This window comes from Aegilops tauschii, chromosome 6 (assembly GCF_002575655.3).
Source record: "Aegilops tauschii subsp. strangulata cultivar AL8/78 chromosome 6, Aet v6.0, whole genome shotgun sequence".
Classification (NCBI taxonomy): domain Eukaryota; kingdom Viridiplantae; phylum Streptophyta; class Magnoliopsida; order Poales; family Poaceae; genus Aegilops; species Aegilops tauschii.
The window spans coordinates 244,555,873-244,700,051 of record NC_053040.3 but is presented as its reverse complement, the minus strand read 5'-3'; positions in this window follow the sequence as shown (position 1 = coordinate 244,700,051).

Here is a 144,179-nt window from a genome sequence, read left to right as displayed (position 1 = left end):
ATACACCTTATTGACAATGACTATGATCAGGATGACGCAGAAGCCAGCCGTGCAGATGACGCAGAGGTAATTATTCTTTCCTCCGGCTCAGAACCTCTGCCAACATAGAAAACCCGACAAGCAAACCGGAAAGTAAGCTTTTCTCACCCTTTAGCTCACTTGGATCCCAACATTCTTTTGAAGAAACAGCAACACGAAGCTCGCCGCACCACCCAACATAGTGGTGATGTGATTACTTCTTCCGGCTTACCAAACACGCCGGTTCGCAAATGCCGCCCAGAGGTCTTACATATTTCTGATAGACTTTATCCCAAGGCGGGTCATTTCCGACAACCTCTTGACCCATCTGATTCAAACTATCAGGGGACTTCTCATTCCTCCTCTGGCGACTCAACAGGGACTCATATCCCGACCTTCAAACCGGTGCCAGGGTAAAATTATCAAGCTTTTGCTTTTAATTGTGTACTCAATTGTTGTACTGATCTTGCCTTGCGTTTCATTCACAGTGCCATGGCAGAACCCAGCAAGAAGGCGAAGGTGACCAAAACTCCTGAGAATCCTTCTGAGCTGGAGCAGCAAACAGAAAAATCTCTCAAACTCCTAAAGCCACAATTGATGAACCGCCGCTAGTTGATCACAATGTTGACGTTGACCAGATGAACGTTGACCCGTCCATCACTGATCCGCCAAGCCCCATCAAAACAGCAAGCCCTATTAAGCCGGCAGAGGAAAAGCATGATGATGTTACCATCACTAGGCATGGCTATACAGAGCCAGGCAAACCCACTGTCCTGTCTAAGCATAGCGCTAAAGAAGAATTTTCTGTTGTTGACAAGGGCAAGTGGTCAGCCAATCTGGACAATTATGCCAGTTTCAGCGCCCAAGAAATTTATTCTGGGTATTTGAACCGCCTTTATACAAGCCGCGACTATGAAGCTGGCTTAGTAAACTTGATGAAGGAGCTCTATGAGGTAAACACTGCAACTCCTTTCCGTATAAATATACTTCCATTAGCAGCCACGTTTATTGGACATGATAGAATAGAATGTGTTGTAAACTTCAATAGTTGCATATATCAAATCCAGTAGCCCCGAAGGGCCGGTTTATGCTTTCAAGATAAAACTGGGACTTATAATAACAATATTTCAACTTTGCATGTGTAGCCCCCAAGGGTCGGTTTAATCTGTCAAGATGAACCGGGACTTTAGATAATAAGGATTTAATTTCCCATCTATAGCCCTCAAGGGCCGGCTTAATCTGTTAAGATAAGCCGGGTCTCAATACCATATATATCCCGAAAATTTAAGCACAGAGCCTCCATGACTCGGCTATAATCAGCATATAATAACCAGATCATCATAAACTTCTCTTGAAAAAGATCAATAGGCATTAGCCCCCAAGTGCCAAGAAAAATACTTGTATTGTGCTTGGGACTTCAAATAAATTCATTGTAATCTCTTTTATTGTTTGCCACTTGTAGGCTGAGCTTAGTAGCAAAGAATCCCAAGTCACCGACCTTCAAGAAAACATCAAGTCTCAGCAAGCAGAAACCTCCAAGGCCAGAGATGAGCTGACTACTGCTTTAGCAGAAATGGAGAAGCTGAAAGAAGGCTTCAAAGCTGAACAGGCGGGTTGGGATACAGAAAGGGAGCCCTGTTGAAGAGGGCTGAGGATGCTGAAGCGGCCCTTAAGCCGGTAGCTGCAGAGCTTGCCAGCTTAAAACAACAAATCAATGCCATGACTGCTGCCATTTTCAGTAAATAATTTCCTCTTAATCTTTTTAATGTATGTTAACCAATGTGCTCCCGCTTACAAACTTCCTTGATAATACAGGCTCCAGAGTTGCCCACCTTGGCTCAGACATGCGGAAAAAACTAAAAGCCGCCTACACGCTCATAGAGCAGTTATATGCTGGCGCACAACGGGTCATCTGCACAGCTGCTCACAACAAACTACCTCCAATCCTCGTCAAGGATACGTTGGAGAAGCTATCTATGCTGCCTCCGCGGATCAAATAATTGAACAAATTAGTTGCTAGAGCTGGCGCACTTACAGCGCTAACCCGGGCCAAAGCATGGCTAGCCGATCTTGAACCGGCAGACTTGGCAAACGGTTGCCCGAGCGTAAAAGAAGACGGGTCACCTTTCAGCGCAGAAGACTTCTCCGCAATTGCAAGGGAAATGCGTCCTCTGGCCAGTAAAGTGGCTGAAGACACTAATCTTTCGCATTATCAGCCGGTTTACGACGCCGACAACAAGTAGGTCAAGGCGCCAACTCACGATTCTCAGGACCTGACTCCTCCAATCCGGAAGCACACTTTTGCCCCTGATGTTGACCCATCAACACTTATAAGTGATGAAGCTGTATTCAGAGCTTTGACTGGGATCAACTAGGCAACCACTGACTTCCAGCCATTGGGTGAAGACGAGCAGGATGAACCGGCGCAGGACGATCCACAACCTTCAGCTCATCGAGGCCAAAATCCATAAGTCGCAGGTCGGCTTAGCATATATTTTCTATGAAACTGCCAAAATAATTATTCTTTTGGGGCATCAGATGCCTTGTAATAGGCTAGTTAAACTCTTGATCTGCCATGCCATCGTGCATGTTTTGTTTTGCATAACACTGCTGATCCGCCCGTTGAAGATCTGCCACTTATGCTTATGATATCCTCAAGTATGTTGAGCAGATTTTTATTTTCCCTGCACATACACAGATCACAAGTGCTCTGGCGGCTTACCCCAGAGCGGGTCATAATACCCTAGATAAAAACCACTGGTGACAAAAACAGTCCATAACCAGGTCCGGTTTAATCATAACCTTTTATAATCATAATAAAATATCATACCTGTGATATTCGCTCACACTGCCGGCTTGTCATACCTGTGCAGTAAGGGTTACAACCCAAAAGATTGAGCGCACCTTGCCCCGTTCAATTGACTTATACCACCGGCTTACAACGCCGTATGCAGCAAGGGGTGATATCCCAAAACTTAGAGCACAACGCTTCTAATTATATAAAATCATCATACACCAGCGACTTATAGTCCAAAGCCGGGCCGGGTTAACAAACTCCGGATAAATTCATGTAAGAACCATAAGTCAATATGGCCCTCATCAGTTTTCCACCATGTATTTAACATGGCACAAAAGATAAATCTAAAAAAATGTTCAAATCAAAAAAGAAATTAAAAGGAAAAACAAGGCTTTCACAGGCTGCCAAACCTTCAAGTCAAGTGCTTTCAAAGGGCCACACAGCCACTGAGTTAAACCTTCATTCAACCTTATAAGCCGGGCCTCACATGACCAATCGTCGTTTTAAGTTTGACAAGTTCAGGGTCTGTATAAGATTGACTTGTCAAAAGTACGACGAGTCATTCCAGTCAATCTGGGCGGAGTGGCAGACTTAATAAGGCAGGATAACCCGGGATTTTAGGTGAATACACCTGGCTTCCAAGCCTATTACAAGGGTCATAAAAAATCTTGTCCGTTGAACAAAGAGCCCCCAAGTAATATTTCATTCCAGGCGTACAAGCCGGATTAGTAGGGTAATCATAGCTATGCTCAATGAGCAGGAAGCCCCCATGTATTTTGTAATCATGGCATATAAGCCGGATTAATAGGGTAATCATAGCTATGCTCAATGAGCAAGAAGCCCCCAAGTATTTTGTAATCATGGCGTACAAGCCGGATTAATAGGTTAATCATAGCTATGCTCAATGAGCAGGAAGCCCCCAAGTAACCATATAAAGTGACAATAAAGACTCATTATCTCAATAATGAAACGACAGAGGCCATGAATTATCAGGGATGCCGACTGTATTATATTCATCATAATATATACATTGTCAAAATATGTACATCAGAAGAGCCAGTGGCTCAGGTGTAATAAGGCCAAAGATGAGCAATATTCCACGGCCGACGGGTCTCCTCCTCTGACGTGCGTGAGTCCTTGTGGTCTCAAACAACGATAAGGTAGTATGACCCGTTGTTCATATTTTTGCTGACCACAAAGGGTCCTTCCCAAGGTGGGGATAGCTTGTGCATATCAGTTTGATCATGGATAAGCCGGAGCACCAAATCACCTTCTTGAAAGGTTCTAGTTTTAACCCGGCAACTGTGATAACGGCGCAGATCTTGTTGGTAAATCACTGAACGAGCCACTACAAGGTCACGCTCCTCATCCAACCGGTCAAGTGCATCCTGACATGCTTTTTCATTATCAGCTTCATAATTAGCCGCCACACGAGGCGAATCGTGACGGATGTCACTGGGGAGAATCGCCTCTGCTCCGTAAACCATGAAGAAAGGCGTGTAACCCGTAGATCTGTTGGGGGTGGTATTGATGCTCCATAACACGGAAGGTAACTCCTCCACCCAACAACCCGGTGTCCTCTGCAAAGGGACCATAACTGATGCCTTTCAAGATTTCCTGATTGGCCCTCTCAGCTTGACCATTGGACTGGGGGTGAGGCACTGATGATACATCAAGCCGAATATGTTCTCGTTGACAAAACTCTTTCATAGCACCCTTGGACAGATTAGTGCCATTATCAGTTATAATGTTGTGGGGAAAGCCAAACGGAAAATCACCTTCTTGATGAATTGAACCGCCGTCGCCGCGTCACACTAACTAACCGGCTCTGCTTGAACCCACTTTGTAAATTTGTCGACCGCCACCAAAAGGTGGGTATTTTTATCCTTGGATCCATTGAAGGGTCCAACCATATCAAGCCCCCAGACTGTGAACGGCCAAGCAATTGGAATCATCCTCAATTCTTGAGCTGGCACATGAGCTCGTCATGAAAACTTCTGACAACCATCACATTTACTGACCAAATCCTCTGCATCAGCATGAGCCGTCAGCCAATAAAATTCATGACGAAAAGACTTGGCTACGAGAGACTTAGAGCCGGCATGATGACCACAATCTCCTTCATGAATCTCTCGTAGAATCTCACAACCTTCCGCAGGAGAAACGCAACGTTGAAACGCCCATGTAACACTGCGATGATGCAATTCCCCATTGAGAATCGTCATTGACTTGGACCGCCGGGTTATCTGCCTGGCCAAAGTTTCATCCTCAGGTAACTCGCCCAGGGTCATATAAGCCAAATATGGAACTGTCCAATCAGGAATGGCATGAAGAGCTGCCACCAATTGTGCTTCCGGGTCAGGAATAGCCAAATCTTCCTCTGTAGGCAATTTGACTAAAGGGTTATGCAGGATATCCAGGAAAGTGTTAGGTGGCACCGGCTTACGCTGGGACCCTAACCGGCTCAAAGCATCAGCCGCCTCATTTTTCCTGCGATCAACATGTTCAACTTGATAACCTTTGAAGTGACCAGCGATAGCATCAACCTCTCGACGATAAGCCGCCATGAGTGGATCCTTAGAATCCCAAGTGCCAGAAACTTGCTGGGCTACCAAATCTGAGTCACCGAAACACCTCACCCGGCTTAAGTTCATCTCCTTAGCCATTCGAAGACCATGGAGCAAGGCCTCGTACTCAGCTGCATTATTAGTACAAGGGAACATCAACCGGAGAACGTAACAAAATTTATCACCTCATGGAGAAGTCAAGATAACTCCAGCCACCGAGCCCTCCAATTGTCTGGATCCATCAAAGTGAATAGTCCAATATGTGCTATCCGACTTCTCCTCAGGCACCTGCAGCTCTGTCCAATCATTGATGAAATCCACAAGTGCTTGAGACTTGATGGTTGTGCGAGGCATATACTTCAAACCCTGAGGTCCAAGCTCACTGGCCCACTTGGCTACCCGACCTGTGGCTTCTCTGTTTTGAATAATATCCCCTAAAGGAGCAGAACTAACCACAGTGATGGGATGACCCAGAAAATATTGCTTGAGCTTTCGACTAGCCATGAACACCCCATATACAAGCCTCTGCCAATGTGGATACCTCTGCTTGGATTCAATGAGCACTTCACTGATGTAGTAAACCGACCGTGAACCGGATGCTCCTTGCCTGATTCCTTCCTTCCACCACAATGGCCACACTAACAGCTCGGCTATTGGCAGCCACATACAACAACAGGGGCTCTTTATCAATGGGAGCAGCGAGAACCGGCGGCTCAGCTACCTATTTCTTCAAGGCCTCAAACGCCTGATCAACATCATCACTCCAGACAAAGTGATCTGTCTTCTTCATCATTTGGTCAAGAGGGATAGCCTTCTCACCCAACCGGCTTATGAACCGACTTAAGGTCGCAATACGATCCGCCAAATGCTGATCATCACTGACACATGCCGGTTTAGCCAGAGAGGTGATAGCCTTTATTTTCTCCGGGTTAGCTTCAATACCCCGTTCCGAAACCAGAAAACCTAAAAGCTTGCCTGCTGGTACGCCAAAGACACACTTGGCTGGGTTAAGCATAATTTTGTGGACCCAGAGATTATCAAATGTATCTTTCAAATCATCTATCTGGGTTTCCTTCTTCCTAGACTTCACCACAATATCATTTGGGTCCAAAGGGAGTGATAAAAGCCATCTTCTCCTGGTCCTTAACTGGCATCTTGATCTGATGATAACCAGAATAAGCATCCAAGAAGCTCAAACGCTCATAATGAACCAATCCTTCCATAGGTGAGCGGTCGACTTTTCCCGTGTACCATGCTTCGGGCAGGGCTAATTCATCATCTCCTCAAGATTGAAATTTGGCCCTCCAAACCGAGGAGGCGGCTTTCCCTTGTGGCGCTGATTATTATCCTACACTTTAGTGTTAGCCACAAAATCCAAATTGCCATCAGCTTTGCGCTTACCACTGCCACCCTGATTTGCCGGGTTATGTTGCTGCCCTTTCGTGCTGCTGCTCTTCTTTGCCTTACCCGGCCTTTCGTCATCAGACTCGGGGTCCTTGGTACTATCAAAGTCGGCGTACTTGACAAGAGCCGTCATCAGCTCCCCCATGTCGTTGCAGTGGCGTTTAAGCCGCCCCAGCTTCTGCTTAAGAGGCATAAAATGGCAGTTTTTCTCCAACATTAGAACTGCTGAACCGGCATTGATACGATCCGATGAGTGTAGGATGGCTGAGACCTGGCTCACCCAATGGGTTGTTGACACGCCCTCATCTTGGACACAGGAGTCCAAATCCATGATAGACATAGGCTGCTTGCACGCGTCTTTAAAGTTCTGGATGAAACAAGCTTTTAACTCGGCCCAGGATCCAATGGAATTGGGCGGCAACCCTTTCAACCAAGTATGAGCCCTTCCGTCCAACATCATGGTGAAATACTTAGCACATGCGGCATCGCCAACATCCAGCAGCTCCATTGCCATATCGTAACTTTCAACCCAAGCTTCAGGGGGTTGGTCTGCTGTGTAATTAGGCACCTTACGAGGACCCTTAAAATCCTTGGGAAAACGCTCATTACGTATAGCCGGCACTAAACATGGCACCCCCAAAGTTCTAGAGGTCATGCTTTCCTCCACCGAAGTTGATGGATAAACCGGAGAACGCTGATGAGCCGTTTGTTGAGCCGCCAGTTCGGTCTCCCGACGCGCTCTACCCTGATCCACAAAAGTCTGTGCGTTGGCACCACCACGTGCCGGGTCATGTCCGCGAGGCTGGTTGCGGAGCCGTTCACTGCTTGAAACTGCTGGTGAGTCAATGTGCCTGCTGTAACTCCGGCTTGGACGAGGGGTTGAGTGAATTCACTCATGACTATAAGAATAAGCTGCCTGATGAGCCATGGCTATCTGAAGAAGCTCCCTGGCCCGCCATGTCTCTATCGCTGTTGGAGACTCGCCTTCAACTGGTAGAGCCGCCAATCGCGTTGCCGCAGCAATCATATTGTCCAAAGGGTTAGAATAATGACCCGGTGGCGTCAAAAATGCTGAGGCGGGGTATTATTCACTCGTGGAGAGCCCATCGTGCGTGGCTGAACCGGCGCTCCAGCCCTAGGCGCTTCAACCGTCCGGTTTACTACCGGCGGATCACTGGTCCCTGCTCCAGGCGTGTTGAAGAGGTTCCTCGGCTCATAAACTGGGGGTAGATGACTCCGGTGTCTCCTCCTCATGACCTCATTTTAAGCGTTCTGATCCAACGTGAGCCAGAAGGAATCACTTGGATCCGCTGTGCCTGAGCATCCAAGACAGCCCGTTCCGCGGCCATCCTAGCGTTCTCAGCCGCCATCTCTTCCTTGGCTTGAGCTATCTCATCTCGTAGCTTAGCCACATCCACCTTGTGCTGTTCCCGGTTGTCCGGGGTTACTTCCACCCCAATCGGAGTCGCCAGAGCTTCTAACAATTCTGTGAGAACTTGAGCCGGCGGGCGCGCAGAGCCGCTAGCACCAGCTGTAGCCATTGAACTGGAGGTCATAGTCGCGACGGTTGTTGAATCAAGCGCCGGTTGTGTGCCGGCCATGAAGATCGCAACCCTGTTCGGCGGCTCGTAGGGGTCCGGAATACTGTCACCATCGGAATAGCCCACAGGCCGGCCGTCTTGCTGTTGATACAATGAATTGGTCTCGCCTGTAGATGACTCACCATCAGAATAGATGGCCGTCTCACCGCCAGACACAGATCTGTCTTCAATTTCTGCCCCATGGAAGAAACCAACAAAGGCACGCTTCACAGCGGGTTGAACTCGGGCGGGTCACGCACGCTGAGCCGTCTCGAGGATGTCGGTGCAAATGTCCAGCTCAGAGCCCGGTTCGCCGATCTTGCCAATGAAGACGTGGATTCCGCCGAAGGGGACCCGATACCCATACTCGATTGAGCCGGCCTCGGGGCCCCAGCCTGCATCGTCGATGTAGAGCTTGCCGCGACGACTCGTGGTCATCCAGCCCATAGCATATCCCTTGATCCCTTTGAAGCTGCCCTGTAAGAACTCGAAACCACCGTGCGCTGGCTCCACAGTGGGTGCCAACTGTCGTGGAATTGTCATGGCAGATGTCCTAGTGGAAGGACTTAGTCGTGGAGCCATCGCAACTAGGTTAGCTTAAAGGGGTTAAACAGGACAAAGGACACAGGGAGTTTATACTGGTTCGGCCCCATGCGGTGAAGGTAAAGGCCTAATCCAGTTTGAGGTGGTATTGCTTGGGTTTTGATTACCAGGGAGCGAATATGCTTGACCTAGTTCTCGATCTCTTGTCTCTTGCCCTAAACCGCCGCCGGCTCATCCCTTTATATACACAGGTTGACACCCGGCGGCTCACGGAGTCCCGGCCACCTCATACACAACGTGTCCGGCTCGGTGACTAATTACACATGCCTTATAATACAAGTCATACATATATGGCGGTTTACAACTATGGGCCTCAAGTCGCCTTTGGGTTTCGGGCCTTCAGTAGGCTCGCTTCCTGAACCGCCATCTTCAACATCTTCATGGGCTTTGTCATTATGAACCGCCAGCGGTATGACTCGGCCCCTCCTGGGTGGGTCATACCCAATAGTTATATCCCCAACACCCACCGTGGGGCCAAACGCACCGTCGGCCGGAGACATGTTCTGGACGGGAACCCTTTTCCTCTCCGGCGAGCACGTCGCGGCCGGCCTAATCAACCAGCCTGGCACGCCCGCTAGTGCGTGCACCAGCATGCTGCCTGATGAGGAGGCGGCCTGCTCTGCGAACAGCATGGTCGACCTCGTCGGCAAGATCAGCCTCTCCGACGAGCCTGCGTCCGATGCAGGAGCGGCCTGCCCCACGAGCTGCATCGTAGACCTCCTCGGCAAGCTCTGCATCGCCAACGAGCCCGCCTCTGACTTGGAGTCCGCTGGATCCACTAACCCCCTTCATCGAGCCCTTCGAGATGCTCATCGACTCCGATGCGGTTTCCATTGATGCCTTCCCTGGCAATATGGTGATCATCGACGACCCGCTCCCTCCTGCCGTCGGCAGCACCGACGCCGGCATCATCACAGAGGTGATGGTCACCGGCCATAGCAGGGACTCCGTTGGAGCAGCCGAGGACCCGCTGCGAGCTGCCTTACAAGGCCTTGCCACCCCCTTCGCTGCCAACGCCGACGGGGTGACGCTGGAAGTTTTCCGCGTCTCGCTCCTCGACAACGCCAACAAGCTGTCGACCATGAGGCGCCCCACTGAAGCCTGCCAGCGCGAGATCGACCGCATCGCGGGCGGCACGCCGGCTGCTGGTGAACCTAGCCGGGCAGGCACGATTCGGCAACGCGGCGCGGCTATAGCCTGCATGCTGGGAGTCGAACGCCCAGTCTATGCTACCCCAATAGAGAACTTGCGCGCCGCCCAGGCGGCGGTAGACGAACTGGACAACCTGGAAGGTGCACCTCCAGGAACTCCTCGACGCGGCAGCTGCGCAGTAGGATGCGGGCCGCCGCGTGATGGAATCCGACAAGAAAGCCGAAAACCATCCCCCCGCAGTCCCCAGCAGGCGGCACTCGCGATCAACGAGACCCCCGACCGGCTGCTAGCCGCAGTCGGCATACTCGCCTCACGGTCATGCACAGCCAGCACACCCGTCCCCGAGTGGAGGAGCGACGGGATGACTGTCCGCCTCCTCCTCAAACGAAGAGGCGCGCTTCCCCACCGCCAGTTAATCATTCGACCCTCGGAGGCCAGCTGGGCCCCCGTGAAGGAGTCGGAGAGAACGACGCACACCACCAGATCGAGCGGCTTGCTCGGTCCTTGGCCGTAGAAGAAGAAGATGCAATTGGCTCGTGCTGCTTCGGCCCCCGCATTCGCGACGAGCCCTTCCCCAAAGGGTTCTCGCTTCCTTGAGACACTCCCAAGTACAACGGCTCCGTGAAGCCGGAGGACTGGCTAGTCGACTACAGCACAATCGTCAGCATAGCAAATAGCAACAAGCGCGTTGCTGTGAAGCACGTTCCGCTCATGCTCCAGGGCATGGCCCGGACATGGATGAACAGCCTCAAGCCATACAGCGTCAACAACTGGCTGGACTTTGCCGATGTCTTCATCCGCAACTTCACCAACACCTACAAACGATCCCCCAAGCCCCGCCAGCTCTCCATGTGCGTTCAGGGTCCGACTGAGTCCACTCACGACTACCTGATGCGCTGGGCCGAGTTGCGGAACTCCTGCGAAGGGGTGCACGAGGTGCAGGCCATCGAGTACTTCACCGCCGGGTCCACAGAGGGCACCTTGCTCAAGCGCAAGCTCTTGTGCGACGAGCCGGCTACACTAGACGAGCTCCTGATCATGGCAGACAAGTACGCCACTGCCGACTCCTCCATGGAGTCGGAGATCCGGGTTGACACATCCGGGAAGGTGCTCCCGCCGGCTCCTCATACGCCGGCTGGTGACTCCAACCGGCACCAGCAGCCGAATGACAACAAGCGCAAGGCCCAGCAGCCGGCAAGTGCCGACAGTCGAAGACCAGCAACCGAAGGGGCAACCCGGCCCCAAGCGTCAGAAGGGCAGCAAGGCCACGTGGCTGCCCGCCTTCTTCTTCGAGCAAGGTCTTGACGCCCCATGCAAGTTCCACAACGGCGCGAAGCCGTCTAACCACACCACTCGGAAGTGCAAATGGCTCACCCGGATAGCCAAGGGCGAGGGCCTGCCGCCTCCTCCAGCTGGCCCGGTGCTGCCGCCTCCTCCGGTGCCGACTCCTTGGCCAGTCGGCATGCTCCAAGATGAGTTCCCTGATGCCAACACCACCTACGTCGTCTTCACCAGTGAAGCCGACGACAACCACAACCGGCGTCAGCACCACTGCGAGGTGAATGCTGTCGCCTCAGAGGTCCCCTAATTCATGCATTGGTCCGAGAGGCCCATCAGCTGGAGCCATGAAGACCACCTGGCCGTGATGCCATTGCCGGGTGCTTACGCCATGGTGCTGGACTCCACCTTCTCCACGGAGAGGCGGGCTTGCCGCTTCTCCCGGATCCTGATAGACGGCGGTAGCAGCATCAATATCCTCTACCGCGAAACCATGGAGCAGCTGGGCATCAAGGAGAAGTAGCTCCTGCCCAGTTGGACTGTTTTCCATGGCATCGTACCCGGACTTTCCTGCTCTCCAATCGGCAAGATCAAGATCGACGTCCTGTTCAGCGACAAGCTCCATTTCCGCCGCGAACCTATCTGGTTTGAGGTGGTCGATCTGGACATCCCCTACCACGCGCTCTTAGGCCGGCCTGCACTGGCCAAGTTCATGGCGGTACCGCACTACGCCTACCTCAAGATGAAGATGCTGGGTCCCAAGGGCATCATCACCATTGCCGGCGACTACCAGAAGTCGCTCGCGTGCGCAGCGGCCAGCTGATGACACACAAGTATATGGGATCAATTGTAGCTCTTTTCGATAAGTAAGAGTGTCGAACCCAATGAGGAGCAGAAGGAAATGACAAGTGGTTTTCAGCAAGGTAATGTCTGCAAGTGCTGAAATTGTAAGTAGCGAAGTAGTTTGATAGCAAGATAATTTGTAACGAGCAAGTAATGATAGTAGTAACAAAAGTGCAGCAAGGTAGCCCAATCCTTTTGTGTCAAAGGACAGGCCAAAACGGTCTCTTATGATAAGCAAAGGGTTCTTGAGGGTACATGGGATTTTCATCTAGTCACTTTCATCATGTTGGTTTAATTCGTGTTCGGTACTTTGATAATTTGATATGTGGGTGGACCGGTGCTTAGGTACTGTTCTTACTTGAACAATACTCCTACTTATGATTAACCCTTCCACAAGCATCCGCAACTATGAGAAAAGTCTTAAGAATAAATTCTAACCATAGCATTAAACTTTCGGATCCAATCGGTCCCTTAAGGAATAGCGCATAAACTGGGGTTTAAGCTTCTGTCACTCTCGCAACCCATCATCTAATTGCTACTCCACAATGCATTCCCTTAGGCCCAAATATGGTGAAGTGTCATGTAGTCGACGTTCACATGACACCACTAAGGGAATCACAACATTCATACTATCAAAATATCAAACACATATCAAGTTCACATGATTACTTGCAATATGATTTCTCCCGTGACCTCAAGAACAAAAGTAACTACTCACAAATAATAATCATGCTCAAGATCAGAGGTGTATTAAATAGCATATTGGATCTGAACATATAATCTTCCACCAATTAAACCATATAGTAATCAACTACAAGATGTAATCAACACTACTAATCACCCACAAGCACCAATCTATAGTTCCGATAACAAGATTGAACACAAGAGATGAACTAGGGTTTGAGATGAGATGGTGCTATTGAAGATGTTGATGGATATTGCCGTCCCCAAGATGGGAGAGTTTTTGGTCAATTTTCTCTTACACTAAATGATCTCACACTTTTAGAAGCAATTTTCATTGCCATTTTGCACCGATGACAACTTACTTGAGGGATCTTTCTCAATCCGTAGGTAGGTATGGTGGACACTTGAGAATAAGATTTGGGTTTAAGGGTTTTTGGATGCACAAGTAGTATCTCTACTTAGTGCGGAATTTTTGGCTAGCAAAGATCTATGACAATATGTTAAAGGATCTATGACAATTTGACTTCTATGTGAATATAAACAAACATAAACCATTAAGTTGTCTTCCTTGTCCGACGTCAACAATTTTGGCATATAATATTTTGATGAGGGCTCACAATCACAAAAGATTTCTAGGATAGTGTATTTATATGTGAATCTTCTCTTCCCTTATTAATTCTTTCATGAGTTGCATCATTGAGGCACCTCCCCCAAGCTTGGTGAAAGCCAAGGGAAGTGCCCATACCCGATACTCAATTCTCCTTTGGTGGTGAAGAAGAAGATGATGATGATGATGATGACAATTGTGCCTTCAACTTTTTCATATTATAGTTGAGGAGAGCAATTTCATCCTTTAAATCATCGACTTCCAACTCCAGCTTCAAGATCTTGTCACATAAACCCCCTTGCTTTTCCGCCTAAAACGAAAAGGAATAGATTGGTTTTTAGACCGGTTGGCTTTCTTAGGAAGACTTGACTTCTTGAATTCCACGTGCATATCCCCCGGTTGAGGTAGAGGGACATCCTCCTCCTCCGAGCTTGAATCATCGATCTTCATCAAGTGAGGATCCTCTTCGTCATCTATTGTTCGACCATAAGGGGATAGGTCCCCATAGGTCTTTGGGTCAGCAATGAGATGTGAGACATAGCTCTCTCTGTCGGAGTCTTGGGACGACATATTTTCAGAACTGCGCAAAGAACAACAAGAAAAGAGAACAGAGGATTTCTCCGCGATACGGTGATCAACAGGTTTGGGAAGTATATATAGATTTTTTATCTTTGGGGGCAAGCATACAGTATAAAAACGGAGTCCGGAAGGTGTCCCATGTGGGCATAACCCACCCACGCCCTGGTGTCTTGTGCCCACCAGGGTACGCTTCCTACAAGTTTCTTTATTTCCTAATTTTTTAAATATTCCAAATATGATAAAAAAATAGTTTTGCTGATTTTTCGGAGTCCGTTTTCTTACCGTATCACGTACCTCCTTATTTTCACGATTCTGGAGTGTTCCGAAAGGACTCTTTTATGTGTACTTCGGTGTCAAAGTTTGGATAATATTACTTTCAACATTAATGGGCGTACCTGAGATATAATGCTTTATTCGTTGCCCATTGACAACCTTCGGGTTAGTACCTTCAGAATTATTTATTTTGATGGCTCCAGACTGATAAACCTCCTCGATAACATAGGGGCCTTCCCATTTTGAGAGGAGTTTTCCTGCAAAGAATCTAAAACGAGAGTTGTACAAAAGAACATATTCCAACTTTAAACTCACGCTTTTGGCTTCTTTTGTCATGCCATCTTTTAACTTTTTCTTTGAATACTTCTGAATTTTCATAAGCTTGGGTTCTCCATTCGTCTAAAGAGCTAATATCGAATAACCTCTTTTCACCAGCATGTTTTAAATAATAATTGAGCTCTTTGATGGCCCAATATGCTTTATGTTCTAACTCAAGAGGCAAATGACAAGAGTTTCCATAAACCATTTTATATGGAGACATACCCATAGGATTTTTATATGCTGTTCTGTAAGCCCAAAGTGCATCATGTAATTTCTTAGACCAATTCTTCCTGGACCTATTGACAGTCTTTTGCAAAATTAATTTTATTTCTCTATTGCTAAGTTCAACTTGCCCACTAGACTAAGGATGATAAGGTGATGCAATTCTATGGTTAACATCATACTTGGCAAGCATTTTACGGAAAGCACTATGAATAAAGTGTGAACCACCATCAGTCATTAAATATCTAGGGACTCCAAACCTTGGGAAAATAACTTCCTTAAGCATTTTAATAGAGGTGTTGTGATCAAAACTACTGGTTGGAATAGCTTCTACCCATTTAGTAACATAATCAACAGCAACCAAAATATGTGTATACCCATTAGAGGAAGGAAAAGGTCCCATGTAATCAAATCCCCAAACATCAAATGGTCCAACAACAAGTGAATAGTTCATAGGCATTTCTTGATGCTTACCGATATTACCTATTCTTTGACATTCATCACAATATAAGACGAACTTATGGGCATCGTTGAAGAGAGTAGGCCTGTAAAATCCAGATTGCAATACCTTGTGAGCAGTTCTTTCTCCAACATGATGCCCTCCATAAGCTTCGGAGTGACATTTACGTAGGATTTGTCCCTGTTCAAGCTCAGGTACACAACGTCTAATAATACCATCTACTCCTTCTTTATAAAGATGTGGGTCATCCCAAAAGTAATGTCTTAAATCAGAGAAGAATTTTTTTCTTTTGTTGATATGTAAAGCTAGGTGGTAAATATTTAGCAACAATGTAAGTAGCATAATCAGCATACCAAGGAGTATTATGAGCAACATTTATTGCAGCTAACTGCTCATCAGGAAAACTATCATCAATAGGTAGTGGGTCATCAGGCAAATCTTCAAGCCTAGATAGATTATCAGCTACGGGGTTCTCAGCTCCTTTTCTATCAATGATATGTAAATCAAATGCTTGTAAGAAGAGAACCCATCAAATAAGTCTAGGTTTAGCATCTTTCTTTTCCATAATATATTTAATAGTAGCATGGTCTGTGTGAACAGTTACTTTGGAATCAACAATATAAGGTCTAAATTTGTCATAAGCAAACACCACTGCTAATAAATTTTTTCAGTAGTAGAATAATTTCTTTGAGCACTGTCTAGAGTTTTACTAGCATAATGAATTTCAGTTTCTTATCAACTCTTTGTCCAAGAACAGCACCAACAATATAATCACTAGCATCACACATAATTTCAGAAGGCAAGTCCCAATCAGGTGGTTGAACAATAGGTGCAGAAATTAAGGCTTTCTTGAGTGTTTCAAAGGCTTCTAAACAATCATCATAAAAAACAAAAGGAATATCCTTTTGCAAAAGATTCGTGAGAGGCCTAGAAATTTTAGAGAAGTCTTTAGTAAATCTCCTATAGAAACCAGCATGACCTAAGAAACTATGAATACCTTTTACATCTTTAGGACATGGCATTTTCTCAATTGCATCAACCTTAGCTTAGTCCACTTCAATACCTCTTTCAGAAATTATATGACCCAAGACAATGCCTTCATTAACCATAAAGTGGCACTTCTCCCAATTCAAGACAAGATTTGTTTGTTCACATCTCTGCAAAACTCGCTCAAGATTGCTTAAACAATCATCAAAAGACTTCCCATAAATAGAGAAGTCATCCATGAAAACCTCAACAATATTTTCACAAAAGTCATAGAATATAGCAGTAATACATCTTTTAAAAGTAGTAGGTGCATTACATAAACTGAAAGGCATAAGTCTATAAGCATAGGTTCCAAAAGGACAAGTAAAAGTGGTCTTTTCTTGATCAGGTTGAGAAACAGGTATTTGTGAAAAACTAGAATATCCATCAAGGATGCAAAAGTGTGTGTGCTTAGATAATCTTTCAAGCATTTGATCAATAAAAGGCAGAGGGTAATGATCTTTTCTAGTTGCTTTGTTTAATTTTCTAAAATCAATTACCATCCTATAGCCTGTAACAATTCTTTGTGGAATAAGTTCATTCTTATCATTAGGAACAACAGTTATACCTCCCTTCTTAGGGACACAATGAACATGACTTACCCATCTGCTATTAGCTATAGGATAGATTATACCTGCTTCCAGAAGCTTTAAGATTTCCGTTCTTACCACTTCTTTCATCTTCGGATTTAACTGACGCTGGTGATCAACAACGGGTTTAGCATCAGGTTCCATATTAATTTTGTGCTGACATAGAGTGGGAATAATGCCCTTTAAATCATCAAGTGTATATCCAATTGCGGCTCGGTTCTTCTTGAGAACTTTGAATAATCTTTCTTCTTCATGTTCTGAAAGGTTAGCACTAATAATAACAGGATATATTTTCTTTTCATCAAGATAATCATATTTCAAAGTGTTTGGCAATTGTTTTAATTCAAACACAGGATCACCTTTAGGTGGAGGAGGACCTCCTAGAGTTTCAGTAGGTAAATTGTGTTTAAGTAGAGGACGTGGTTCAAAGAAAATCTTATCTACTTCATTTCTTTCATGCATATGTAAATCATTTTCATGGTCTAGCCAATATTGTTCTAAAGGATCACTAGGTGGTACAGCAATAAAAGCAAGACCAATTAATTCATCCTTACTTGGCAATTCTTTTTCATGAAGCTTTCTACTAAACTTGGAAAAATTAAATTCATGAGACTCATCACCAAAGCTAATACCGACAGTTTGTTTCTTACAGTCTATTCTAGCATTAACGGTGTTCAAGAAAGGTCTACCAAAGATAATGGGACAAAAGTAATCTTGTGGGGAACCAAGAACAAGAAAATCAGTAGGGTATTTTAATTTCCCACACAAGACTTCAACATCTCTAACAATCCCAATAGGTGATATAGTGTCTCTATTAGCAAGTTTAATAGTAACATCTATGTCTTTTATCTCTGCGGGTGCTATATCTTTCAGAATTTCTTGACATAAGGTGTAAGGAATAGCACTCATACTAGCACCTATGTCACGTAAACCATGATAAAAGTGATCTCCTATTTTAACTAAGATGACGGGCATGCCAACAACAGGTCTATGTTTATCCTTTTTACCCGGTTTGGCAATTCTAGCAGCTTCTTCACAGAAGTAAATAACATGCCCATCCATATCTTCTTCCAAGAGATCTTTAACCATAACAATACTAGGTTCTACTTTGACTTGTTCATCAGGTTTAGGTATTTTAATATAGCTTTTGTTAAGCACGGTTGGAAATTTAGCATGTTCCTTTATCCTAACAGGGAAAGGTGGTTTCTCAATATAAGTAGTCGGAACAAGTGGATCAACATTATAAAGTATAGTCTCTTCTTTAACTGGTACCGGTTCTTTAATTTCTTCTTTAATAGGTGGGTGATATTTAAACCACTTCTCTTTCGGGAGATCAACATGAGTAGCAAATGATTCACAAAAGGAGGCTACTATTTCAGAGTCAAGTCCATATTTAGTGCTAAACTTTTGAAAAGCATCAGCATCCATAAAAGATTTAACACAATCATATTTAAGTTTAATACCTGACTCTTTACCTTTGTCCAGTTCCCAATCCTCAGAGTTGCATTTAATTCTTTCCAAAAGATCCCACCAGAATTCAATAGTCTTCTTCATAAAAGAACCAGCACAAGAAGTATCAAGCATGGTTTGATCATTACGAGAAAGCTGGGCATAAAAGTTCTGGATAATAATTTCTCTTGAGAGATCATGATTAGGGCATGAATATAACATTGACTTAAGCCTCCCCCAAGCTAGAGCGATACTTTCTCCTTCACGAGGCCAAAAACTATATCTATAATTCCGATCACAATGAACTAGATGCATAGGATATTTTTTTGGTGGAACTCCAATCTCAATCGATTCCAATTCCAAGATCCAATATCATCGCATAGCCTATACCATGCCAATGCTTTTCCCTTCAAAGTTAAAGGCAAAACCTTCTTCATCACTTCATCTCCGGGTAAACCTGCAAGCTTGAATAATCCACAAATTTGTTCTACATATATCAAGTGCATATCAGGATGTTCGGTTCCATCTCCTGCATAAGGACTAGCTAGCAGTTGTTCTATCGTACCCGAAGGAATTTAGTATTCAATATTTTCAGTAGCTGCAGTAGGTTGAGGGGTAGCTAATTGTGGTTTTGGTCGAGGTGAAGATACCCCGAACAAACCCCTCAAAGGATTGTTTTCCATAGTAAGAAGTGACAATAAATTTCAGCACACTATATAAATGTTTCCTTACCAAATTCCACTTACCAAAGGCGCTTCACTCCCCGGCAATGGCGCCAGAAAATAGCCTTGATGACCCATAAGTATATGGGATCAATTGTAGCTCTTTTCGATAAGTAAGAGTTTCGAACCCAACGAGGAGCAGAAGGAAATGGCAAGTGGTTTTCAGCAAGGTAATGTCTGCAAGTGCTGAAATTGTAAGTAGTGGAGTAGTTTGATAGCAAGATAATTTGTAAAGAGCTAGTAACGATAGTAGTAACAAAAGTGCAGCAAGGTAGCCCAATCCTTTTGTGGTAAAGGACAGGCCAATACGGTCTCTTATGATAAGCAAAGCGCTCTTGAGGGTACACAGGATTTTAATCTAGTCACTTCATCATGTTGGTTTAATTCGTGTTTGGTACTTTGATAATTTGATATGTGCGTGGACCGGCGCTTAGGTGTTGTTCTGACTTGAACAAACCTCCTACTTATGATTAACCCTCCCGCAAGCATCCGCAACTACGAGAAAAGTATTAAGAATAAATTCTAACCATAGCATTGAACTTTTGGATCCAATCGGTCCCTTACGGAATAGTGCATAAACTGGGGTTTAAGCTTCTGTCACTCTCGCAACCCATCATCTAATTGCTACTCCACAATGCATTCCCTTAGGCCCAAATATGGTGAAGTGTCATGTAGTCGATGTTCACATGACACCACTAAGGGAATCACAACATTCATATTATCAAAATATCGAAAACATATCGAGTTCACATGATTACTAGCAACATGATTTCTCCTGTGACAACAAGAACAAAAGTAACTACTCACAAATAATAATTATGCTCAATATAAGAGGGGTATTAAATAGCATATTGGATCTGTACATATAATATTCCACCAGGTAAACCATATAGTAATCAACTACAAGATGTAATCAACACTACTAGTCACCCACAAGCACCAATCTATAGTTCCGGTAACAAGATTGAACACAAGAGATGAAATAATGTTTGAGATGAGATGGTGCTGTTGAAGATGTTGATGGAGATTGCCCTCCCCAAGATGGGAGAGTGGTTGGTGATGATGATGACGATGATTTCCCCCTCCGGGAGGGAAGTTCCCCCGGCGGAATCGCTCCGCCAGAGGGCAAAAGTGCTCCTGCCCAAGTTCTGCCTCGAGACGGTGGTGCTCCGTCCCGAAAGTCCTCCCATTTTTTCTAGGTCAAAACGACCTTTATACCAGCAGATGGGAAACGGAGGTGGGCCTGGGTGAGCACAACCCACCAGGGCGCGCCTGGGCTCCCTAGCGCGCCCAGGTGGGTTGTGCCCACCCGGTGGGCCCCTCTGGTAGTTATTTGCTCCAATATTCCTCAAATATTCCATCAAAACCTCCGTGAAGTTTCAGCTTGTTTGGAGTTGTGCATAAAATGTAGCCTGACGTAGCTTTTCCAGGTCCAGATTTCCAGCTGCCGGAATTCTCCCTCTTTGTGTATACCTTGCATATTATGGGAGAAAAGGCATTAGAATTACTCCAAAAAGAATTATTATGGATAAAAACATTATAAATAACAGTAAGAAAACATGATGCAAAATGGACGTATCACCTGCAGCCTGCTGGCTGAGTCCCTCGTAATCGCCGAAGAGAAGCATCTCCTTGACCGGGCAGTGGCCATGGCTCGCGAGGAGCCGGCCATGCCATCCGACCCCAAGGAGGCGGAGGCCCAGGGCTCCTTCCAGCCGGCCAAGGAAACTAAGAAGATCACCTTGGATTCGGTGCACCCTGAGAGATACGCTGTCATGGGGTCCAACCTCGACAGCAAATAGGAAAGCGAGCTCATTGATTTCCTTGGTGAGAATTGGGAAATCTTCGCATGGTCCCCCTAGGACATGTCGGGTGTTCTGACGGATTTCGCCGAGCACAAGCTACATATGAGATTGGAAGCATAGCCGGTCAAGCAGCCCCTCCGCCTTCTATCAGAAGAGAAGAGAAGAATTGTTGGTGAAGAGATCGCCCGGCTTCTGGCAGCCTGCTTCATCATGGAAGTGTTTTACCCGGACTGGCTTTCCAAGCCAGTCCTCATTTTAAAGAAGAACAACAAGTGGCGTATGTGTATCGACTACACTAGCCTCAACAAAGCCTGCCCCAACGACCCTTTTGCCTTGCCCTGGATAGATCAAGTGATTGACTCCACAGCCGGATGCGAGCTGCTATCTTTCCTGTACGCCTACTCCGGCTACCACCAAATCAAGCTGAACCCGGCCGATCGGCTGAAGACCACCTTCATCACACCATTCGGAGCCTTCTGCTACCTGACCATGACGTTCGGCTTGAGAAATGCCGGCCTCACATTTTAGCGTTGCATGTAGAAGTGCCTCCTCAATCAACTCGACAGAAATGCCCACGCCTATGTAGACGATATTGTGGTGAAGACGGAGAAGCGCGGCATCCTTCTGGAAGATCTCAAGGAGACCTTCGCTAATATACGCCCTTTTCAAATCAAGCTCAACCCGGAGAAGTGTGTCTTCGGAGTACCAGTCAGCCAGCTCCTTGGTTTCCTTGTCTCCGAACGCGGCATTGAGTGCAACCCCATGAAGATCAAGGCCATTGAGCGGGTGCAGAGGCCGACCCGGCTGTTGGACGTCCAGAAGTTCATCGGGTGCTTGCCATCTCTCAGCCGGTTCATCAATCGGCTCGGCGAGAAGGCCCTCGCCTTGTACCAACTGATGAAGAAGACCACCTACTTTGAGTGGACTGACCAGGCGGACGAGGCCTTCCTCCAGCTCAAGCGGATGCTGTCCACGCCGCCTGTCCTGGCCGCTCCGGCTGCTAAGGAACCCATGTTCCTCTACATCGCCGCCACCAGCCGGTTGGTCAGCACCGTGATCGTGGTCGGGCGCCCAGAAGACGACAAGGCACGGCTGGTCCAAAGGCCCGTTTACTACCTGAGTGAGGTGTTGTCCGCCTCCAAGCAGAACTACCCCCACTACCAGAAGATGTGCTACGGCGTGTACTTTCCCGCCAAGAAGCTCAAGTAGTACTTCCAGGAGCACACCATCACGGTTGTCTGCACCGCCCCACTTGTCGTGATCATAGGCAACAGAGATGCATCAGGCCGGGTGACGATGTGGGCCATCGAGCTAGCTCCCCACACCATCCTCTACCAGCTCCGCACCGCAATTAAGTCCCAAGCGCTGGTTGACTTCCTAGTCGACTTGGCCGAGACCCAGTACCTGCCGCCATCGCGGGATTCCACCCATTGGTGGATGCACTTCGACGGCTCGAAGATGCGCACCAGTTTGGGAGCCGACATCGTCCTCACCTCTCCCGGTGGCGACAAGCTCAAGTACACGCTGCAGATCCACTTTGCCGCCTCCAACAACATGACCGAGTACGAGGCGCTCATCCACAGGCTCCGGTTGGCCAAGGAAATTGGCATCCGCCGGGTCCTGTTCTACGACTACTCAGACTTGGTGGTCCAGCAGCCATCTGGCGACTGGGACACCAAGGATGCAAACATGGCGAGCTACCACTTCCTCGTCCAACAGATCAGTGGGCACTTTGACGGGTGCGAGTTGAGGGAGTCCAGGATTACGGGGTCCTCGGGCGTCCGGGCTATGTGATGTGGGCCGGACTAGTGGGCCATGAAGATACAAGACGGAAGACTTTCCCCCGTGTCCGGATGGGACTCTCCTTAGCGTGGAAGGCAAGCTTGGCGTGCGAAGATGAAGATTCCCTTCTCTGTAAACCGACTCTGTACAACCCTAGACCCCTCCAGTGTCTATATAAATCGGAGGGTTTAGTCCGTATAGGCAATAATAATCATACAGGCTAGACATCTAGGGTTTAGCCATTATGATCTCGTGGTAGATCAACTCTTGTAACCCCTATACTCATCAAAGTCAATTAAGCATGAAGTAGGGTATTACCTCCATTAAGAGGGCCCGAACCTGGGTAAACATCATGTCCCCTGCCTCCTGTTACCCTCGATCCTTAGACGCATAGTTCGGGACCCCCTACCCGAGATCTGCCGGTTTTGACACCGACATTGGTGTATTCATTGAGAGTTCCACTGTGCCGTCGACAGAAGGATCGATGGCTCGCCTTGTCATCAAGGACAATATCACTTCCGGAGGAGCCTTAGTTTCAGGGCAAACCCTCCGACTCGGCGACTTCACCGTGGGCGCCCGTTCGGCCGTTAAGCCAAAGGCAACCCCTCAGGCCGCCGAAAATCCTCTCCATATCAGCCCCGAATACTCCGACAAGATGGATCCGGCAGATCTATAGTCTTTGAATGGGCTGCTAGATTGCATCGCCGCCCTAGGGGTCTCAACTGACTATGATTAGATCGGGCTTAAACCCGATCCGAGAGAAATTAAATCTCCGCCGATCACCCATCAGGTAGCGGTTGTGGAGGAACAGACTGACAATAACTGCTCTCCTATGTTGAGAAACAACTATGTTCGGATTTGCGAGCCCGGAGAACCGGATACCCACCCTCTAGAGGACACTCCCTGTCCTCCGAACACAAAATCGGATGTTAAGCCTGAGAATTCCCCGGACACTCTGGAGCCTGGGCTGGTAACCTCGAAAATTCTTCAAACTCCGGATTCCACTGCGGGCCAGGGTGCGAATTTGAGCCCGCCCACCCACCACAATCAATATTCTCCAAGCAACTCTGGCCCTCCGGACATATGCGACCTAATGTATGTGCGGCAGCAGCCTCGGGAGACAGTCCATCACTTTTGGGCTAGATTCCTCCTTGTTAAAAACAAGATAAAAGAATGCTGCGATGACGAAGCAATTTCAGCATTTCGCAACAACTGTATGGACGAGGGAATCCTTAATGCCCTCAATCGCCGTCGCATTCTGCACTTCGCAGATTTGGCACACATAGTACAGAAGTACTATGCAATGGAAAGCGCCTGGAAAACTCAGACAGCCAGCTGGGAACCGCAGGCCTTTAAGCCATCTCCCGGGCGGGCAAAAAGGATGCATCCTCGCGGGGCACCTAATCATCATCCTGTGGACAAGAAAATCAAGCCCTTTACGGGACACAGAACTATCTTCGAAGAATGGCTCGACAGGCCCTGTCAAATACACATGATGCCGAATACCGAACCAATGCATAGCCTACGGGTATGTTGGATACTCTGGCAGGTGGCCAAGAGCGGCGAGGGTATCCTCACCAACACTACACCAGAAAAGTACTCTTCGGATCACGATCCCTAAGTACTCACAGTCTTCGAGACCTTCTCATCAAATAATCAGTGCAAATGGGCCCTTCGTGACCTTGCCGAAGTCTGCCACGTAGCAGCAATAAACCATTGGAACGATACGGCAATTACTTTCAATGCCGATGACGAACCAAGATCCCGCTCAGTCCGGGCACCAGCCACTCTGGTCCTCAACCCAACTATGGACGGTTTTCGTCTCACTAAAGTGCTAATGGACGGTGGCAGCGGGTTGAACCTCATTTACGAGGACATGCTCAATAAAATGCAAATGGACAGGAGTCGCATTGAGCAGAGCAATACATCCTTTAGGGGAATCATTCCCAGCAGGGAAGCAAGATGCTCGGGGAAAATTAAGCTGGATGTGGTATTCGGCGCACCAGAAAACTATAGGTCCGAAGAGATAATCTTCCAGGTGGCATCTTTTAACAGCGGATATCATGCCCTGTTAGGGCGAGATGCACGCTTTCAAGCTATACCTCATTATGGGAATATGAAGCTCAAAATGCCCGGGCCCAATGGTGTTATCACTATCTCCAGTGATCGGGACATAGCACTTCGCGCTGAAAACAAAACCGCGTCCCTGGCCCTTGAGGCATTCTCCGAAGCCCTAGCGGCCGAGGAACTCACCGCTCTGCGTTCCACAATGGATAGGGACGACGTATTTCTTGATAAAAGGCCCAAATCCACCTCCTTCAAGCCAGCCAACGAAATAGTCAAATTTCAAGTCCACCCCATGGATCCCAAGAAAACAACTTCCATTGGGGCACAGTTAGACCCAATGGTCGACGCTGCATTACGCGCGTTCTTGCGCGAGAATTGGGACATCTTTGCCTGGCACCCCTTTGATATGCCAGGAATCCCACGAGCGCTGGCTGAACATAGTCTCAATATACTGAAGGGATACAAGCCGGTTAAGCAAGCGCTTCGGCGATTTTCCGAACCCAAACGACATGCTATGGGGGAGGAGCTAGCCAAGCTACTCGATGCCAGGTTTATCAGAGAGATCAAACATCTGGACTGGCTAGCAAACCTGGTCATGGTACCAAAGAAGGATAAATCCTGGCGCCTGTGTGTCGATTTCAAAGATCTTAACAAGGTCTGCCCTAAGGACCCCTTCCCACTACCTCGCATCGACCAGATTATTGATGCAACCGCGGGACACGACTCACTGTGTTTCCTCGACGCATACTCTGGATATCATAAAATTAAGACAAAGGAATCCAACCAAGCCGCAATGGCATTCATCACCCCGTATGGGCCTTTCTGCTTCAACACTATGCATTTCGGGCTCAAGAACACTGGCGCCACTTACCAACACATGATTCAAACGTGCCTGGAAAAGCAAATTGGCAAGATTGTGGAGGCATATGTAGATGAGGTAGTCATCAAAACCAAGCACGTCGAATCATTGGTGGACGACTTGCGCCTCACATTCGACGACCTTCGAACATATGACATAAGGCTCAATCCGGAAAAGTGCGTTTTCGGCGTCCCCGCCGGAAAACTGCTCGGGTTTATTGCCTCTAATAGAGGAATCAAAGCAAACCCAGCCAAAATCCGAGCCCTGTCACAATTGGCAACACCAACTGACCTCAAGCAGGTCCAAAAACAAGTCGGGTGCATGGCAGCCTTGAGCCGCTTTATCTCCAGATTGGGAGAAAAGGCATTACCATTGTATCGCCTTCTCCGACGCACCGACCACTTTGCATGGACAGACGCTGCGACAGCCGGATTGGAGGAAATAAAAACTTTGCTAGCAAGTAACCCCATCCTGGCCGCACCAAACATCGGTGAACCAATGCTACTCTACATATCCGCAACTCACCAGGTGGTGAGTGCGGTGCTCGTCGTCGAACGAGAAGAGGAAGGACATAAATTCCCACTCCAAAAGCCAGTATACTACGTATCGACTGTCCTTACACCATGTAAATCCCGATACCCGGATTATCAGAAGATAGCATATGCGGTCTTTATGGCATCCCGCAAGCTGCGGCACTACTTTCAAGAGTGCTCAATCACGGTGGCCTCAGAGGTACCACTCAATGATATTATAAACAACCGGGACGCCACTGGCCGGATCACCAAATGGGCCGTTGAGCTCCTACCATTTGAAATAACGTACAAACCACGCCGAGCCATTAAATCTCAGGTGTTGGCTGACTTCGTCGCCGAATGGACAGAGGTCGAACTCCCTAAAGAGTACGACACGTAATCCAACTCGTTGATGCACTTTGATGACTCTAAAATGTTAGCCGGACTTGGGGATGGTGTCGTCTTGACACCCCCACAGGAGACACAGTCCGTTATGTGCTCCAAATACTATATACAGACTTTAACAATGCAGCCGAATACGAGGCCCTATTGCATGGTCTCCGGATGGCTGTCTCCATGGGCATACAATGCCTTGAGGTGTGTGGGGATTCAAACCTCGCAATATCCCAAATAAACGGAGACTTTGATGCAAAAGATCCGAAGATGGCGGCTTACCGCAACGCCGTACTCCAAATATCAGCTCGGTTCGACGGTCTCGAGTTTCATCACGTGGCTCGAGAGAGTAATCAAGCCGCGGACATCCTTGCTCGCATGGGCACTACACGCGACCCCGTCTCACCTAACACCTTTGTGGAAAGGCTCTTCAAGCCATCCGTGGTGTGGCAGGACGAGAACGGGAATAATGACCCGGAGCCGATCATACCCCCCAATTCCAAACACAATCCTGATATCATCGGGGGCCCAGGCACCGAAATAACACCATCGGCCCACGAAATCATGGCTGTAATTGCCCCGTGGACCAAGGCTTTCCTTGCCTACCTCATTAGGAATGAGCTCCATGAGGATTAGACTGAGGCCCGTCGCATCGTTCGACGTTCGAAAGACTACAAAGTTCACGAAGGAGAACTGTACAAGAAAAGTACTACTGGAGTCCTTCAATGGTGTATCTCCGAAGAATAGGGACGGCAGCCCTTGGCTGAAATACCCGCTGGTCTTGGCGGTCATCATGCCGCAGCCCGGACCCTTGTAAGTAAAGCCTTCCGCACTGGCTTCTTTTGGCCCACAGCCCGGGCAGATGCACAAGACCTCGTACAACGCTGCGTCGGATGCCAGCTTTTCGCTAATCAACGCCATATGCCACCCACTGCCCTCCAAACAATCCCCATTACTTGGCCCTTTGCAGTCTGGGGGCTCGATATGGTCGGACCTCTTAAAGGGGGAAGCCATAAGAAGAAATACTTATTGGTTATGGTCGACAAGTTCACTAAGTGGATAGATGCCAAACCAGTTAAAACGGCGGAAGCTGGACCGGTGATAGACCTCATATCCGCGTACACCGTTATGGTGTCCCACACAGTATTATTACTGACAACGGCTCTAACTTTATAGCCGACGAGCTGAAAACTTGGTGCGCCAATCTGGGCATCAAGCTTGATTACACCTCCATATACCACCCTCAGACAAACGGTCAGGTCAAACGGGCTAACGACATGATAATGAGCGGCATCAAACCCAGACTAGTGCGATCTCTGCAAGAATCAAACAAACACTACGTCGAGGAACTCGATTCTGTACTCTGGGGGCTGCGGACCACGGCCAATCGCACGACCGGATATACACCCTTTTTCATGGTGTACGGTGCGGAGGCAGTCTTGCCTTGTAACATTATTCATGACTCACCTCGAGTGCGCATGTATGAAGAGAGAGAAGCCGAGCTCGATCGGCTGGACGACTTGGACGGCCTGGAGGTGGATCGCGATGTCACGAAGGCCCATTCCGCATTCTATCAATAGCAGGCTCGGCGATACCAAAGCAGAGAAGTATGGGCAAAGACCTACAATGTCGGTGAACTCGTTTTACGCCTACCAGAAAAGAAAAAGGACAAGCTCAAGCCAAAATGGGAGGGTCCCTTCATTATAGATGAAGTTCTCACTGGAGGAGCCTATCGTCTTCGCAATGCTTCGGACAATCGCTTGGAGCCAAACCCATGGAATGTTGCAAGGCTCCGAAGATTCTACGCCTAAGTCCACACATATACCTTTTTTCTCGTTCCTTCTTTTCTCCCTTTTACTGTTTTCTTTTTTTCTCGTTTCTATACGACCTCTAGCTCGTGTTCAGATAAAACGCACACCTGAGGGGTAGACATCCTCAAATGTACATACCCCACGATACCTGGGGGCTTCTTTTCACAAGAAGCTTATTCTTATTATTATTTTTCGAGCGTCAAGCACACCGTATATATGTGTCATCTATCCATATAGTCTTTTCTTCGCCATTATATGCACCTTTATGACTTAAGTTTTTGCCAAGCTGGGTTGCCTGGCTCCTGTGCTTATGCCCTACGTTCCCGCTTGTTCGGCTAGGGCATAAAGGAGCACCTCTGCGATTGTTACAGCCGGGTCATCCGGACATGTACCTCAGACGGGTGAAGCCGAAAGCTAGCGTTCTTAAGGGAATGATTGGTTGGTGAGCAAAAGATGAACTACCCTCGTGGCAATACAAAATCCCAGAGTATAAACATGTACAGTTATTTTTTAGCATCATAGCTTCGATATGCACAAAGAACCGCATACTAGCCCAGGGAAAGGAACCCTTAATGGAACTATTCTCTCTGGAAGATGTTTCTTACAATCAAATGTTATATAACATAACTCCCCGAATACAACTTGTTTGTTCAAGCAACGATGACTGGACTGCCTGGTTTCCGAACATACTTTGGTGTTTACCTACGGTATAGTATTCGGAAACACTCCAAACCTAGGGTTTTCGGAGGACGAAGCAGAAAGCCTTCCATGACAATCGTTTTACAAATTCGGCTGGAGGCAAGTTTATTGATAAAAGTACATTGCTACTTGGACTCAAAAACTTCTTCTTCCTCTAGTCCCTCTAACAGGTTGTTTAGTCTACAATCTTGTTGGGAAAATTTGGCGGCCTCCTTCACTTGGTCGTACACCAGGCTGACCGAGATTTCTTGTCCATTGGATCCTCGAGGTCCGACGCACGCCATATGATTTGGATCAAGTCCGGTGTACCGTGTTTTTACCATGGCCCATGCCTCTCGAGCACCTTCTCGGCATGCTGATATCTTCCATAGCCCAAAACGGCGCCGAGCTCCCCTAAACAAATTAACGAGTTCATCCATACTCCCTGGTGGAGAGTCGGCTGGCCATAAAGCCTTCACAATGTTTCTCATTGCCTTCCGCACTTGCTCGTGCACCTTGGACAGCTCTTGTAGCAGGTCGCTTTGAAATCCAGACACCTCTTCTTCGGGCCGCCCAGTCAACACACCTGCGGCAATAACCTGGTTAGGATTCGCATCGGCGAACTGTATAACAGTAAGTTACAAGGCATACTGAATATGCCGCCTCTCAGCTTTCTGTTTTCCTTTAGGGCGTCCGCCAATTGGGCTAACACGTCTTTCAGCTCTTCGCTGAGCTTGGTGTTGGCATCCTGCAGCTTGTTCTTCTCGTCCCTGGTCTGTGTCAATACACGTTGACCAGCGGCCTCTTGCCTTTCGGCATGTTCTTTATCCGCCTGAGCGGCCTTTAATTTCTCTTCCAGCTGATCCGATGATCCTGCCATCATAACATGCAACAGTGTTTATCTGCCTAAACACGACTGGCACCCGATTATATTTTCCAGACAGCAGGAGACATTACCAGTCGGTGCCTCCTTGGACTTCCCCAGTTCGGCGGTAATTGCAGTTAGCTGAGTCCGACAATGTTCCAACTCCCGAGATAGCACATTGTTCTTCTCCGTAAGTGCCTAATCATACATCGATCCTTAAAATCAGTTGCTTCAACTGTTTTCAAGTCTCGGGGGCTACGGGTATATGGCTATTAAATCTATACAAAATGATCTTACCCGCATATCCTTTGAAAGCTGGTAAGTAGCTCCAGCAAGCCCATCCCGAGCAGCTCGGATGTATGCATCCGCCGAACTGAAGGCATTGAATGCCTCTTCAGTAAAATTAGGGTCGCGCATAGCTGCCCTTCGGCGCCGATGGTTCATGGCACTCTCCACTTCGGAGTTGGTGACGGATACATTATCCGAATCGTCGGAGACAGGACAATCCGGCATGGCACCCGTGTCAACTCTAGCCCTCGAGGCAGGGTTCTGTCGGTGTTCTGGGAACGGGGGTCCCCAGAATTGCCTGCCTGCGGCCCACGGCATGGCTATGCTAGCGGGCCTGTACGGCCCATCTTCACCAACAAGGCATTCAAGACCCTCGCGAGGGGCCAAGCCTCGCGAAACGGACGACGCAAAACCTCCTCAGGAGCGACCTCTCCAGGCAGGCTCGTGAGGAGAGGAGATATCAAGGCAGGGAAAACCTCGCGAGGCTCTCGTGACGCGAGCCATGACGACCGGCACCAGGCGGGCGCCAGCGCGTGCAGCGTCCTTGTTTCCTATTTGGTGCTAAGGAGGCAGGCGCAGGCGCGGAGTACCGAGGCATCAGGCAAAGGTTGCCATATCGATGCAACGAGACCAAGACCAGCAGGACGGCAAGACGGAGGTCACCATGGAGCCCAAGACGGTGTCACCACCAGAGCCTTTAGCAGGCGAAGACCGCTTTTGTCAGGATAACTTGTACTAGCTGTCCCCTTTCAAATTCGCCCGCCATTGTTGGCTCCCTTCCCGCTCAACATTTGGGGAGAGGACCAGGGCCTATATAAGTAGAGTTGGCCACCACAGTAAGGGGGATCGAGTTCTCATCCACAAGTCCATGGAGCACAAGAACACCTCAACCTCAGGAGGTTGTTCTTCCCCTTGTACTGTTCTTCATCAGCCCAAGAGGCAATCCACCACCACACACTGGAGTAGGGTATTACACCACAACGGTGGCCCAAACCAGTATAAATCTCATGTCTATCCGTGTTGTGAGTTCGTCCACGAGATCTTAGCGAGCTAGGGCGTAGATCGGTAGGAGGAAAGAACTTTGCGCGCACCCCAGAGTTCGAACCTTAAGGGTTTTGCCAGAACCCCACATCCGACATTTGGCGCGCCAGGTAGGGGTGTGCCGTAGCTTCTCTCCACCAGCCTACGCCCCGCGCCGCCGCACTTCGCCCCCATGGCGGGTGCCCCGCCATCCACTCCTGCGGCCGGTGTTGACGATGGGGCCAGGGGGCTCCGAGCCTTGCCCCCCGCCCTGTGACGGGTGCGGTGGCCACCCAAGTTCAGGCAGGAGATGCCTCCGCGCTACGACAGTGCGGCGGACCCGTCGCCGTTCCTACTGGCGTAGGAGGAGGCCGTCCTCGAGGCCGGGGGCGGCGACAAGGTCATGGCCAACTGGTTCCCCATGGCCCTCGCTGGCGAGCCACGCGCCTGGCTGCTAAACCTCCCTGGATCCACGGTGGCGTCCTGGGGGAACTCCGCGACCTCTTCACTGCTCAATATGCAGTGCCGGTGCACCACGCAGTCGCAACCCTGCTGGGCGGCTCTCAAGCACCGCCTTCAGATCGCCACGTCAAGCCGTTCCTCCGTCAGATTGGGGCCGCTTCCAAGCGCCTGGGGGCTCCGCCAGGTTGGGCTGCAGCAGAGACCGACCTCACCTTCAGCTCAGAAGACCATCCAGACTCCACTGTCGACTCTGGCATGCTCCCAATGCTCTGCACGCCCACCATCTGCAACGTGGCTATTACCAAGACCCTCATCGACGGCAGTGCCGGCCTCAACTTGCTCTCCGTGGAGGCCTTCAGCCTTCTTCACGTGCCGCTCGAGCGGCTCAGTCTCAGCAAGCCCTTCTCAGGAGTTGGTGGCGGCGCTGCCCACTCTCTGGGACAGATCCGTCTCCCAGTCACCTTCAGCACGCGCGACAACTACCGCACTGAGCTGGTCGACTTCGACGTCGCCCGCATCGGCCTCCCGTACAACGCCATCCTCGGGTATCCAGCTCTCGCCCAGTTCATGGCGGCGACTCACCCGACCTACAACCTCATGAAGATGCCTGGGAGCAAGGGCGTACTCACCATCAAGGGGGACATCAAGGAGGCCGTAACGACACTCAAGCTTGCCTTCAAGACCGCCGCGGCGGCGCAGCCCGCCGGCGCCGGCACCCCCGAAGCCAAGGTGGCCGCACCTACCAAGAAGAAGCAGTTGTTCACCCAAGACAAGGCGGAAACCAAGCAGGTGCCAGTCAATGAGGACGGACCTTTAGGAGCCACCTTTACCATAGGTGCCGGCCTTGATTCCGTCCAAGAAGAGGCGCTAGTGAGGTTCTTGCGCGCAAACAAGGACATATTCGCATGGGAGCCCAATCAGCTGGTAGGGGTTCCAAGATAGGTGATTTAGCATCACTTAAGGGTGTGCCCCAACATGCGCCCTGTCAAGCAACGAGCGAGGCAGCAATCCACGGAGAAGCAAGCCTTCATCGTCCAGGAGACCCGCAAGCTAGAGGCGGCGGGTGCCATTCGCGAGGTTCGGTATCCCACGTGGCTGGCAAACCCCGTCGTAGTGCCGAAGAAAGGCGGGAAGGAACGGATGTGCATCGATTTCACCAACCTTAATAAGGCCTGCCCCCAAGTTCTTTTCCCGCTCCCACGCATCGATCAGATCATCGACTCCACCGCCGAGTGCGACCTGCTGTGCTCCCTGGACGCATTCTCAGGGTATCACCAAATCAAGATGGCGGTGGAAGACGTAGAGAAGACAACCTTCCTGACCCCGTGTGGGGTGTATTGCTACACCTGCATGCCCTTCGGGCTGCGCAACACGGGCGCGACCTTTCAGCGGCTGATGCACATCGCCTTGGGGCGGCAGCTCAGGAGAAACACAGAGGCCTATGTCGATGACATAGTGGTGAAGTCTCGGGAGGCGAGAACCTTGATTCAAGACTTGGAAGAGACCTTCGAGAGCCTGCGCCAGGTGAACTTGCGGCTTAACCCAGAGTGTGTGTTCGGTGTCCCTTCCGGCAAGCTGCTGGGATTCCTTGTATCCCACAGAGGGATCGAGGCGAACCCAGAGAAGATCAAGGCCATCGAGGACATGAGCCCACCGCAGACCCTCAGAGAGATGCAGAAGCTGGCGGGACGAGTGACCACGTTGGGGCGTTTCATCTCCAAGCCGGGAGAGCATGCCTTACCCTTCTTCAAGATCATGAAGAAGAAGGGCCCGTTCAAGTGGACAACAGAGGCCGACCGAGCCTTCCAAGACCTCAAGAAATACCTGACCAGCCCTCCTGTGATGGTGGCACCACGACCTCTCGAGCCCTTAGTGCTCTACCTTGCCGCCACCCCGTACTCCACCAGCGCAGCGCTGGTGGCGGTTCGGGAGGAGCACCAAGCCAAAGGCGCCACAAAAGCCTCAGCACCAGAAGACCAAGCTTGGCAAGACAACGTCGCCGAGATTCCCGAAAGCAGTCAGGAGCCCCTCCACCTCAGGAGACGCCCCAATCTCCGCAAGACCCGAGCCTCGCCAACGCGCCAGCCCTTGTCGAGCACCCGGTGTATTTTGTTAGCACGGTGTTGCGGGACGCAAGGGCACGATACCCCATGCCTCAGAAGCTCCTGCTCTTGGTGGCCTCGCGCAAGCTGCGGCACTACTTCCAGGGCCACCCCATCAAGGTCGTCTCGGCCTACCCATTGGAGAGGGTGCTCAGGAGCCCCAACTCGGCTGGAAGGGTCGCCGAGTGGAACATCGAGCTGCAAGCATTCCAGTTGGAGTTCAGCACTACCAGGGTCGTCAAGGGGGCCACGCACGCTGATTTTGTGGTAGAATGGACGGATGCCCTGACACTTGAAGAAGGCGAAGACCAATCCACCTCGCCAGGAAGCGAGGCACTGGATGGGTGGGTCATGTACTTCGATGGCGCCTTCGCACACCAAGGCGCAGGGGCTGGAGCAGTATTAATCTCGCCCACTCAGGACAAGCTCTATTACGCCGTGCAACTCTGCTTTCAGCATGGCGAGAAGGTCTCCAACAACATCGCAGAATACGAAGGCCTCATAGTTGGCCTGAAGGCCGCGGCAGCTTCTGGGGTGAAGCGCCTTACCGTTAGAGGCGACTCGCAACTCCTCGTCAACTTCTCCAACAAAGTATACGAGCCAAAGGACGAGCATACAGAGGCATACCTTGCGGAGGTGCGCAAGATGGAGAAGCAATTCGCGGGCTTGGAGCTGCAACACGTGCCCCGGGGCACCAACAAGGAAGCCGACGACATCGCCAGGAGAGCATCCAAGCGACATCCATAGGAGCCCGGTGTCTTTGAGGAACGGCTCTTCAAGCCATCGGCGACACCACCACTTTCAAGCACAGTCCAGCCTCGGGAGGAGCTTCCACAACCTCCTGTCTCAGGAGCCCCGGCCTGTGGCCCGACCTCAGGAGCTCGCTTGCTCTTGGCGCTTGAACCTGAGGAGGGATGCTGGACGAAGGAATTCTAGGAGTATCTGATGCAAGAGGCGCTGCCAGAAAAGGAGGAGGATGCAGAGCGTGTAGTTCCGCAGGCCACGGCGTACTACATCCAGGATGGCGAGCTGTACAGGAAGCGGCCAAACGATGTTTCTTTGCGCTGCATTTCCAGGGACCAAGGGAAGGAGCTGCTAACTGACATACACGGTGGTGACTGCGGGCACCACTCGTCGTCACGGACCCTCATCGGCAAAGTATTCCGCAGTGGGTTCTGCTGGCCCACTCCGCTCAACGATGCAGCTAAGCTGGTGAAGTGCTGTGAAGCCTGCCAGTTCCACGCCAAGCAAATTCATCAGCCGGCTCAGGGCCTTTAAACCATTCCGCTCACATGGCCGTTCGCGGTCTGGGGGCTGGATATCCTGGGCCCGTTCCCTTGAGCGCCTGGGGGCTACCGTTACCTCTACGTCGCCATCGACAAGTTCACCAAGTGGGCGGAAGTGGAAGCCGTCCGCACCATCCGAGCCGGCTCTGTTGTCAAGTTCATCAAGGGCCTCGTGAGCTGCTTCGGGGTCCCCAACCGCATCATCACAGATAACGGATCACAGTTTACTAGTAACCTCTTCAAAACCTACTGTGCTAACCTTGGAACGCAGATCTGCTACGCTTCGGTGGCGCACCCCAGGAGCAATGGTCAGGCTAAACGCGTCAACGCGGAGGTCCTGAGGGGCCTCAAGACTAGGACCTTCAAGAAGAAGCTCGAGGCCTGTGGCAGGGGCTGGTACGACGAGCTCCTATCCGTGCTGTGGTCCATCCGCACCACCGCCACCAAGCCAACGGGTGAGACCCCATTCTTCCTTGTCTACGGAGCTGAAGCGGTCCTCCCTCACGAGGTCAAGCATCGTTCCGCACGGGTCCTGGCGTTCGATGAAATGCAACAGGACGCCAGGCGGGGGATGGACCTCGTGTTGGGGGAGGAACGACGTCGCGAAGCCGCACTGAGGGCGGCAAGGTACCAGCAAGCGCTGCGGCGATACCACTGCCGCAGCATCCGCTCCAGGACACTCGAGGTAGGCGACCTCGTCCTGAGGCGGGTCCTCTCCAGGGAAGGGCTGCACAAGTTTTCACCCATGTGGGAGGGCCCGTTCAGGGTCGTCCATGTCTCCAGGCCTGGCGCCGCGCGCCTGCAGACGCAGGACGGGATACCTATCCAGAATGCCTGGAACATCCAGCACCTCCGGAAGTTCTACCCATGAAGGAAGGCCCAGAGCTTGTGAAGAAGGCCCGGTGCCTGTGAAGAATCGCCGCCCGTGACACTCTCACGTAATAATGAGTGGGGCTGTACACGCTCCAGAGTCTCAGGAGCGCCGGCCTCAGGCCCTGGGGCTCCCGCCCACGCCTAGTGGCAGCACTTAGCTCCGCGCTGGTGAGAAGACTTGAAGAATAGACTAGGTGCCGGACGCGGCTTTTCATTTGCTTTCCGTAGTTGGCTCGCTTTTCCTTAATCGAAGTTTGCTTTTGGTGTTCCTTGCTGATTCGATTCCCTCGCCTCTTACCGCATTTTCCGGCTCTGGTGCGCTCGTGTTCTCTCTCTCTCGCATACCTTGCGAGAGGGCTAGGCAGGTGCCCTCGCGAGCATTTTTCTCCTCTCTGCCTTCTCGCGAGCCACCCTCGTTCGAGCCCAAAAACTGGCGCATCTGTCCTAGTCCGTGCCCCCGGGGTACCGCGATGCAAAGCGCCAGGTCAAGGCTTGGGTGGACGGCAAATCTTCTAGCGCACCTCCTAACGAATTTTTGCAGTTCCCGAGCAAACACAGACCACCAGGTCAAGATGGACACGAGGAAACAAACACCTCGTAAGGAAGAGGGCGTCCCAAATGCACTAGGTTAAGTTATCTTTGAGCAAAATAACAACACGGCACGGGAACAACACGCAGAGTGCAATAACCAAGGAACCACAGTTCGATACACGCCCCTCTAGGCCCATACTGGTTTCATTTTTGATGCAGAAAAAGAGCAAAACAAAAGTGGCGTTGCAGCGACCCGCGGAGGCAGGCCCTTAACGACACCCCGAGCCTAGCCAGACCCTTCCTCGCACTTCACGGAGGCGCGGCGACGAGATGACCCGCTGCCGCCCTCAAAGCGGGCGCGGCGGCTGGTGGTAGCCACCACTGCTGGAGCTGTCGCCAGAGGAAGAGCCGCCGTAGCTGGACAAGACACAGTCGCCGCCGAGGGCAGGCTCGCCCTCATCCTCGTCACGACCGTCACCAAGGCCAAGCACCTCCTCACCGTCATTCGCCTCGGGGCAGCACCCGGTGCGGTGACCATCTTCCCCAAACACCCTCACATAGAGGGTCGATCCACCATCGTACTTGAAGTGGAGGGTGCACCGCCTACCCAGGCCGCGCGCGCGGGCGAAAGTCTGCCAGCCGCGGGCCAGGGCTATGTTGCCCGCGGCGGAAGTCTCGACCGCAACCCAAGAGGCCTTACTCCAGCAACCATCCTCCTGCAACCAGAGCCCGCCTGGACCAGAGGCCAGCAGTTCATCGACGAAGAAGCGTGGAATCTGGAGCCAGTTGCCGGCCGGGTTCTCCGACCAGACGACGAACTCCAGGAACACTTCCGCCGAATGGAAGCACGGACTGGGAGGCCGCGCCACCATGGCACGCCTCCCTTCGTCAACTGGGCCGCCATGGCTGGGACGACCCCCTCCGCGTGCCGCGGAGCCGCCACGACGGTGGGCCACTATGGGGATCGCAACGTGCTTGCGCGGACGGCCGCGTCCGCGCTTGGGCGCCGGGGAGCCGGGTCCATCGCGAGGGGCCTTCCCCTTCTCGACGGCAGAGAACTTCCTTCGTGGCGCCATTGGTGGCGCTCTTAGCAATGGAGCGAGGAGGAAGAAGCAAGCGAGCAAGGAAGAGATGGGCGACGGGGGCTCCACCCCCTTCCCCATTTATAGCGGAAGGAGGCCAACCGGCGCCCCCACGATCACAGGTAATGATGGTTTTCCTTGCATGCCGCAGGGACTTGTCAAGTCGGGCAGTTGCCGAGGCTGCGTGGGGAAGTGGAGACGCCCACGTCCAATCAACCGCCACGTGTCGACCGAGGCCGCAGGCTTTGGTGGCCCGCGGCGCTCCGTGCTTGACCCTTGGCTTCGCCGTGAAGCCAAGCCCGAGCGCACCTTGGGCCCGGGGGCTATTGTCGGCGTTGTGGGAACGGGGATCCCCAGACTTGCCTGCCTGCGGCCCACGGCGTGGCTATGCTAGCGGGCCTGTACGGCCCATCTTCACCAACAAGGCATTCAAGACCCTTGCGAGGGGCCAAGCCTCGCGAGGCGGACGACGCAAAACCTCCTCAGGAGCGACCCCTCCAGGCAGGCTCGCGAGGAGTGGAGATATCAAGGCGGGGCAAACCTTGCAAGGCTCTCGTGACGTGAGCCATGACGACCGGCACCAGGCGGGCGCCAGGCGGGCGCCAGCGTGTGCAGCGTCCTTGTTTCCTCTTTGGTGCTAAGGAGGCAGGCGCAGGCGCGGAGTACCGAGGCATCAGGCAAAGGTTGCCATATCGGTGCAACGAGACCAAGACAAGCAGGACAGCAAGACGAAGGTCACCATGGAGCCCAAGACGGCGTCACCACCAGAGCCTTTAGCAGGCGAAGACCGCTTTTGTCAGGATAACTTGTACTAGCTGTCCCCTTTCAAATACGCCCGCCATTGTTGGCTCCCTTCCCGCTCAACATTTGGGGAGAGGACCAGGGCCTATATAAGTAGAGCTGGCCACCACAGTAAGGGGGATCAAGTTCTCATCCACAAGTCCACAGAGCACAAGAACACCTCAACCTCAGGAGGCTGTTCTTCCCCTTGTACTGTTCTTCATCAGCCCAAGAGGCAATCCACCACCACACACTGGAGTAGGGTATTACACCACAACGGTGGCCCGAACCAGTATAAATCTCGCCGCCTCTGTGTTGTGAGTTCATCGAGTTCGTCGCAAGATCTTAGCGAGTTAGGGCGTAGATCGGTAGGAGGAATGAACTTCGCGCGCACCCCAGTGTTCGAACCTTAAGGGTTTTGCCGGAACCCCACATCCGACAGGTTCGGGGTCGGATTGGTGGACGTATGTCCGGCGGGGCCTCCGGATATAGTCCGGTGGACGCTCTTCCTGAAATATGGCATGACAGCAAACGTCACAGTTCAGTATGTTTGCCGCAGGGCGTATCAAAATCCGTACCTTTTTGATGAAGGTCGGAGCTTGGAAGTATCACCGTGCGCCTTTCTTTTCAAAGATCCGCCTTGTGTCGGTGTCCCCTTCTTAAGGGACGATCTTGACGCGGCGTGGTGAGACAAGCACCGCCCCTTTGAAGCATGAGATAGTGCAGTGGGTGAGGCGCGATGGGAAAACTCTTTTGGAGGAGACGCTCCCTGGGCACTTACATGGGAAGAAGGAAGAAGGCCGGGGTAATCGGCTTCGATGGCCACCTCTGTGCCGTCGTAGCTTGCCTGATAGAAGACTCCCTCCTTGAACTCCATGAATATATCCAGATCCTCCTTGAATTTGGGATCCAGGTCCCGAGTATGGTCCTCCGGCTGCGGAGCGGGCCATAAATCCCCGCGGTGGCCTTCCTCCATTCCTGTTAAAAAATGGTAGGGTTAAGTTTGAATGATTGCGACTCAGGAAGAAGATTGAGTGAGGTTCTGGATTGAAAGCTTACCCAGCTAGGGGGGTTGTACATGGAAAAGCCATCTCGGCACTTAAGGCAAGTGAATTCTTCTTTCTCCCCTTTGTAAAGATCAGCCAACATGGCGGCCAGGGCGACGAAGTTGTTTGGACCCTTGAGCCCGTAGCGAGATGCATCATCCTCCCCGTTGAAGTTCCACATGGGGAGTCCTCTGGATTGGAGTGGCTGAACACCTCACGTTATGGAAATTGCCATGACCTCAATTATGGACAGTCCGGATTGGGCGAGAATTTTTATCTTGTCCATCAACATCTTAACCTCCGCACTGTCTGCCTCCTCGAGGATCCGGGGACTCCAGCTGTGGCGCTTTTTTAACGGCGCGCTGGAAAATTCAGGTAGACCTTGTCGGACTGGGTCTGTTTCAGAACGACGTCTTCAATATATAACCACTCCGAAGGCCACTCTTCGGATGCCTTCTTCGGAGTGCCAGACAGGTATCTTGTCTCGGCTATGCGCCATACTTCGGCGCCGCCCACCTCAAATATGGAACCCTTTTGGGAGCGAGGGACGAGGTAGAAAAGCTTCCTCCATAGCTCGAAATGGGCCTCGCAGCCTAGGAACAACTCGCAAAGAGCGACAAAGCCCGCGATGTGCAGAATGGAGCCCGGCGTGAGATTGTGCAGTTGGAGGCCATAGTACTCCAGGAGACCTCGAAGGAAGGGATGAATTGGAAATCCAACGCCCCTTAGGAGAAAGGAAACAAAACACACTCGCTCCCCTTTTGAAGGATTCGGGAAATTCTCTGCTAGAGATTCGCCAGTAAAGGAAGTTAATCCCGCCTGAACAGGGACTAGATCCGCAGGAGGGAGATAGCCCTGCACCTGGAGCTTGGTCAGCTGCGCATGAGATACACAGCAGCTCTCCAAATCGCCTTTTTGAGGGCCGTGGGGGCGAGAGGAAGAACTAGGAGCACTGGCCATGATTGCGTGGTTTCTCGAGGCAAGTTCGAAGGATTTTCGCCTGGTGTGGAATGACATCTGAGATTTGATCTCTTTAAATAGACACCTTCCGTACGCTATCGAGGGGTTATCCGTAAAAGCGCTTGGACCCTTCGTATTCATTTGCCACGTGGGAGCTGAGGCGACGGAAGCACAGAAGCCGAAGGATGCGACATTTAATGAGAACCGAGCTGTTCGAAGAATTCATCTTACCTAAGCCGAGGATGTGAGGGCCGAATATAGCCCTTCGGTTAAGATGCTCTGAAGTATTTGGTGGAGGAACCCGCCTTGCAATGCCAAAGACAATTGGCGCGCCGGACACGTCGTCATTGAAGACTGGTTCGGGGGCTACTGAGGGAGTCCAGGATTACGGGGTCCTCAGGCGTCCGGGCTATGCGACGTGGGCCGGACTGGTGGGCCGTGAAGATACATGACGGAAGACTTTCCCCTGTGTCCGGATGGGACTCTCCTTGGCGTGGAAGGCAAGCTTGGCGTGCAAATATGAAGATTCCCTTCTCTGTAAACCGACTCTGTACAACCCTAGCCCCCTCCGGTGTCTATATAAACTGGAGTGTTTAGTCCATAGAGGCAATAATAATCATACAGACTAGACATCTAGGGTTTAGCCATTACGATCTCGTGGTAGATCAACTCTTGTAACCCCTATAGTCATCAAAGTCAATCAAGCAGGAAGTAGGGTATTATCTCCATCAAGAGGGCCCGGACCTGGGTAAACATCATGCTCGCTGCCTCCTCTTACCCTCAATCCTTAGACGCATAGTTCGGGACCCCCTACCCGAGATCTGCCGGTTTTGACATCGACACGAGTTCCTTCACGTGCCACGGGCCGACAACGAGCAAGCTGACGCCGTTGCCCGGATCGGCACCACCCGACAGGCCATACCAGCCGGCGTCTCTCTCCAGTGCCTGCGCAATCCAACTATCAAGCCTTCACCGGAGTCAGAGTCCATCTTCATGTCGGCTGACCACGGAGCAGTCAGATCGGGCTCGAGGACTTCAGCAGTTGGCCGGGGGACTACGGCAGGCTGCCCGGGGCTTGCAGCACTCAAACCCGACCCCGGGGCTGCAGTACTCGGCCCGGGGACTTCAACGATGCAGCAAGCAGCGGCCGGCTCCGACCCGCCGCCTCCCACCCCGACCGCCCTGTTACCAGTTGCTGTCATGACAGTGGTAGAAGCACCATCCTTGGCGCAGCCCATCCTCAACTTTTTGGGTAGCCGAGAGCTACCAGCCGACGAGATCCTGGCCTGGCAGGTGCAACGCCGGGCAGCAGTATACACAATAGTGAACAAAGACCTTGCCAGGCGCAGCGTGACTGGTGTCTTCCAGTGCAGTGTAGAGCCAGAGAAGGGCATGGCAATCCTCAGAGATATTCAGTAAGGCAGATGTGGCCACCACGCTGCCTCCAGATCCCTTGTCGCTAAAGCTTTCCACAATGGTTTCTTCTGGCCGACTGCTTCGAATGACGCCAAGGAGTTGGTCCGCAAGTGCAAGGGGTGCCAACGCTTTAGCTCCAAGCAACACCTGCCGGCTTCTGCACTCAAGACCATCCCCTCACTTGGCCGTTTGCCGTCTGGGTGTTGGACATGGTGGGCCCGTTCAAAACAGCACGCGACGGCATGACCCATCTGCTGGTCACCGTGGACAAGTTCACAAAGTGGATCAAAGAAAAGCCAATCAAGAAGCTGAATTGTCCGACTAATGTGACCTTCATTGCGGATATCACCGTCCGGTACGGCATCCCGCACAGCGTCATCACCGACAACGGCACAAACTTCGCCAAAGGGCCTTGGCCCGTTTCTGCGCGACGCAAGGCATCCGACTGAACCTAGTGTCGTGCCCATCCACAGTCAAACAGCCAGGTGGAGCTAGCAAACGGCCTCATCCTATCCGGCATCAAGCCCCGAATGGTCGAGCCGCTGGAGCGCTCAATCGGCTGCTGGATCGAGGAGCTGTCGGCCGTCCTTTGGAGTCTCCGGACTACGCCGAACAAAGCAACCGACTTCACTCTCTTCTTCCTTGTGTACGGGGCCGAGGCTGTCATCCCAACTGACATCGAGTTCGACTCGCCTCGCGTCACCATGTACACGGAGGCGGAAGTGAAGGAGGTGCGATTAGACAATGTCGATCTGCTGGGAGAGGCTCGGCTGCTGGCACTCAGCCGGCCGGGCATCTACCAGCAGAGCCTGCACCGCTACCACAGCCAGAAGGTTAGGCCACGATCCTTTTGCGAAGAGGAACTTGTGCTCCAATTGATCCAGTGAACAGCCGGCCAGCACAAGCTCTCGCCTCCGTGGGAGGGGCCTTTCATCATTAGTAAGGTCATGGGCAACGACTCCTACTACCTCATTAACATACAGAAGCCCAGGGCACGCAAGAGGGACGATTCCGGCAAAGAGACGGAGTGCCCGTGGAACGCGAACCTTCTCCGTTGAGTTTACAGTTAATGCAGTATGTGCCACACTACCTTTTGTATTAAGCAAAGACAATAGGTCCCCCGAGGCGCACTTGGGGGCTACCTTTTTATCTATATGATAAGCTTCGCCTATGAATGTATTATTTCATTCTTTCGCCCTGCACCGGGTCCGGTCAGCCGGCCCGAGGGCTCGCCGCCTTGACCCAAGTCGGCACCACCTGAAGTCGGCTAAGTAGTGTGCCGACAGCTGAGCCCTCTCTTCGCCTCAGCTACAGCTCGCAGCGCGACTGTCCGGCTGGCAAGAGCTACAGGCCAGAAATGCTGTCCACACGAAAAATGACCAAGAAAGATCACCGGCTTGTGCCAAGACGGCCCCTTCCCTCATCCGTCCGGCTGCCCAGCAGCCGACCGGCCTGCTTCTCATTTGACTAGCTACGCTCTAGACGGCCGAAGTAACTTGTCTATCCTAAATGGCCAAGTCCCAGACCCGGCCACAGACCGCAGAACGGCTGTCCGGCTGGCAGGGAGGAAGACAAAGGAAGGCGGCAAGAGAAAGAGGCAAATAGAGAAAAGGCAAAACCAAGCCAGAACTGGCAAAAGCACAAGCATGTGTGAGAAAAATATTATTTACATAACAAAAAGGCCCGTGGCCAGCATTCAACAGAGTTTGAATTACACCCCCAGCGGGTGGAACTACGCATATTTAACTTATTTGTTCAAGGCATAAGACACAAAAAACTTAAAGATAAACGGCCGCCTAGGTCAGGGGCGCTGCTGGCGGCGTGGACAGGTCGGCGGAGGCAGAGGCGCCGGCTGGTGGAGTGTCCGACTGGTGGGTCTCGGCTTGGTCGGCGTCGGCAGCAATCGAGGCAGTCTCCCGCGGCTCGCTGGTCGAGGCCCGATTAGGTTGAGGCTGACCGGTCGCTCCGCTGTCCGGTGCGACGTCTTCGCCTTCCTCGTCCCCATCTTCCTCGGCCTCGTCGCTGGAGGCGGTCTCCTCCGCCCAGTCCTTCCCCTCCTCCGGGTTCAGCCCGAACAAGGAGGGCGGCATCTCAACGCCGCCTTCATCCCGCTCCGGGATGAAGACGCCGGTGTCGGCGTACTCAGCAAGGGTCGCCGCGCACTTTACAAGCTCGTCACGCACCGCCTCCAACTCGAGTCCGGCCTCCTGAAGGAAGGTGGCCAGCTGCGATAGCCTTATGTTGGGGTACCAGGCCTTGACGAACTCCAGCGCCGTCTGAGAGCCTGCCCGAGCCGCGGCGCCCTTCCAGTCCTCAAACCGCTCGACCATCACCTCCAGCCAGTCGGCAACCCGACTGGGAGTGCGAGGACCTGAGCATCCGGCCAGAGCCTCGCTGGGACCTGCGACTCGGAGCATTGAAGACGGCGGAGCAGACGGTGCGCTGGCTCAAGGCACATCTTGATGGCCAAGAGCTGCTCGCCCAGATTATGGGGCGCATTCGGCAAAATGTCTGCACCCGTCCTCCCCTGCTTTTCGCGCCACGCCTTGATGGCCTGGCAGACGGCAATGGAGCGACAGGGAAGAAATTCTGTCCAAAAGAAGACCAAGAGCTTACAAGCCGGCCCCTAAAGCAGTCGGCAACTAAGCAACAAAAGAAGAAAGGACTCACCTTCAACCATGCCCTCGATCACCCCGTAGCCGTCCGAGAGCAGCTTCTCCCTCTCAGCCCAGTCCGAGTGCTCAGTCTCGAACTCGGCTTTGCGCCTCTCCATCCTTCAGCTGCCGGACCTCCGCCTTGTGCTTCTCTGCCAGGTCCACCAGCTCCTTCGCTAGCCGGTCGCACTCCTTCGCGGCCTGGCTGCGCTCCTGCTCCTTGGTGAGGAGCTTAGTATCAAGCTCGCCCACGCGCGTCCGCAGCTGAGCGGCGGCCTCTGCCAAGACAAGAAAGAGATATCAGCATCAACCAAAAACAAATAGTTGCCAGAAGATCCGGCCCGACTGCTCAGCAGTCGGCCCGAATCTCGGGGGCTACACCCAGTGGGTGCGCTGGCGCACCCCACTGAAAGACAGCCTACTTACCTCGGCTCTGGTTCAGCGCCTGGTTCTGGGAGTTGTAGGCTGCCGCACGCATGTTGTGTTAGTCCTACAACAAAAAATGACACTTCAGCATTCGAAAGTTAACCTTGAAGTTCCAGCCCGCCTGCTCAGCAGCCGGCCTGGAACTCGGGGGCTACACCTAGTGGGTGCGTTGGCGCGCCCCCACGGAAGATTACAAGAATTGAAAACAAGAGCGAAAGCATACCTGGATGGCCGTCTGCATCGCCAGCAGCTCGCTCCTGGACTTCAGAAGGGTTGCACCATGGGCGTTGTACTGGTCCAGGATGCCCTTCGCCGTCATGTTGAGGACGGCAAAGCCGGTTCCCGAAGTCCAATCAGGCGGAGCGGCACTGGTGGCCTCGGTGTCGGGCGTCGACGAGCTCGCCGCCCCAACCTCCATTAGCCTTGGCGCCAAAACCGCCCACGCTGGGCGTTGGCGCACGGGGACGGGGGTCGTCACGACCCGGCCCACCACCAAGTCACCGCTAAACGGCGGCACATCCGACACTTCGGGCCGAATGCCCCGCTCGCCAGCAGTTGGCGCGCGCGGAGGCACTTCAACCTCCGAGATGACGGGGTCGGCCCCGGCCCGTCCAGTCGGCATCTGGCTCCCCACCATCGGCGGCTCCGTTTGCTGCGGGCCGGTGGCCTCCAGAGCCCTGTCGCGGGTCAGCTCCTCGTCCAGCACCTTGGCCGCCACATCCGCCTACTCTTTGGCCACCATGTCGGCCTATGCCTTGGCTGCTGCGTCGGCCTCCACCCGTGCCGCATAAGCCGCCTCCGCCTCTGCCCAGGCCGCGGCGTCCCGCTCCTGCTGCGCCTCCCGCGCATTTCTTTCCGTCGCCTCCCGAATAGCGGCGGCCGGGTCCATGTGGCAGGTGTCTTCGGGGCCGCCTGCCGCCCCAATCACCGAGGCGGACGGGGTCCACGACACATAAAGCGGATCCCTGCACGACATGGTGAATGAAGCTAAAAAGTTTGCAAGAAGAGAAGCAAACACAAGACAAAAATTCACAACGGAAGAAAAGCCAGGACAAAAATGATTAAGACAAAAGTGGCCAAGACACTTGCACGGACACCATCGGACGCTGCTTCGGGCCCTTCCGGATGGCGGCAGCCTTCGCGGCCTCTTGCCGCTTGGTTGCAGCAACCGTGGACTTGGCCTTCTCGGTCGGCCGACTGCCGAACGCCCCCTCGTCCGCGCGGCACTTTGATGCGCCGGGTGGTCCTGTCGGCGCCCCGCTAGTCGGCCGCCCTGTCGAGGTGCCAGCCCCGCCCTGTCGGCGTCTTCTTGGCGGCGCTGTTCCTCACCATCCTCGTCGTCGTCCGGCCAGTCCCGGACATCGCCGCCTCCTCCCGCAGATCCGCCTGCTCCCTTGCGCCTCCCCCGGCGGTGTCATCTTCCTCTAAGACAGCCGCCCCCAGCTCGGGGTCGCCTACGTCGCTCACCTCCCGGTCCGGCATCCACTGATGGCCAGGAGCCGGCCCAGTGGCGTCCGCCTAGCCGGCAAAGGGCTGTGCCACGTTCGGGTGGTCAGGACGGATGAAGAGAATGACGTAAGCAAAGAAAGAAGAACAAATAATCACCGGAGGCGGAGGGTTGGCGCGGTTGTACAACATATTGCCGAAGCCCCACTCGACCTCGTCAAGCTAGCTGTTGGAGAAGTAGTTCACATGGCGAGTCACTTCAACAATCAGCAGCTCCTTCGTCGACCTCTGGCAGGGATCCCGACGGCCTCTCATGTCACAGATGGGGTGCGGCCGGAGCTGGAGAGGAGACAGTCGACAGTGCACAAAGGCGGCTAGCAGATCTGTCGCTTGGAGCCCCTGCGACTCCGTCATCTGCTGCAGTCGGTCGAGGGCGTTGACGATGGCAGTCGGTAGCGGCTTGCTCAGCTGCTGGCCCCAGTTGCTCCGCGTCCCAGGAGGCGGACCGGGCGCGAAGGCCAGAAGGTTAATGTAGTCATTGGTCGGGTGCACATTGAGGACGTAGAAATACGTCTTTTGCCAAAGCTTTGCCGGCTCATGCAGTGTGACAGGCGGAAACCGGATCCCGGGCGGAGTGTGCCGCACTGCGACGCAAGCGCCGCACTGGGCTGCCTCGCCCTTGGTGGCGGTGCCTAGCTTCAGATGGAAGAATTTGCCCCACAGCTCAAGTGTGGGCATGACGGCAAGGAACCTTCGCACAATATGATGAAGCGGAGAGGAGGATGATGGTGTTGGGTGTGAGATGGTGAGGCTGCAGCCGATAGAACTCCAAGAACTCCCTAAAGAAGCTGCTCGCCGGCAGGCCGAAGCCACAGAGGAAGTGGCTCTAGAAGACGACATATTTGCCGGCCTGCGGCACCGACGAGATCTCCCGCTCGGTCAGAATGCGCGCTTCCACGCACGTCGCGTTGGGTATCTGCCGCGTCATGCGGAGGAACTCAACGCGCCCGTCGAGGGTGTTTGACCCGTCCCACTAGCCTCGCGCCATGGCTCGCAAGGGCTCGACGGTGGCGTGGCGAGTCGGGTGGCGGCGAGGTTGCAGCTGCGTGAAGGGGTCGAGCGACGACGGCAATCTGTGGCGGCACTTCGGCGGCGGAGCAGCGAGGAAGCAGAGGAGATGAAGGAAGAAGAAGATGGAGAGCGAGGGGGGCACGCGTGCGTTCTGCCGCACCCACCTCCTCCTATTTATACGCCCTCAGCAGCGGAGCCGAAGAGACAAGATGTGCGGGGCGTGGGGATTAACTGCGCCCACGCCCCGCACGACCCCGTGTATTACGCGCCTTAACGGCCTGTGGTTAATGAGCATGGGAAGGGCAACCGCCCGCCTCGGCCGCAGCGGATCTGCTCGCGCGCCGAGGCCCTGTAGTGGTGGCCCCTGGCCGGCGGCGACTTTCCGTCGCACGCGTGGGCTGGCAGGCCGGACTGGCCTGCTGGCGCCGCGTGGCAGACGAGCAACGGCCGGCAGGTGCGCCACCCAGTGGCACCTGGCCCATTCCCTGCCGTGCTGATTCGAATTCAACTGGCGGCCGGCCTAGCCTTGGCCAACTCCTGACAGATGGCATCACCTGAAGCCGGACAAAGCAAGAATACAAGACCATTCGGAGTAGGAAGCTGCTGAGGCACCCGGATTTGACCACGGGTAGCCTCATCAGCTTCGGGGACTACTGTCAGAGGGATTGACCACGGGTAGCCTCATCTGCACCCCATGACATTTCCAGACATCGGGGCTAGCAGAGCCCCTCGCACATTCCAAACTTGCGGCTGGCTCATCGGGCCGGCTAGCCTAGGAGGCCGGCTCCCAAAAAACGGTGAATACTCAGAGGGCGACCTCAGGGGGCTGACTCCTAGCAGGCGCCCCCTCCCCTCAGAGTTTGCGCACATTCATTACGACAAGACGGGGCGTGTCTACATGACCACCCCTCCCAAGTATCACGGACGAGCGTGGCAACAGTACGAGCCGACCTGGCGGTCGCCCGCTTTCCCGGTGTAGCACAGTAGCCATACGGTTCATGACGCAGCCACGACAGCCAGGGCCATGTTCCCACGATGAACATTCGGTACGGCCCACAGGTGAGCAACCAGAAGACGGCGTACCCCAAGAAGGCTGCTTCGGAGGCGGGCTGGCCTCCAGCAAATGGCCGTCCCTCCCCTCGAGGTCTGCGCGCCATTAACCTAAAGAGACAGAGCGTGGCTACAGTAAGCGCCCGCCAGGTGGTGGGACTGTAGCCATGCGCCCCCCGACAAGGCCATCATCATCATGGGAGAGGCTACAACAAAAGGCAATCAGCGTGCTCCACAGGCGGCGGGCCCTATCTGTCGACCGGGTTCACGGCAGCCGGTGGGACCCACCAGGCGATATGATGTAGGGTGAGACCCTAACGGCCGATGTTTCACGAAAGGAGTGAATCCCGATGAAGAACACGAAGAACACGAGGGGGAAACGGAGGAAAACACGAGAGAAATCACTAAACCAACAAGATATAGTCACACATATGCTAGATCCTCGAAACACGAAGGGGAATACATGATCCAATGTCAACAACGGACGATAGAAAGAGTAATCGGTTCTTCTCCGTGAGGAGGTCTTGATGGGGCCACCCAAGAGGGGGTCTTGAATCCGCTTGAAAGGATCCTCTCCGATGGAGGCGTGATCTCCGAGGAGACGGTAACCAAGTGGATGAGCAAAGCTCTCACACAAACATGAGCTGATCCTTTGCTAACCCTAACTAGGAGGAGGGAGAGGTCTATTTATAGTCTTAGTGCAAAGAGGGGTGAAGTGAAGGGGTACATGGGCTTTGGCCCGAAACTGGACACAGCCAGGGTCCGGACGTACGTGAGGCGCCGGTCGTCCGGAGGTTCGCGGGGGTCCGGACGTCCGTAGATCTTTGGATGTCCGCAAATTATGTTCTATTGCCACGGCGTCGGACGTCCGTAGGTGTCCGGTCGTCCGGTCGCCGGCCGTCCGGTCTTCCTCTGATTTCCGTACATTCAATTCTATTGTCGTAGTGTCGGTCGCCCGGTGCTCAGGGGTCGTCGGACGTCCGGTCCTGGTCGGTCGTCTGGCCGCTGTAGCGTTTGCAGGCCTGAGTTCCTTGGGCTGTTGTGACCTCCAGGGGTCGGACGTCCGGGCTGGGCCGGTTGTCCGGAGCATGTAGCTTCCGTGGCGGCTCTTCTTCTTGTCCCTCGCACTTGGTGTCCTCGCCGTCTTGTCCATTGAATGTAGACGTTCTACGGTTTTCCTCCAAGTACTGATCACACATAGTGTTTCCGTTTGAGGTAGTAGCCATGTCTCATGTGTCGAAAGTGGTAGTTCGGAAAGGAGCGAGTTCACCTTATCTTCGATAGCCTTTGCTCGGGCTCTTTTCATAGGTCCAAGTGGTGTCGTTGGAGGTGTAGATGCGTCCATGGGGATGATCATGGGATGCTCCGCATCATCTCCCCTCCCTTGGGAAAGTTCCGACCTCGGATCGATATCTTCATCACCATGGTAGAGCGAAAGGTCCTTGATGTTGAAGACGTCGCTCACGTTGTACTTGTCGCACGGGAGGTCGATCTTGTAAGCGTTGTTGTTGTAGCGTGCTAGCACCTTGAAGGGTCCATCGGCTCGTTGTAAAAGTTTGGACTTGCGTTCGTTGGGGAAGCGGTCCTTGCGAAGGTGTAGCCACACAAGATCTCCAATGTTGAATATCATGGGTTGCTTGTTGACGTTGATCTTGGTCGCGAGTCGTTGTACTTGCTGCTCGATGGTGTGCCTTGTATCTTCATGCATCTTCTTGAGGTAGTTCACTCGGGTGCTCGCATCCATGTTGATGCGCTCTTGTAGTGGTAGAGGAAGGATGTCCAAAGGGGACAACGGGTTGAATCCGTAGACGACCTCGAAAGGGGACTTGCCGGTTGTCGAGTGTCTTGCACGGTTGTAGGCGTACTCGGCGATCGGTAGGCACTCCTCCCACTCCTTGATGTTCTTCTTGATTAGCACGCGGAGAAGAGTGGAGAGCGTGCGGTTCGTCACCTCCGTTTGGCCGTCGGTTTGTGGATGGTATGCCGTAGAGAATAGTAGCTTGATTCCGAGCTTGGCGCATAAGGTCTTCCAAAAGTAACTCAAGAACTTGAGGTCGCAGTCCGAGACAATCGTCTTTGGCACTCCATGAAGTCGCAGGATTTCCCTACAAAAGATATTTGCAACATGTGAAGCATCGTCTATCTTGTTGCAAGGAATGAAATGAGCCATTTTGGAGAATCGGTCCACAACAACAAAAACGGAATCCTTGCCATTTCTAGTTCTAGGCAAACCAAGCACAAAATCCATGCTAATATCTTCCCATGCTTGATATGGAATTGGAAGTGGCATGTAAAGACCATGAGATTGAGCTTTAGACTTAGCTTTGCACATGTAGAGCATCGGTTGGTGAAGCGGTTGACGTCGCGAAACATCTTGGGCCAAAAATAGTTCTTGGAGAGCGTAGCAAGGGTCTTGTCGCGTCCAAAATGTCCCATTAGTCCTCCTCCATGAGATTCTTGCAAAAGCAACAAACGAAGAGAAGACTCGGGGATGCAAAGTTTGTTAGCTTTCATAAGATAACCATCTTTGATGTAATAGCGTTCCCAAGATGTATGCATCAAACATTTGGCATAAGGGATGGCAAAAGTAGGATCATGCTCATACAAGTCTTTTATGTGCTCTAAGCCAATGACAATCAATTCAAGTTGAGAACCAAGCATGCATATACGGGAAAGCGCATCCGCCACAACATTTTCCTTACCTTTAATATACTTGATGACATAAGGAAAAGGCTCTATGTATTCACTCCACTTAGCATGACGCTTGTTCAACTTAGTTTGACCCTTAAGGTATGTACGCGTTTCATGATCGGTATGGATGATAAATTCATGTAGACGAAGGTAATGTTCCCATTCACGCAAAACTCGCACTAAATCATATAGCTCTTTGTCATAGATGGGATAATTGAGTTGCGCTCCGGAAAGTTTCTCGCTAAAATATGCTATGGGGCGCTTCTCTTGCGTTAACACACATCCTATGCCATTACCACTAGCATCGCAATGAATTTCAAAAGGTTTGTCAAAGTGGGGTAATGCAAGCATGGGAGCATGAGTAAGCAAATTTTTAAGCTCATTGAAAGCGGTGTCTTGGGATGTTCCCCAAACAAACGGTGCATTTTTCTTACTCAAAGCATGCAAAGGTGAAGCAATGGTGCTAAAATCCTTCACAAATCAACGGTAGAAACCGGCTAAACCAAGAAAACTACGCACTTGTTGCAAGTTAGTTGGTTGGGGCCAAGTTTTAATAGCATTGATCTTAGATTCATCAACATGAACACCCTTACAAGATACTACAAAACCAAAGAAAACAAGCTTATCAACACCAAAGAGGCATTTTTCCATATTGGCATAAAGTTGCTCTTTTTGAAGAGTTTGTAGCACAGTGCGAAGGTGGGTGACATGCTCTTTGAGAGATTTGCTAAAAACAAGGATATCATCGAAGTAGACAACAACAAATTCACCAATATAAGGGCGAAACACATAATGCATAAGACGCATGAAAGTACCGGGTGCTTCTGATAAACCCATAGGCATGACTAACCACTCATACAAACCAAACTTTGTTTTGAAAGCGGTTTTCCATTCATCACCTTCTTGTATGCGTATTTGATAGTAACCACTTTTAAGATCAATTTTGGAAAAGATAGTGGCACCGCTAAGTTCATCAAGCATATCATCGAGGCGTGGAATGGGGTACATATAGCGAACGGTGATAGCATTGATGGATCTACAATCGGAACGCATGCGAAAGCTACCGTCTCTTTTTGGCACAAGAATGACCGGTACGGCACAAGGACTCAAACTTTCGCGCACATGTCCATGCTCTATGAGATGCTTTACTTGCCTGTGTATTTCTTTGGTTTCTTCGGGATTAACTCGGTAGGGGGCCTTGTTTGGAAGTGGCGCTCCGGGGATGAGGTCGATGCGGTGCTCGATGCCTCGTAGTGGAGGTAGACCCGGAGGTAGCTCGTCGGGGAAAACATCTTGGAATTCCTGTAAGAGAGAAGATAACACCAAAGGTAGATCGTGAGAGCACTACAAAAAAAAGACACATCCGTGACATTTTGGGCCGAACGAAATTTTTTTCTGTCATACATATGACACTTCTATGACGATAATTGTGACAAAACCCGGTATCATCATAGATGTGGTGGGCTCCTACTTCTATGACAAAAAATCATGACAGAAAATGGGCTTTTCGTCCTGGGCGGGCCGGAGACACAGCTGCATGACATTCTTTGGGCCGTCCATGAGGAAAAAAACCGTGGTAGAAGCGAGGGGGAGGAAAATTTCGGGGAGTTCCCGGTTACGGTGGGAGGTCGGGGGCCGAGCGATGCGCGTTTCTCTCGTACACGTACGCGCATGTGTGCGAGGCGTTGGCTCTAACTGAACCCGAGCGAGGCGTTGGGCTCTAACTGAACCCGAGCGATTGCACTGCAGGCTACGCGTTACTGAACCCGAGCGATCGATCGATGGCTGTTAACTGAACCCGATCGAGCGATTCCTTCGCTACTGCTGCTAACTGAAGCCGATCGATTGGATGAACAGTGAGCGTTGCGGGGGGGGGGGGGGGGGGGTTGGATGAACAGTGAGCGGTGGTGTTGCCTCTGGATGAACAGAACCCCGTGGTGTGGAGGGCTGGCTGAACAGTAGACGGTGGAGGGGTGCCCGTGGAGGGGTGGTTGAACAGGACCCCGTGGTGTGGAGGGCTGGATGAACAGTAGACGGTGGAGGGGTGCCCGTGGAGGGGTGGTTGAACAGGACCCCGTGGTGTGGAGGGCTGGATGAACAGTAGACGGTGGAGGGGTGGTTGAACAGTAGCCGGTGGATTAGCGCGCGGTGGAGGCTTGATGAACAGGAGGCCGTGGAGGCTGGAGGAGGTCGACGGTAGCCCGTGGAGGTTGGACGAGGTCGACAGTGGAGATGAACAGTATCCCGTGGAGTCCCGTTTTGCGGTACGCCACACCCCTCCCGATCAACAGGACCCCCGTTTCGACTGTAGCGCTCCAACACAAGTCCCTTTCCTCCGTTTTGCGGTACGCCACACCCCTCCCGATCAATAGGACCCCCGTTTCGACCGTAGGAGGTCCGTTTCCTCCGTTTTGCGGTACGCTAGACCCCTCCCGATGAACAGGATCCCGTTTCGAACGTGGCCGGTCGAACACAAGGCCGTTTCCTCCGTTTTGCGGTACGCCAGGCCTCGTTTCCATCGCCTGTTCCGTCCAAGCCCTCCCGATGAACACGACCACGCATTCCGTTCTGACCCAGCCGGTTGGCTCCCACGTGTTCCGTTGCCTCCCGATGAACACGACGCATTCCGTTGCCTCCCCATGAACACGACGCATTCCGTTGCCTCCCCATGAACACGACGACGACGCTGTTTCTCCGTTCCGACCCAGCCATGTACACGAGCCCTGGCCGTACGTATGCGCGAGTAGGCGTTAGAGACCCTTCCTGTATGTACGTACGTGGCCATATTTTCTTTCTTGCACCCTGGCCGCTGTACGTACGTGTACATGCTACGTGCGCCTCTACTACGACACATACGCGCCTCTACTACGACACGTGCGCGCCTCTACATTGACCAGTATATATGTACGTACACGTTCGCGACCAGAATGACAACGCTACGTACGCTTCGACCAGGTGGGTCCCAACTGTCAGGCACTTCCTTGCCTACGAAGATGTAGCTGGTGGGTCCCAGCAGTCAGGGGGGCGAATCACTTTTTTTTGCCCGGACGCACTTCCTTGCGTGCGAAGGTGTAGCTGGTGGGTCCCAGCAGTAAGGGGGGAATCGTTTTGTTTTTTTTGCCCGGACGCACTTCCTTGCGTGCGAAAATGTAGCTGGTGGGTCCCAGCAGTCAGGGGGGCGAATCGTTTTTTTCGAACCCACTTCCTTGCGTGCGAAGATGTAGCTGGTGGGTCCCAGCAGTCAGGGGGAAATGTTTTTTTCACGAAATACAGTGGCCCGTCCGGTGGGTCCCCGCTGTCAGGTGGAGGAACAATTATTTTGCGCGTAATAAGGAGGCACTTCCTTGCTGCGGGCGTGGACCCAGCTGTCAGCCTCTCCACGTACAGTCCACGTCCGATGGAAGCCATTCGTTGACCATGTTGACCACGCCGCGCCGAGAGCACCAGGGCGGTGGACGACGGCGAGGCCTAGGAAGGGGACGACGCGGAGCCGGGGAAGACGCGGCAGTGGATGCCCACGCGTAGAGGAGTATGAGGGTTCACTCGTTCGACTGCGGTGTGAGGCTGCCGTCACCGCAGAATAACAGGGGGTGTGGGTGCGTAGAGGGATGGCCTGGCCAGCAGTGGGAGTAGTAGGGGGCAGTGAGGCCTCTGCGGCATCACAGCTGGCCACGGGCGGCAGGAGCAGGCGGCACGACCGGCGCTGCTTTGGGCGGCTGGAGCAAGAAGGCCAGAGGTTGAAGAAGCACTACGGCCGTTGGATGGACATCGTACGGTCACTTGAGCTAGAATCGTTCATATATTGACTAAAGTTGACAAAGGCCTCCGTCCCAGTCAACTTAGTAGGCCCACAAGTCAGCATCCCACCAAGGTGGGTCCCAGCTAGCAGGGGGTATTCATTTTTTTGTGCGTAATAAGGAGGCACTTCCGGTGGGTCCGAGCTGACAGTGGGGGGAACGTTTTTTTCATGAAATACGGCGGCACGTCCTCTGGGTCCCAGTAGTCAGGGGGAAACATTTTTTTGCGAAATACTGGTGGCCCGTCCGGTGGGTCCCTGCTGTCAGGTGGAGGAATAATTATTTTCCGCGTAATAAGGAGGCACTTCCTTGCGGCTGCCATGGACCCAGCTGTCAGCCTCTCCACGTACAGTACTCTTCCGATGGAAGTCGGTCGTTGACCACATTGACCACGCCGCGCCGAGAGCACCACGGCAGTGGACGACGGCGAGGCCTAGGAAGGGGACGACGCGGAGCCGGGGAAGACGCGGCAGTGGAAGCCCGCGCGGAGAGGAGTACGAGGGTTCACTGGTTCGGCTGCGGTGTGAGACTGCCGTCGCCGCAGAATAACAGGGGGTGTGGGTGAGTAGAGGGATGCCCTGGCCAGTGGTGGGAGTAGTAGGGGGCGCTGAGGCCTGCGCGGCAACACAGCCGGCCACGGGAGGCGGGAGTAGGCGGTCCCGCCGGTGTTGCTTTGGCGGCTGGAGCAAGAAGATCAGAGATTGAAGAAACACGACGGCCGTTGGATTGACATCCAACGGTTACGTCTGCTAGAATCGTTTGTTGACGTATATAATAACTAAAAAAATCTTGCATACGCGTCAACTAAACAGGCCCACACATCAGACCACTCCCTCTTTTTTTAATAATTTATATATAGCTCATGGCAACTTCTTATGCAATTTATTGCAGTCGTTTTTTTATTGGCCAGGGCCAATTTCGCATATTTCTGTGGGTTCCAAACTATTTTTAATACCGAAATGTCAAGCGAGATTTAAAGTACTTTGAAGATATATTTAAATTAGGTTAATGCCCAGTGAAATAGGAATCTGAACATGTGAAAAAATTCAGAAATTATAAAGTAATTGCCAATTTGTCATCTGTTTTTATATTTACAACCCATTTCATATTACTTTCAAGATTTGCAGGCGTCTTGAAAGATTTGCAGCCCATCAGGGCGTAGAAAAATAAGTAGGCCTGGATTGGGTATTCTTCAGAAAAAATAAACTGGGCTCATTTTCACAAAGAAAAAATAGCTGGGCTGGTCACATGGTGAACATAAAATATAAGCCTGGGCTAGACGGGCCACAACCCAGTTCAAACCCTGCTCCGTCTCAACAATACCAAACAAAAAAATACTGCTCGAGTAGCTACGTCCCAGGTGTCAGCCGATCTTGTGATGTTCTCTTGTCTATTGACCATATACGCTCAGAATGTCGTGGGTCCCAGATGTCGGGAAAACACTAGGAGGAAGCATTTTATTTTTTCATACGCTGACGTGGTGGGCCCCTACTGTCATCCTCTCCACGTACTTCTGCCGATTCCTGTTGTTTGTTGACCATGTTGACAACGCGAGAGGGCGGCGCCGTGGCGAGCGAACCAAAGCGCGCGGAGGATGTCGGCATTAACGATTTAGGAGACGATGGGCCGGCGATGCGTGCGCTGAGGCGCAGCCAGCCGTGGGAGGCGGAAGCAGGCAGCCCCACCGACGCTGGTTTGTTTTTGGCGGCTGGAGGAAGACAGGACTGAAGAAACACGACAGACTATAAAAGCAGCAGGAGTACTTAACAATCTTAACTGAAACCAGCAGGGGCACTTAACAACCAAAGCTGAAAGCAACATGGTCAATAAACAGGATATTTGCTTTAGAGCCATGGAAAAGCATGAACATAATCTTCTGTCCTATTCTCCAAGATGGACGGGCCTTCATTATTTGAGACCACCCATGAATAAGTATCTTTTCACCTCCAAGGGGAATTGAGTAGGTCGACATAAACATCATGTTGTGACCAAGCGCAAGTCTGACCCAACCATGGTCAGGCATCTGTATAGGAACAATAGAACTCGGCAGTTCCTGTTTCAAGAAGATCACAGCTGTAAAACTGTGTATAAGCAATAGTTTATGAACAACATATATAACAGAAAATAGCTCGTACCATAAGTTTCTCGACACAGTTGGACCTGTTCAAGGAGTGCAGCAGTGGCACACATATCCCACGTGGCCTTCCACCATTGAAACGCCCCACAAGGACCTCAAGACGATCAATAAAGTGTAGGAACTTGTGGATGTCGATCCAGTCAACTTCAGTGCCATTAGTAATAGCCGAGTTATTACAGAGTAACAAACGAGCAGACTGCTTAACTCTGAAAAAACCTACATGTGCCACCAATTATAAGAAAATATTAGTTAGAAGTAGCATCTTCGTGAGAGATTCGTTGCTACTTCTAAAGTTAAATTGTGATTAGTTAGACAGAATATGTGGATTAAGAAGTAATCGAGGCAACAAGCTAGAACCAGATACAAAACTAACATGGATGAACAATTGGAACGACATCGGGGTGGAAGATCGCAGTGAAGATGAGACCAGGTTTTTCTATTTCCATCAACATTCGTGCGCCAACTTTCAGTCTGTAACACTTGAGAAGTTTATCCAAGTTCGGCCATAAAAAAAGCAGCGATCTTCTTGGTTCATGAACCCAACTCGGAACTTATATGCATGGCTTGTCTTCACTTTGACCATTAAACTAGTGTATTCAGTTATGGCAAGGCCGAGCATCTTGAGTACATGTGTTCTGGCAGAGCAAATAATACACTGCAGGAAAATAATATGAGAACACAGCATGTTCAAAAAAAACCCCACCCTCCCAGATAGAAAAGAGGATTCTAGGAACATACTGTGCGCGTTTCAAAATGCTGTGTTAGGATGAGAAGGAACAAGTGTGGCGTCTCGCCGAGGGCGCAGAAACCTGTAGGGTCCTCGCACTTTGGGCACTGCAAATGAAACACACTAGATTCAGTAGGAAGAAAAATGCATCAACGGCGGCGGCTGCCATCCTAGGATTACCTGCGACCAAGGGACTTGGATTTATCGGGGATGGATGAAGAATTCGTACCTGGTTCTCCATGAGAAAACCCTATGCAATCGCCGAGAGGGGGTTTTCTCTGAACAAGCAGACGAGGGGAGAAGGGGATTCAGGCCCAGTGAAATATTGTCGCTTCGTCCGTCCAGCTTACTGCTAAAGCTGGAAAGGGGGGGGTTGTGATTTGATGGGTCATTGGGCATTACTGCGGCGCTACGACCGGGGTGTGTCTACCGTGAAGTTGTGCACACTAATTTGTGCATATGGCACGTGGACCCCGTTGCCGGTTGCCCCACATATCAGCGAAAGGAAGTAGAAAGACAGGAGTAACTAGTTACACATAAATATATTTTTTGACAGAGAGATACTCCCTCTGTAAAGAAATATACAAATCTTTTATATCACAGGCTCACCTTGCCGAGAAATATACTCCCTCTGCAACGCACGGGCATTATGGGGGTTCAGCTTTTTTATGGGGGTTCAGCTGAGAATATAATACTCAGATAGGCTCACGGTTCTGGACTTTGGGCCGCAGGCCGACCCTGCATGTTTGGGGGCCCATGTGTTCTACCTCAGCGCTTTTCATATTGCAAGCGATCGATACGGCGCTGGTTTTAGATGCAGTCGCAAGGCGAATACACAAAATTGAATAAAGCATGGCAGCTGTTGGAATGAAATCGAAGGACAGTTCCTAACCAGCAATCAGAGTTGCAATTCTATCAACGATATACCATGTGATAAATAATACTGTCGTACTACTTATACACACAGGACACTTGTTTCACCATGCCAGATTATTACATGAAAATCTCTCGGAGGATAGATCAGTTCGGCAGTTGCGTGCTGCTACTAAAGAATTTCAAAGTTGATTTGGACCAGCTCTCCTTGCCGAGAAAGTTCGATTTTGACATCATCCCCTACCGCAAGATATGATTTAGATTTGAACCTTGACCATCCTTTAGCATGAATCATCATGCGACCATCCTTTGTACTTATGGTATATTGAGCAGGTTCATTCACACCAAGGCTGCGCATGGTAAGAGAAACTTGGCCGCGGTCGCCCGGATTGTTGAACGACTCCCTCGTTGCTCTAGGAATTCTCTGTTTGCAAACAAGAAGACATACCCAAGCAGTTAGATCAACACAGTGAATCATGTGAAACAACATGGAAAGAAAAAAGAACGAAGCACTTGGGCGGCCAATGCTTACCAAGAAGGTGGACATGTCGGTTTTTGTAAGGACTTTGGTATATGAAGTGCGAACTGCAGCCCAGTCTGTTGCCGGTGCAACTACACGGGCCGGAGCAGATGCAAGTGTAAGTGTTGGTGCAGGTGCCGAAGCTGCTGCTGCTGCCGGAGATGGTGCTCCTTGTAGAGCTGGTGCCGGTGTCGGAGCAGGTGCCGGTGTCGATGCCCGATCCTCCGGTAGATCAGACTGATCCGCTGACGCGGTCGGTGCCCAATCCTCAGCTGGATCAGAGTGAGTTGCTGCCGCTGTCAGTGCTAGAGCAACTGCCGGTGCTCGATCTGTGCGAGAATGCGGCGATCGTGTCTGGTCTACTATGATCAGCTTTCTAACTTGACTAGGATCCGTGACCGTGATCCAGTTTTTTTCTTCATTTCTTTTAAACGCGAGAAGGACTAATTGTGGCGTTTTTGTTAAACCAAACTGCAGTTCATCATAAGGATTCAGCTTGTACTCAGACAACAGACTGATCCAATTTTTTCCAGTAATATAAGTGATGGACAGTGCCTTCGTTACTGACACGACATAAGAAGTGAAACCTGCAAAAATAGCCATCGTAGAGCAAACCAAACGGTTTATTCTGTGATGAATGTCACATGGCAAAACCTGCATCGTAAAATTGCAGGAAAAGAAAGAAAACATGACATTAAATCAATAAGATTTAAACAGTAAATCAATAAGATTTACTTGATGTGACACGAGTGAATCCTTGCCAGGAAATCACTATGTTGAAGTACTAAACAGAAGATTGATCGTCCAACTACGCGTGGCATGCAGGGGCCCCGCCTACTCCCACAAGCAGGACAGTCCAAAGGTCATGACAAAACATATGGACCGAACATCCATGGGACTGGAAATCCTGGTGGGTGCAATAAACCCTGCAATGCATACAGATATTGGAGTGTAACCATAATTGATAAACCGTCCTCACAAAAAAATATGATCTAGATACTTCAAAATATACAGACTTAATTGAGTGGACAGACATTAACATAGACATTAACATAGACTGTTCACACACCAAAAGTGGCAGTACTAATAAACAATACAGGGTTCACAAACACTTCAAGTACTGAACAATAGTACTTACTACAGACAAGCAAAGTTGCACTAACTAAACTCTGCAGACTATTTCTTGCCACCGACCTACGGGATGAACCCCGCATAACTGACTAGGCCATGGACTTCGTGTGAGATGTCTACATGCACCATCACCATCTTGTCAACCTTGGAGAACCTAACAGAGTGGTCTTTCCACTCATAAACATGATGATGAAGACAGGCCGCATCAGATTTGTTGGGAAGCTTTACAAGAACCACACCCTTCGTAATCGAAGGCACAGCCAGGAAATTGTTGTGGTCAAGTACAGCCTCGAGAACACGCCTGACAACAATGCTACAGGAAAACACTAGTTCAGGACACATGGCGACAAGGACACAACAGCTGGATAGTTCAGCAGTAGAACTCATCATCAGGTCTTCCAGTTCACACGGCATGACTTTGAGAACTTCATCTCCACCGCGGACCTGGTTCTAATTCAAACAGAAGCCATATTTTATTACTACCACCGTTCAGAAATATAAGATGATTTTCGATATTATACTCCATATATGACTACATATACGCACAGAAATGAGTGAACAAAGACACTAGAACATGTCTTCAAAGGCATGAGAGCAGAGGGATTACATGCAATATCCATAACACAAGTTACTGAGGCAAATATACCCTCTTAAAAGGTAGCATTGATGTTCATAAAGTACTCCCTCTGCCCCAAAATTCTTGTCTTAGATTTGTCTAGATACGGATGTATCAAGTCACATTTTAGTATTAGATACATCCGTATCTAGACAAATCTAAGACAAGAAATTTGGGACAGAGGGAGTAGTTGAAAGTAATCTATAAGAAATCAGTGTCAACCTCTCGCATGTTTTGGTCAAAAGAGGAATTTAGAACCGTCATTTGGCACACTAAAATCACATGCAAGATCACCCAGAAAGTTGTACTACCAGTACTAGTACTGCGTGTTAGATGAAAAAACACGATCAAGATCGAGAAAAAGATCGTCAACAAGAGACATTACCTGGACTTGCTTAATGAGGGATCCCGGAGAGGGGGGCTTGGATAGGGCGATGGCTTTGAGCTTGTCTACGGTAGTCTCGGCGGGGTGCTTGCGCTTCTTCGTACCATGAGCGTCGACGGTTTTGGCCAGAGCCATAGACATCACGTTGGCCGGTGCTCCGGCATCCATCCAAGAGAGGAAGCTGAGAGAGAAGAGTGAAAGGAGGAACGAGATGAGGGAGAAGCGAAGCGAGTGGGGGTTTTCTTCAAGAGAGGAAGCTGAGAGAGAAGAGTGAAATGATGGTTGCTTCGTCCGTCCAACTTACTGCTGGAAAGGAGGGGGTTTTGTGATTTGACGGCTCATCGGGCATTACTGCGGCGGTTCGATTGGGGTAGTCTACCGTCACTCTACTACGGAGTAATTTAGTGCATGGCTGGTGGACCCAGGTGCTGGCTGTCCCACAGGTCGGCGAAAGTGAGTATTTTAGTGCATGGCTGGAGGAGGATCCGCACGGTAGAGCGTGTCCACTATTTTTCTGAAGGAAAAAATGATTACAGCAAGCGTTTCCACTCTTACGACGGAGGAGTGCGGAACACGGCAGCCACTTGAACATACACAGTGCTCCTACTACTAGGCATGTGCAGTGGTTCATACGTTAGTACTACACAATCTTGTTGCTAGTGTAGTAAGATATGAGGATAACAAATGATGTTGTGCCCATGTCAACTACTCCTATATGTAACATAGTACCGCTTTTTCGACTATCCGGTCGAGAATGAACGGTGAGATTAATGTTAACAGAACTAGGTCCACAGCGCACGGAGAGTACGGTGCAACAGTAATCCTCGAAACATGAACCATATGAAGCACGAATAGTGTTAGGCAGGGTGTATGAAGGGTGCACGGGATGGGAGCAAAAGTTCCCTTCTCGACCCACTTTTGGGTGTTTGGCAGAGTGCATGAAGGGTGCATGAGTCCACACTAGTAGGTTGACAAAAATACACGAAGAGGAAACAACTATATTGAGATGAGAATGCAACCAAACACACCCACACGCTTTGTGCTACAGTGACTGATCTGCATCGTCTGAGTTTGATCCAACGGTCATGTTGCGCCGAGACATGGACATGCCCATGCAGAGGGCACCTAAACACCACCGAAGTCCCTCTGCTTCTCGAGGCGCATGACGTTGGTGATGCAGGGTGCAACCGCCCGCAGAGCCCACTCCCGGTCGACGGGAGCCAGCTCGTCAAAGACGGCGTCCAATGGCACGAATGGATTCTGGTGACGGAGCCCTGAAAGGATTCGCCCGACAACGGCGACGGCAGCCCGCAACCCCTCCTTGTCCAGCTCAGCCCCCACCATCGCGCGGAGACAGCTCAGCTCCTCGGAGATATAGGTGAAGAAGGAGACCAGGTCAGGAAGCCGCAACTCGTTGAAGTCGACCGGGTGGTCGAACGGGTTTAGCCCGACGGCCGGCATCGTCGTGCTGGCACGACGGTAGGCATCGCGCAGCCGCAACACGTGGGTGGCAACTTGGTTCACCAAGTGGCTGAGGCGATCCTAGACCTCGTCACGATCGGCCCGCTCGTGCTCCAGCCGGCTCCCCTGGCGGCCTATCGTATCTCCCGCTTTCTGCAGCAACGCCGCTGACGCCTCGAGCATCTTTGTGGTGGACGCCTGCCGCTTTTGAAGCTCCGTGAACTCCCACACATAACGGAGGAGCATGGCACTCCTCTCCTCCTTGAGCTCACGGAGCTCCACGTCCTTGGCCCTGAGCTCCGCATCCTTGACATGGAGCTCCTGTGTCAGGCGCCTCACCTCGGACTCCGTGATCTGCTGCGCCGCCATGGCACCAGGTAGAAGCAATGGGGAGAGGAAGCAAAGGGGGCGAAACGGCTGAAAGGCAATGAAATCTACGGGAAGGCGGAGGGAGCGGGGAATCTTTTGGTTTTCACCACGGTAAAACACCAGTCGACGACTTCTCACATCAGGGAGCAGTGGGTTTTTACAGGCGGAGTCATCGTGACTAATTGCTGCCACGCCTGCTCCCGTCAATCAAAAAATTAAAAATCCTGCCGCGCCTGCTCCCGTCAATCAAAAAATTAAAAATCCTGCCGCACCCAAACACCAGAGCAACGCCGCGGTGGATATTTAAATTTACCTGCAGGCAAGTAGATCAAAAAGGGGTGAAAAAACAAATGTGGCGGCGGCCTAGCTAATCGGTCGAACTAGCCCAACTAGCTAGCCACCGTGCTTCACTGATGTACTCGGCGGGAAAGGTGGTCTTTCGTGATTTGACGACTCATTTACTTGCTTCGGCGCTACGACCGAGGAGGACCCAGAAAACGCGCGGTAGGGCGTCCCACGTCAGGAAGAATATATGCATGCACCACCCGGGAGGACCCCGAAACCACGCGGTAGGGTGTGCCACGTCTCAGCACGGAGGAAAAATGTGCGTGTAAAAATATACTGTATGAGACGTAGTACCTATGGTTCGACCTAGGGACCCAGCCAGTCGGTCGAAAACACCCCACTAGCCACACAGCTTCATCATGCAAACGTGGCACGGAGGATAGATGTGGTTAGCTCCGTCTCGACCAGCCACAACTTCTCTTGTTCTAGGCGATTCTTCTATTTTCCAAGCTTTTTTTAGTTGTAATAACACCACGGCAAGCTAGCGTCACTCTTTGTGTGTGCCCGTGCAAAGGTTAGACGATGGAGAGAAGAGAGATTGAGATCGCAGACTTGGGACCCACCAGTAAGTGAGACAACGGTCATGCACGTGTTGACGAGGCACTCCCTCTACTCTACTCAACGCAAGTACTGTATAAAATCAAGTTATGGGACAAAGCGAACTACCGTTCATTTTTTCAGGCTATCGACTTACGCTTTGTAGTCCAGGTTGCCAGTTCGAATCTCGTCTTTCAGATTTGTTAGTTTTAGGTCCAAATTTGATTAATGACAAGTGGGACCCCCGTGTGTTGTTCCGATATTTCAGTGTAGGATGGTTTTTTTGAACAAACACTTTGCGCGGTTAGACAAGTAACGGCACGAGTTACACGTATTTTGCATGTTTACGAACAAAAATGACAGCGGCATAGAATATCACATCCACCCCGCAGCTTAGATACTATGGTGATACGAGTTTTTACACCGTTGGAAGTGAGATCCAATGGCTTGGGAGTAGTCTTTGTAATTATGCGCAATTTTGAAACTCTCCAAAGGTTTTTTTGCAAATAAAACATTCAGGCCTCGTGTGTGCTGCTGCATCTTCGATCCAACGGCTCCCCGGTGCTCATATTAGGTGCTCCCCGTAGCTTAATTACCCGCTACGGTGATATGAGCATCTAGGTCGTATGATCAGTGATCAGATGGCACATGCGTAGTACTTGTACTTTCTGCGCATTTCCCAAACTCTATCAGTCGTATATTGCAAAAACATTCAAACATCCTACTGTGGGCCGTTAGATCTCAGTGAACTCGTATCACCATAGAATCTACGGTGCGGGAGCACCTCATACTCTCCCGTGCGAGAAAACATAAGGTGCTATCGCAGCTTGGATGCTACGGTGATACGAGCTTGGAGGTCGTTTGATCTGAGATCCAATGGCATCTGAGCAGTCTTTGTGCTTGTAAGCAGTGGCCGAACTCTTTTGGGGCTTTTCTGCAAAAAACCATTCGAACCATCGAGGAGGTGTTGGGTCACAAATCCAACGCCTCCGAAGAGCTTGTATCACCAAAGCATCTAAGGTGTGGTAGCACATGATATTCTTACATACAGGAGAATATGATGTCCTCCTTCATCTTAGATGCTACGGTGATACAAGCTTCGAGGTTGTTGGATATGGGATCAAAGGGCATCTAAGTAGTTTTTGTACAAATTGTGTGCAATTCTCAAACTCATCAAGGTTTCCTGCAAAAATATTAAGACACATCATGTGAGCTGCTATATCTCAGATCTACAAGCTCCAAGCAACTCATATCGGCATATAGGATCTAAGGTATGGGGGCACATGATATTCTCCCGGGGAGGAGGGGTGGGGGTGCACAACCAATCGGTGGTTGGGAGGGTGGGGACAAATATAATCTAAACAACCCTAAAGAGAGCTCCACAATTTCATCTAAGGTCGAGGGGTTGACCCCCGACAATCATAGCTCCGCCTAAACACAACATTTGCATGTACTATAGTACTAGACTTAATATTCATGTTTCAGTTTCATGTTCATTTTAAATATTGAACTGAGGACCAAGACTTAATATTCATGTTTCAGTTTCATGTTCATTTTAAATATTGAACTGAGGACCATGGATGTCTTACATTTTACTCCCTTCGTTCCTAAATATTAGTCTTTTTAGAGGCTTCAAATGGACTCGCACATACGGATGTATATAGACATATTTTAGAGTCTAGATTCACTCAATTTGCTCCGTATGTAGTCACTTGTTGAACTCTCTAAAAGACTAATATTTAGGAATAGAAGGAGTATTTTTGAATTCGTGTCATACATGCATGGTTTGGAAAAATAGATGCACTATACTTATTGGATTGTTGTTGTGTTCGTGCATGTGTGTCTCTGTGTGTGTGTGTGTGGTCATATGCTTGATACATACAAAGTTTTCTCACCTCCATATTGTTCATCTTTTAAATTTGAATTTGCATTGGAAAACTTACTAGGGACCATGAAATGTGAAATCCACGTTGAGATCACTATATCACAAACTCACTCTAATTCAACAACTCGTCATAAATCAATTACCACGTTGAGATTAGTATTTGCAAGGAAAATACGGGTATTTAATACACATAGATTCGTTCGGCAATTTAAAAGGTTCCTTTCGTATTCTCGAATGGTAGGACCCAACGGCGTACCAGCCAGACCTTGGCTCGTGTTGATCCTAAAAAAATCGGGCTCGTGTCCTTCGGTGGCGTGCGTGGTACGCACATTAGGCAACCCCAACCAGTCGAGCCTCAGCGTTTCAAGTCGAAATATCTGGCGGCCAGAATTCCAGCCCTAGGAAATTCCCCTCATGTCCCCGGTCCATAATGACTACCGATGAACAATGGAGGGATGCTTTAGTAACTAGACAACGTTACCTACCGTGCTGAGCACGGTTCAATTCCCTCGGTCGGCGCTCGTCAAGGTCACCCGTCAACTGCATTGCCTAGTACTACTACTACTACTACACCAGGATGAGCACATAATTGAGCCCGTTTGTTCGTGCCTACTACTTGAGTTAATATATCAGGCAATGCACTGGTACGGAGGGATTATCCTTTTACTCTGCATATATAACTTGTCTGAAGTCTAACTAAGCAAAATGTTTGACCAAATCCTTTCTTAAGAAATACAACAGGACAGATGTACGGCTTGAAAATTTATTGCATGATGAAGGTTATGATATTGTTTCGAATCCTGGATCTTAAATTTCAGAAAATCCAAAAGTGAGCATAAATTCTTGAAACTAAGCATGGTCACGTGATATGGCACAAATATTACTTCGTAAGTTTTTTCTTCAATTTGAGACAAGCTGCTTATGAGAAGTTGCACAAATGAAGAGCCAAGGTATTTTCGAACAAAGACCTGTCACGTTAAGGCGAACGCTTTCACTATTGAAACCGTGGGCGTTTACGTGCCGCCACGAGTCCCCACTTCTCATCGGTAGGTGCCGTCCGAGCAAGCGTGTGAGTCGACGGGAGGCGTGCGAGCAGACCGCTACGCCGACTGTCAGGGAGGCGTGCGAGCAGACCGCTGTGCAGGCTCACCGAGAGGCGAGCCCTTTGACCAGGCTCCGCCGCCCACCGTCGTCCCAACTGCTCCCACTTTTAATGTCGCCGGCGCCAGAGTTTAAAATCAACCATGCACTACCCGGTATCGCTACATTCCTCTCTCTTCCTCTCCGATTCTCCCGTCGTCTACCTCCAACTAGCCTGACCTAAACGTACGCCATGCCGCATCACGATGGTCTGCCCTTAGTGTTCCAGTTTCCTGAGGAAGACACCCAGCCGGAGTCTCAAGAACATAAGGCGCTTTGGGACGAGCTTGAACTGGCCTTGCGGGAAGACGCCGCGCCTGTCCCCGCTCCCGTTCCGGCTCCCGTCGCCCCGACTGTGCCAGCGCCCATCCCCGTGGCATTGATGGGCTGGGAGCCGCACATTGTCGCCGAGCTTGATCCCACGGGGTTCCACGAGGTCCCCGCCGACTTTCACGCCCCCGTGCACCTGCTAGCGCATGCGCCTGCGCGTGCACTGACGCGCACGCCCGTGCCGGTGCCCGTGCACCTGTCAGCGCATGCGCCTGCGCGTGCACTGACGTGCGCGCCCGTGCCGGTGCCCGTGCACCTGTCAGCGCATGCGCCTGCGCGTGCACTGACGTGCGCGCCCGTGCCATGCCCGTGCACACGAATGTCTCCACCGCACCATTGACAGCGCCTGTCCCCGCGCGGGTGCCAGTGCCCCCCTCAGCGGCATGGATGGCCGCCGTCGACCACTTCCTTGCACCAACGCCAGTCGCCTCCTCCCGCCAGTTGACTCGCTCCGAAGTCCAGAACATTTTGGCCTTCCTTGAAGCTAGGCCAACGTCCAGGAGTACGCCAACAACGGCGCAAGATGCCGCCGTCGCCATCGGTCAGTGGCCCGACGACACACAGAGAACAGCAGAGGAGCCGCTTCCCACCGCCGCGTAATCTAAATTTGCCATGAAAAACGTTCGGATTACCATGCTTAAAATCCGAACGTTTATCATTTCCGTTTATTTTATATCGATCGTCGTAAAATTTAAAGTCGGAGTCAGACTGAACGAAATGTATGGTTTGATCGATTGAATGTTCTGCTAGAGCTATATCAAATTTAATATAAAACGTCATCAAGCCACATATATTCCTTGTCATCCAACGACCTAGACTGCTTCAATGTCGAGCGCTCAACACGTTTAGCGTGCAGTTAATTTCATGCCAAAAATAGTGCTAATCACATGACAAGACACAAATAATATCCTAGTAGTTAATATCCGCATGCACTTAATATACTTCCAAATTAACGTGCATTGCACGTACACACTGACTAGTGCTACTAGTACGTGAAACTGGTGCCGTGACTTGTGAATGCGTCCAGATATGGTCAACGGCAACATCGCCCGCGAGTTCTTCCTGTTTGCCCGTGCGTCTAAACGCAGAAGGGGAGGAGAGAGAGAGAGCACACATGGAACCCACCAGTAAGTGAAGGCGAATAGTACTAAAATAATATTACATGTTATCCATTAATTAGGCTGTGGTAATATAAAAACATTATGTGAACAAAGGGGGTACAACAAACATTGCTATTCTACGTATGTTGCCTATTGACGTGCGACTTGAAGGCCCGGTCGCATGTTCGATCCTCGTCCTTTATTTTTTAATTTGTATATGGGTCCAAATTTTTTTCATGACATGTGGGCCCCTCGGTGTGTAGTTTGTAGCACTTTAATTTGTGGGTCGAAATTTGTTCCATTCCAAGTGGACTATCGGTGTGTAGTTTTGTAGCTTATTTATAATAATTAAAGAGAACAACATAGTTTTTTCAATAATACCATGGTACGACATTGAAGGCAAGAAAGGACGTGCGAGAGAGCGATGACCGAGCCAGAGGGAAATCAACTAGGGGAGTTGCGTGGGTTGCAACGGTGTTTGGAGTAGTTGTGGGCCGATTGCTACGAAAATATAATCTAAACCGACCGGAATAAATGCCTACACAAATTCATCCAAGGTTGGAGTGCCCCTCGCAATGTAAATAGCTCCGGCTTTGCGAGGGATGGAGAGGTAGTAGCTTCAACGCGTGGAAGATACGGTGTGAGAAAGCGAGGTCAATCGAGAGACATATAGATAGAGAGACAAAGTGAGTGTGGTCCGACATTCATTGAACAAATATATATGCTCCGGAGATATATTGTCCGATTGAGCTTTTTGGCAAGGGTGAGGGTTGTAAGATAGAGCTTGAGAGATGATCCAGTCACAGACGTGTAGATATATTTTGTGCGTGGGAGGAAGCAAGGTCAACCGATCACATAGGGTCGCCGTGCGATCGAAAGAGTGAGACGGGTTGGAGAGAGTGACCTAGATAGACGATGTGCCTGAGAGAGTATAGAATGTGAATAGGTCGAACTGGGCTCAAACATGGTGATATATCGTTTTTGTCCGAGAAAGAGCGAGGTCAATCGAGACATACGGAGAGAGAGAGAGATTGAGTGAGCGTGGCCCACCATGAGGTCGAAAGAGTGGCGGCGGCTTGGATGGACTGACCTAGATAGACAATCTACGTGAGAGAGTATAGAGTGTGTCGATCGAGGCCCGAACAGGGAGATATATCATTTGTGTGTGAAAGAAAACGAGGTTAAACGAGACTCGGATAAAGAGAGCGAGATTGAGCGAGTGTGGCCCGCCGTGCGGAAGAAAGAGTGAGACAGTCTCGAGGGAGTGACCTAGATATACACCGTGCGTGCGTGCGCACGAGAGGTTGGGGGGCTAGATAGGCAATGCATGTATTTAGCGCGAGAGGGTGAGAGGGAGAGGGGGAGAGAGAGAGCTTGGCATGGGGTGCAATGGCGGGTGTGTGAGGTAAATACATTTGGTAACAGAGTGGAAAAAGGGGTTGTGTAGTTGAGAGACTTAGAGATCAAACATGGAGAGAAAGAATGAACGTGTGTTGGAAACCGATAGCTTCCTAAGGTGGTTAGGAGAGGAAGATTGACCGATACAGGAAGTATGTAGCGTTTCTGCGGAGGGGGGGGCTAAAAACAACATTTGAATGTACATAGTACGAGACTTAATATCGATGTTTCAATTCGGTGGACATTGTAAGATTTGAACCGAGGACCAGGCATATGGGTAATTATTTCGAATTCGTGCCATACTAAGTTTCGAAAAGTTGACATTGACTCAGTTTGTTGTGCTATTTTGTAGGTCATATGTTTGAATCCATCCAAAAGTTTTCTCACTACCATGGTGTTCATCATATACGTATGAATTTGTATTAGAAAAGTAGCGTGGATACATTGAAATGCGAAATCCACGTTAGAATTGGAGATCGCTACGTGACACACACTCTAATTCAAATAACTAACTACGTGACACACACTCTAATTCAAATAACTAACTACGTGACACACACTCTAATTCAAATAACTAATTATGTGACACACACTCTAATCCACGTTAGCGTGGGTACCGTTTCGATTTTTTTCAAATAACTCCTCATTAATTAATTTATAGTACTCTCTCTGTTCACTTTTATAAGACCTTGAAGACATTTCAGACAATGTGCAAAACAGTTCATTTTAAGTTGTCTGAAATGACTTACAAAAGTGAACGGATGGAGTATCTCGTTTTGAATGACTAATTATTGCAAGGAAAACACGGGCATGGTAATACATACAGATTCGTTTGCAAATGAAAGAAGATTCGTTTGCATTCTCAAATGTAGGCGCACCAGGCAGACCAGGGTCGTGTCGGGGTGGACGCTGCTTCGGTGCCTTAAAGGCAACTGCCTTTGGGTCACTAACATGTGGGCCAGCCACCTGTTGGGCCCACATGTCATGGACACAAAGGCAGGTGCCTTAAGGCACCGAAGCATAGTCCTGTCGGGGTGGTCGCGTGTGTCGGACGGACGCGTAGCACCCAGCCACCCATCCCCCCTCCCCCCAAAAAAGGACGACGACAATATAAGTTCGCGCTTCCATGTTTCGGATTGAAATATCTGGCGGCCCCAATTCCAGCCCTGCAAAATCCCTCTACTCCACCGTCCCCTTCCACGCCCAGATTGCTCAAATCCCTAATTCGCCGCCAACCCTCGAATCGCCCCTTGTCTCGTCTCTTTCCCCATCGTTCCCCACCTTTGTGCCGGACGACGACGACGGTCGCGCTTCACCACCGCACCGGAGCTACCTCATCTACGCCCTCGTCCACCGCACCGGGTGGTCCACCGACAACGTCGGCCGCCGCAACCGACGTGCCTCACAAACACCGAGTTCCACCGCATCAGGTGCGCTTCCCCGACGCCGTCTCCCAGCTCACCGGCGCTACTTCACCGAGCACATCGTCGCACTCCGCCCCCGAGGCCGTTGGGGCTTCACCAACGGTCTCGTCCACCGCATCGTAGCGCTCCTCTGCCACTCAAGATCTGCATCCGTGCGCGGCCAGCCAACGCCAGCGCATCACCCTCAACGGCTCTGAAGTGACCCGCACTCTAGCTAGGCGAGCATGCCCAAACGCCGGCCCGAACTAGGTATCCACACATCACTCCCTTGTGCACTGTTCCGACGATGTTTGGATATCCTTTAACTGCTCTCTTAGCTTACACGCCTATGCAACTCTGACTTTAACTCTTATTTCTTCTGGAGATATCATCTGAAACAAGCAAATCCATTTTTTAGTGAAGCATGACGGCACTACGGGCTCTGGTACACATCCTGCACACCCGTATAACCTTGTAAGTATCTGTCCTCCGGTACAACATCAAGGTCGATTCCTCTTATTTGATCAACCATTCGCCGTGTCAAAAATGCAGAGGGGGATGCAAGGAGCACAAGGCCTGCACATCCAAGCAAGTGGTAGCATGGACTTGTACATGGAACATCCCAAGCGCAAGCAGAGCTGCAGTGAGCCTGTACAACGAGCTAGCGTAAGTCCCTGCATTTCATTTAATTCGTACTGGCATTCATGTATGATTTGTGTGCAGTGGCTGATCCACGAATTCAAGTTGCCAGGGGCGAACATTTAACTTAAAAAATACGAAGGCACTTGCACTCCGGAAATCAACATAACTTGAGAAATGTGAAGCTACATGCACTTTGAAAACCAGCTAATGATCCAAAGTAGTTCAGATTATAAACACTAAATGATGCAAGCACCAAAAAACACAAAATGCAATATGGTGTACAAGGACTACAAACATGGTCTGTACCTGCTTGAATTATTCGTTCTCTGGCTGAAAATATCGAAGTGTAATTGCACATATAACTAGTGCGCAAACTGCATATCAATATATCTATCCTGCACAAGTATGGCAATAGTTTCAAACAACAGATTAGAAAAAGTATTTATGCTATGTTGTCATGATACAGGGACTTTCTGGTAGATGGCCTCGACGTTTCCTCAAGCTATGAAAATGCACTATAATTTGCTTGTCATCAATGCCTGCAAATCTCTGTCTCTCTCAACATAGTAGATCATCATTAGACACTAAATCCTTCAATGAGCTTGCAAAATGCTTGCATTAGATCCCTCATTAGACACTATATGTTCATCACCAGGAGCATGTAAAATGTTTGCATCAAATCCTTCATTAGCAGTCTGTTCATTAGACACTTCAGGCTCAAGAACAACATGAGCTTGTATGTTTGCACCGGAAACTTGATTAGATACATCAGATTCAGTCAGATCAGTATTGATTGGGGGAGTTATAAAATAAGTAGAAATTGGTTTCATTTTCTCATAGATTCCCTACATACAAGCAGTTTTACAACACCGTCAGGTTTAACTATTGGCCAGAAATTGAAGAGTTGAATTAGATATAATCAGGGATGTGATGTACCTGCTCGTTGCGCATGCTACTCTTGCAAGCTGCGACTGTCCGTTTGCGCAAGCTCGATGCCATGCCCGTGCTGCCGCCGCTGCCTCCCACGCAGGCTACACCCAGGGTTGGATCTTCATCTTCTTGTCCTTCCGTTCGCTTGAAGCCCGGCGACCGCCCTCCAACGAGGGCGCGAGGAAGTGCTGTGTTGGTCTGTCCAGCGGCGGCTAGGTTAGGAGCGAACTAGACTGGAGGCTGGAGCGAATGAATTGGGATTTTTCCTGCTGTCGATCGATATGGGAGGCGCTCGTTTGGGCCGCGAGCCTGCTATAGGGCCTGCCTTGCACTTATGTTATTGGCCCATCCAAATTGAAACATTTTTCTTCATTTTTTACATTGCCTGCTCGTGCGTTGGGACGAACAAAACTAGCGTGGGCCAACCTGGACGACTCAAACTAGGTGCACACTTTCCAGCCACCTGAGGCGGCCGCCCATACCAGCCCCTATGGTGGCGTCGCCCCTTTTTGCGTGTATGATTGGATAGTGAAAAATATTCCAGTGGCGCTTTTGATTTACCCACAGAATGGTTGAATTGCTTGTTTCTATGAACTGAGTTCGCCAATAATGTGAAGGATGCTAGTCTTTTCATCCTATTGTAGATTGCTTAGATCTCGATATGCCAAAAGTAATCACATGAAATATACATTAAAAGCCAGTGTGATGTGTTTGGCTACAACTAGTCTGACTACACGTCCTCATATAACATATCAAGGACGCACCATCTTACCAGATTAACCATTCGACTTACCCATGCAGTGTGGGAAGAAAGAAGTATTGGGACTGCGTATCCAAGCAATTGATGCCATGGACTCCTTCGTACAACCTTGTAAGCGAAAAAGAAGTTGTAGTGTGCCTGTACAAAGAACTAGCGTAAGTTCAGTTACCTGCTTCTCGGAATTTTAGTTAGCCACTTATTGCAAAATTGTTCAATTATGTTGCTTGGCTTAATTTAGTTTGCTACTGATTACATAATGGCACAGCCTGTTAATCATATTGTAGACTGCGCCTATCTATGTGTTTGATACTTAGTGTTAAGAATTACCTGTTTGCCTTAACTTAAATATCTACTTGTTTGTTTAACTGCTTTGCTGCTGCAACAGCGGGTTACAATGATGTTAATAACATTTTTCAGCATCCAATTGAAACTCTTTAATTCCTTGTTTGTTTAACTGGTTTGCTGTTATAACTCCCAGTTGAGATGTTTTGCTAACTTCAACTTTTCTGAATCCAATCGGAACTTTAATGGCAAAACAGGTTAGCCCAAGATCAAAGAGCGAGGTCACCATGGACGTTGCATCATCCCACAGCAGTGGCACCGGCCCAATCGTGCATTACGAATTGCCAACTGCTGATGCTCTAGAGGCTAAACTAGTGGTAGAAAGAGATTCTGCTTCTGCACTTAGAGATGAAGTTGACATGTTGAGGAAGCAAACAGCACAATCACAAGCAGTACTCAAGACAACCATTAAATATTTGGTGGGTTTCAAAACGAAGCAAGCTGAGACTGACCAGATTGTTAAGGTCCTGAAGGAAAAACATGGTTCCCCGTACCTCTCCCTCCATTTTCCCATTCATACACCGTCCGCGCTAGAACACCCCATCCCCACACCAGCCTCCGTCCGCCACCCCATCCATCGCCGCCGTCCACCACCACATCCATCGCCACCGTCCTCCACCATGCCGGAGCGCCAACCAAGACCGCGTCGTCCACTGCTAGTGATGGACGTTTCTCATCCACGACGACGGACCATTATCCTTGCATCGCGTCCTCTCGCTTCATCGACGCCGTCGTCCTCTTTGCCGGGGCCGCTCACACGACCTTCACTTCCACCGCAACGGGACTTATCCCCCGATGCACCCGTCTACCATTGTAGATCTGCTTCAACGCCACCGACAGCCATCGCACCCCTGATGCCTACACGGCGCCGCAAGAGAGGTGGTACTTCATATCTCCTCAACTTTCTGATCTCAACCAGAAAATAGATCTTAACTTGGTTACTCTCCATTCTTTTCAGCTCTTAGAATTTAGTTCTTAGTTCGAAGCAAACAATGGATGCTAAATATCATTTCTCCGGTTTGCAGCTTCAAATCTGCCATGGCACAGCCATAATACGGTTTAATTGATCATGCTTAGGGTTTAATTGATCATGTTGGTTCGTGGTGGTTTCATTAATAGAAATCGGAGGGGAAACCCTCTTTTGCTAAAATAAATATGCTTAGAGTTTCCCCCTTTTATGATCACTATACGATCAGAATACGTGCTTCGTGTCATAATAACACTGCTCCACCCATCAAGCTAAACAAGCTTAGTTGTTCAAATATGAATCTGATATTATTAGAACAGAGTTGTTTAATTGGTCAGCTAAATGTTCCTAAATTAGTTTCGAAAATGCATGTTCGCCGCTCGGGTGTGTATCTCTACAGGGTGCCCACGGTGGGCCGGCCCACCCTGGGATTTTGGGTCGTCCCAGGCCCCGATTCCCCTCTGTTCTGCTGCGCGCTTCCGATATCTACTCGCCCCCAGCCGCCTGCCTCGCCGGCGACTTGCCGTCCCCGGACGGCATGACTCTAGGAGGAGACGCCGGACTAACAGGAGGCCAGGAGCCGCTCGCCCAACAGCGTCACCGCTGCCCGGGCGCGCCGCCGTGCCTACCTTCCTAGTCCGTTCAGGGCTCAGGCGTGCAGCACCCACCAAGCCAACCCGATTTATCCTGAGATACGTCCTCAACACTCAGCAGCCACTCCTCATCACCCATTTTCTAATTGATTCATTACTCATTAGGCAGGACTGTCATTAGGGTTTATTGTGTGCTTAGTGCTACCTACACTTAATGGTTCAGATGTATTTCGGTAATCTTTAGTACCTCTAAAGTTCACAGGGTTTTCAAAATTCCAGCCCTCGGAACAGAAACTAGTCATTTTGGATTGTTGGTCGTAGTGACATTGACCCAGATTACTACTGCAAGCCAGGTTTGTTGATAATTTTACTTGTCTTTCTTACTCATTCGATATAATATCCAATTATTCACGTCGATTAGTTGCAAACAATAAGTGCTAGACAAACTTCTTCATTCAGATTTTGGACGATCTCTTACTGCAGTTACAATTATGCATACTTGTCCTAGTAAGCTCACAAGTAAATGATTGATTCACTACATCTATGCTTGCCTTGTCATATTTGTTGTCAATATTCTTTTAGGGTGGACCACCCTGTTTCAAAATACTGGAACCGTAGACATGAGTGAATAGTATTTCTCTATGTGATCTCTTCCATCATGTGTGGGTAACGAACACTGCATTGTACAGAAACAAAGTGTCATTTCCAGCTTTTACATAGGTTTCGATCTTTTACATGGAATACAATCTGCCTACTTGCTTTGTGTCGCACTACCAACACTCCACCCTTGAAGCTAAACATTACGCCACTCATAATTGCTTAGTTTATTTGTTCAAATACGAATTTCATATGATTCTAATGTTCCTACTTCAGTTTTGAAATGTGTGCCTGCCTGTTATAGAGACATAAGGGGTTTGTATTTCTATGTGTGGTCTGGTCAGCACGGTTGGGGAGGTGAACTTTGCATATGCAGGGGTTTATAGGGAGACACTCTCCGAGTTGAATCCGTAATGCATTCCATAGATAATCTGACTACTTTTTATGTTTTCATGAATCTCAGATTCTGAACAACATCATAATGATTATGAGCTTGCGCGCATGAAAAGAATAAAGCAGAACAATGCCATGGCTGTCAAACTTGGCATTAAGGGACTGAAATCAAGTCTGGATGCAATGCAATGCAAACGCTCTCCACCTACAGATTCATGCTCAGAATATGATCCTAACAGTGATTCTGAGCTAGTGGGAGACCTAAGTCAATGTAGCTCCCTAGTGGAGGAGTCAGAGGAAGATGCCCTATCTTATTCACCCATCAAGGTACTTGCTCTAACTTTCCAAGGTTACATTGCTCGCACATATCTTGCAACTGATGCTTTGCATTGCTTCTACTTTGTTGAACTGCCATTAGCTTAGTTTACACATCGTGTATGTGAATACGCCCTGCCTATCCATTTTCAGTACATATTCCATCTGTCATCATACCATATTTATCCATTCAAATGCTGTTCTTGTGTATCAGACGTTCAAAAGGAAGACGGCGATTGCTGATCGTGGAGGAGCACAAGCAAAGTATTTGGAAAAGATAGTGGCACCTGATAAATCAAATAGCCCATTAGGTGTAGTTGCAATATCACCTGACCCACAAAATACCCCAACTCTAGCTGACTCTAGCCCTACTACACTGGTCATTTCTGATGCCCCAACTCAGCAGACCCCAACTGCAGCAAACAGTATGATTATGCCAGTTGACATAGCACCAGCTGTACGACGCAAAACCCCCATTCCAGCAAAGAGTACACCAAATCCAGTTGCCAAATCCCTTTTTGAACCAGAGAGAGCCCCAATTGCAGCAAATAGGACCCCTGTTCCATTTCTTCCCAGTTTAGAAGACGAAACTTATGTTGTTGTCAGGAACTTTGTGCGCATCTTTCCTTCATGGAAAGATTATACCGCAGACACAGAACAATTTCCAGTCTTCCTCCGCAACTTACGCGTAAGTAATGTACTAATGTTATTCATGGTCATTAGTGCATATGTTTCTGCTGACAGAAGACACAAGATTTCATTCTTTTAAATAGGCGAGGAGCAAACTGGATTGTGATGACGAGCAAGGGTTGGTTGCGCTTTTCAAGCACTCGTTGATGAAGTATCGTTCCTACCTGAGGCAAGCGCACTTCGATGGAAAGCCTCTGAACGAAATTTCTGTAAAGTCTCCGGTGCTACATTTATCCGACGGTGACTGGAATAATATTGTTACACATTGGTCTCGGCTGCAGCGTAAGGTACTGTCTATGATATCACATCACAATTTGAACTACATTTCTGCATTTGCCTTAATGTCTCACTTGTACGAAAACTATTAGCAGAAGAACATTCGTTCTCAAGGGACCACAGAATCTCGCAACTATACTGCACACTGCTTTGCTCTTGTGAGTACCTCTTGCCCTGTATGACCATACTTACTTTCATAGCTGTTTGATTATGTAGCATCACTGCACATGTTAGCCTCGTAATCGTCTATTTGGTGGACATTATAAGATCCGTATGGACTCTTACATAAATTTAGAATCAACCCAATGCTTTTGAAGAGGTTTAGCTATGCAGTCTTCTTGTAAGGACTGAACGTGGTCTATAACTGTACTTACATTAACAGCTACTCCCTCCGTCCCATAATATAAGAACGTTTTGTATAGTACAACGGTGTTCAAAACACTCTTGTATTATGGGAAGAGGGATTTGTTCATTTTGTAGCATTCTGCATCTTATCTCCCTCGCCCACCATTTACTAAAAAAGATCAGATCTATATTTAATCTTACCAACAAGTTAATACACAGACAATGCCAGTGCAGAAGTGTAGCCCATTGCTCTTGTCAGTACATTTTGTCCTGTAACGCTTGTACTTCCAGGGATTGGTAGTTGATTATGTAGCATCAATCTGCATCTTATCTTCATTATCCTCTATCCCTTCCAGTATTATCATATCTATAATTACTCTCTACAAAATGTAGAGTACAGGCAATGCTTATGAAGAAGATTCTGTGCTGAAATTCTTGAGTTATCCTTCCCTTGACATGGAGAAGGGCATTATAAAGCCGGTGTTAACTATTAATGTAAGTCAATCCTTCTAAAGCCTTTATCCTCAACTGTTGTTTAATTTGCTCATACTCCCTATCGTTTACTGCTGTTTAGTTTGTTGTTTCTACCAAAATGCATGTTCGTAAGAACCGTAAGTTCTAAGTTTTACTTGTAAAACCAAATTCCTTATTCATACCATGCACATTACTTAATACTCCCTATATGTATGCTTGTTTTTGTGGATCTATAATCCAGTGCGTGGTGAAGCAGCCCACGTTTGCACCTTGTCATCTCCTGTTTTATCTTACTGATGTGGCTGATGATATGAACAACATGCCATGCACATTATCCAAAATAGATACAATGATTTTCTTTGCCCTTCATCTATGCTTGTTATGTTGACATGGTAATCCAGTAGTGTGGTGAAGCTCCCCGCATTATGAACAATGCCAAATTATGCTATTGATATTTTGAACTTACTCTTTATTTTCTAATTTGAAATTGGATAGAATTGACATAACAGTTATCATCTTTGTTTATACACGTGCAAAACCTGTCATCTCTCTGCTTTGTTTTAGGGTGATATGCCTGATGGCATGCACAAGTCTGCTGAAGGCTGTGAGACAAACCCAACATATATTGCAGCAAAGAAGGCAAAACATCTTGAAGATAGCGAGACAACCCCAAAGTCTTATCTTGATCCAGTGTTCAAGTTACTTGAGACTAACAGTCAGACAAGCTCACAAAATACGTTGTCTGAATCAGCTCGACTTCTTCAGTCCCAAGTTCTAGCAGAAAGGCATTCTGCAACTCAACTATGACTTGAAGTCCTATCTCTAAGAAAGATTGCGGAGAAAACCAATGAGAACCTCATCGCTAAACATCTACACCTGGAAGCTATGACCGACATGCTAGGCCGGTTTCACAGCCTTGCTCAGCAGCTTGCGCAGCAGTTCCCCCGCAAGGCTAACCTTTCTTGAACTGTCTTGGAAGTGGTCTCGGTTCAGTATTATTTTGTTATGCTGCAATGGTGCCCAGTTTTTGTAATCTGCTTCTTCGTTGCGCTTTATGATCATTGGTGGCGAACTTTGATGCCCAGTGGATGTAATATGTGTAATAGCCGTGATAGCCTAGCATAAGTTGCTTGCTTTTTTATTTCCTTGTTGTCTTGTTTATTTGTTTGCTTGTAGTCAGTGCAGTTCTTTTTCCGGCTGCAATAACCTATTTTTTAAAACTAGGCCACAATAACCACGGGCTAATATTTACTGTAGTGACACTGGGCCTCCTACGGGCCGTAGAAACAGTGGTCCTTCTACGGGCCATAGAAACAGTAGGCCTTCTACGAGCCGTAGAAACACTGGGCCTTCTACGGGCCGTAGAAACAATGGGCCTTCTACGGGTCGTATCATCAATAGGCCTTATACGGGCCGTATGATCGATTGGCCAAACATGGGCCAATAACAGGCCGCATTATGGCCGTAAACGGGCTAGAGTTGGAATCGTCCATTCATGGGCCGACCATAACGGGCCATCGTTAATAGGCCGTATTTGATGACGCTATGAAAACGGCCCAACGTATTAACGGACCACAAACGGGCCGACTATAACCACGGGCTGAATTTGGCCCACAAGCAGAAAATGACAGTAACGGGCCGTAAGTAAACGAATGCTGGAAATGAGCCCAAGAATAAATGGGCTCTGAGAAGGCCAAAAGATAACATGGGCTGGAAACGGCCCAACGGAATAACGGGCCGTTAATGGGTATAAAGTGATACACTGTTCATTACGGGCCAGTTTCACCACGGGCCGTTAATGGGTGTAAAGTGATACACTGTTCATTACGGGCCAGTTTCACCACGGGCCGTTAATAGGCCAAGAGTTACATAGGGCCTCATATGGGCCGAAAGACGTCATGGGCCATACATGGGCCAGAAGTGAAAACGGGCTGGAATCATATTGGATGGCCCAGATGACGCTACTGGGCCTAATTCGGATAGGGCGTAACGGGCCTTGGGTTAGCGGGCTGTAAATGGGCTATATGCGAACAGGCCGTTAACAGGATTTCCATGGGCCGGCCCACCACCTTTTGACCAAGTCAAACAGGCCGGCCTTTTCATAGGAATGGCCTCTGTTGGGCCGTGCCACGTGTCGACGTATCATAGGAGCCTTCTGTCCAATGAGTGGATGACATCTGTCCCAACGATGAGTCGACACGTGTGTCCTCTAGCCAATGATGATTTTACATGTGGAAAATCCCCATTGGTCGGGGCTGTTAACGGGTTATCAGATCCAAAACCCGACCCGATAGCTTAACGGCGTTCCGTTACGGTGGATGCCATGTGTCGGTCACCCTTGACGAAAGCACTTCTGTGACGCGCGATTTATCATCATGGAAGTGGACACTTCCGTGATGATAATTTTGGTAATGTCATGGAACACTTCTACGACAGCACAGGTATGACTATCTTGATTCTGTCATAAATTTGTCATGGATGTACATGCATGACAAAAAACGCGACCTATTGTGACAAACACGTATCATCACGGAAGTGTATTTTTTTTGTAGTGGAGGTGTTAGTTCTTGGTGCCTCGTCCTTGCACAATAGGACATAGTGTAGAACACTTGATGGGTTCTCACACACTTCTCTCATCTCACGTTTGGTGGCAAATAGAACTAAGTTTTTCTTGTCGCTCATCATGGAGGCGCTCAATTTGGGCTTGTGGCGCTCACTCTCTTTTTGGTGGTTCGCTCTCTCACTATTCTCTCCACGATGGGTGGCTTGTTTTTCGGTGATCACTTGGCTTGGAGACATAGGGCGTAGCACATACTCCTTTCCTTTCATCTTGAAGCTATAGTGGTTTGTACGACCATTGTGGATGACGCCTCGGTCATATTGCCATGGCCATCCAAGAAGGAGGTGGCAAACGGTCGTCGGTAGGACATCACACTCCAAAGGGTCTTCGTAAGATCCGATCTTGAAGGAGACTTGTATCCTATGCTCGACTCTGATGGTGCCGTCGTCGTTTAGCCATTGAACCTTGTAGGGGTGCGAGTGCTTCATCTTGACCAATTGGAGCTTGGAGAGTAGTTCTTCACTTGCGAGGTTATGGCAACTCCCTCCATCGATGATGACCTTGACGGACCTTCCATTTATGCCGGCCTTGGTGTGGAAGATATGGCATCTTTGGTCTTCTTCTTGTTGATGTTGAAGAGTCAAGACCTTGGAGACAACAAGAGCGGGGCTTGAATCTTCGTCACAAAAGATTTGATCATCTTCATCATCGTTGTTCACTTGTCGGTGCATGGACACTCGATCAAGGGCTTCCATTTTTCCTTCACTCATAGAGTCATAGGTTCCGTCGTCGTTGAGGATCATGGTGCGCTTTTTTGTGCACTCGAAGGACTTGTGGCCTCGGCCGCCGCATGTGAAGCATTTGAAGGAACTTGTCTTGATGGTCTCATCGGTTGGGGTAGATGATGATGAAGCTCTCGGCTTGAAGTTGCTTGTAGTAGGAGGACGACTTGAGCTTGTCGAAGTTTTCTTGTAACTTGACTTGTTGCCGTTGCTTGTAGATGACTTGGTTGAGGTAGAAGTTGTTGGAGTCATTGAAGCTTGGGTGTTGGAGAAGCCATAGGACTTGGATGAGAACTTGGCATACTTGAAGTCGTCTTGTACTTGTCGTTCCGCTTTGGTAGCTTGATGCACTAGCTCGATGAGGTTCGAGTATGGTTGGAAGTCGGCGATCTTCTTGATAGGATGATTGAGTCCATTCAAGAAACGTACCATAGTTTGCTCATCATCTTCCGTGACATTGGCTCGTATCATGGCAATCTCCATTTCCTTGTAGTACTCTTCAATGCTCTTGGGTCCTTGCTTGAGTAGTTGGATTTTCTTGAAGAGGTCGCGGTTGTAGTAGTTTGGCACGAATCGTGCTCTCATGACATCATTCATTTGCGCCCAAGTAGTGATGGTTGGTTCACCTCTTGCCTCTCGGCGCTCAATGACTTGTTCCCACCAAATGAGGACGTAGTCTTGGAATTCAAGGGATGCCATCATGATCTTCTTCTCTTCTTCGTAGTTGTGCAAGCGGAAGATTTTGTCGACCTTCAATGCCCATGATATGTACTCTTCGGGGTCATTGCTTCCGGTGAACTTGGGCATGGTGAACTTTAGCTTGCCGTATCGTTGCTCTTCATTGTGTTGGGGTCAAGGATGATGACGCCCATGTCGTTGAGGATTGACAAACTCATGTTGCTCTTGTCTTGGAGGAGGTCCATTGTTGTCTTGCTCTTGTTGAACTTGATGTTCTTGTCGAGCTTGTGGAGGAGCTTGTCGAGCTTGAGGAGGAGCTTGTCGATGCGCACGTGCTTAGAAAATCCTCACTTGGACTTCATCGCGAAGCGCTTCTTGTTGTAGGCGAGCTTGTCGGCTTCGGTTGGCTATGGCTCGACTTGAATCTCGAAGGGCACGTTGCGCCTCAAGTGCTTGAGCTTCACGTAGTTGTTGTTCTTGACGTTGTGCCTCTGCGTCTTGTGCATCTCTATGTTGTCGCGCACGCTCCTCTTGTTCTTGTTGTCGTTGGCGTTGCCGTTCTAGTGCTTGCGCGAATGCAGCTTGGGTTAGACGTTGTCGATACTCTTGAGAGTCGGTGTCGTGTAGAGGATTGCGGTTTGCTTGACAATCTTGACGCACGGCACGACGAAGAGTATTCGATGTCGGGGTACTTGAGCCAGAGATAGTGTCGTCGGAGTGTCGACTTGAATGGCTCCGCCTTGAGTAGGACGAAGTGGTCGAAGAGCGGTTGACCAACAAGGCACGAATCTCGTCCAGTCTTGCGTCATTCTCGTGCTTGTGTTCGTCAAGCTTGTTGTCGAAGTAGTCTCTTGTACGTTGCTCGGAGAGTCGCAAGTCGATGGCGAGGTTCTGGATGCGGTCGCTCATTGCTAGTTGCTCTTCATGCAAGGCTCGTTGTGTACCAAAAAGGTGTATCTTGGTGACGTAGTTGTTTGGGTCGTCGTCTTGCTCAAGGAAGAGTGGGTTGGTAGAAGTACTTGGCCTATCCATTATTCCAAACAAAGATATGTGAGTGGGAGAAAGAGAAGAACCAATACCAAATGTACCTTGACCGATGTTGAAGATGGATCAAAGATCACTCCAATGTGTAACAAGGAAATAGCACAATTGGTACCAATTCTTGTCGGTTTCTCACACCTACACAAGTAAAAGCTTATGGTGGGGCTCGGTTAGGATGGTGGCACAAAATTTGATGCAATTGTTAGTGAGCTTCAATAATGTTGGAAAAGATTCACAAATTTGCAAATGCAACAAGTAGACCAATAGCAAGATATGGTACACGGAAACACACACACAAATAGATAATGTGGGGTCGTGCAACCAAGGAATGAGCCAAAATGTGGAGTCCACAAAGATGCTCGTGTTGCACAACAGTAGAGAGACGCTAGCACGATTGCACAATAGGCGGATACGAACTTGTGCACAACCTACTAAGCAAAAATGCAACGACTTCTATCCCAAGTATGCTATATGTATGTGAAGGAAATATGCCCTAGAGGCAATAATAAAGTTATTATTTATTTCCTTATATCATTATAAATGTTTATTATTCATGCTAGAATTGTATTAACCGGAAACATAATACATGTGTGAATACATAGACAAACAGAGTGTCACTAGTATGCCTCTACTTGACTAGCTCGTTGATCAAAGATGGTTATGTTTCCTAGCCATAGACATGAGTTGTCATTTGATTAACGGGATCACATCATTAGGAGAATGATGTGATTGACTTGACCCATTCCGTTAGCTTAGCACTTGATCATTTAGTATGTTGCTATTGCTTTCTTCATGACTTATACATGTTCCTATGACTATGAGATTATGCAACTCCCGTTTACCGGAGGAACACTTTGTGTGCTACCAAACGTCACAACATAACTGGGTGATTATAAAGGTTCTCTACAGGTGTCTCTGAAGGTAATTGTTGAGTTGGCGTATTTCAAGATTAGGATTTGTCACTCCGATTGTCGGAGAGGTATCTCTGGGCCCACTCGGTAATACACATCACTATAAGCCTTGCAAGCCATTGTAACTAATGAGTTAGTTGCGGGATGAAGTATTACGGGACGAGTAAAGAGATTTGCCGGTAACGAGATTGAACTAGGTATTGAGATACCGACGATCGAATCTCGGGCAAGTAACATACCGATGACAAAGGGAACAACATATGTTGTTATGCGATTTGACCGATAAAGATCTTCGTAGAATATGTAGGAGCCAATATGAGCATCGAGGTTCCGCTATTGGTTATTGACCGGAGACATGTCTCGGTCATGTCTACATTGTTCTCGAACCCGTAGGGTCCGCACGCTTAAAGTTCGGTGACGATCGGTATTATGAGTTTTAGTGTTTTGATGTACCGAAGGTAGTTCAGAGTCCCGGATATGATCACGGACATGACGAGGAGTCTCAAAATGGTCGAGATGTAAAGATCCATATATTGGACGACTATGTTTGGACACCGGAAGGGTTCCGGGAGGTTTCGGGCATATACCGGAGTACCGGGGGGTTACTAGAACCCCCCCGGGGGAGTTAATTGGGCCTCATGGGCCTTAGTGGGAGAAGAGGAGGGGCGGCCAGGGCAGCCGTGCGCCCCCTCCCCCTCTAGTCCGAATTGGACAAGGAGGGGGGCCGGCGCCCCCCTTTTTCCTTCTCTTCCTCTCTCCCTTCCTTCCCTTCTCCTACTCCTACTTGGAAGGGGGGAGTCCTACTCCCGGTGGGAGTAGGACTCCTCATGGGGCGCACCTAGGGAGGCCGGCCTCCTCCACTCCTTTATATACGGGGAGAGGGGCACCCTTGGAGACACAACAATTGATCATTAATCTCTTAGCCGTGTGCGGTGCCCCTCCACCATAATCCACCTCGATAATATCGTAGCGGTGCTTTGGGAAGCCCTGCGTCGGTAGCATCATCATCACCGTCATCACGCCGTCGTGCTGACGAAACTCTCCGGCGAAGCTCTGCTGGATCGGACCTCACCGGACGTCATCGAGTTCAACGTGTGCTGAACTCGGAGGTGCCGTGCGTTCGGTACTTGGATCGGTCGGATCGTGAAGACGTACGACTACATCAACCGCGTTGTGCTAACGCTTCCACTTTCGGTCTACGAGGGTACGTGGACATACTCTCCCCTGTCGTTGCTATGCATCACCATGATCCTGTGCGTGCGTAGGATTTTCTTGAAATTACTACGTTCCCCAACAGTGGTATCAGAGCCTGTTTTTATGCGTAGATGTTATATGCACGAGTAGAACACAAGTGAGTTGTGGGCGATACAAGTCATACTGCTTACCAGCATGTCACACTTTGCTTCGGCGGTATTGTTGGATGAAGCGGCCCGGACCGACATTACGCGTACGCTTACGCGAGACTGGTTCTACCGACGTGCTTTGCACACAGGTGGCTGGCGGGTGTCAGTTTCTCCAACTTTAGTTGAATCGAGTGTTGCTACGCCCGGTCCTTGAGAAGGTTAAAACAACACTAACTTGACAAACTACCATTGTGGTTTTGATGCGTAGGTAAGAACGGTTCTTGCTCAGCCCGTAGCAGCCACGTAAAACTTGCAACAACAAAGTAGAGGACGTCTAACTTGTTTTTGCAGGGAATGTTCTGATGTGATATGGTCAAGACATGATGCTATATTTTATTGTATGAGATGATCATGTTTTGTAACCGAGTTTTTGCAGGAGCCATATGGTTGTCGCTTTATTGTATGCAATGCAATCGCCCTGTAATTGCTTTACTTTATCACTAAGCGGCAGCGATAGTCATAGAAGCAATAGTTGGCGAGACGACAACGATACTACGATGGAGATCAAGGTGTCGCGCCGGTGACGATGGTGATCATGACGGTGCTTCGGAGATGGAGATCACAAGCACAAGATGATGATGGCCATATCATATCACTTATATTGATTGCATGTGATGTTTATCTTTTATGCATCTTATTTTGCTTAGATCGACGGTAGCATTATAAGATGATCTCTCACTAAATTTCAAGGTATAAGTGTTCTCCCTGAGTATGCACCGTTGTGAAAGTTTTTCCTGCTGAGACACCACGTGATGATCGGGTGTGATAAGCTCTACGTTCAAATACAACGGGTGCAAGATAGTTTTGCACACGCAGAATACTTAGGTTAAAATTGACGAGCCTAGCATATGCAGATATGGCCTCGGAACACTGAGACCGAAAGGTCGAGCGTGAATCATATAGAAGATATGATCAACATAGTGATGTTCACCATTGAAAACTACTCCATCTCACGTGATGATAGGACATGGTTTAGTTGATATGGATCACCTGATCGCTTAGATGATTAGAGGGATGTCTATCTAAGTGGGAGTTCTTCAATAATTTGATGAACTAAACTTTAATTTATCATGAACTTAGTACCTCATAGTATTTTTGCATGTCCATGTTGTTGTAGATAGATGGCCCATGCTGTTGTTCCGTTGAATTTTAATGCGTTCCTTGAGAAAGCAAAGTTTAAAGATGATGGTAGCAATTACACGGACTGGGTCTGTAACTTGAGGATTATCCTCATTGCTGCACAGAAGAATTACGTCCTGGAAGCACCGCTAGGTGCCAAACCTGCTGCAGGAGCAACACGAGATGTTATGAACGTCTGGCAGAGCAAAGCTGATGACTACTCGATAGTTCAGTGTGCCATGCTTTACGGCTTAGAACCGGGACTTCAACAACGTTTTGAACGTCATGGAGCATATGAGATGTTCCAGCAGTTGAAGTTAATATTTCAAGCAAATGCCCGGATTGAGAGATATGAAGTCCCCAATAAGTTCTACAGCTGCAAGATGGAGGAGAATAGTTCTGTCAGTGAGCATATACTCAGAATGTCTGGGTATAACAATCACTTAATTAAACTGGGAGTTAGTCTTCCGGATGATAGTGTTATTGACAGAATTCTTCAATCACTGCCACCAAGTTACAAGAGCTTCGTGATGAACTATAACATGCAAGGGATGGATAAGACGATTCCCGAGCTCTTTGCAATGCTAAAGGCTACGGAGGTAGAAATCAAGAAGGAGCATCAAGTGTTGACGGTCAACAAGACCACCAGTTTCAAGAAAAAGGGCAAAGGGAAGAAGAAGGGGAACTTCAAGAAGAACGGAAAATAAGTTGCTGTTCAGGAGAAGAAACCCAAGTCTGGACCCAAGCCTGAGACTGAGTGCTTCTACTGCAAGCAAACTGGTCACTGGAAGCGGAACTACCCCAAGTATTTGGCGGATAAGAAGGATGGCAAGGTGAACAAAGGTATATGTGATATACATGTTATTGATGTGTACCTTACTAATTCTCGCAGTAGTGCCTGGGTATTTGATACTGGTTCTGTTGCTAATATTTGCAACTCGAAATAGGGACTACGGATTAAGCGAAGATTAGCAAAGGACGAGGTGACGATGCGCGTGGGAAATGGTTCCAAAGTCGATGTGATCGCGGTCGGCACGCTACCTCTACATCTACCTTCGGGATTAGTATTTGACCTGAATAATTATTATTTGGTGCCAGCGTTGAGCATGAACATTATATCTGGATCTTGTTTGATGCGAGACGGTTATTCATTTAAATCAGAGAATAATGGTTGTTCTATTTATATGAGTAATATCTTTTATGGTCATGCACCCTTGAAGAGTGGTCTATTCTTTTTGAATCTCGATAGTGGAGATACACATATTCATAGTATTGAAGCTAAAAGATGCAGAGTTGATAATGATAGTGCAACTTATTTGTGGCACTGCCGTTTGGGTCATATTGGTGAAAAGCGCATGAAGAAACTCCATTCTGATGGGCTTTTGGAATCACTTGATTATGAATCACTTGGTACTTGCGAACCATGCCTCATGGGCAAGATGACTAAAACGCTGTTCTCCGGAACTATGGAGCGAGCAACAGATTTGTTGGAAATCATACATATTGATGTATGTGGTCCAATGAATGTTGAGGCTCGCGGCGGGTATCATTATTTTCTCACCTTCACAGATGATTTGAGCAGATATGGGTATATCTACTTAATGAAACATAAGTCTGAAACATTTGAAAAGTTCAAAGAATTTGAGAGTGAAGTAGAAAATCATCGTAACAAGAAAATAAAGTTTTTACGATCTGAGCGTGGAGGAGAATATTTGAGTTACGAGTTTGGTCTTCATTTGAAACAATGCGGAATAGTTTCGCAACTCACGCCACCCGGAACACCACAGCGTAATGGTGTGTCCGAACGTCGTAATCGTACTTTACTAGATATGGTGCGATCTATGATGTCTCTTACTGATTTACCGCTATCATTTTGGGGTTATGCTTTAGAGACGGCTGCATTCACGTTAAATAGGCCACCATCAAAATCTGTTGAGACGACATCTTATGAACTATGGTTTGGCAAGAAACGAAGTTGTCGTTTCTTAAAGTTTGGGGCTGCGATGCTTATGTGAAAAAGCTTCAACCTGATAAGCTCGAGCACAAATCGGAGAAATGTGTCCTCATAGGATACCCAAAGGAGACTGTTGGGTACACCTTCTATCACAGATCCGAAGGCAAGACTTTTGTTGCTAAATTTGGATCCTTTCTAGAGAAGGAGTTTCTCTCGAAAGAAGTGAGTGGGAGGAAAGTAGAACTTGATGAGGTAATTGTACCTGCTTCCTTATTGGAAAGTAGTTCATCACAGAAACCGGTTCCTGTGACACCTACACCAATGAGTGAGGAAGTTAATGATGATCATCATGAAACTTAAGATCAAGTTACTACCGAACCTCATAGGTCAACCAGAGTAAGATCCGCACCAGAGTGGTACGGTAATCCTGTTCTGGAGGTCATGTTACTAGACCATGACGAACCTACGAACTATGAGGAAGTGATGATGAGCCCAGATTCCACAAAATGGCTTGAGGCCATGAAATCTGAGATGGGATCCATGTATGAGAACAAATTATGGACTTTGGTTGACTTGCCGGATGATCGGCAATCCATCGAAAATAAATGGATCTTTCAGAAGAAGACAAATGTTGATGGTAATGTTACTGTCTACAAAGCTCGACTTGTTGCGAAAGGTTTTCGACAAGTTCAAGGAGTTGACTATGATGAGACCTTCTCACCCGTAGTGATGCTTAAGTCTGTCCGAATCATGTTAGCAATTGCCGCATTTTATGATTATGAAATTTGGCAAATGGATGTAAAGTCTGCATTCCTGAATGGATTTCTGGAAGAAGAGTTGTATATGATGCAACCTGAAGGTTTTATCGATCCAAAGGGTGCTAACAAAGTGTGCAAGCTCCAGCGATCCATTTATGGACTGGTGCAAGCCTCTCGGAGTTGGAATAAACGTTTTGATAGTGTGATCAAAGCATATGGTTTTATACAGACTTTTGGAGAAGCCTGTATTTACAAGAAAGTGAGTGGGAGCTCTGTAGCATTTCTAATATTATATGTGGATGGCATATTGTTAATTGGAAATGATGTCGAATTTCTGGATAGCATAAAAGGATACTTGAATAAGAGTTTTTCAATGAAAGACCTCGGTGAAGCTGCTTACATATTGGGCATCAAGATCTATAGAGATAGATCAAGATGCTTAATTGGACTTTCACAAAGCACATACCTTGACAAAGTTTTGAAGAAGTTCAAAATGGATAATGCAAAGAAAGGGTTCTTGCCTGTGTTACAAGGTGTGAAGTTGAGTAAGACTCAATGCCCGACCACTGCAGAAGATAGAGAGAAAATGAAAGATGTTCCCTATGCTTCAGCCATAGGCTCTAACATGTATGCAATGCTATGTACCGGACCTGATGTGTGCCTTGCTATTAGTTTAGCAGGGAGGTACCAAAGTAATCCAGGAGTGGATCACTGGACAACGGTCAAGAGCATCCTGAAATACTTGAAAAGGACTAAGGATATGTTTCTCGTTTATGGAGGTGACAAAGAGCTCATCGTAAATGGTTACGTTGATGCAAGCTTTGACACTGATCCGGACGATTCTAAATCGCAAACCATATACGTATTTATATTGAACGGTGGAGCTGTCAGTTGGAGCAGTTCTAAACAAAGCGTCGTGGCGGGATCTATGTGTGAAGCGGAGTACATTGCTGTAAGTGCATCTAGTGCCCCTTAGTGATTTTGTTTTATTGAAGACTTATAGGTTAAGGGACTAATGTGTTTATGAGTGTACACAAGACTATAAGTCTATGAGGAGTTTGATATTTACAGTGAAAGTCGACCCCTAAATATGAAGTTCTTCGACTGAAGACTTTGGATTTCTGAAGACTTTCTGAAGACTTTGAAAGTGAAGAAATTGGTGTGACCTTGAAGACTTGGTGTTCATTTGAAGAACATGAAGCGTGAAGACTTTTGTTTTCGTAGTTTCATTTTCTCTTTCTTGAGTCATAGGAAACACCGTAGTGTTAAAGGGGGTCGAGGAAATACTAAGGAAAAATTTCCATGTGATGCTCAACTCAAAATCCTACACCTACCAATCCCTTCGAGTGAAGCCATTGGAAATCTCATACAGTTAAGTCACATTCTTCAGTGACAGAGACGAAGTTCTTCTGGTCTCTAAGGAATTTGTTCTGACTGAGGAGTTAGGAATTCGCCAGTGCGGATTGCCTACACAGTGAGGAACATGATAGCCCTGAGGAATTTGATACTCAAATTTCCGACCGTTGCTGTGCTATGCGCCAGCTCTCCCAAAATATCTACCCACCTAACGGTCATATCATTGAAGGGCATTTATGTCTTATCATCTCGGGCTGCTCCCTAGGATATAAATAGCCGCCCCCTACAACCACTAGTTGGTTGGCTGCTCCGAGAGAAACTGACATTTGTCATTTGAGAGCATCCAATCCTTCGAGGACTTTGAGCGAAAATCATCAAGTGAGGAAAACCCAAACCCAAACACCTACAAAACCCAAAGTGATTGAGCATCACTGAAGAGATTGATCCTGCGTGGATCCGACGCTTGTTACCTTTGAAGACTATGCTTCTTCCAGACAGTTAGGCGTCATGGTGTAGAGCATCCAAGAGGAAATTGTGGATCGCCGGGTGACCGAGTTTGTGAAGGTTTGGAAGTCACCTGAAGACTTACCACGAGTGATTGGGCGAGGTCTGTGTGACCTTAGCTCAAGGAGAATACGGTGAGGACTGTGTGTCCTCAGGTTTAAATACCTAGCCGCTCCAACCGGACGTACAACTGAGACAGCAGTTGGAACTGGTCTACCAAATCATTGTCTTCACCAAGCCAACTAGTTCCATTTCCTCAACTCTTTCATTTCCTCATAGCTGTGTTGTGCACTTGTTCATATCTGTGTTTGAAGACTTTGACTGAAGACTTTCTCAATTTCCTCAGTTCAATTTCTTCAGTCTGTTTGTCTTCATCCTGTGCTATCCTGTGTTTACGCTTTCTGTACTCTGTGTTTGTCTTCATTTCATCATGATGACCATGCCTATGTTCTTCTATGCTTACTCTTGAGTACTTATTCCGCTGCAAGTAGTTCTGCGCGAAGAAATTTCCTCACCCGCAAATTCCTCACTGAAGAATTCATAAAAATCGCCTATTCACCCCCCTCTAGTCGATATAACGCACTTTCAATTGGTATTAGAGCGAGGTACTCCCTTGTTGTGTGTGATTTTGGTTTAACCGCCTGGAGTAGTTATGTCGACCGCAGGTATGATCAAGGTCTTTGCTGGGTGTCCTACCTTCGATGGGACGGACTACCCCTACTGGAAGAATAAGATGTGAATGCATCTTGAGGCAATTGATAACGATCTCTGGTATGTTGTGGAAAATGGTGTTCCCTCTGTCTCACCCTCACTGAACGCTACCGATGTGAAGAGATTCAAGCAACTCGATTCTCAAGAGAAGAATATCATATGTGGCCATCTGAGCAAAGGACAGTATGGAAGAGTGAGTGCTTTGGAAACTGCTAAGCTTATCTGGGATAGGTTGTCCAAAGTAAATGAAGGAGTCTCAACTCAGCGTGACTCTCGAGTTGATGTTCTTCGCAATCTCTTCAACCGCTTCAAAAGACTTGACAATGAAAATGTTCAACAAACCTTCGATCGCCTCACTGACATCTCAAATGAGCTTCAAGCGCTTGGTGCCACTGACATCACCAACCATGAGGTGGTGAAGAAATTGTTGAGATCGCTTGATTCCTCATTTGATACTCTGGCATTGATGATACAAGAACGTGCTGATTACAAGTCACTTGATCCCGCTGATATCCTCGAGAGGCTAAATACTCATGAGTTCCAGCTTGCTGAAAAGAGAGATCTCTATGGTTCGAGCTATGGCAGATCACGTGCACTGAAGGCCAAGGCAGTTTCTGAGTCTGAAGATGAAGACTCTGACAGCAGCCTTGGTGATCCTGAAGAACTGAGCCATGAACTAGTACTGCTTGTGAAGAAATTATAGAAGTTCTCATGACGTGGTCGCTTTGGAAAACCCTCAAGGAGCAATGATTCCTCATCCAATGACTACAACAAGAGGCTATGTCACAAATGCAAGAAACCTGGACACTACATTCAAGATTTTCCTCAGTGGGAAAAGGAATCAAAGAAGAAGAAATATAAGGATTACAGTTCTGATGATGCGAAGAAAAAGAAGAAATCCTCAAAATCCTCGAAGTCTTCGTCTCACAAGAAGAGCAGCTCCAAGAAGGCTCGGGCATTCATTGGCAAGGAAATGGACTCTGAGGCTGAATCTAAAGAAAATGAGGAAGAGGAGGCGTCTGAGACTTCCGAGTCTGGTGTGGCGAGTTTAGCTCTCGCTACTGCATTTGTCAGCAAGTCTATCTTCAACTCTGAAGAAAATGGCTTCACCAACAAGGCTGATGAAGGCAATGATGACTACGCTCCCACATATTGCTTCATGGCAAAGGGTGCCAAGGTACTCAAATATACCTCCTCTGAATCAAGTGAGAATGAATCTGATGAAAACCTCAAGCCCAGCTACTCTAAACTTGCTAAGATTGCTGTGAAACAACAAAGAGCTTTTGAAAATGTTCAAAACATGCTAGACAAAAGTGATGATATGTTGGGTGAAGAAATGGATCGCACTAAAACCTTGACTGAAAATCTTCAGAGACTTCAGACTAGGTTTCACAACCTTCAAGGTCATCATAACACTCTCTTGTCTGATCATGAGAAGCTTTCTTATGAATTTCTTCAAAGAAAGCAAGATCTTGAGAAGCTAAGAGTGAGTTATGAAGATCTTCAGAAGGAGCGTGATTCATTACTTGCTCAACAAATCAGCGCTGCTCAGAAAGAATTTGTTCCTCCATGTTTGAAATGCATTGAACGTGAATCTGCTAATTCTTCACCTGAATGTTCAAATGCTTCTAATGCTACAAATTCTTCAACTGCCTCTGCTATCACTAATTCCTCATCTGAGGACATTGCTAGTATCACTGACGATGCAGGGCTGAAGGAATTGTATATGACAGGCATGTACAAAAGCCTCAAAGGGCATCAGACTCTTTGTGATGTGCTTAAAAAGAAGATCCTCAACAGGAACCCTAGGAAAGAGGGTATTTCCTTTGAGAGGAAACTCAATGCTGATGGTACATTTTGGAAGCCTGAGCAGTACCCCAAAACCTCATGGGTTGCTGCAAAGGGACCTCCAGTTGATCCATCTAATTTATCTGGCTTTACATGTGAATCTTCTCATTCTTCTGATGAGTCATCTGACTCGAACTATAAACTGTTTAAAAATCAGAATGGTGAAGTATTTGCTAGATATGTTGGCACTAACTGCAGGAACGGTTCTCCTATGAAGAAAATCTGGGTTCCCAAAAGGTGCCTTGAAAGTCTTCAGGTGAATGTCCTCATGACACCACCTGTGAAGAATAGGAACCCCAGATCAAATTCTTCATATGGACCAAATTCTTCATATGGATCCAAGTCCTCATACGGATCAAATTCCTCATATGGATCAAATTCCTCAAAAAGATCAAAGTCCTCATATGAACATCATCGTGCTAACAACTCTGTTTCGCAGGGAAGAGCTAAGGGCTATGAATATGAGCATTATTCTTGTGATCATTATGTTCGTAAGTCCTCGAAGAATTTCTCTACTTATTCATATGCTTACCCTAACTCCTCTTATGTGAAACGAAATGGATTGGCTTCTATGCCACCTTTCTCGTATGGAGCTCGCAGAGTGATGAACTCTTTGCCACCCCTTCAGATGTGGGTGGTGAAGAAAAAGACCTAATCTTTTATGCAGGGTCAGGTCTCCAGACGTACTTAAACGTCTGAAGAATTTGCTAGAGACCTGGAAAATGCCTGAAAGGACACAGGCTAATCATGAAGAAATGAACTTTCATTTCTCACGTCCTCATGCTGTTTTTAACTGTTGCATTGCTTGATGAAATTGGTCTGATGAATTTTGATGTCATATTCTTCACTGATGAAGTATATGAAGTTCATAAGCTGCACTAATTCATCTGCAGGATGATCAACCCAAAGCCACTGAGTGGGTCCTCAATAGTGGATGTACAAATCACATGACTGGTGACAAGAATCTATTGATGGATGCTCCCTTATCACCATCGCATCTGAAGCATATCATCTTCGCTGACAAAGGCAAAAGTCAGGTATTGGGTCTAGGTAAGGTGGCGATCACAAAGGATCGACACATGGACAAAGTCATGCTTGTCAAGTCCTTAGGATACAACCTTATGTCTGTATCAATGCTTTGTGATCTTGATATGGTTGTTGTCTTTGGCAAGTATCGTTGTGTTGTGGTAATGGAAGCTGACAATTCCAAAGTCTTCGAAGGCTTTAGGAGAGGAGACTTGTATATTGTTGATTTCTCTACAGGACCGCAACCAGCCGTGTGCCTACTTGCAAAAGCTTCAGAAGGCTGGCTATGGCATCGACGACTTGGTCATGCAGGCATGAGGAATTTGCACACGCTTGCGAAGAAGAAGCATGTCATTGGCATTGAGAATGTCAAATTCCTCAAGGATCACTTGTGTGGAGCTTGTGAAGCTAGAAAGATGACCAAGGCTAAGCATCCAGCGAAGACTACCATGACCACTACTCGACCATTTGAATTGCTTCATATGGACCTCTTTAGTCCTAATCATTACTCAGCTGTCACAAATGATGCATCTCTCTATGGCTTTGTTATTGTGGATGATTACTCTCGTTACACTTGGGTACATATTGTCACTTACAAACATGAAGTGCAGGAAGTCTTGAAATGATTTTCCTCGAGGGCTTCAACCAACTTCGGTGTGAAAATCAAGCACATCAGGGGTGACAATGGAACTGAGTTCAATAATTCTGGTCTTGATGACTATCTTGATGAACTTGGTATTACTCATGAGTTATCTGCTCCTTACACTCCTCAGCAGAATGGCGTCATGGAGCGCAAGAACAGAACTCTTGTTGAGATGGCTCGCACTATGGTTGATGAGTACAAGACGCCTCGTCACTTCTGGATTGACGCAATTTATACTGCGTGCCACATCATCAACAGGGTATATCTTCACAAATTCTTCAAGAAGACTGCCTATGAACTCCTCACTGACAGGAAACCCAATGTGAGTTATTTCAAAGTCTTCGGTGCTAAATGCTAGATTAGAGATCCTCATCACAATGCTAAATTTGCACCGAAAGCACATGAAGGTTTTATGCTTGGTTACGGAAAGGACTCGCACACCTACAGAGTCTTCAACAACGTTCTTCACAAGGTTGTTGAAACTGTAGATGTGCGGTTCGATGAAACTAATGGCTCGCAAAGAGAGCACCTACCCTCTGTGATAGTTGAACCAGCACCTGAGGAAACTATCAAGTTCAAGGCTACTGAGGATGTCATTTCTACCGAACAATCTGCTGAAGAATTCATTCCAGAACGTGAAGAACGTCGAGCTAATGCACCTGAAGAAAATGCTGAAGAAAATGGCGCTGAAGAAAATGCTGATCAAATTCCTCGACGACAACCAACTCATCCTCGCGTTGCAAAAGAAGTGCAAGTTGAAAAGATCATCAATGACATTGAAGCACCAGGTCCTCTCACGCGCTCAAAAGCTTCACATTTATCTAACTTTTGTGGGCATTATGCTTTTGTCTCTATCACAGAGCCCACTAAGGTAGATGAAGCATTTCTGGAGCCTGAGTGGATTCAGGCCATGCAAGAAGAATTACATCAATTCGAGCTCAACAACGTCTGGGAACTGGTCAAACGCCCAGATCCTCGCAAGCACAATATCATTGGCACAAAGTGGATCTACCGCAACAAGCAAGATGAAAATGGCCTTGTGGTGAGGAATAAGGCACGACTTGTAGCTCAAGACTACACACAGGTTGAAGGAATTGTTTTTGATGAAACTTTTGCACCTGTTGCTAGACTTGAAGCTATTCGCATATTACTTGCTTATGCTAACCATCATGATATCACTTTATATCAAATGGATGTGAAAAGTGCATTCCTCAATGGTAAGCTTGAGGAAGAAGTATATGTTGCTCAACCCCCAGGTTTTGAAGATCCAAAGAATCCTGACAAAGTCTTCAGACTCAATAAGGCTCTCTATGGCCTCAAGCAGGCCCCTCGGGCATGGTATGATACTTTGAAGGAATTCCTCATGAAGAAAGGCTTCAAACCCGGTTCACTCGACCCTACTCTTTTCACTAAATCTTATGATGATGAATTGTTTGTGTGCCAAATATATGTTGATGATATTATCTTTGGCTCTACTGACCAACGTTATAGTGATGAATTTGCCTATATGATGAGTGAAGAATATCAAATGTCTATGATGGGAGAATTGAAATCTTCTTAGGTCTTCAAATTCGTCAACAGCGCAATGGCATATTCATATCTCAGGAGAAATACCTCAAGGATGTACTGAGGAAATTTGGCATGCAAGATTGCAAAGGCGTCAAAATTCTGATGCCCGCAAATGGCCATCTGTGCACTGATGAAAATGGTATTGACTTCGATCAAAAGGTATACCGCTCCATGATTGGTTATTTATTGTATTTATGTGCATCTAGGCCAGATATTATGCTTAGTGTTTGCATGTGTGCCCGATTTCAAGCTACACTGAAGGAATCACACCATAAGGTTGTGAAACTTATTCTTCGATATCTAGCTCACACACCAACACTTGGATTATGGTACCCCAAGGGCTCGGCTTTTGATCTCATTGGATATTCTGACTCTGACTATGATGGTGATTGTGTGGACCCCAAGACAACATCTGGTACATGTCATTTCCTCGGACGATCTTTGGTCTGTTGGTCCTCGAAGAAACAGAACTGCATATCACTGTCTACCGCTGAAGCTGAGTACATTGCTGCTGGTTCTTGCTGTGCTCAATTGTTGTGGATGAAGCAAACTCTCAAGGACTACAGCGTCAACGTGAAGAATGTGCCTCTCTTCTATGACAATGAGAGTGCCATCAAGATTGCTCACAACCCAGTTCAGCACTCGAAGACAAAGCACATTCAGATTCGTCATCATTTTCTTCGTGATCATGTGTTGAAGGGTGACATTTCTATTGAGCATGTGAAGACTGAAGAACAGCTAGCCGATATCGTCACAAAGCCCTTGGATGAGAAGAGATTTAGCAAGTTGCGGTGTGAGCTAAATATCCTAGAATCTTCGAATGTTCTTTGAAAAGGACACTCATCCTAACACTTATGCAAAATTGATGACTTAGATGTGCAACACATGAAGAAACGTTTTTCTTCAATCAATGAAGAATAACACTCTAAGTGTGAAGAAATTAATGAAGAATTTGATTCTCAGAGCCCTACGACAATTGTACGCGGTGTCTAAAATCATCATTCTTATACGGTGGGTCACGCCACCACAAAAGTTGAAAATCTTCAATTTGAGTTTTTCCTCAGTTTTGAAATTCCTCAGTTGTTCATGTTCTTCAACTTTGCATTGTCTTCACTGTTTCCGTCATTTTTCTTCATTCACTTATGTCCTCTACAACATTCACTTATGGCTAATTCTTCAAGTTGGTTTTTCTGCTAAGTGAATGTTATCGGACCCTTCCCCCTCTATGCTATACTCAACCCAATCTATTCACAAATTCTTCATGTGCGTTCTATTTGAAACTCGCTCAAAATCTTCACTGTGTCCTTGTCAGCTGAAGAATTTGCGAACGGAACTTTTAACTTATCTTATCCAAAATTTTCGGCTTTGCCGCTCAAAACGTTCCGCATCCCACGAAATACTTATCTATTCACCCACGATCTAACACGATCTCCACTTCTCAGTACGTGGGTGACACATGTCAAGCGAATGAGAAGGGTCAGGGGCACGTTCCTCCAATTTCTTCGGACGAACAGTTTTTCACCGTGGCTATAAATACCCCCTCTCCCCTTCCTCACTTCCTTTACTCCGCTCGACCTCTCTCCAGCTCGAGCTTCTCAAACCCTAGCGCCACCGCTACTTCATCGTCGCCGGTGAGGAAGAGCTTCACTGCCTCAACCTCGTCGCCGCCGTACTCGCGCCGGCCACGGAAATCTTCACTCCGCCGCCGCTGTAGCCGTCTTCCTCCGCCGAGTTAGGGCGTGGAAGATCTGCACAGACGAACTTCTCATCTCTACTTCACTGTTCGTCGTGTTCTTCGTTCAGGGTAATTAAAATTTACTTTTACTGCCCTCTTTGATTCAAATGATTTCTACAAAATCTTCAAAGGTGTTTATTCTTCAAATTCTTCACACACTAAACACCTCACATGTCATCTGTTCTTGATTCGTTTCTCTAAGCAATAATTTTTCTTCAAGATTCCTAAATTGTGTGGATCTTCGATCTATACAACTCTGGAACCTAAGACAAATAACGCTTAGTGAAATTCTTCAAGACTCATCTGGTCAAATTCCTCAAACTTGTTCTTTTTGAAAAACCTTCTGAGCACGCATATGACCTCTCCAAATTACTCGCAACTATACTCTGTTCACAGGTACTCATGTCCGCTGCTGAATCACTAGGTTCTCATCAACTTAACTCATTCGCAGCGTTCCTCGAAGAAAAGTTGCATACTTGTTCAGAGAATTCAATTGTTCAAATTCCTCAACTGAAGAAAATGGCTGATGGCAAGAAGCCACAGAAAGGAGGAAAGAGGCCTGAAATCAATACTGCCTTTGAAATCCCTGAGGACATCTATGCTGGGTACTGCACACCCCCTGAGGAAGATAAAAATCAGCGCAAGGTGCGCATTCAGAAGATAGAGAGGAGATGGGCAAGAGAGTGGAGGGGGTACAGGTATGTGACTCCCAAATAAATGAAGAAATTCGCACTCAATCCTCCATGCTCAAGACCTCCGTTAGCACCTGGCCAAGAAGCTGATCTCACCAGCCTCAAGCGTGGTGAAGATTATCCTGAAGAATGGGCCAAGCGCCAGGCCAAGCTGGCCAAACAGGCAAAAGATGCAGTGAGGAAATTCAACGAAGACTCTGCTGCTGCTGAGGCCTCTGTAAGGCCGAAGAAATCCATGGCAAAGAAGCCTGCGCACAAGCCAAGTGCTTCTTCTTCAATGCCCTCACGGCCAAGTGCCTCAGCTAAGCCCTCACGACCAATTCCTCATGCTGCTGCTGCTCCTCCAAAGTCCTCAGCTGCTCCGACCAAATCCTCAGCACCTGTGCATCTTGCCACATGCCAAAGGACTACAGGCATCTCTATTGCCTCAGGAGCTTCAGCTAGTTCTTCAGCTGCACCAAATTCTTCAACAAGACCCTCTCTGCTGAAGACAAAGACCACTGCTGGACGAGGCTCTCGCCCAAGTCCTCACAAGAAGCAGGTTGCCTTCCAAGTGCCGTTTGAAGAAGACGAAGCTGATGATGAAGAACTTGGTGAAATCATCAGAGATAGGCAAGTTAGGGCCGCTAGAGCCAAGGGCACAAATGTGCCTCTGCTTTTGGATCCAAAGTTGATCCTCGACTACATTGATCTCTGGCACAAGGACCCAAACACTCCTATGCCTGATTTCAAGCTGACTCCTGGCCAAAGTCATATGCTGACTGCCTTCATCCAAGAAGAGAAATGGAAATTTGAGAAGGCCAGGCAGCTCAAGAAAGCGCAGTACAGGAAGGAGAAGTTCCTGAAGAACAACGTTGTCTCTATGACAACTGATGAACTTGTAAAGATCCAGTCTGAAATCAAAGTCCTCAGCGATGATTTCAATGCTTACTATGCTGAGTGGAAAGGAGCCAAGGTCAGCTTTGTTAAACTGACTAAGATGTTCACCTCAAATGTTGCAGCCCCATCGCAACAAGAAATTCCTCAGGCTGAAGCATCTGCTCAGCCAACTGAAGAACATGCCAGCACCGCTGATGACAATCAGGCTACTGAAGAAAATGTGAGTTCCAGGGCTGATGACTGCATTCCAGCCGTTGATGAAATTGCCAGGGCATCCACTAGTGGTGCGCCTGAAGAAAATGAAGAGGTCAGGGCAACTGCATCAGTTGTACCTGAAGAAAATCAACCACATTCCTCTGCTCCTCATGCGCCTATTCCAACTCCAATCCTTCCATCTGCATCAGATGTGAAGAAGACCAAGGCTGCAGAGCATGCAGCAGTGAAGAAAAGGAAAGCATCAGCTCCTTCAGATTCTTCAGCACCGAAGAAGATGAAGAAATTGACAAGCTCATTTGCTAATCCAATTGATGTTGTTCCTATTTCCTCCATGCCATCAAAGGAAACCGTCCCTTTTGATGAAGAATATGTGATCCCTAGCGGATCTGATGAAGAAAATCCTTCTGCTGCTTCGTCAGAGCAGATGGATGAAGAAATTGAAGTGGATAAAATCCCTTCAACCCCCACAGTTTCCTCGCCCATGCCTCAGTTTACTACTGAAGAGGCCGGCGTTGAAGAAATGGAAGATGATGACATGGACATTGGCTGTACCACACCAGTAATGAATGATTACTTTTGGGAAAGTCAGCACCCCAACTCTCCACTCTTCACACCATTGCAACAAATTCCTCAGTCCCCAGCAACTACAGTTCAAATGGGATCTGATGAAGCTCATGAAGACATTCCAGCCGCTAGTGCTGAAGAAAATGAAAATGAAGAATTGAAGAACCAGGCTACCACTGAAGAGGAACCAGAACTTCCTCAGCCTAAAGAACCTGAGATTGTGATTCCTGAGGTTGTGATGCAACTCACTGACACTCCTGTGCCCAAGCCAAAGGATCCATTCTCAAGGAAGCAAAAATTCAAGGCTGATGATTTCTTCGGCGAGCACGTATTCTTCACAGACTACAACCCCTATGACTCTGCTCGCATTAGGAAGAGGCGTTTCTGTACTGCCAGCCAGGCAAATTTTTATTCCTTAGTGCTGTTCAACAAAGACAAAGTCTTCGATAATGAGCACATTTCTCACGTGGATATGGAATCTCTGCAGTGCTTCAGGCCAGTCCTCAGTGTTCTATACGATGCTGGACTGTTAAATTTCTGCACTGATATATGTGATTGGAATGAAGAGCTCATTCTTCAATTTTATGCAACTCTGCACATCACCGGAGACTCTGAAGATGTGAATTCATGGGTGCTAGACTGGATGTCTGAAAATACTCACTACAAAGCACCAGCTACTGAATTGCTTTGTGCTTTGCCTCTCAGTCCTCCCCTTGAAGCTGCTTGTTGCGTCTACAGTGAACCTGAGCTTACAGATCACTATATGCAAGTGCTGATGAAGCCATTGAAGCCAGGTCAGGCCCCAAGAACAAAATTCCTTGTGAAGGAATTGTTATATGTGCCTCGGACTGTCTATCGCATTCTGACGAAGACCTTAAGTCCTATCAAGGGCCACGACTCGGATGAAGAAGTCGTTGGCATCATGAAGAATCTGCTTTTCAATATCATTCATGGCGTTCCCGTCAACTTCCATGATTTCTTCATGAGGACTCTGGCCAATGTCGCAATGTCACCGTTTGAGTTGAAGCCTTATGCTTCGTGGATTATGAGATTCATCAGAACAAGGTCTTCACTCAACTACAAAGCTGATACACTGAACCATTGCAGCTACTTACCCCCGATTGAAGTCCTCAAACGGACATTTTCCTCAGCTGATGAAAAGGGCAAGGCTGCTGTTATTGATGAAGGCATTCGTCCATTGGATGGTCAATTTTGCAAGGCTGCATCCTACTCCACCAATGATGACTCTGCCACCCATGACTCTGCCGCCAACGCAACCAAGCCAAATCCTCAAGGCACAGCTCCCAGGGTGATGACTGACAGTGAGCTTCTCCTCAGTCTTCACCAGAAGGTTGATCGCAATCACAAATGGGTCAAGCATCAGTTTGGTCAATCTTCACAACATGACTGCTACCCACAATGCAGTGAAGAAAAACCATTACTACCTTCATGAAACCCTCAACCGCACCTAGGTTGTTCTGTCGCACATATATGGTGAAGAAGATCTGAAGAAAATGGGTCTCAAGGAAGATTTTGACTGGGCTGCACCTCCTCCGAAGAAATACAAGAAGGTCAAGGTTCCTTCCTTGGTGGCCAGCTCCTATTCTTCATCACGTGAAACTGATGAACATGAAGACTTGGACGACACTGCGGCAGGCCCTACTACAACAAACGACCCCAACAACGCTGACGCTCCTTCATCAACTTGATATTCTTCAGGGGCGTTAGTCCTCATTTTCGAACCTTTTGGTCATTCGATGACAAAGGGGGAGAAAATTGAGTTAGTCTTGAAGCGGGTCTATCTTATATGGGCGTTTTTTTCTAAGTTACAACTCTCGTTCTTCTGATGACTTTGTTGGATCGATTTGTAAACTTAAAACTCTATGGTGGCCTGATACTTTTGCTGTTTCTTCTGCATGCTTATTCCTCGTTAATGTTATGGCACGCATGCTGAATTACATCAGTCACCATATTTCATCATGCATTTCAAATTCTTCATATATTATGTCAAATGCGTGTATGAATTACAAGATATAGGGGGAGATCTCCATGATGTTACTCTTCAAGTGTGCATTGCTTCAAAAGCAAATTCCTCACTATGCACATCTTCAGGGGGAGTTCTTCTATATCTTGTAATCAAATTCCTCAATATCAGTATTCACACTTCATATGTTTATCCCCGTTGAAAACTTAACCTATATTGTCATCAATCACCAAAAAGGAGGAGATTGTAAGTGCATCTAGTGCCCCTTAGTGATTTTGGTGTATTGAAGACTTATAGGTTAAGGGACTAATGTATTTATGAGTGTACACAGGACTATAAGTCTATGAGGAGTTTGATATTTACAGTGAAAGTCGACCCCTAAAAATGAAGTTCTTCGACTGAAGACTTTGGATTTCAGAAGACTTTCTGAAGACTTTGAAAGTGAAGAAATTGGTGTGACCTTGAAGACTTGGTGTTCATTTGAAGAACATGAAGCGTGAAGACTTTTGTTTTTGTAGTTTCATTTTCTCTTTCTTGAGTCATAGGAAACACCGTACTGTTAAAGGGGGTCGAGGAAATACTAAGGAAAAATTTCCATGTGATGCTCAACTCAAAATCCTACACCTACCAATCCCTTCGAGTGAAGCCATTGGAAATCTCATACGGTTCAGTCACATTCTTCAGTGACAGAGACGGAGTTCTTCTGGTCTCTGAGGAATTTGTTCTGACTGAGGAGTTAGGAATTCGCCAGTGCGGATTGCCTACACAGTGAGGAACATGATAGCCCTGAGGAATTTGATACTCAAATTTCCGACCGTTGTTGTGCTATGCGCCAACTGTCCCAAAATATCTACCCACCTAACAGTCATATCATTGAAGGGCATTATGTCTTATCATGTCGGCCTGCTCCCTAGGCTATAAATAGCCGCCCCCTAAAACCACTAGTTGGTTGGCTGCTCCGAGAGAAACTGACATTTGTCATTTGAGAGCATCCCATCCTCCGAGGACTTTGAGCAAAAATCATCAAGTGAGGAAAACCCAAACCCAAACACCTACAAAACCCAAAGTGATTAAGCATCACTGAAGAGATTGATCCTGCGTGGATCCGACGCTTGTTACCATTGAAGACTGTGCTTCTTCCAGATGGTTAGGCGTCATGGTCTAGAGCATCCAAGAGGAAATTGTGGATCGCCGAGTGACCGAGTTTGTGAAGGTTTGGAAGTCACCTGACGACTTACCACGAGTGATTGGGCGAGGTCTGTGTGACCTTAGCTCAAGGAGAATACGGTGAGGACTGTGTGTCCGGGACTGTGTGTCCTCAGGTTTAAATACCTAGCCGCTCCAACCAGACGTACAACTGAGACAACAGTTGGAACTGGTCTACCAAATCATTGTCTTCACCAAGCCAACTGGTTCTATTTCCTCAACTCTTTGATTTCCTCATAGCTGTGTTCTGCACTTGTTCATATATGTGTTTGAAGACTTTGACTGAAGACATTCTCAATTTCCTCAGTTCAATTTCTTCAGTCTGTTTGTCTTCATCCTGTGCTATCATGTGTTTACGCTTTCTGTACTATGTGTTTGTCTTCATTTCATCATGATGACCATGCCTATGTTCTGCTATGCTTACTCTTGAGTACTTATTCCGCTGCAAGTAGTTCTTCGCTAAGGAATTTCCTCACCCGCAAATTCCTCAGTGAAGAATTCATAAAAATCGCCTATTCACCCCCCTCTAGTCGATATAATGCACTTTCAATTGCTGCTTCGGAAGCAGCGAATGAAGGAGTCTGGATGAAGGAGTTCATATCCGATCTAGGTGTCATACCTAGTACATCGGGTCCAATGAAAATCTTTTGTGACGATACTGGTGCAATTGCCTTGGCAAAGGAATCCAGATTTCACAAGTGAACCAAGCACATCAAGAGACGCTTCAACTCCATCCGGGATCAAGTCCAGGTGGGAGACATAGAGATTTGCAAGATACATACGGATCTGAATGTTGCAGACCCGTTGACTAAGCCTCTTCCACGAGCAAAACATGATCAGCACCAAGGCTCCATGGGTGTTAGAATCATTACTGTGTAATCTAGATTATTGACTCTAGTGCAAGTGGGAGACTGAAGGAAATATGCCCTAGAGGCAATAATAAAGTTATTATTTATTTCCTTATATCATGATAAATGTTTATTATTCATGCTAGAATTGTATTAACCGAAAACATAATACATGTGTGAATACATAGACAAACAGAGTGTCACTAGTATGCCTCTACTTGACTAGCTCGTTGATCAAAGATGGTTATGTTTCCTAGCCATAGACATGAGTTGTCATTTGATTAACGGGATCACATCATTAGGAGAATGATGTGATTGACTTGACCCATTCCGTTAGCTTAGCACTTGATCGTTTAGTATGTTGCTATTGCTTTCCTCATGACTTATACATGTTCCTATGACTATGAGATTATGCAACTCCCGTTTACCGGAGGAACACTTTGTGTGCTACCAAACGTCACAACATAACTGGGTGATTATAAAGGTGCTCTACAGGTGTCTCCGAAGGTAATTGTTGAGTTGGCGTATTTCAAGATTAGGATTTGTCACTCCGATTGTCGGAGAGGTATCTCTAGGCCCACTCGGTAATACACATCACTATAAGCCTTGCAAGCCATTGTAACTAATGAGTTAGTTGCGGGATGATGTATTACGGGACGAGTAAATAGACTTGCCGGTAACGAGATTGAACTAGGTATTGAGATACCGACGATCGAATCTCGAGCAAGTAACATACCGATGACAAAGGGAACAACGTATGTTGTTATGCGCTTTGACCGATAAAGATCTTCGTAGAATATGTAGGAGCCAATATGAGCATCCAGGTTCCGCTATTGGTTATTGACCGGAGACGTGTCTCGGTCATGTCTACATTGTTCTCGAACCCGTAGGGTCCGCACGCTTAAAGTTCGGTGACGATCGGTATTATGAGTTTTAGTGTTTTGATGTACCGAAGGTAGTTCAGAGTCCCGTATATGAGCACAGTCATGACGAGGAGTCTCGAAATGGTCGAGACGTAAAGATCGATATATTGGACGACTATGTTTGGACACCAGAAGGGTTCCGCGAGGTTTCGGCCATATACCGTAGTACCGGGGGGTTACCGGACCCCCCCCCCCCGGGGAGTTAATTGGGCCTCATGGGCTTTAGTGGGAGAAGAGGAGGGGCGGCCAGGGCAGCCGCCCCCCTCCCCCTCTAGTCTTAATTGGACAAGGAGGGGGGGCCCCCTTTTTCCTTCTCTTCCTCTCTCCCTTCCTTCCCTTCTCCTACTCCTACTTGGAAGGGGGGAGTCCTACTCCCGGTGGGAGTAGGACTCCTCATGGGGCGCGCCTAGGGAGGCCGGCCTCCTCCCCCTCCTCCACTTCTTTATATACGCGTAGAGGGCACCCCTTGGAGACACAACAATTAATCATTGGTCTCTTAGCCGTGTGCGGTGCCCCCCTCTACCATAATCCACCTCGATAATATCGTAGCGGTGCTTAGGCGAAGCCCGGCGTCGGTAGCATCATCATCACCGTCATCACGCCGTCGTGCTGACGAAACTCCGGCAAAGCTCTGCTGGATCGAAGCTCGCGGGACGTCATCGAGTTGAACGTGTGCTGAACTCGGAGGTGCCGTGCGTTCAGTACTTGGATCGGTCGTATCGTGAAGACATACGACTACATCAACCGTGTTGTGCTAACGCTTCCGCTTTCGGTCTACGAGGGTACATGGACATACTCTCCCCTCTCGTTGCTATACATCACCATGATCCTCTGTGTGCGTAGGAAATTTTTAGAAATTACTATGTTCCCCAACAGTATGATGTTCCGATGATATGATCCAAGAGGATCGAGTATGACAATCTTAATGTTGTATGATGCTATGGTTCTTGCTTATAAGCTCTTTGCTTATCTTTCCTTTTAGCTTAAAAGCTTGTTTGGCTCCTTTTTGTTTGAGATCTTTTCTCATGCAATGCTTCACGAACCAAGATAGCAATTGTGTATGCGATTACAACTTTGTGACACAAGAGATGATACCACGATATGCAACACGATGATATGATATGTATGCTATGGGAAGCATGATCACTAATGTGCACAAGTCACGTTGCCAGCAATACTCAAAGGCTAGTCTCGATGGGTAAGTGACGCAAAAGTAAGGCTATGGGGTTATCAATGCAAATGCAAGAAAGTATGATGATATCACATACCAAGATGATATTACCAAAATGATGTAACCGTTCGTAGTAGTCCTTGGCGAAGATGAGTGGCGGTGATGTCGATGTCGAACCGTTCCTAGTTAGCCAAAACACCCTAGGAAACGATGAACCACAACTCAAATTCTCAAAACCAAATGCGGCTAAATGTGTCGGAGTTTGTGGCGGTCAAGAGGTGGTAGGGTTTGGTGTATCGAAAGGGTTTGCGGAAGTTAGGTGGTGGTATAGGAAGGTTTATGCGGAAGTGGTGGATGTGGTTGAAATTTTTGTGGGAAAATTCAGTTTCGTCAGAGAATTATGGACATCCGGGGGGTTTACGGTCGGCCGGTCGCCAGACGTCCGGTGCCTGGGCGATTTCGGGCACGGGATGAACTACTAGGGTTCGGGGTGGAAGTGGCGAATTTGGTCAAATCAGGGCCATTTTGTGGATGGAAATGGTGGAGATGATGGGGGAAAGCTAGATCCACTCAAGGCAAAGCAAATACATTGATCAAATCCAACAAAACTTCATCACACCAACAAATCACAAAAAAAATTGGGGCTATTTTTGTGGGGAATTTTCGAATTAGGGAAGAACACAACAAAATCAAGCTAGAAAACGAAGAGGGGAGGCTCCGAAATCGTGATCAACATGGCTCATGATACTAAGATGATGTAGGGTGAGACCCTAAACGGCCGATCTTTCACGAAAGGAGCGAATCCCGACGAAGAACACGAGGGGGAAACGGAGGAAAACACGAGAGACATCACTAAACCAACAAGATATAGTCACACATATGCTAGATCCTCGAAACACAAAGGGGAATACATGATCCGAAGTCAACAACAGACGATACAAAGGGTAACCAGTTCTTCTCCGTGAGGAGGTCTTGATGGGGCCACCCAAGAGGGGGTCTTGAATCACTTGGAAGGATCTTCTCCGATGAAGGCTCGATCTCCGAGGAGAAGGTAACCAAGTGGATGAGCAAAGCTCTCCCACAAACATGAGCTAATCCTTTGCTAACCCTAACTAGGAGGAGGGAGAGGTCTATTTATAGTCTTAGTGCAAAGAGGGGCAAAGTGAAGGGGTACATGGGCTTTGGCCCGAAACTGGACACAGCCAGGGTCCGGACGTCCGTGAGGCGCCGGTCGTCCGGAGGCTCGCGGGGGTCCGGACGTCCGTAGATCTTCGGATGTCCGCAAATTATGTTTTGTTGCCACGGCGTCGGACGTCCGTAGGTGTCTGGTCGTCCGGCCGTCCGGTCGCCGGTCGTCCGGTCTTCCTCGGATTTTCGTATATTCAATTCTGTTGTCGTAGTGTCGGTCGTCCGGCGGGACTCGGTCGTCCGGAGCCTGGTGGTCGTCGGATGTCCGGTCCTGGTCGGTTATCCGACCGCTGTAGCGTTTGCAGGCCTGAGTTCCTTGGGCTGTTGTGACCTCCAGGGGTCGGACGACCGGGCTGGGCCGGTCGTCCGGAGCCTGTAGCTTCTGTGGCGGCTCTTCTTCTTGTCCCTCGCACTTGGTGTCCTCGCCGTCTTGTCCATTGGATGTAGACGTACCATGGTTTTCCTCCATGTACCTGATCACACATAGTGTTTCCGTTTGAGGTAGTAGCCATGTCTCATGTGTCGAAGGTGGTAGTTCGGGAAGGAGCGAGTTCACCTTATCTTCGATAGCCTTTGCTCGGGCTCTTGTCATAGGTCCAAGTGGTGTCGTTGGAGGTGTAGATGCGTCCATGGGGATGATCGTGGGATGCTCTGCATCACAATGGGCCCCAGCAGCCGACGGAGAACCCGGCACCCCAAGACATTGACGTCCAGGTCCTACACCCGGCCGTATTACCATTGTACCCCTCGGGGTAGGCCTATATAAACCCCCCAGGTTCACCCATGCAAAGGGTTCAGCACCCACGCAAACACACACACGCATAGCTAGAGAGGCCAAGGAGCTAGCCTTGCCCTTCTTCCTCCTCTAGCCGAACAGCTCAAGGAGCAACATTGTAGCGACCTATTGACATTAGTCATCATGCGGAGACCCCGGAGAGCAGGACTAGGGGTGTTATATCCACGAAGAGCCCCGAACCTGGGTAAGACTCGTAGGCGTTCGAGATCTTGCTCACTCCCGCTTCTAGGGCCTGACGACGTACTCCTGTCCCCATCCATGATAAGCCACCCCTCTGGCATATGTCGCTAGATTACCCCGACACTACTGCTAACTAAAGTCGATCGAACCTGCTGCCTCTTGATGAGTAGTGTCCGTTGTTGGGGGTTGGATGAACAGGACCCTGTGGTAGTAGTAGGACGTTGCCGCTGGATGAACAGGACCCCGAGGAGGCCGCCACACCCGAGCCGGTTGGTGTCGCAGGAATCACGACCACCTATGGGACCAAGAGCCCCTTTCTGGTTCGGCGGGGGGATGGCACATTGCACAAAGAGCAGAGGAGCATGGAACAACACGGCAGAGATCACGCGGGCAGTCTTTACCTAGGTTCGGGCCATTGTGAGGCATAAAACCCTACTCCTGCTTTGGTGGATTGATGGTGAAAAAATGGTGGTGAGCGCAGCACGCTTGCCCGGCAGGGTTTGCCTCGGGGCGAGAACGGCTACGCGTCTATGAACCAACTGACCAACCCTTTATACGGTTGCCTTGGGCCTCCTTTTATAGATCAAGGGGTCACCACAGTGGCAAATCAGTCATGATGCACTAATTTGATAGCAAACAGTGCTATCATACCTAACTCTGCAGGCTAACAAAGCGCATTAAATGCGGCGCTCAACGTCACATCGCAGCTCACCCGACAGGCCGTGCTGGGCTGTTTTGCCAGCTTCGTGTGTGCTTGCTTGACACGTCTCAGGATGGGTGTCACTAGGAGGTATTTTCTGTAGGAAGTGGCTACCATGTGGCGAATAGCAGCCACCTAGTCACTTTTGAGATTGACACCTGAAAGTGCAACTATCCCTGGGTGGTTTTGGTAATTATTAACAATATATAGCTCATTGAGCTAATGCTATTTCAAGATAAATATTTCAGGAAAGCTCAATGATTGGCATGGCATGGATTAGAAACGTGGACCCCTGAAAATGCTAAGGACAAAAGATTGGCTCAAGCTCTAAAGCTCAAGACTCTACATTTCACTTTTAGTAATCCAATATCACATTGAGTCCATAGGAAAAGCCAATACTATTAAAAGGGGATGAGGTGTTGCTTAATGGCTTGCTTGCTCAAAGTGCTTAGTGATATGCTCCAAAACCCTCAACCACTTTCTCATATCCACATATGTCCCAAACCAAAAGTCAAATTCGGCCCAGCGAAACTTTCTATCTGGCACCACCGAGTTCAGTTGACACACCCACTGCCACAAAACCCTAGTCACTTTGGTCTCACCGATAGGGATCTCGGTCTCACTGAGATGGGATTGCAAACTCTCTGTTTCCCTTCGTAACATTTCGGTCCAACCGAGATGAGCGATCGGTCCCACCGAGTTCGCAATGCAAACTCTCTGTTTCCCTTTCGTAACGTTTTGGTCTCACTAAGCGAATCGGTCCCACCGAGTTTGCCTGACCAACTCTCTGTTAGCTTGTTACCAAAATCGGTCCCACCGAGTTTGTGTAATCGGTCTCACCGAGATTACGTTACGCCCTAACCCTAATGAAATCGCTCCCACCGAGTTGACATGTCGGTCCCACCGAAAATCCTAACGTTCACATTTTGAACTAAATCGGTCTGACCGAGTTGCATTATTCGGTCCCACCAAGTTTGGTGATTTGTGTGGAACGGTTAGATTTTGTGTGGAGGCTATATATACCCCTCCACCCACTCTTCACTCGTGAGGAGAGCTATCAGAACATGCCTACACTTCCATCATACATTTTCTGAGAGAGAACCACCTACTCATGTGTTGAGGTCAAGATATTCCATTCCAACCATATGAATCTTGATCTCTAGCCTTCTCCAAGTTGCTTTCCACTCAAATCATCTTTCCACCAAATCCAAATCTGTGAGAGAGAGTTGAGTGTTGGGGAGACTATCATTTGAAGCACAAGAGCAAGGAGTTCATCATAAACACACCATCTATTACCTTTTGGAGAGTGGTGTCTCCTAGATTGGTTAGGTGTCACTTGGGAGCCTCCGTCAAGATTGTGGAGTTGAACCAAGGAGTTTGTACAGGCTAGGAGATCGCCTAATTCGTGAAGATCTACCCTAGTGAGGCAAGTCCTTCGTGGGCGATGGCCATGGTGGGATAGACAAGGTTGCTTCTTTGTGGACCTTTCGTGGGTGGAGCCCTCCGTGGACTCGCGCAACCGTTACCCTTCGTGGGTTGAAGTCTCCATCAACGTGGATGTACGATAGCACCACCTATCGGAACCACGCCAAAAATCTCCGTGTCTACATTGCGTTTGCTCCCTCCAAACTCCTCCCTTTACCTTCATATGTAATGTTTTACATTCCGCTGCAATACTCTTAGACTTGCATGTGTAGGTTGTTTACTTGACTAGTGCTAAGTTGCTAAAATCTGCCAAGACTTAAAATTGGGAAAAGGCTAGATTTTTATTTGCTCAAGTAGTCTGATGACCCCCCCTCTAGACATACTTTCGATCCTACAAGTCGTATCAGAGCTTTGGTCTCCATTTGCCTTGATTTCCATAGCTTTTGGTGATCATAGCCTTGGTTTCACAACCTAGGAGAGTATGGCGTCTAGCGAGGGAAATTACCACCGTAGAGGTCCTTACTTTGATGGTACTAATTTTGCTTGATTTCCATAGCTTTTGGTGATCATAGTCTACAAGTCGTATCATTGAAACCCACTAGGCCAAACTAGCTCGCCTAGGATTTGTACTCCCTCCGTTTCAAAGTTAGTAGTACAAAGTTGAGTCATCTATTTTGGAACAGAGGGAGTACGTCTCTGTACTGCTATGATTTTGTGTTGTACGTCTCTGTACTTTTGCTACGATTTTCCTACCCTATGAACAAAATGAGGCCTGAATGTATCCGTGTCGACTATTGTCTGATCGATCGCTAAGCCTACAATTTTAGGAGCTTGGGCTATTGGCCGATCGACGAAGGATCAGTATAAGCGTACCACAAGCTCATCAGCCCCAACGTTTCTCTTTGGTGTGTTTTGCAAGTACAATAGCTCGCACAGTAGCTAGCCTACTAACACCAAGAATCATCAAACAAGCCCTGCTGATATGATAAATAGTTCAAAATTACATCTAAGCATGCCATATATTACATCAAAAGCTGGTGAGTATTCATCTGTTTCCACAACTCGAAGAGGGTTCACATGATTCACTATCAAACAAAAGTAGCAAGTACCTCCCACACAAGACAGTGCACTAGCCCTAAGATGGTTTGATAACACGCATCGTTTTGGTAATTAAACACAATGCAAACTACCCTGAAGGATTAGCGTGACCAACTATTTCTTGTCATCGATCTCTCGGGCAATGAGCACAACACGGACACCGGCATGGGAATCGATCTCTATGGTGATGTCCACCGCGACATCGGATTCGATCTCTGGGGCGATGTCAGCGGCATCGGAATCGATCTCCAGGGTGATATCAACAGGACGGACCGCGACATCGAAAATGATCTCTGGGGCGTTGTCCACAGGACGGGCCGCAACATCGGAATCATCAAGGACGTCCACCGGCACCTGCACAACCTTAACATATTAGCAAGCACATTGCAAATAATCAAAAACCACAACTATGGTAAGCCATTATTTTTTACCTTGTGCAGCTCACCGGGGGATCTCATCCCTCCGGGGGCCATCTCCTCGTCCTCGATGGGGGCCATCACCTTGCCAGGGGAATACTGCTTCTCAACGGCGACTATCTCCTCAAACTCGGCCTTGAGCCTCGCATAGGTGGCCATTAGAGTTTCTGGGGTAGGCACGGTGGGGCCCTTGCTATTCTTCCAACTTTCATTGAGGAGTTCGTTCGCCAACGTCGTCAACTCATTTTCTTCGAGTTCTTCGTCTCCATGGGTTGGCCCGCCAACATGGTCAACTCGTTGGTCAGTGCTCGCTTCCTGGAGAGCGCTGTCTCCAGTAGATTGTCCGCCGACAACTCTTTGCCTAGTGCTCCAGGATCCATCAATGAACTGACAAACAAAAAGCAATCGAAAGGAAACCACAATCTCAATGAAAACGGGAAAAGAATAGGCTGTGAGAATCGGTCGGTGCTTCGCAAAAAGAAGATTCTTGGAATGAAAATATAGTAGCATCACTGATTTGCCCACCTTTCCTTCGTCGGTACAGAAGAAAAATGGCAGAAGTGGCCTGGAGTGAGGTTTTCTTCAAGAAAGGGGAGAAAGGGCTTCAACGAGCATTCCAATGAAATGATGGTTGCTTCGTCCAGTCCAACTTCGAGGCCACTCTACCACTGCTGGTAAAGGTGTGGTTTTTGTGATATGATGGCTCATGACGGCCACACCAGGGTGACCGGTGAGGCTCGACTATAGCACCTCGCTGTGATTTGGTGGATGGCACGCGGGCCCAGATGCTTTGTGATATGCTTTGATGCTTTGATGTTTGGTAGGGTGTACGAAGGGTGCATGAGTCCACACTAGCTTAACACAAATACACTAGGAGCATGCATGAGAAGAGCATGCATGAAGAGGGGTGCTGGGATGAGCATGCACGAAGAGGGAACAACTATGGTGAGATGAGAATGCAACCAAACACACTGTGGCGAGCGTTCGCAACTGCCACATTCGGGTTGCGCTTGGCTCTTCGCCTCTTTGAGAAGATGAATAATGATGTTACTACTACTTCTATAGTATCGAATCCACTGCTGCATGTCCGTCCACCGCGTGCGGGAGGGATAGCTTGTTGTATACTCTATATTTGCTGCAACCTCTAACATTTACCCCACCACAAATTAAAATATATATTCCTGTCTTGACCAGATGAGCGTGCAAACTACAATCACCAGGACGAAAGGTAGGGCTAGAAGATTATTTTAATAAAAAAGCATGGAGCCGACCCCAACGATTTTAAGCTTACATGCACGGTACACGCTATCCTAGACTACTCTACACATGAAACTGCCACACGAGCGTCCGGGCTGCGCTTGGCTCTTCGCCTCTTTGGGAAGTCGAACAATGATGGAGTACTACTGCAATGGAGGAGTACTACAGTATGCTTCTGGCCATCTGACACCGATTGAACTGCTGCATGTCCACTGCGTGCGGGAGGGAGAGCGTGTAGCGAATGAAAGCTTCTCCTAGTCCTGCCAGCCACCATGCTCGTGGAAGAGGGAGGGACGCGGCTTCATTGACTTACTGCTCCTGCCTTTGCATGAATGACAGGTGGACCAAACAGGTGGGTGGCCCACCTGTCATGCAACCAAAGGCAGGTGCGGTTAAGGTGAGAGGCGTTGTAGTAATCAAACTTCTTGGTCTTGTATGAGTTGACACGACACATCAAAGCACTGCACTTGATATATTTCAATAATTTGCGTTTACCGATGCATTAATTACAATGCATGCATGCATGCCGTGACTCTCCTTTTGATACTTGCATGTGTTGATTTAATGCACCTTGCCAAATTTTGACTATAAATTTAACTAACCAAATGTTCATGCATGTCACAAAAAAGTACATAATTGAAAACTATGGTCAAATACGAATCAAACGATATAATTTTTGTTAACATGCACTAACATTTTGTCAGTTAAATCTTTGGTCAAAATTTAGCACCAATTACAAAGGGGCCCAATAAATATTGTACTCTCACATTTTGTTTTGAGCATACTCCCACATAGAAAATATAAATAACAATGCATGTTGGGGGAGCCCACGTTTCTGATAATTTTAGCTGTGGGCTTGTTCACAAATTTTACGAGCGGGTGGTTGTTCATTTAATGGAGGGTCTTGTACCGGACTTGAATGATACAAAGTGTGACCTGGCACACCGTAACACCACTTGGAATAAGCGGGTAGCTATCCCCAAAAAAATCAACAACTCAAAAAATGGCGACCTGGCACGTACACAATTTTAAACAATTCTTTTGATGGAGTGAAAAAGGAAAACTACCCCACTACATATATATAGGTCGGAGCCTCCGCGCTTGCTTGCTAGGGTTGCTCTATTCACACACTCTCATCCTCTCCAGATCTAAACAAGATAGCGGTGGTAATATTGTCTTTCTCCCTTCAAAAACCACTGGCTTTCTATCCTGACCACTGGTTACAGATCCGGACGTATCCCCCTCCGCCGGTGAAGGGGAGGAGGGGCAACGTTTAGGCCATTGTCGACAGCGAGGGAGGAGACCCACTGCCAGCCGCACCGTTATCTCTGGCCGAGCGCCGGCGCGGGAGGTCCTCCGAACCCTTCGTCGTTGCCCTAGTGTGGGCGGATCCGGCCTCCCGCCGCCCACCTATCCACATCCCGACGACCTTCAGGTATATCTTCCTTCGAAACCTCCCTAGCTCTACTTCCCATCTCACTACGTCGCTGCATGTGCATCATTTTCTACCTCTCAGCCCCTCTCGATCGGATGGTCAAATGACACATATTTTTTTCTTCTATTGTTAGAGGTAAAGCTACTTCATGGAGTCGAATCCTGTACTTGGTTCAAACAAGAAATAAAGTGGGGGTGGGGGAATTTAGTATGTACATCGGACTTGGTACAAACAGGAAGCATAGGGGTGAAAGTAGTGCAGACTGGTCATCCAAACAGTCTCTTGGTCGAAAAGGGAAACATAGGGGAAACGCTGTACACAGTGGTATGACCAGGACTAGATTTGCCATCTAAAAAAAGGACTAGATTTGCTATCCACACATAAGATGGCTGCATGCATCATTATGATGCAGAGGCCGGGGGCACGCCTCCATTTCCAAAAAAGCATAGGAGTAGGTGGCTAGAGTGAACAAAAATGGGACCAACCCAGATATGTTTCTTGGATGTTTGTTTCTCGGGGCAACAAACTCTGAATCACCACTTTATGCCACGGTTTAGGTACATGGTGCTAGGCTGCTGGTGCACCCACTGTCCCATGCCCTTATACCAAATATTTATCTGTTCTTAATCTAATGCCCCCTGTAAAATGAAGCCAAGCCACTGTTATAAGCCATGACAAGTTTAGCCAAATGTTTTTGCCTGTAATTGTTTGAGACTCTGACTATTTCCTCTGTAGATATTTGTGCAAATAGGGATATCTGTTTCACCTGGTTGCTGTTGTGACCTTTTGGTGCTCTGCACAAAACACTTCTTAAAAGAAGTGACTGTTGTGCTGTTTAACTGGAATGTCAGAATGGAACAGTTGGTTCATTTCGGTGGAACTGCACAAAGGGAGATCTGTGTTCCAATCCTCATCATCCATATTGGCACCATAAACTTCCTTTAGATAAGAATGATATTTAATGCATGTGTTCATCTCTATTTTGCGACTGCCATGAGAAAATAATGCTATTGTTTACTAGTACACTTGTACTCCCTGACCGACAAAACCAATTTTGAAATAGAATGCCAATCATGTACTTGGTTTCACCAACTGGTGAGGAGAAAGAGAAACAGAGCATGAAGAGGAAGAAGAAGAAGAATAAATAGTGCCAAGGTGATATTGCTGAAGCCGAGGCCTCAGTCAAGGTCATTCAAGGGCTCTGGCAACGTCTACCTTACATGTGAGACGATCCTCCAGGGAGCCCTTCCACTTCTGCGTATTGTCCATGATGAATTTGATGCTACTGTTAGAGTAATATGCTAATGTCTTTCTATCCTTTCTCACTAAGCTAATGAAGGTTTCACCTTGTTCCTACATGTGCAAACAGGGATCATGTTGTGCCAACCATACATTTTAGTAGAACTACACAATGAACTATATCCCAGCCAGTGCTTTAACTCTGCTAGAAGTTCTTGATAATCTTTCGATATAATCTCAGCACTGGTAAACAAGAGTGATTTCAACCATACATTTGAAGTGCACAAAAATATATACTATTGAGTGATTCCAGTGAGTGCTTTATCATCTCTTCTGGGACTACATGAATAAGCATTTTTGCTCAGGTTGGTACCGGCTGAAGGCCTTCATCCATAATAGTTTGTTGTCATCTCTATTTGTATCATGCTACTGTCATGAGAAACTCCTTTATCTTTGCACATTAAAGTTTTGCAACCTATGATACATGGCAATGCTTTGAGTGTTCAGCTAATTGGCACTGATTAAATAAACTAATACATCTCTTTAAGCAAGACTACTATGTTGCTAACTGTACCCATTAAGATAATGAGGGTGCTTCTATTTGTTAGTGTATGTCTCATCAACTAGTCCCACTATTACAGTAATCTCACTCTCTCAATATATGTGCCAACAGGGATGCTCGATTTTGGTGGAACTGCACAAAAACTTTGGGTGCTTCATTGCCTCGACAGCTTCCTTCCTTTCCTGCCAGTCGCTAATCTCGGCTTGCTTCCTTCCTTTGGTGTCACTCGCTTGTCTTATCTCGGCTTCCAGTCAAAGGAAATAGTAATTGATATGCTACGTCACACAGGTTGGTACTGGTCTTTATCCACTGCCGCGTATTTCCCATCTCTGGGTCGTGCCAGTCTAGGGCCTCGCCGTCGTCCACCGGCCTTGGTGCGCTCGGCACGGTGTGGTCAACATGGTCAACAAACGAGAGTTATCAGAAGATAACTGTACGTGAGAGGCTGACAGTGTGGACGCACCACACCCATGGGCGCATGCATGCAACTGCATCCTTTTTATCCTGAAAAATAATGTTTTCTCCCCCTGATTGCTGGGACCCACCAGCTACATCTTTGCATGCAAGGAAGTGTGTCCTTATTACGCCAAAAAGAATGAATACTACCGCTGACAGCTCGGACCCACCAGTTATATCTTGGCATGCAAGGAAGTGCCTCCTTATTACGCACAAAAAATGAATACTCCCCTTGCTATCTCGGACCCACCATAGTGGGAGGCTGGCTTGTGGGCCTACTAAGTTGACACGGACGGAGGGCTTTGTCAACTTAGTCAATATGAACGAGTCTAGCTCCCGCGACCGTACGATGTCCATCCAACGGCCGTATTGCTTCTTCAACTTCTGTTCTTCTTGCTCCAGCCGCCCAAACAAGCGTCGGCCGTGCCACTTGCTCCTGCCTCCCGTGTCTGGCTGTGCTGCCACCGCTGGCCATGCCATCCCTCTATACTCACTCACACCTCCTGTTATTCTCCGGCGACGGCAGCCTCACACTGCAGCCGAAGCAGTCAACCCATGTACTCCCCTCCGCGTGGGCATCCACTATTGCATCTTCCACGGCTCCGCGTCGTCCCCTTCCTAGGCCTCGCCGTCGTCCACCGCCCTGGTGCTCTCGGCGCGACGTGGTCAATATGGTCAACGAACGACTTCCGTCGGAAGAGTACTGTATGTGGAGAGGCTGACAGCTGGGTCCACAGCAGCAGCAAGGAAGTGCCTCCTTATTATGCACAAAATAATTATTCCTCCACCTGACAGCAGGGACCCACCGAACGGGCCACCGTATTTCACGAAAAAAACATTTCCCCCTGACTGTTGTGACCCACCAGCTACATCTTCGCACGCAAGGAAGTGCGTCCATATTATGGGCAAAAAAAATCATTCGCCCCCTGACTGCTGGGACCCACCAGCTACATCTTCCCACACAAGGAAGTGCCTGGCAGTCGGGACCCACCTGGTCGAAGCGTATGTAGCGTTGTCATTCTGGTCGCGAACGTGTACATACGTAGGATCGGTCTATCTGCAGGCTGCAGCGATGAACCGTGGTCGTGTAAGGAAGGGCACGTGTCGTAGTAGAGGCGCGCACATGTGTCGTAGTAGAGGCGCACACATAGCATGTACATGTACGTAAAGCGGCCAGGGTGCAAGAAAGTAAATATGGCCACGTACGTACATACGGGCGAGGTCTCGAGCGCCTACTAGCGCATACAAACGGGAAGGGCTCGTGTACATGGCTGGATCAGAACGGCAAAACTGCGTCGTCCTCGTGTTCATGGGGAGGCAACGGAATGCGTCGTGTTCATCGGGAGGCAACGGAACGCATGCTGTTCATCGGGAGCCAACCGGCTTGGACGGAACAGCCGATGGAAACGAGGCCTGGCGTACCGCAGATCGGAGGAAACGGCCTTGTGTTCGACCGGCCACAGTCGAAACGGGATCCTGTTCATTGGGAGGGGTTTGGCGTACCGCAAAACGGTCGAAACGGGGTCGTCTTGACCGGGAGGGGTGTGGCGTACCGCAAAACAGAGGAAACAGACTTGTGTTGGAGCGCTACGGTCAAAACGGGGGTCCTGTTCATCGGGAGGGGTGTGGCGTACCGCAAAACGGGACTCCACGGGATACTGTTCATCTCCACCATCGACTACCTCCATGGGCTACACTTCATCCACCGTCGACCTCCTCCAGCCTCCACCTGCGACTGTTCATCCACGGGCTCCTGTTCATCCAGCCTCCACCGCTCCTCCACCGGCTACTGTTCAACCAACCCTCTCCACGGGGTCCTATTCAACCACCCCTCCTGTCGGTGGGAAACGACACCTATGGGATCACAAGAATCCCTACTACGGTTGCCGGGGCGCAGGGTTGCAAGAAGAGCAGGATTAGTAATCAGCACAAGGATCGTTTACCCAGGTTCGGGCCGTGAGGATGCGTAAAACCCTAGTCCTGCTTTGGTGGATGTATTGAGTGTTCTTGAGCCTTCCAACTAGCTACAGTGGGTGGATCGTTCCAGAGAGCCGAATCCTTCTCCAGTACGCCATGGGCCTCCTTTTATAGTCGAAAGGGGCTGCCACAGTGGCACACAGGAGGTGGAAAGGCGTACAGTGCTATGAGCTTATCGCTCGTATTACAGGACAAGATGCATTTAATGCATCGCTTAGGTGTCCCCTTGCTTTATTGGGGATGTGAACGAGGCCCGTCCCGTCCGTCGCCGCTCCTCCTTGCTTCGACACGCGCCCTGGCCAGCGATGCATGTGGCGCCATGTAGGCAGGCAGGCAGGCAGCTGAGGTGGCGCGGTGGTAAAGTCTTCACGAAGATCTGCATGCCGCCACACAGGCGCTTGCTGAGTTGGCCTGGAAGCTGCATGTTGCCACGCAGGTGCCTACCCAGCTGGTTGGGCTGGCAGTTGCATGCGAACGGCGATGGAGACTTGGCTAGTGTGGGCCTTGAAGTGGCCCTGCTGGCGCCCTTGGTAAGGGCCTTGCCGGGTGGCCCGGCAAGGGCCTCGCCGTGGCGTGCTGTCGTCCCCGGCAAGGGTCTTGCCGGGGCTCTTGTGGCTCCCCTCGGAAAGGATCTTGCTGAGGATCTTTGTCTTTTAATCCTCATCTGTTCTTGAATATTCCTTGTCTTCACAAAGATCTGCATGCCACCATGGAGGTGCCTCCCGAGCCCTGGCCCAATGTGGTTGATGGTGTTGGAGACCGTGGGCTCAAGGGTGGTGCGCTCCGCTGGTGTTGGACGAGCCGCCCCGGCAAGGGCCTTGCCGGGGCCGCGGAGGCTGCCCCGGCAAGGGTCTTGCCGGGGGAACCTACTTCGTCCCTCTGCTCTTTTGTGGTCTCGGCCTTGGCATTGCTCTGGCTGCCTTGGGCTTCGGTTTCACCTCGGTTCACCTCCCCTGTTCTGCTTGGTGTGGCCGTGGGCGCGGCTCCGACTGTCCGTGCACAGGTAAAGGGGTACAAAGGCGCGCCCCTTCTTTTGTACACCGACAGGAGCCCCCGGGCCTGGGCCACACATAAGCGCGACACATTATTGGGCCTAGCCCAAAACGGTGCACGGGCAGGAGGGGCGGTTTTTACCGCGGTAAAACTTTTCGCGCGCTGCGCCTCCCATGACCCGCGCACAACGTGGATGGTCGTGCGTGACGTTGGGCTCATGCGTGGGGCGGTTCCCGCACGCGTGCGTCACATCGCAGTAAAGAGGCAGCTTACGCCTTCCCCGTAAAAAGAGGGAGGCGTGGAGGCGCGGCTCATTTACTGGATGGACTCGGGTCACAGTCTTTAAGGCGCCCACACTCCCCTGATTACGGGGCGGGGAACGGTCGCCTCACCCGTCCTTTTGACCCTGCATGCTCGCCACGCGTCCTTAATGCAGGTGGTGAGCTCTGGAGGCGGGAAACCGGGCCGTCGCTGGTTGGGGCAGCGGGTCGGTCCTGATTCCCTGCGCCTCCGCCGGCTGGATTGGGTGAGTGGAGCGGCTGGGTCTCGACCCCGCCCCTTTATAAAGAGGTGGACAGAGAGCGCCACCCCACATTCTTCAGTATACATCCCCCTTCATCTTTGCTTCTTTCTTCCATCTGCCATGGCGAGAGGAGGTTCTGGGCCCTCGACGGTGGCAGCGAGGGTCGCTGCTCGTCAGCGCGTCCCTCCCTCCCTCGAGCCCGTGGTGGCGGAGCCAGCCACAAGAGGAAGGGGAAGGGGCGTGGCCGAGGTCGCCGTGGCGGTCGGGGGAGAGGGGCACGAGATGGCGCGGCGACCGTGCCTCTGCCAGCGGTGCCTCCCGCGATGGAGGGTCACGTCGGGAACCGGCCCCACGAGTTCTTCATCAGGCTGCGCCGGCCACCACGTCGTCGTCTCTGTCTCCCCACCCCCTTTGCAGCGGAGATGGAGCTCGATCTGCCCCAGACCCTCAGGTTGCACATGAGGGGATGCGGGACTGGTGGTACGCGAGTCGACATTGACTTCCCTGCTCCTCACGTCATGTATCTCCGTCGCGGGTGGAAGACATTTGCCCACATCCATAGCCTGACGGTGGGGCTCGTCCTCTACTTCGAACTAATGGAGGGCGGCCTGCTCTTTGTCAAGGTCTTTGGAGATCTTGGGACTCGCCTGAAGTGCTACATGGAGAGCTCTTCCGACGATGAAGACTCTTCCTCGAGTGGGAGTGACGAGGAGGACATCGACAGTGGCGACGAGGGAGTCGAGCGGCAGGCTACCGACTCCGACTTCGACTGACCGCGCCGCCCCTCCATCGGTCACGCGCCCTGCCGAGGGCCATCCTCACCAAGCTCTCCTTCGGGGTGTTCCCCGTCGTCTCCTTGGGCGGCTGGCGTAGGAGGGCTGGAGAAGGCGAAGAAGGTGGGTGGCGGCCGTTAACTCGGAGTACGCGGGCACCGACGCCTTCGTCGCGTATTGGTGAGCCGCTGCCTCATCTTCCAGCTTTCTGCTCTTCGCACCTTGCCTAGGCGCTCTTTTTGCCCTCCCGCTGTCCTGTTCTATCTTCTGAGGAGAGCGACAAGAAATCGATTACGGGCATCTCATCTCTTTTTTAGTCTGTAAGCCTTCGGGCCTTGTTAAATTTAAAGCTTGTAATGCCCCTTGTTCATGTTTTTCTTTCCGTACGAACTGTACCTGTATGGGACGTTTTTAATGAAAAAGGGTGCTTGCCGGGTTCTTCGTGCGTGAGCGAGGCCCATGCCAAGGATGAATCCTTGTTATTTTCATAATAAACGTTATCACCCGGCAACAGGCCTTGCCGTTTCTCTTCTTCGGCCGACTGTTCTCGTGCTTTTGGCGGAGGCAGGGCGAAGTAGAGTTAGGCTCCTCGTTCATCTCTTCACCACCGCAACTACTACCAAATTCCGACCCAGGAAGTAACTCTCGGGTACAGGAAAAAAAAAGGAGTACGGTGGTTTTAGACATAAACGAGGCTTCACATGTCCCAGTTCCATACGGAAATGTACAACAGGGGGATGGAAAACTTATCTGAATCCGCAGCCCGCGGCAACCTTGGCTCGCCGTGGTTGGATCCTTACATCTTCAGCCCCCGGCAGCCTTGCCTTGCCGGGGTCGGAGCGTCAGTTCGTTCTCCCTTTCCCAAGTGGCTCAGCAGAAGTGCCCTGCGAACCAAAGAAAACAGAAAAGACGCACACCCGACCTCTAGGCTAGGGGTTAGTCGCCGCTAAGCACTATCAACCCTAACCGAGGAAGGGACTCGACCTAGCATGCATTCTATAACTTAGGGCGCCAGCGCTTCGTTTATTTATGCTAAGGGTCTGCGCTTGGCTTTGTACATAGGGTTACATGCCTTGCCGGCAAAGCTTGTACAAAAGGTGGCTTGCCGGGGGGGGCCCGGCAAGCCGCGCCTTATGGGTAAAACTTGCGAAGATGCTCGATGTTAGGAATTACTCACTGGGACAGCATCTTCGGTCTCCAGGCGGACTACGTCGGGCCTGGTGACTCGTATTACCCGATAAGGGCCTTCCCACTTTGGCGTCAACTTGTTGGTATTCTTGGCCGACTGAACGCGCCGAAGAACAAGGTCGCCTTCCTCAAAGCTTCGGGCATGAACCTTGCGGCTATGGTAGCGGCGCAAGGCTTGCTGGTAGCGTCCTGCTCTCACAGCCACCCGAAGATGATCTTCCTCAAGGAGCGTTGCGTCATCTTGCCGCAACTGCTCTTGCTCAAGCTCATCATAAGCGAGCACTCGAGGTGACCCGTATATGAGTTCCGTGGGGAACAATGCCTCTGCCCCATATACTAGGGCAATGGGTGTCTGACCGGTGGCTCGATTTGGCGTCGTCCTGATCGACCAAAGAACCGCCAGCAACTCATCAATCCAGCACCTTCCGCTCTTGTGCAGCCTGTCAAAGGTCTTCGTTCTCAGGCCTCGCAACACTTCAGCATTCGCCCTCTCCGCTTGGCCGTTGCTCCGGGGGTGTGCCACGGAAGCAAAACAGACCTTGCTGCCGAGGTGTTGAACGTACTGCATGAAGGTGTGGCTTGTGAACTGCGTGCCGTTGTCGGTGATAATTCCGCTTGGCACACCGAAGCAGCAGACCAGTCCCTTGAAGAACTTGACGGCTGACTGTGCTGTCACCTTTCTCACTGCTTCCACTTCCGGCCACTTCGTGAACTTGTCGATTGCAACGTACAAGTACTCAAAGCCCCCGACAGCACGGGGGAAGGGGCCCAGTATATCGAGCCCCCAGACCGAGAATGGCCAGGAGAGAGGGATTGTTTGAAGGGCTTGAGCTAGTTGATGAAGCTTCTTTGAATGGAACTGACACGCTTCACACTTGGTTACTAGTGTCGTCGCATCCTGGAGGGCGGTGGGCCAGAAGAAACCTTGCCGGAACGCCTTGCCGGCAAGGGCCCTCGACCCTATGTGGGAGCCACATATGCCTCCATGTATCTCCGCCAACAGCTCCAGTCCTTCCTCCCAGGGGATGCACTTCAATTTCACACCATTCGGCCTTCTCCTGTACAGGACGTCATCGACGAACTGGTACAAGGCAGACCGACGGGCTACTTTTTCCGCTTCTTCCTGCTCCGCAGGAAGCTCCCCTGTTTGGAGGAATCGGACGGTATGCTGCGCCCATGCCGGAGCCTGGGGCTTGACAGCAAGGACCAAAGGCATCTCTTCTACCATGGGAGCGGCCGTCTCCACGGCCAGGGCTTGACGCCCTGCCGGAGCCAGTTGCTCTTTGGCAGGCTCAGTGTGCACGGCAGCATCCTTGTCGGCAGCCCCAGGGGGCTCGGCAGGAAAGTACTTGCCGGGACTTGATTTCCTCCGCTTGTTCTGCCCCGTTGACGGTTCGACGGATGGCTGAGTTAACCGAAGCAAAAAAGGTACCTGGTTCCACAGGTAGCTTGAATGCAGCACGCTTCGACAGGTAATCGGCGATGTCGTTCTCCGCTCGGGGAACGTGCCCTGCTTGGATACCGTCAAAGCGCTCCTCCAGCTTCCTCACTTCATCTACGTAGGCCTCCATCAATGGGCTCTGGTAATCCTTGTTGACTTGCCTGACGACAAGCTGCGAGTCACCCCTGACGATGAGCTTCTTCACCCCGAGGTTTGGCGCGATCTTGAGACCGGCAAGCAGCCCCTCGTACTCAGCAGTGTTGTTTGTGGACATCTCCCTGGGGAAGTGCATCTGGATCACATACTTGAGGTGCTCTCCAGTGGGCGCGACAAGCAGCACACCGGCACCGGTGCCTTGCAGCGAGAAAGCCCCATCAAAGTACATCATCCAGTCGCGGTCTGCTTCCTTGCCGGGGAGAGCGGTCTCATGGATTTCTTCGTCGGCCGTTGAGGTCCATTCTGCAATGAACTCCGCCAAGACTCTGCTCTGGATTGTCGAGGCACTTTCAAACTTCAACCCAAAGCTCGACAACTCTAGGGCCCATTCCACAATCCTTCCGGTCGCATCTGGGTTATGCAGTATCCGTTGCAACGGGAGGCAGGTGACGACAGTGATCTCGTGGGCTTGGAAGTAATGACGCAGCTTCCTCGAGGCCATAAGGAGGCCGAAGAGCAATTTCTGCACACCGGAGTACCTCGACCTAGGCCCCTGCAAGAGGGAGCTGACAAAGTAAACCGGGTGCTGCATCATCTTCTTCTTCTGCACCACCTCACTCGACTGCGCGGGCACTGCCTTGGTGGCATCAGACTCTGCCGGGGGCCTCGCCTTGCCAGCACCAGGCCCTGCCGGGGGAATCTTTGGCTTGCCATCCGCTGGTTCTGTCGTCGCCACTGCCTCCTCGTCGACCTCCCTCTGCGCCACCAGTGCGGCGCTGACCACTTGATTCGCTGCCGCCAGATACAGCAGCAACGACTCTTGTGGTTTAGGCGCAACCAGTATTGGCGTGGAGGGAAGGTATTTCTTCAGATCCTGCAACGCTGCCTCGGCTTCTGGGGTCCACTCCATTGGGCCTGCCTTCTTCAAGATTTTGAAAAAGGGAAGGGCACGCTCGGTGGACTTGGAGATGAATCGGCTCATGGCGGCGACGCAGCCGGTGAGCCGACGCACATCTTTGATCCGCTTGGGTGCCTCAATCTGCTCAATAGCCTTGATTTTGTCTGGGTTTGCCTCGATCCCATGATGTGACATGAAGAATCCGAGAAGCTTGCCGGATCGAACGCCGAAGACACACTTCTCAGGGTTCAGCTTAAGGTTGATCTTGCGCAGGTTGGCAAATGTCTCTTCCAGATCTTGCACAAGAGTTGCCCCGTCCTTGGTTTTGACCACTATGTCATCCATGTATGCTTCCATATTTCTATGGAGCTGGGGTTCAAAACCAATTTGGATTGCTCTTGCAAACGTCGAGCCAGCACTCTTCAACCCGAAAGGCATCCGTAAAAAGCAATACGTACCACATTGGGTGATGAATGTCGTCTTCTCTTCATCCTCTCTTGTCATGAAGATTTGGTGGTAGCCCGAGTAGGCGTCGAGGAATGACAATAGATCACACCCGGCCATGGAGTCAACAATCTGGTCGATGCGCGGCAACGGGAAGGGGTCCTTAGGACAAGCCTTGTTGATATCTGTGTAGTCAATGCACAGCCTCCACTTCCCATTTGCCTTGCGCACCACTACCGGATTGGCCAACCACGTCGGGTGGAGCACTCCTCTCACCAAACCTGCTGCTTCCGACTTCCTGATCTCCTATGTGATGAATTCCTGCCTCTCCAGAGACTGCTTTCTGACCTTCTGCTTGACGGGCCGCACATGAGGGCAAACAACGAGGTGGTGCTCAATCACCTCCCTGGGAACACCGGGGATGTCGGATGCTTGCCATGCAAAACACATCGACATTCGCCTGCAGGAAGGTGACGAGCGCGCCTTCCTATTTGCTGTCGAGGGTGGAGCCTATGGTGAAGGCCCCTCCCGTGCCATCCTCCCTAACGTACACCTTCTTGGTCTGCGGTGGCTCGGCTCTGGATTTCTTGCTCTTGCCGGTAGAGCTCTCTGGCACGTCCTCGACGGTAGCGCAACACTCCGAGGAGGTGTGCTTGCCGGAGTGGGTGCGAGAGGTCTTGTCGAGCTTCTTCTTCCCTCCCGGGCTTTCAGCGGTAGGAGCAAGTGCCTTGACGGCAGCTGCTGCAACTGCTTCCCGGTAGAGTTGGTCGGCGCAAATCAGCGTGTCCTTCTTGTCGGAGGGGACAGAGATGATGGTCAATGGCCCGGGCATCTTTAGCATGTTGTAGGCGTACTGTCACGCCGCCATGAACTTGGCTAGTGCCGGGCGGCCGAGGATCCCGTTGTAGGGCAAAGGGATCTCGGCCACGTCGAAGACGATCCTCTCCGTCCTGTAGTTCAACTCTCCTCCAAACGTCACGGGCAGTGTGACCTTCCCCTTCGGCTGGCTCCTCCCCGGATTGACCCCTTGAAACGTGCCCGTTTCCTCGAGGTCTCCATCAGGAATTTGTAGCCTTTTGATCACGACGGGCGAGATCAAGTTCAGGCCAGCCCAGCCGTCGACCAACATCTTGTTCACCTTGAGGTTGCGTATCGTTGGTGAGACCAACAATGGCAAACACCCGACCACGGTTGTGCGGTCAGGGTGGTCCTCGGCGTCAAAGATGAGGGGCCTGCTGGACCACTTCAGCGGCTTCTGAGCGTCGAACGACGGCTCCGCTGCTGTAATCTCATGTGCCCACTGCTTGAGCTGGCCGTGAGAAGTATGCAGCGAGGCGCCACCGTCGACGCACATGGCCTCCGTAGCCTTCTGGAACTCTTGCTCACCGGACTTGTTGTCCTCGTCGTGATCATCGTCTTCTTGCTTCTTGCCACGGCCCCGGGCGGGCCTCTCTTGCTGGTTGTCCTTGCCGGGGCGGCTTTCTTGGCCGCCACCCTTCTTGCCGGATCCCTCGGCACCGTCCTGACCTTTCTCCTTGTCCCGCCTCTCATACTCGGCCTTTTGCTTTTCACCAAGCAGCTCGACTTGCCGGTGGTTCTGGAGGTCGTGGCCCTTGGTGCGGTGGATCTTGCAGTACTGTTTGCCGGAGCCCCTGGCTTGTCGGCAGCTGCTAAGGCCCGGCAGGCGGCGCACCCGGCAATCTCCTCGTCGGGGCCGTCTGCCTTGACCTTCTTGGCAGCGCCGGTGTCGTCAGATCCTTCAACGGCAAGTACGGCCTTGCCCTTGCGTTTCCTGTTGCGACGCCGGCCCTTCTTCGTCGGGGCGGCGGCATCTTCGTCGGTAGAGTCGGTTTTCGCGCCGGCGTCTTCGCCGGGGTACTTCCTTCCCTCTTCAGCCCTTGCGCATCTATCGGCCAGAACGTAGAGTTCGGCCACATCCTTAACCTTGGTCATCGCCAGCTCTTCGCGCATCTTGCGGTTGCGCATGTTCTGATGGAACACGCTGATCACAGTGGCAGGATGAACGTCGGGGATGTTGTACTGCACCCGGCTGAACCTCCGGATGTACTTGCGTAGGCTTTCCCCTTCCTTCTGGGGGATGATGTGCAGGTTGCTGGCCTGGCCATGAGCTTGGTGGCCTCCTGTGAAGGCGCCAATGAACTCATGGCACAGATCCGACCAAGAAGAACTGGAATCCGCCGGCAAGTGCATCAACCAAGACATAATATTGGGCTTCAGTGCCAGCGGGAAATAATTGGCAAGCACCTTGTCGTCGCGAGCTCCGGCAGCCTGCATCGCGAGGGTGTAGATGCTGAGGAACTCAGACGGATGGGTCTTGCCAGTGTACTTCTCGCCGACGTTGGGCTTGAACGTGCGATGGGATGGCCACTGGAACTGCCGCAGCTCGCGGGTAAAGGCCGGACAGCCCACCTCGTAAGGTAGGCCGTCGGAGCCCCCGGTGCTGGGTGGTCCATAGTGGGTCCCGCCCGCTTGTCCGACTGGTGGCGTGTATCATGCCGGCGCTCAATAGTGGTTCGAGCATCTTCGTGAGCTCGTTCTCGAAGAACTTGGCGCTGGTCGCGGATGACGCTATAGAGATGTTATCACAAGCGTCGTCACGACGGGCCGATGCCCGCGGCGGTTGGCGAGGAGGAGGAGAGTGCACCGTGACCGCAGCTCCCCCGGTCCTCTCAGCGCTAGCACGTGGTGGCTCGGTGGAGCGCCGGCCCGAGGGTCCCGCTGGTCGCAGATCGTCTTTGTTGGCGATGGCGACGAGGCTCCGGATGGTGGCCCTCCACTCGTCAAGCTTCTCTGCAGCAGGAGGGAAGTTGAGGAGCAGCTGCGCGCGCGCCGAAGCTTCTGCTGGCCTGGGTGGCAGCGACAGCTGCATGGACCGTGGCGCACTTTGACTTCTAACCACGTTAGAAGGAGCTCCGTCTTGACCAAGCGGCTGCGTGCCATTTTCGCCAGCACTTCGGCGGGCATGCTGAACTCCTTCATCCCGCGAACGACGCACAGGTCTCTTCCCACGGCGGTGCCCAGGGTCACCGGCGTGGTGACGCTGCTCGTCGTGCACACCATGGGAAGAGCGCGCAGTGGTCGTCGGCGTGGGCGTCTTGGAGGGCCCTGCGCCGCCTGCGGGGGGCCAGCCCCATCTTTAGACTTGGTGGTGTGCGGCCCGTCGCCTGGCGCGCGAACGGCGCCGCTCGCCGGGCTCTGACTGCCAAGGCGATGTTGGTGCTCGCGGACCGCGGCTCGGGTTCTATCCGCGACAGGGCCGCTGCTCACCCGTACTGGCATGGGCCGTTCGTGTTGGGGAACGTAGTAATTTCAAAAAAAATTCCTACGCACACGCAAGATCATGGTGATGCATAGCAACGAGAGGGGAGAGTGTTGTCCACGTACCCTCGTAGACCGATAGCGGAAGCGTTAACACAACGCGGTTGATGTAGTCGTACGTCTTCACGATCCGACCGATCAAGTACCGAACGTAGGGCACCTCCGAGTTCAGCACACGTTCAGCTCGATGACGTCCCTCGAACTCCGATCCAGCCGAGTGTTGAGGGACAGTTTCGTCAGCACGACGGCGTGGTGACGATGATGATGTTCTACCGACGCAGGGCTTCGCCTAAGCACTGCTACGATATTATCAAGGTGTAATATGGTGGAGGGGGGCACCGCACACGGCTAAGAGATCAATAGATCAATTGTTGTGTCTCTGGGGTGCCCCCTGCCCCCGTATATAAAGGAGCAAGGGGAAGGCCGCCGGCCAAGGAGGAGGGCGCGCCAAGGGGGGAGTCCTACTCCCACCGGGAGTAGGACTCCTCCTTTCCTTGTTGGAATAGGAGAAGGGAAGGGAGAAGGAGAAAGAAGGAAGGGGGCGCCCCCCTCCCTAGTCCAATTCGGACTAGTCCATGGGGAGGGGTGCGGCCACCCTTTGGGGCCTTTCTCTCCTTTCCCGTATGGCCCATTAAGGCCCAATACGAATTCCCGTAACTCTCCGGTACTCCGAAAAATACCCGAATCACTCGGAACCTTTCCGAAGTCCGAATATAGTCGTCCTATATATCGATCTTTACGTCTCAGCCATTTCGAGACTCCTCGTCATGTCCCCGATCTCATCCGGGACTCCGAACTCCTTCGGTACATCAAAACACATAAACTCATAATATAACCGTCATCGTAACGTTAAGCGTGCGGACCCTACGGGTTCGAGAACTATGTAGACATGACCGAGACACCTCTCCGGTCAATAACCAATACAGGAACCTGGATGCTCATATTGGCTCCCACATATTCTACGAAAATCTTTATCGGTCAGACCGCATAACAACATACGTTGTTCCCTTTGTCATCTGTATGTTACTTGCCCGAGATTCGATCGTCGGTATCTCGATACCTAGTTCAATCTCGTTACCGGGAAGTCTCTTTACTCGTTCCGTAATACATCATCCCGCAACTAACTCATTAGTCACAATGCTTGCAAGGCTTATAGTGATGTGCATTACCGAGAGCGCCCAGAGATACCTCTCCGACAATCGGAGTGACAAATCCTAATCTCGAAATACGCCAACCCAACAAGTGCCTTCGGAGACACTTGTAGAGCACCTTTATAATCACCCAGTTACGTTGTGACGTTTGGTAGCACACAAAGTGTTCCTCCGGTAAACGGGAGTTGCATAATCTCATAGTCATAGGAACATGTATAAGTCATGAAGAAAGCAATAGCAACATACTAAACGATCGAGTGCTAAGCTAACGGAATGGGTCAAGTCAATCAAATCATTCTCCTGATGATGTGATCCCGTTAATCAAATGACAACTCATGTCTATGGCTAGGAAACATAACCATCTTTGATCAACGAGCTAGTCAAGTAGAGGCATACTAGTGACACTGTTTGTCTATGTATTCACACATGTATCAAGTTTCCGGTTAATACAATTCTAGCATGAATAATAAACATTTATCATGATATAAGGAAATAAATAATAACTTTATTATTGCCTCTAGGGCATATTTCCTTCAGTCTCCCACTTGCACTAGAGTCAATAATCTAGTTCACATCGCCATGTGATTTAACATCAATAGTTCACATCACCATGTGATTAACACCCATAGTTCACATCGTCATGTGACCAACACCCAAAGGGTTTACTAGAGTCAGTAATCTAGTTCACATCGCTATGTGATTAACACCCAAAGAGTACTAAGGTGTGATCATGTTTTGCTTGTGAGATAATTTTAGTCAACGGGCCTGTCACATTCAGATCCGTAAGTATTTTGCAAATTTCTATGTCTACAATGCTCTGCACGGAGCTACTCTAGCTAATTGCTCCCACTTTCAATATGTATCAAGACCGAGACTTAGAGTCATCTAGATTAGTGTCAAAACTTGCATCGACGTAACCCTTTACGACGAACCTTTTGTTACTTCCATAATCGAGAAACATATCCTTATTCCAGTAAGGATAATTTTGACCGCTGTCCAGTGATCTACTCCTAGATCACTATTGTACTCCCTTGCCAAAATCAGTGTAGGGTATACAATAGATCTGGTACACAGCATGGCATACTTTATAGAACCTATGGCCGAGGCATAGGGAATGACTTTCATTCTCTTTCTATCTTCTGCCGTGGTCGGGCTTTGAGTCTTACTCAATTTCACACCTTGTAACACAGGCAAGAACTCTTTCTTTGACTGTTCCATTTTGAACTACTTCAAAATCTTGTTAAGGTATGTACTCATTGAAAAAACTTATCAAGCGTCTTGATCTATCTCTATAGATCTTGATGCTCAATATGTAAGCAGCTTCACCGAGGTCTTTCTTTGAAAAACTCCTTTCAAACACTCCTTTATGCTTTGCAGAATAATTCTACATTATTTCCGATCAATAATATGTCATTCACATATACTTATCAGAAATGCTGTAGTGCTCCCACTCACTTTCTTGTAAATACAGGGTTCACCGCAAGTCTGTATAAAACTATATCCTTTGATCAACTTATCAAAGCGTATATTCCTACTCCGAGATGCTTGCACCAGTCCATAGATGGATCGCAGGAGCTTGCATATTTTGTTAGCACCTTTAGGATTGACAAAACCTTCTGGTTGCATCATATACAACTCTTCTTTAATAAATCCATTAAGGAATGCAGTTTTGTTTATCCATTTGCCAGATTTCATAAAATGCGGCAATTGCTAACATGATTCGGACAGACTTAAGCATAGATACGAGTGAGAAACTCTCATCGTAGTCAACACCTTAAACTTGTCCAAAACCTTTTGTGACAATTCCAGCTTTGTAGATAGTAACACTACTATCAGCGTCCGTCTTCCTCTTGAAGATCCATTTAATCTCAATGGCTCGCCGATCATTGGGCAAGTCAATCAAAGTCCATACTTTGTTCTCATACATGGATCTCATCTCAGATTTCATGGCCTCAAGCCATTTTGCGGAATCTGGGCTCACCATCGCTTCTTCATAGTTCGTAGGTTCGTCGTGGTCTAGTAACATAACCTCCAGAACAGGATTACCGTACCACTCTGGTGCGGATCTTACTCTGGTTGACCTACGAGGTTCAGTAATAACTTGATCTGAAGTTCCATGATCATCATCATTAACTTCCTCACTAATTGGTATAGGCGTCACAGAAACTGGTTTCTGCGATGAACTTACTTTCCAATAAGGGAGCAGGTACAATTACCTCATCAAGTTCTACTTTCCTCCCACTCACTTCTTTCGAGAGAAACTCCTTCTCTAGAAAGGATCCATTCTTAGCAACGAATGTCTTGCCTTCGGATCTGTGATAGAAGGTGTACCCAACTATCTCCTTTGGGTATCCTATGAAGACACATTTCTCCGATTTGGGTTTGAGCTTATCAGGATGAAACTTTTTCACATAAGCATCGCAACCCCAAACTTTAAGAAACGACAACTTTGGTTTCTTGCCAAACCACAGTTCATAAGATGTCATCTCAACGGATTTAGATGGTATCCTATTTAACGTGAATGCAGCTGTCTCTAATGCATAACCCCAAAACGATAGTGGTAGATCGGTAAGAAACATCATAGATTGCATATATCCAATAAAGTACGGTTATGACGTTCGGACACACCATTGTGCTGTGGTGTTCCAGGTGGCACGAATTTGTGAAACTATTCCACTTTGTTTTAATTGAAGACCAAACTCGTAACTCAAATACTTGTCTCCGCGATCAGATCGTAGAAACCTTATTTTCTTGTCACGATGATTTTCCACTTCACTCTGAAATTCTTTGAACTTTTCAAATGTTTCAGACTTATGTTTCATCAAGTAGATATACCCATATCTGCTCAAATCATCTGTGAAGGTCAGAAAATAACGATACCCGCCGCGAGCCTTAACACTCATCGGATCGCATACATCAGTATGTATTATTTCCAATAAGTCAGTTGCTCGCTCCATTGTTCCGGAGAACGAAGTTTTAGTCATTTTGCCCATAAGGCATGGTTCGCAAGTATCAAGTGATTCATAATCAAGTGATTCCAAAATCCCATCAGTATGGAGTTTCTTCATGCGCTTTACACCAATATGACCTAAACGGCAGTGCCACAAATAAGTTGCACTATCATTATTAACTTTGCATCTTTTGGCTTCATTATTATGAATATGTGTATCACTACGATCGAGATCCAACAAACCATTTTATTGGGTGTATGACCATAGAAGTTTTTATTCATGTAAACAGAACAACAATTATTCTCTAATTTAAATGAATAACCGTATTGCAACAAACATGATCAAATCATATTCATGCTCAACGCAAACACCAAATAACACTTATTTAGTTTCAACACTAATCCCGAAAGTATAGGGAATGTGCGATGATGATCATATCAACCTTGGAACTACTTCCAACACACATCGTCACCTCGCCTTTTACTAGTCTCTGTTTATTCTGCAACTCCCGTTTTGAGTTACTACTCTTAGCAACTGAACCAATATCAAATACCGAGGGGTTGCTATAAACACTAGTAAAGTACACATCAATAACATGTATATCCAATATACCTTTGTTCACTTTGCCATCCTTCTTATCCACCAAATAGTTGGGGTAGTTCCGCTTCCAGTGACCAGTCCCTTTGTAGTAGAAGCACTTAGTCTCAGGCTTAGGACCAGACTTAGGCTTCTTCACTTGAGCAGCAACTTGCTTGCCGTTCTTCTTGAGGTTCCCCTTCTTCCCTTTGCCCTTTTCTTGAAACTAGTTGTCTCGTCAACCATCAATACTTGATGTTTTTCTTGATTTCTACCTTCGTCGATTTCAGCATCACGAAGAGCTCGGGAATTACTTTCGTCATCCCTTGCATACTATAGTTCATCACGAAGTTCTACTAACTTGGTGATGGTGACTAGAGAATTCTGTCAATCACTATTTTATTTGGAAGATTAACTCCCACTTGATTCAAGCGATTGTAGTACCCAGACAATCTGAGCACATGCTCACTGGTTGAGCTATTCTCCTCCATCTTTTAGCTATAGAACTTGTTGGAGACTTCATATCTCTCAACTCGGGTATTTGCTTGAAATATTAACTTCAACTCCAGGAACATCTCATATGGTCCATGACGTTCAAAACGTCTTTGAAGTCCCGATTCTAAGCCATTAAGCATGGTGCACTAAACTATCAAGTAGTCATCATATTGAGCTAGCCAAACGTTCATAACGTCTGCATCTACTCCTGCAATAGGTCTGTCACCTAGCGGTGCATCAAGGACATAATTCTTCTGTGCAGCAATGAGGATAATCCTCAGATCACGGATCCAATTCGCATCATTGCTACTAACATCTTTCAACATAATTTTCTCTAGGAACATATCAAAAATAAACACAGGGAAGCAACAACGCGAGCTATTGATCTACAACATAATTTGCAAAAATACTATCAGGACTAAGTTCATGATAAATTCAAGTTCAATTAATCATATTACTTAAGAACTCCCACTTAGATAGACATCCCTCTAATCCTCTAAGTGATTACGTGATCCATATCAACTAAACCATGTCCGATCATCACGTGAGATGGAGTAGTTTCAATGGTGAACATCAGTATGTTGATCATATCTACTATATGATTCACGCTCGACCTTTCGGTCTCCGTGTTCCGAGGCCATATCTGCATATGCTAGGCTCGTCAAGTTTAACCTAAGTATTCCGCGTCTGCAACTGTTTTGCACCCGTTGTATTTGAACGTAGAGCCTATCACACCCGATCATCACGTGGTGTCTCAGCACGAAGAACTTTCGCAACGGTGCATACTCAGGAAGAACACTTTTATCTTGAAATTTTAGTGAGAGATCATCTTATAATGCTACCATCAATCAAAGCAAGATAAGATGCATAAAAGATAAACATCACATGCAATCAATATAAGTGATATGATATGGCCATCATCATCTTGTGCTTGTGATCTCCATCTCCGAAGCACCGTCATGATCACAATCGTCACCGGCGCGATACCTTGATCTCCATCGTAGCATCGTTATCGTCTCGCCAACTATTGCTTTTACGACTATCGCTACCGCTTAGTGATAAAGTAAAACAATTACATGGAGATTGCATTTCATACAATAAAGCGACAACCATATGGCTCCTGCCAGTTGCCGATAACTCGGTTACAAAACATGATCATCTCATACAATAAAATATAGCATCATGTCTTGACCATATCACATCACAACATGCCTTGCAAAAACAAGTTAGACGTCCTCTACTTTGTTGTTGCAAGTTTTACGTGGCTGCTATGGGCATAGCAAGAACCGTTCTTACCTTCGCATGAAAACCACAACGATAGTTTGTCAAGTTGGTGCTGTTTTAGCCTTCGCAAGGACCGGGCGTAGCCACACTCGGTTCAACTAAAGTGAGAGAGACAGATACCCGCCAGTCACCTTTAAGCAACGAGTGCTCGCAACGGTGAAACCAGTCTCGCGTAAGCGTACGCGTAATGTCGGTCCGGGCCGCTTCATCTCACAATACCGCTAAACCAAAGTATGACATGCTGGTAAGCAGTATGACTTATATCGCCCACAACTCACTTGTGTTCTACTCGTGCATAACGTCAATGCATAAAACCAGGCTCGGATGCCACCGTTGGGGAACGTAGTAATTTCAAAAAAAAATCCTACGCACACGCAATATCATGGTGATGCATAGCAACGAGAGGGGAGAGTGTTGTCCACGTACCCTCGTAGACCGATAGCGGAAGCGTTAACACAACGCGGTTGATGTAGTCGTACGTCTTCACGATCCGATCGATCAAGTACCGAACGTACGGCACCTCCGAGTTCAGCACACGTTCAGCTCGATGACGTCCCTCGAACTCCGATCCAGCCGAGTGTTGAGGGAGAGTTTCGTCAGCACGACGGCGTGGTGACGACGATGATGTTCTACCGACGTAGGGCTTCGCCTAAGCACTGCTACGATATTATCGAGGTGTAATATGGTGGAGGGGGGCACCGCACACGGCTAAGAGATCAATTGTTGTGTCTCTGGGGTGCCCCCTGCCCCCGTATATAAAGGAGCAAGGGGAAGGCCGCCGGCCAAGGAGGAGGGCGCGCCAAGGGGGGAGTCCTACTCCCACCGGGAGTAGGACTCCTCCTTTCCTTGTTGGAATAGGAGAAGGGAAGGGAGAAGGAGCAAGAAGGAAGGGGGCGCCCCCCCTCCCTAGTCCAATTCGGACTAGTCCATGGGGAGGGGTGCGGCCACCCTTTGGGGCCCTTCTCTCCTTTTACTGTATGGCCCATTAAGGCCCAATACGAATTCCCGTAACTCTCCGGTACTCCGAAAAATACCCGAATCACTCGGAACCTTTCCGAAGTCCGAATATAGTCGTCCAATATATCGATCTTTACGTCTCGGCCATTTCGAGACTCCTCGTCATGTCCCCGATCTCATCCGGGACTCCGAACTCCTTCGGTACATCAAAACACATAAACTCATAATATAACCGTCATCGTAACGTTAAGCGTGCGGACCCTACAGGTTCGAGAACTATGTAGACATGACCGAGATACCTCTCCGGTCAATAACCAATACCGGAACCTGGATGCTCATATTGGCTCCCACATATTCTACGAAGATCTTTATCGGTCAGACCGCATAACAACATAAGTTGTTCCCTTTGTCATCGGTATGTTACTTGCCCGAGATTCGATCGTTGGTATCTCGATACCTAGTTCAATCTTGTTACCGGCAAGTCTCTTTACTCGTTCCGTAATACATCATCCCGCAACTAACTCATTAGTCACAATGCTTGCAAGGCTTATAGTGATGTGCATTACCGAGAGGGCCCAGAGATACCTCTCCGACAATCGGAGTGACAAATCCTAATCTCGAAATACGCCAACCCAACAAGTACCTTCGGAGACACCTGGAGCACCTTTATAATCACCCAGTTACATTGTGACGTTTGGTAGCACACAAAGTGTTCCTCCAGTAAACGGGAGTTGCATAATCTCATAGTCATAGGAACATGTATAAGTCATGAAGAAAGCAATAGCAACATACTAAACGATCGAGTGCTAAGCTAATGGAATGGGTCAAGTCAATCAAATCATTCTCCTAATGATGTGATCCCGTTAATCAAATGACAACTCATGTCTTTGGCTAGGAAACATAACCATCTTTGATCAACGAGCTAGTCAAGTAGAGGCATACTAGTGACACTCTGTTTGTCTATGTATTCACACATGTATCAAGTTTCCGGTTAATACAATTCTATGAATAATAAACATTTATCATGATATAAGGAAATAAATAATAACTTTATTATTGCCTCTAGGGCATATTTCCTTCAGTTCGGCCCCTGAAGAGCCGATCGCCGTGGCCGTCTTCTTCTTGGGAGCCATGGCGATGAAGAAACGCTAGGCTAACTACTAGACCAGATTCTCACAATTGCGCCCCCTACCTGGCGTGCCAAAGATGTCGATGGGAAACGACACCTATGGGATCACAAGAATCCCTACTACGGTTGCCGAGGTGCAGGGTTGCAAGAAGAGCAGGATTAGTAATCAGCACAAGGATCGTTTACCAAGGTTCGGGCCGCGAGGATGCGTAAAACCCTAGTCCTGCTTTGGTGGATGTATTGAGTGTTCATGAGCCTTCCAACTAGCTACGGTGGCTCGATCGTTCCAGAGAGCCGAATCCTTCTCCAGTACGCCATGGGCCTCCTTTTATAGTCGAAAGGGGCTGCCACAGTGGCACACAGGAGGTGGAAAGGCATACAGTGCTACGAGCTTATCGCTCGTATTACAGGACAAGACGCATTTAATGCATCGCTTAGGTGTCCCCTTGCTTTATTGAGGATGGGAACGAGGCCCGTCCCGTCCGTCGGCGCTCCTCCTTGCTTTGACACGCGCCCTGGCCAGCGATGCATGCGGCGCCATGTAGGCAGGTAGGCAGCTGAGGTGGCGCGGTGGTAAAGTCTTCACGAAGTTCTGCATGCCGCCACGCAGGCGCTTGCTGAGTTGGCCTGGAAGCTGCATGTTGCCACGCAGGTGCCTGCCCAGCTGGTTGGGCTGGCAGCTGCATGCGAACGGCAGCGAAGACTTGGCTGGTGCAGGCCTGGAAGTGGCCATGCTGGCGCCCTTGGTGAGGGCCTTGCCGGGTGGCCCGGCAAGGGCCTCGCCGTGGCGTGCTGTCGTCCCCGGCAAGGGTCTTGTCGGGGGTCTTGTGGCTCCCCTCGGCAAGGATCTTGCCGAGGATGGTTGTCTTTTAATCCTCATTTGATCTTGAATATTCGTTGTCTTCACAAAGATCTGCATGCCACCATGGAGGTGCCTCCCGAGCCCTGGCCCAACATGGTTGATGGTGTTGGAGACCGTGGGCTCAAGGGTGGTGCGCTCCGCTGGTGTTGGACGAGCCGCCCTGGCAAGGGCCTTGGCGGGGCCGCGGAGGCTGCCCCGGCAGGGTCTTGCCGGGGGAACCTGCTTCGTCCCTCTGCTCTTTTGTGGTCTCGGCCTTGGTGTTGCTCTGGCTGCCTTGGGCTTCGGTTTCACCTCGGTTGACCTCCCCTGTTCTGCTTGGTGTGGCCGTGGGCGCGGCGCCGACTGTTCGTGCACAGGTAAAGGGGTACAAAGGCGCGCCCCTTCTTTTGTACACCGACACCTCCACGGGCTATTGTTCATCCAGCCCTCCACCGGCTACTGTTCAACCAGCCCTCCACCGGCTACTGTTCAACCAACCCTCCATGGGGTCCTGTTCATCCAGCCCTCCACGGGGTCCTGTTCATCCACCGGCTCGATCGGTCGGGGTCCTGTTCATCCAGCGGCAACGGCCGCTACTACCACGGGGTCCTGTTCATCCAACCCCCCACTGGGAACTGTTCATCCAACCCCCCCCCCCAACAATGCTCACTGTTCATCCAGAGGCAGCATCGATCGGCTTCAGTTAGCAATAGTAGCAAAGGAATCACTCAGGTTCAGCTAACAGCAAGGGATCAATCGATTGCTCGGGTTCAGTAACGCGTAGCCTGCAGTGCAATCACTCGAGTTCAGTTTGAGCCCAACGCCTCACTCGGGTTCAGTTAGAGCCCAACGCCTCGCACACATGCGCGTATGTACGAGAGAAACGCGCATCGCTCGGCCCCCGACCACCCACCGTAACCGGGAACTCCCCGATATTGTCCGCGCCCTCGCTTCTACCACGGTTTTTTCCATCATGGACGGCCCAAAGAATGTCATGCAGCTGCGTCTCCGGCCCGCCGAGGACGAAAAACCCATTTTCTGTCATGATTTTTTGTCATAGAAGTAGGAGCCCACCACATGGATGATGATACCGGTTTTTGTCACAATTATCGTCATAGAAGTGTCATAAGCATGACAGAAAAAAATTTCGTTTGGCCCAAAATGTCACGGATGTGTCTTTTTTTGTAGTGGTATGACTATTTATGGAATACATGCCGAAATTATATTGATGAATTGGAGCTAGTGCTGTATCGCCCTAGGTGATAACTGTCTCATGATGAATATCATCCAACAAGTCACCGATCCAATGCCTACGAATTTATCCTATATTGTTCTTGCTAAGTTACTACTGCTTTCATCACTGTTACACTTGCTACAAAATTACTGCTATCACTGTTATCGTTACCGTTACAGCTGCTAGTATTATCAAAACTATCATATTACTTTGCTACTGATCACTTTGCTGCAGATAATTAATCTCTATGTGTGGTTGAATTGACAACTCAACTGCTAATACCTTCAAATAATCTTTGGCTCCCCTTGTGTCGAATCTATAAATTTGGGTTGAATACTCTATACTCGAAAACTGTTGTGATCCCCTATACTTGTGGGTTATCACACCCGCCATGTGTGCCTCATGCATTGGGTATGGTAGGCGGTGGATGCGGAGTGCGTGGGGATGGGCGTCATGGTAGAAAACCAGGCATCGTTGGTTGACATAGAGGGTGAGCTCTGATTCCCCCAGCCATTGAAGGCGCAGGGAGGCTCTATTAGAGGAGCAGGGCAGTTGCCTCCTGGGTGAGAGGCCAGCCCCCTGCATCGTCCCTCTATAAAAGGGGGCGGGAACGTTGTGTTTGCTCACACATTTCCCTTCTCCCCTTTCCAACTTTCCCTGCTTGCCATGGCGAGAGGGCGTGGACATGGCGGCGCTCCAGCGGCGGCGACGAGAGCTTCTGCTCGATAGCGCATCCCCCTCCTCCGGAGAGGAGAAGGGAGGGGGTGAGGTCGTGGTCGTTGAGGCGCTCACGAAGGAGGAGGATGGGGCGGTGCTATGATTGCACCCCCGCCGAATGCTCCTCCTCCGTTGGAAGGCCATGTCGGCGTTCTAGGAACGGGGGTACCCAGACTTGCCTGCCTGCAGCCCACGACGTGGCTCCATCAACGGCCTGGTACAGCCCAGCTTCAGCAACAACAACCCAAGACCCTCGCGAGGCGAGCGACACCAAGACCTCCCTGGGGGGCGGCCTCCCCAGGCTGGCTCCCGAGGAGCAAAGATATCTATGCAAGCTGCACCTCGCGAGGTTCATATGACGTGAGCCATGATGACCAAGGCCAGAAGGGCGCCAGCGGGCGCAGTGTACCAGTTTCCTCTTTGGTGCTAAGGAGGCAAGCGCAGGCGCAGAGTCCCGACGAATCAAGCAAAGGTTTCCATTCCGGTGCAACAAGACCAAGACCGCCAGGACGGAGGTCATCGCGGAGCCCATCGCGGCGTCACCGCGAGAGGCTTTTGCAGGAGAAGACTACTTTTGTCAGGATAACTTGTACTAGTTGTCTCCCTTTGAATTTGGCCGTTGTGGGATCCCTTCCCGCCTACATTTTGGAAGAGGACCAAGGCCACTATAAATAGAACCAAGCCACTGCCATAGAAGGATGGATCATTCAGATCATCCTCACACCCACCAGCTCATCGAGCTCAAGAACACCTCACCTCTCAAGGCTATTCGTCCATTGTACTAGTTCTTCCACAGCCCCTCATGGCCAATCTACCACAAAGCAGGAGTAGGGTTTTACACCGTGGCCTGAACTTGGGTAAAACTGCTGTGTCTCTAGTCCGTTTGGTTCGTCGAGCTAGGCCATGGAATCGATGCATAGGCAGACTGGGGAGGACGAGTTCTTCGCACGCACCAAGAGTTCGAACCTCTCAAGGGTCTGCAGAACCCTGAATCCGACATTTGGCGCGCCAGGTAGGGTGCGTCGGAGCCTCTCTTCCGCCGATCGATTCGCCGCTGCTCCATCGCTTCCATGGCTGACGCCCGTCGAGCCCGTGCTCAGCATCGGGCCGCCCTCGCCGCTCGCATCGCCCAGACGGCGCCTGCCGGCGGGCCTCTCCGTCATTCTCCATCGCCTGCCGCCAATGCCGCCACTGGCCCGGCGGGGCACGAGCAGCAAGCTTCGTCGCTGCACCCCTCCATGCAGCGTGATGGACGCATGGCCACCCCATCATTGACTCCGGCTGGTTCGTCATCTCATGCTCGTCGCGGGCTGGCGGACGCGCAGGCTGCGGTTCTCATGACACGCGAGCTCCTGCGCTACCGTCCTGTCGACGAGTTCTACGAAGACTGGCCGGACCGCATCGCTGAGCTTGTCAGCGCCACTAGGGCCTCTCCTGCACCGTCTCTCTCGTTGCCTCGCCGGCCGCCTGCCGCGGGCGACGTAGCCCATGGAGCAAGAAAGCTGCCAAGAGGTCCGACGGCCACAAGAACATGCTCCTACGCTCCCAGCACCACCACATAAAGACCGAGTGCTGCTTGCGGTGGTGGCGCGTGAGCGCCAAGATCAGGCTCCACTTCCACGACCGGCTCCCGTGACTACAGCGGGCTGCCATGCCTTCACTCCCGAGGTACGCAGTGTCGTCTGGCCAGGGAAGTTCAAGCCCGACCTGCCTCCATGCTACGACGGCACCCCCGACCCTGCTGAGTTCTTGCAGCTCTATGAGCTGAGCATTGAGGCGGCCAACGGCGACGAGAAGGTCATGGCAAACTGGTTTCCCATGGTCCTCGAGGATGGCGCGCACTCGTGGCTCCTGAACCTGCCTGTGGGGTTGATCTCCTCCTAGAGCGAGATGTGCGAGCACTTCGTCGCCAACTTCCAGGGAACTCGCGACCGCCCGCCTGCTACGGGTGACCTACGGCGCATCAAGCAGTAGCCAGGGGAGACACTGTAGAAGTACATCTAGTGCTTCAACAACGTTCGTCTCAAGATCCCCAAGGTGTTGGACGAGGCCATCATTTCCGCATTCAGTGATGGTGTCCGCGATGTCAAGATGAAGGAAGAGCTCGCCATACACGAGGACCTGTGCACGGCTCTGGAGATGTTCAAAATGGCGATGAAGTGCGCGAGAGCTGAGGAAGGATGCCTCTCCCTCCTCGAGCTCCCAGAGACCGACCAAGAGGACAAGAAGGCCAAGGCCAAGGACGTGAAGCGCAAGGGGGCGGTCGTGCTCGCGGCTGAACCAGAGATGTAGCACGGCTGCGACCACCCAGAGTCATCCAAGAGCAGCCGTCTGTTCTACGTCTTCCACAACATACATAACCACAACACCAATGACTGTCAGGAGCTCACCAATGACTGTCAGGAGCTCAGGGCCATCCGCGACGGATGCCTCGGTCTTCGTCCTGAGCGCAGCGGTCGAGGTTACGGCCGCGGAGGAGGCCAAAGTGGAGGACGCTGGGACGACCATGGCCCCTGCCAGGAGTGGCGTGATCAGCCTCGTGAGGAGCGCTGGCAGGGCCAGCGTCGCGAGGGCCCCTGGAGGGACCAGCCTCGTGTGGACCATCGTCAGGGCAACGCTGGCCTCCCTTCGGTGATACCAGCACCGAGAAGGAATAACGACCACCACCAG